We start from the raw sequence: 118440 nt of genomic DNA, 5'->3' as shown, positions 1-118440 counted from the left end.
CTCTTGGCCACATGCCTCTTTGAGGCATCTTTTTTCCTTACCGTCTTTTTGTTTGAGCATCTCCATCATCTAATCTGAATCCATACCTAGAGATATTTGTTATTAGGGAATGTTCATAATATGTTCCTTGGATATGCGAATTCTCATGGATGATTGTGGTACGCTGGGATGTCTTGAGCAAGTCCGTATGGTTATTAGCTAAAGAGTATAATTCGCTATCTAATTTTGTACATGTATGAATCAGTTTGCTAGTAGGGCTACATTGTACATCAGGAAATAAGTATCCATTTAGGATCGGCGGAATCGTCCCAAACCGGATGGTTCTCGTCATTTCGAACCGTTCTGGCAGTTGACCGGTATTGTTCCGACAACGAAAATAAAATTTGTACCGAAGAAGGAGAAGGAAAGCGAGAAAAAAATAACGAGCAAGAAAGAGAGAGAGGAAAAAATAAAGAAAGAGATCGAGGCCGGCCAACAATATTTAGGGCTACATTGTGCATCAGGAAAAAATAGTTAGGACGGAGGCCTGCAAGCTGCAGGAGGATGCTCGTCCGGGCTGTGCAGCTGGAAAACAGGATGATTTCTTATTTCGTTTGAAACAGTATCGATTCGTGGACATTGGATTTATCCCATTACTCAAACCCTTTTGGCACCTTTGCATTGTTAAAATAAAAGCAAACACTTAGCATTCTTCCACCTTGTGGGCCCCATCCATGAAGTCGACATAGAAATGCTCCTGCTGTCACTCACGTACCTCCCGTCCGACGTGGCACCTACGGCCGTCGCCACTTTGGCTCGTTTAGAGTTATCCGAATAAAATTATAAAAAAACACTATACTTTAGCATTTTTTTAATTTACAAATATCGTTACAAGCTTTACAACCTGTTTGTGTATTTTATTGAGTGTTGCAATATTAGCTTGCCATCAACTGGACGTCCAGTTTTATTCTTAAAATATTTTCTCAAAAATACAGAAAATTTTAAAAATAATATGAAAAATAGCAACAATAAGGTAAAAATAATATGAAATAAATTAAATTAAATCAAAAATAATAATAATAATAATAAATTCTACCATCTTTCTTCTATCCAAAACCCCTTCCCTCCTCCCCGTTCCTCTTTCACCTCTCCGGTACTCTGAGGTATTTTTTTTTCTTATTATTATTATTTTCCATATTATTCTTAGAATTTTTCACATCATTTCAACAAGGTTCTTTTAATAGTAAAATTGAATGGCGGTTGAGAGTAGGCCCGCATTGCAATATTTTATAAAGTACTTATATCCGGTTACAAAAATTAAAATAATTTTTTAAAATTTTAAAAACACTAGAAATTTTTCAGTAATTAAGCTATAGAAATTTTCTTTAAAAATGATTTATTTATGAATAAAATTTTCTCTCTCTTAAAAAAATAGTTACTTCCCTATTTTTTACATGTAAACCTTTCAAAATATATAAAATTATATAAATACATTGTAAAATTGCTATTTGCATGTATATCATCATATAATACTTATTTTGTATATATATTATATATTTACTTTCTTTTATATATATATACTCATATCATTTAATGCCGTAAAAAATAAATAATTTAAAATTAAAATGACTGAAATATTTTTATGTTAGACATGTAAAAAGAAAACTTTATATGGATATATATACAAATAGCAACTTTGCAAATATATTCATGCAATTTCGCATATTTAGGAGGGTATATGCTTAAAAAAATTTAATAAAAATAATCAATCCAGTAAAGATAATTTATTAATAAAAAATAATAAAAAAGATTAAATCATGTTAATACCAATTTTTATAGAATAAATCATGTTGCTTTTATAAAATTCTCACCTAAAAAATAAACAATAACTCAATAATTATAAATCACTAAAAGTTATTTTATAAATCAATTATCTATAATTAATTTAAATTCAGTATGCTTTAAATTTTTAAAATAATAAAGAATACATAGATATCGTAGATTCAATAATAATAATTATATTAAAATTAAATAAAGAATAGCGTTACCAAAATAACCATCTCATATTCTAATTTGACTGAGTCAAAATCTTAAAAAGAAAAATTGACAATATGACTCGATTTTTTTTGACTTATCGATCCAACTGAATCATAAAAAATATGACAAATTTCAACTAAGTTATGAGTTTTTTTAGTACATACCCTTCTAAATATGAGCAATTGCATGAATATCCATAAGAGTATTTCAGTTATTTTAATTTTAAATCATTTATTTTTAACGACGTACAAATAAATATGCAATATATATATACATACAAATGGTAATTATTTTATGGTATTCATGCCATTTACGGTATACCTGCATTTTTTTTTTAACACTTTCGCTCTCCCTCTCTATTTTATCCGTTCCTCTTTGCCTCTATCTCTGGACCAATTTCGAGGCGATCGTGGGTCTCTGTAAGAGGTTTCGATTCGGAATCTTTCTTTCGCTCCTCTAATTTTTCAGCAGCGCTTTGGGGGAATTCAACCCTCCTTTTCGTTTTCCAGGTAATGATCTGTTTTTCTTTACTTTTTTTCTCGAATTTCTTTGCTTTCTTTGGAGAAAAGGGAATCTTTCCGCATGCATTTAGTGGGATTAGTAAAAGAATTCGAATTTTTCGAGTTTTTTAAAAAAAGCGCTGGTTTTGAGATCAAAGAAGGTGATTTTGGGTTGCGCCTGGGGCTCTTCTATTGTCGGATGATCGGACGGACGCTTGCTGTTTCTTGAATTTCTATTTTTGTATCAATTTTTCGCGAGAAATTGTGCGTAAATTTATGATTGTTAGACAATTTTTATTTCAATTACTGCTAATAATTGTGAAGTTTGTGGCTCAAATTCCTTTCTTGCAATGAATCGGGTGGAATTAGTTGGTGGAACGTTAGAGAAGGATTAGAAGTAGTGGAGTTAGGAGAGGAAGTGATGGAATGAAAGGAGCATGCTTTCTTTGTGACTTAAAAAAAAGAAAGTATATAGGGGAGGCTTAGAAGGCATGAGGTTTGGAAAAGCTCCGTGTGTTCGATGACAACGTTTTCCCTTGGGCAACTCAACAGTCTAATGGTTGTATTGATTTGGAGTAGAGGACATTAAGGAACCGTGGAACATATTATTGTCCAACCAGGTTCTACTCTCCAAATTTTATTTTTGATCATCACAAGCGATAATGGGAAAGCCTCCATAATTTTATTCCTTTCTTCATACTCTTTTATCATTTGTTTGTTAATAATTCATTTATACCAGAGACTCGAAACATGTCATTTACAAATTTCATCTTGTTTTACAATAAAAGTTTGTAAGGCTGGTTATATAAAAATAACCTTTTCCATTGTTTGCTACTATGTTCGACAGTTTTGATCTGATTGTCAGCTGTCTGGTTTAGCACAGTGGTTACGAATTTGAAATTTATTACACTACACTAAACATCCATTCAGTACCGACCATGTGACAATCCCCACCACATATTTATTCGCAAACTTTTACAGAATATCTACTGATTACTGCTAGGTTTTATGTCTCCAACTGCATATGCGTATTCTCCAGTCCTTAATCCATGAATTTATGTTCTTAAGAATGTCATCTTGCACATCCATTCACATGTTATGCAACCTTGTGTAGTTGAATGTGAGGAAGGCTGGATATGATTATTGTGGTGCCATTTTAACCCTTCGAACTTGGGTTGTCAGAAATTGAAATTCTTGTTGCTTAACTTGTAGGAGCCTGAAAATAATTGAATCAGTAGGTTCTGTTAACAGAGATAAATTATAAGCTCTAGATGTGGGCAAAAAAAAAAGATGAAAGATAAGTTCAATTCTCTATGGTATTTGTAGGTGGATGCTGAGAAATCTTGCCTCTTGAGTTTGGTGTATCACACAGGAAGTTCAGTAAGAATCCGTGCACTTGGATTTGGAGTAATGTACTAATTGAATGCATGACATCTTTACGAATTAAGCTGCAAAATATGCGAAGTTGTTATTTAGAGGTCCAGTTGGTTTGGTTGCATTTTGATCGAGCACTTAAGGTGAATCCATCACATAGAGGCAATAATCACATCAACGTAACTAGGATTCCATCTATGTAGCTAGATTTTTGCTAACATTAGTTTTTAGCTCACCAATATGACAAATGTTTTTATAACAGAAAAACTGTATCTGGATAAGAAAAGGCATGTAAATAGTACCATATGCTTTGTTTTACACATAGAACAGTTTTATCCATTACTAGACATCCATTCTGGTTGTATTACTGTGCCTTAAAGACAATGCACTTCAGTTTTTGAGTATTCAAAGATTGATTGACTGGATAAGTGTATTGGATGAAAGTCTACCTTAAAAGTAGAAGCCATTTGTTGAGAATGAAACAGAAAGGGGTTATGCAACCTCTGATGAGGGGAGAAAATAATAGAGGTCGAAAATATTAGAATCTGAAAGCTCAAAAGATGCATGGCTCACCATCTGTGTGGCTGCTTCCATTTGTGAAGATATTCCAGAGAGTTTATTTCAGCCGCTAGCCACTAAATACTAGGAAAAAACATTGGTCCTTGATCTTATGTCATTTAGTGTTATGGTGAATGAGACATTTGAGGGTAGTCTGTCACTTCTCCACTGTTTTATTTGTTTAACGGTTCTTTGCTATACTGTTTTTTCATATATAACTGCATATGCAATGGTTGTCTCACGGAAAACCTTAATATGTGTTCATATCGTGTGTTTGTCCCTTAAAATATGTATCCTATTGTCTCTATATTATATGCGAGTCACTGAAAACATACCTGTTATACCCAAGTTTATTACGGTTCCAAATTGATAACTATCTCTCAAGTATTTTAATAAATTTCATTAATTCTTGTTCCATTTAAATTTGTTTTTGTAAGCAGAGACTGATCTCCAGTGATGAAGACCAATACTGATCATTAAATTTTGGAGGCACAAAAGTTATATTGCACATATGGGACAGAGAAACACAATGTGCACACATCAAATGGTGGATCTGGAATCAGAACCAGGCTATAGTGATCTTCATCCTGATTGCTGCATTCTTCAAGGCAACATTCTTGACTACCCAAGCCAGAATATACGTCCTTCTCTCTCTGCTTCAGGAAATGTGGCAGGTCTTGACTGCCATCAATTTATAGACCATCCTAACAGAAGCATCTATTATGTAAACCAGTATAATAATACTCAAAGTCGTCATCCAGGTCCAAATCTTGATGTAGGTGTTGCTGCTCATACAAGCTTTTATCATCCTTGTATTTTACCTTCATTTTCCACTGTCCCTCGAAACACTGCTTCTGTCAATCACCTGCCACCTTTCATCAATCATCAGGCTAGTGGGATTAGTGTGGATGAGCACAGTAGAAGTAATCATTTTTCTCAGAGTGTGAGAGGATCCTGCAAAAGGAAAAATACAGAAGCAATTCCAGGAAACTTTTACCATGCTAATGGGTCTGCAAGCTCAAGTTTATCTTCAACATATCTCTCCCAAAATTCTGGAGAGACACATTGGAAGGAGCCATATAGATCTGGTATTAATTTGTTGGATTCCACAACTTTCAATCCACCCAATTATCAAGTTAGCAGAACTTTACCAAGCCTAGAAGGATCTTTTAGAAGTGTGAGGAACGGATCTAGTTCCATCAGCCTTCCGTCTGAATATGCATTTGTACATCATCTTAATTATTTACTTCCAGGGAATCATATGGGCCAGTCCTTTCATCCTGCCAGTAATGCATGGGTGGCACATGTTGGCAATAACATTTCTGATGGAGGATGTTCCAGTTGGAACTACAGTTACACGATGCCTGGTTTACATGGTAATCACTTTATTTTCAGGAAACTGCATCATAATCAATGAGTATTGCTCAACTAGTTCTTCATGAAGGCTTCAACATTTAATATATAATTGGCAAGATCTGCTGTTTTGCCTGCATAATTTTGTGTTACATTCAGAACCTTATTCAAATTTATTCAATAATTTTGCTATGGGGGGGCGGCTTGCATTTCATGTACGCTTTTATTCCATAGACTTCTTTAAGAGATTGTGTGGATGGGTGGGGTGGACGTGGGCTTTCTGTTTTTCGCTCATTGAACTGACAAGCTAACTGGTATTGAATAAGTTTTGAATAAGTTTCTTGTATTTCACTTAACTGATGACCCAAAATGATGAGCCAGATAATATAGAAGTGAAAAGAAGAAGAAGATTTCTTAACAAATTTATATAAGTATAATTTAATCTGAAGCCTTCTCGTATATGTAACTCTTTCCTAACCAAGATTTTCCTTGCTTTTGATAGGTAGATCTGTCAGTTCAGGGGCTGTGGAGATGGCAAATATGAGCATGCAGGGATACCAGGAAATCTCATCCAGTTTGCATCCTGCATCTTTACCTTATTTTCAACAACATCCACAACCTGCACAAAACATGCAAGTTCAGAGTCATAGTCATACAAGAATACTGGCTCGTCCTTACCACCATCCACTTAGCCATTTGCAACCCAATAATCCAAATCCTTCTAATAACAGTCTCCATTCAGGTTCCAGATTCCCATTCTTTCCATCAAATGCTGAACCAATCTATAGGCCTTCTGGGCAGCTAGCCCAGGCAACTCCAGTAGTTAGCCATGAAAATGAAAGGATCCTAGCATCAGAGGTGAGTCTTCCCTTTCATTTTCTGGTTCCTCATACTCGGCGTTTGGGTAACATGGCATAAAATGCACAAAGTTGCATTTAGTTATTAGCTCCAATATTTTGAAACACTTTCTTTGTATTACAATAACGAAATCTGGAAATGTGGAAGAGATCCAGCAGTCACTGAACTATCTAGTTTATAGGAAAACAGTATTCCTGCTCATTTTATTATTTTTTCTGCATTCTGGTTCCCAAGTTTGTAATGGTTTGATCATCTCCTGTCTTTTTTTCCCAGTTGTTTGGCATGCCCAGTGGTATAGAAGTATGAAACTTAAGTAATTACTCCTATTTTGCATAAGTTCAAAAAGTTAGCTATTATTGTATCTGGTTCCTGTTGGGATAGGATGTAAAGAAGTGATGCACAATTATTTTGCCCTGTTGAATTCTGCCTGCTGAGATCTCAGGAAGTCAATATGAGGATGTAGAGGCTACTTCTGAACAGCCACTTAGTATTTCATTTGTGGTATCTATCAGAAAGCAAACAGAAGCAAGGTTCACTGTTGGTATGCTGCATAATAAGGGAATGTGGAGGTGCATGCTTGCCGCTACTGAACAAAGGGTGCTTTGACAGGGATTCTACAATGTCTATGTGTTTGTCCAACTCTGAAACAAGTCCTTTAAGAATCAATAGACTGAGTATAGAAAATCATGTCATTTATTTATTTATTTATTTTGGGGGGGTGGGGGGGAGTCTTGAGGTGCAGGGGAATAACTGATATCAGGGACTTATGTGCTAAAGAAAACACACCCACGATGAAATGAGTTGATGCAACAAGCAAGCATATGTATCCCAAAACTTGTTGATTATTGCATAGATGGCCTCGCGAGTTCGTGATCTCTAGAAAACCCAGATTTTTGCAAGCTATGGTTCATATTGACTTAGCTGACATGCGATGAACCTTGGAACCAGGCTCATCACTGGATGACTAACCTCTAGAATTATTGCTATACTTCATGCAACATAATTAAGCTCCACCTTTAATTTTCTACCCTCAAAGAATGGTGAAAACTTATTTGTATGCTTTTCTGGTTCATGTAGGGTCCAGCTTTTGAGGAACTTTCAGGATTTTTTGGAGCAAGGAATATCATTGATGATCATCGAGATATGCAATTGGACATAGATGGCATGTCTTATGAGGTAAATGAATCATGTGGTTTATGGGGCTTCTGGCTTGCTTCTTGCACCCGTAATAAATTTAGTCTGAAATCACACACTTTGAGAGAGTTGTTCTGCTTACATCTGCAATCTTTTACTTTTAGAAGGTTGATAATGCATTTGAGGAGGTACTATACCTTGCTTTCATTCAAACATGAAGCTATAGCCAGTGGCATTGCAGAATGACTGCAAACTTAGATTTATCGCTAGTAGTTTTAGTAATATCTAATTCTCTGTAACCACTACAGGAACTGCTAGCCTTGGAGGAGCAGATTGGAGATGTCAACACCGGCTTAACAGATGAACTCATCTTAAAGAATCTGAAGACAGCCATGCATGTTCCACAGATGTCCTCACTACCAAACCAATCACTCAGATTTGCTCCAGAGAACGATGCTTGTGTCATATGCCAGGTCCTTTTTCTTGGTACACTGTAGTATAGTTACAAGTGGTGGACATAACCAACAAGCACTATCCTATGCATATGAGATCAGCCTTATGAATCAATTAAGGGCCTGCTTGGGAGAAATCCCATGGGATTCAACGGGGTCAGTCAAGGAAGAGGAGCCTGGAGAAGAAAGATACCAGTGAGAGGGTTATCATGGGGGTCGTGGGGCACAATCCCAGTGGGATCAAAAAATACCTCACAAGGTGTAAAAAATACCCTGCGAGGTGTTTTTTTTTTTTCTATCCCGCAGGAATCAGGCACAAGGACCCGTCCGGCTCTCTTGGGCGCCATCTCTTTCTTCTCCAAAATCCCATTTCCCAACCAATCTTGCCAGATCCAGTAGGAAGTTTCCAAAGATGCCCTAAGAGCCTGGTTGGGAAATCCAGGTTGATTCGGCTGGATTGCCTATTGGATTTATTGAGTGGGAATTCTATGTGGATTAGACCAACCCATATAAACACATAACCCATTTTGCCCAAATCCTGTGGGAGGCAAAAAAAAAAAAAGACCTCCATAGATCTTTTTGACCTTTATAGTCTTTTTTTTCTTCCTGTAGTCCAATAGGCCCATAGATGGAATTTGGACTAAGATTAGGATGGACTTTTAGAGAAATATTTGCTGGGAAAGCCTATAGGCCCGATTCACATAAGAAATCCAGCCCCAATCCTGCTGAATTTTCCAAACAGGCCCTAAACTGGGAGAACTTCCTGTAGGAAGTTGATCTATCTACTGCCAAGGAATCTATGGGCAATATAAGACTTGACAAGAAACTTGCAAGGCCAGTTGGCAGGATGAGAGACCTGACTTAACTAGTGGCATGATAGGGAAATGCATCCATCTCTAATATGAAAATTGTTAGAGCTTATTGAACACTACCCCCAAATCCTTGGTATACATAATTGTAGCAGTTTGGGTGCTAATAAACCAGCTTTAGATGTTGAAATATACTACTGCACCAAATTAAACTGCAAGTATCCTTATGACAACTCTTGAGTTCATAACAGCTCAATGATACAGTGCTGTTCTGTATTACTCAAAATTAGCCATTTCTAGGACCTTGAACAGATTTGCACACTTCAGCGTTTTTCCATCTCAGTGAATCGAGTTTCTTCTTGTTCTTCTTTTTCTTGCTTCTTCTTCTTCATTGATAAGTGACAGTTTTCTGGGTTTGCAGGTGGGATACGAGGAAAAAGAGAGTGTAGGAATATTGGATTGTGGTCATAACTACCACGCAGAGTGCATAAAGCAATGGTTGTTGGTAAAGAACTTGTGCCCAATTTGCAAAGCATCAGCTTTGACCGCAGATAAAATAGATGGATGAGGAGTTTTGGAGCAGTATCATCGATCTATATGCTTAAGAAACTCATTTATGTTGATTTTTGTATATAGGGATGGTGGAAAATTCTGCCCTCACACCTTTTGATGGCCCTCTTAGTTGAGAGGGAAAACTTTGATCCTTGTAATTCTATAGAAACAAAATGAAATTATTTTGTCCAATTGCAGAATGTTTATTTCCTGTGTCTGGTGTTTAATGCATGACTACGAAGTTTTACAATTTGCATCCAGACCATTGCCAGTGAGACTGCTTTCAGTTCCTTCATAGCTTAACGGTGGGCTGTGAGAGACAGATGTATGGTCTTCCAACAGCTGATCATCTAGTGAGAGGAAGCATTAGGGCCTGTTTTGGATGTGTTGGCAAAAATTACCAGAGAATTGAGGAACCGTAGAAATAGTTTAATGCTGTCGGAGAATACCAGGAAAAAGTTTTAACCATGGTTCGGTTTGCTATTTGTTGTTTGGCTGACTTGGTTCAGTTTGATTTTTTTTTTTTTGCCAGTAAATTATGAGAATATTGTCATACTCTGTGACTTCCTCTTATGATTTAGATTGTCAAAAGAAATTTGATTTTACAAGCAGGGTTTTAATGGAATAAAATAAAATAAAAATTTTCATCTTTCTTGACAAGGAAAAATCCAAATGCTTAACTCCTTATATGGTTATATCCATTCCATATCAGATCTTGGTCTGCTTCAGCTAGAAACTTGGCAAATAATGGTGGTAACAGTTGCATAGAACCAAGAATTAATATGCGTAGAAAGGTGAGAAATGGTGATAAGAACTAATAACTTGGCAAATTAATATACATAGAACGAAGAATGTTGAGAAATAGTGAGAAGAAGTGGGACGAAGAGAGAGAGTGAGGGAGAGAGAGGAAGAAAGGTGAGGAATAATAGTGGAAGAGGTACAAGGGAGCGGGAAGAAGAGAGTTGGACAAAAGGTGAGAAATAAAGATTGGAAGTAGGAGGGGAGAAGCGATAGCAGAGAGGGGGAGAAACTGAGATTGGAAGAGGAAAAGGATGGGGGAGAGGGCCTGGCCGTCGGGAGAAACTATGATTGAGAGAGAGAGAGAGAGAGAGAGAGAGAGAGAGAGAGAGCCAGGCCCTCGAATTCTTCCCATGGATGTGGAGTGCCAACGTCAACACGTAAGAGGAGGATGCGAGACTTCTGTTTCAGGCATCGACACTCACATCTCATAGCATTTCGCTGCTTCATCTACTCTCCTGTGAAGGGCAGTTTAGTGAGTTACTAGAACATCATATCTCCAACATATGACTCTCTTCTTGAACCTTAACTTCATTGTTACAAGTCTAAATTAACAAACAAGAGTATTTTATACCAAGCAGAGGGCAAAAGCTGAACAGAATTGGGAAGGATAAACTCTGATAATATTTCAAGATTTCACAAAAATTTGGAAAAAGCTGTCTCCTTAGAGAGTCAAGCTTGCCTTCTCCCGCTTCAACATCTTCCACAAACAAACCACACTTCGGCCCTGTTTGGGGGAGCTTTTGGAGGGCCAGAAAGCACTTTCTGGCCCTCCAAAAGTACTTTTAGATGAAAAACTATGTTTGGTAACTTTTTCAAAAAGCTGTTTCAGCTTTTGCGGGAAGCTGAAAACAGCTTTTGGGAGGAAGCTCCAATTTGGAGCTTTCGGGAGGAAGCTGTTTCAGCTTTTTCAGAAAGCTATATTTTTGACAAAAATGCCCATATTAAAATAACATAATTACATAGTTTATCCCTGTATAAACCTAAAAATCTGCTGGAGCCAAGAACCCAAGCCGTCAGACTCCCTTCCGTAAGAAAAGGTATTTTTCTTTTCAATTTTTGTATGCATCTCTTGAACCACATTTTAGAAGAAAAAAAAATTTAATCCTTTTCTATACCTTCCAAAATCAATCTATTGTTTTTTTTTTTATCATCAACCTCGCGGCCCACGCTGAGGTCCTCCTCGAGCGTGGACCATGAAGAAGAGCCCCTGGACCGCGGAAAATTATTTTATGAAAAATTATGAAAAATTATTATGGAAAATTATTTTATACTAATAATTATAATATTTTATATCTTTATTTTTGTATTATACTATAAATATAATATCATATTATATTATATCATAATACATTAATATGTTATGTTAAATAATTTAGTATTATATTATATTATGAAAAATTAATTTATACTAATAATTATAATATTTTATACCTTTATTTTTGTATTATACTATAAATATAATATCATATTATATTATATCATAATACATTAATATGTTATGTTAAATAATTTAATATTATGTTATATTATGGAAAATTAATTTATACTAATAATTATAATATTTTATACCTTTATTATTGTATTATACTATAAATATTGTATTATATTATATTACATTATAATACATTAATATGTTATTTTAAATAATTTAATATTATGTTATATTATGGAAAATTAATTTATAATATTAATTATAATATTTTATACCTTTATTATTGTATTATACTATAAATATTGTATTATATTACATTACATTATAATACATTAATATGTTATTTTAAATAATTTAATATTATGTTATATTATGAGAAATTAATTTATACTAATAATTATAATATTTTATACTTTTATTATTGTATTATATTATAAATATAATATATATTACATTATATCATAATACATTAATATGTTATGTTAAATAATTTAATATTATGTTATATTATCAAATATTAATTTACTCTAATAATTATATTACTATTATGCTATATTAACATAATATTATTTTATATTACAATAATATTATACTATATCGTATATTTATGTATTAATTTATGTTATGTTTTATTATGTTGTGTTGTATAATACTATCCAATGTCCTTTATGGTAATTTTGTCATATAAAAGTACTTTCTCAGTTTGTTTACCAAACACAAAACAAAGTACCACAGCACTTTACGAATGTAGTTACCAAACAGCAAACAGCTTTTTATAACAGCTCTATTTCAGACAGCTCTACTTCCAACAGCTCTACTGCCACCAGCTCCCCCAAACAGGGCCTTCTTTTGACATTTTCCAGCTGCAGAGTTTGATCGATTAATAATTTTCAGGCACCCTTCAAAATAATCTTATTAATCATTTCCAACTGAATCTTAACCATAAACTGCCCACCGCATTCAATCAATGAATCTATTGTCCCCTAAGTAAACCAGGGTTTACCCGATCACTCAGAAAAGCAGCAGAAATATAAAATATATAACAAAAAATTCCAAAATCCGTATAACATAATCAGCTTTATCTGGAAAATTTAATGCTGGAGGCGAATCAAACTTTAAGTTTCCCAGGCTTATACAACTTCACAATTCAAAGAGAAAAAATAGCAAGACGCAAGCCAAACTCAATTCATCTGAAATGTGTAATTGTTTAATGGGGGATAAAAAGCCTGAGTGTCCGACCAATCATTTAGCCATAGAAGAAATTTGTAATGGGTACAGGGTATTCCAAGAATCCAACGATTGAATGCAACAGTAGCTTGTATTAATCAAAAGCAATAGCAATACATCAAATGAGAAACAAAAGTCTGAATGCAACAAAATGACAAACTACAAAAATTAAATCCTAATCTCTAGCCATCTCAGGCAAAGTTTAAACACATTCAAACCATGTAATCACCAGCAAAATTTCTGTGTGAGGAGAAGCATTTTTTAAGTGAAATTCTCCAGAGTTTCCCTAGATCACAAGATCAATTAACTTGTTACCCAGACCTAAACTGAGCAGCAACCAACTTTTTTCACAGCAGATACATCGTCCTTGGTTCCCACATTAATGGTCTGGCCCTTAGGCAATGCTGCTGGATCATCTCCAACATCAAGTGCCTTCCTGCTGACCACGCGATAGATCTGAGTGAGCACTTCAGTGAAGGAATTCTCCACATTCATTGCTTCCAGAGCAGATGTCTCCATGAAGAAGGTGTTCTCCCTCTCAGCAAAAGCCTTTGCTTCTTCAGTTGAAACAGCTCTAAGGTGGCGCAAATCAGCTTTGTTCCCGACAAGCATTATTACAATATTGGAATCTGTGTGATCCCTAAGTTCCTTTAACCATCTTTCCACATTCTCAAATGTGACATGACGAGTAACATCATAGACAAGGAGTGCACCAACAGCTCCTCGATAATATGCACTTGTGATAGCTCGGTATCTATTGCAACAAGAATAAATGAAAAGAATTTGTTAATAAGCTGCATACAGGCAGACAATGTGAATATTTATTAATAATACTATAAGGCAATATATTACACAAGTGTGAGGATTGGCTGATAATGAAGGTAAATGGCAGAAGATTTCAATAACAACAGTAATTTGCCTACATAAAGAGCAACATGGCTCCGCACTTCACAGTCCAATCACTCTCTTAAGTAGCATTAATTTGTGTAGGACATATTTGACACAATCCAAAGAAAATTTCAATTTCATCAGATCATCTGGAGATCAATTGCTGTTCCTACATGAGGCTAACCATAAGTTTACATGTTATGCATGCATGCCGTTCATTCTGAAACACCTACTTGGTAAGTAATCTAAGCACTTCTTCTTTCTAGCAATCCCCATTTTTTCCTCAAATGACGATGTAAATTGATCCATAGCTTCAAACTATTTCACTGAAAAATTCAACTTCTCTATGTTAGACAATCATGAAAACTGCTAGGGTAATTCTCCTCTTGATTGGGTGGACCTCATAAAGAAGCTTCTTCAAGGGCATTTTCCATGTCTAGGTCTACCATATCAAAAAATAGATGTTCAGGTTTTGCTTTTGAACCAGCTCTTATGGTCTTGGATGGAAATATTAAATTGTTTTTCCAGATAACCTTCCTTGTTATCACTTCCAGGTGACTTCTTTCCATAAACTGGCCCAAACTCTTTTCTTATGAAGAGCATGTTCAATCAATTTTTCTAAACTGCTTAAGGATCTATCCAGTACAATATGTTTTGGAAAATAACAGAACTAGAAGCTAAAATATAAGATGATATAAGAAAAATTTAGGTCTTATCCATATAAAACCTCACTGTAGAATTTCACGAATACAAATCAACTCAGATGTGAAAAGTGACAAAACAGATTGGCCAAAACATGTGCCTAATGTCTAACGCATAACATGACTAATTTCCGTATTTTTCAATATTGTCCTTCCAAACCCTTAAACCTAGTTTGCATTGCAATTACACCTCCAATTTGCATTCAGAAACAATTGTCTGTAATTAATAAAAACTAATCATTATGCACCAAATCAAACTAATAATTCTATGGCATCAACAAGTAAATAACATTACCACACCAAATGAAACGGTTTTAAGGAATATCTCCTAGATCCTCTATCATTTTCTTTGCTGAATCTAATGGTTGAACTTAAAGATACATTTTAATCATCTGATTATGTTAACTTAAATTTTCAAGTCACAGATGTTATATATCTTCTCTTTAGAATCTGTCATAGGTTAAAAATGTCATCCCTTCTTGGAGTATGTCTAATGTATCATTGTTCATCAGAGTCTCAGACATCAAGGTTTAATGGCTCACCAGTCAATGAAGGAGAGAGGGAGAAACATGTAAGGATTTAATTGATTAGTATAAAAAGTAGAAGCATCTAACGTGATTTTAAGCTTTCAACAATCAGAAACAAAATTGACATAGTAAAATATGATAGTTTAACGTGAATAAAGTTTTCTAGTATATTTTTTCTCATTTTTTTCTCAGGTACACTGAGATTTTTATGTTTATTTTTTTTTTATAGAAGTTATCTTATCTCGACAATTAGATGTTGGATGCATGTATCATTTCTTTCTTTATGCATTACAACTAACGATACATGCATCTTAATATATTTTAGAAACCTAGATGAAGATGGAAAAGAAAACAAGCAATAAATAATCAAATTAAATTACTTCATACGATGCAACATAAGTAAGAGATTTGGCAAGTATGACGATTGGAAAAAAGAATGTTCTCCCACTATCAGAGTCAAAATGAGACCAAGCTTCATCATAAGCATACTGTAAGGTCTACACAATATTAAATCTTGTTAACACTAAGTCAAAGTCAGCCAATTTCAATGCATTTACTTGAAAATTGCATACAAGTTGATGTGAAGTAACAATAGGGATTACAAGCAAACAATTAGAATTTGAATTGATTTTTGTATCTAAATCATTTTATTTTTCTTATTTGAGGGAAGACTGCTTTGTTTTAAAATCATGACTAAGAAATCCTTCTAAATGATCACCATGCATCACTTTGAGCACAATGGTAGATTCTTGGTTACTAGATTGAATATCCAGCCTGTTGGACAAGGTCAATTCAAGGTCATTTTCCAAGCAAACTATGTACTAGTTTTAGAATCACTGGAGTAACATTTAGATTCTATAGAACTATGTATGTATCTATTAGATACTGGGTTGAGACTGGCAGATTGCTTATTTTTCTAAGCGTTCCTCAGCTGAGGGTGTTATTGAGTTCAATGACAAAAGAAAGAATTACGACTGGAATAAATTTCTCCAGAAATGATGGAGGAGGCTGGTCATCCCCAAAGTAATTAATACCCTTTCCCTTTTCCACTCTTCCATATCACTTTTTGTCTTTTTTTTTTTTTTGGTGAATCGGCTGCTCACACTACCCTAGCATGAGCACAGCCACTTTTTGTCTTTTAGTTGATCTAAGTTTGATACAATCATATCACTAATTCACTATCAAGTGCTCCGAAGATTAGTTATAGAACGTAAACACATCGTAATTCTCAAAGCAAGAGAACATATCAGACATATCAGATCTGATTGCAATTTTTTCCTAGCTCTCAAAGGAAAGAAATTGAGCAGAAAGAATTCCAAAACCAATTCCCTATTCCGTTATACTGCAAGAAGCAACGGATTCAAGAGAATGCCAACAGATACAAACCGGACACGGAGCACTATCCAAATCAAGAAAAACAGAAAAATTCAAACAAGAATTGATCCACAGCACCTTAAAATTCCGACAAAAAATTAAGAAATTAATGGATCTGGCAAACAAAGCCATATCCGCGCCCGATCTGATGCCATAAAATTTAATAACCCAATCAAATGAACACATAATACGAATGAACGAAGAAGCTAACATCGGATCCGACGAGACCCAACCTAGATTGAGCGGAAGAAAGCAAGGAGGATATCGAGAGAGGTAAAAATAGGACCTTTCTTGGCCGGCGGTGTCCCAAATCTGGGCCTTGACGACCTTGTCTTCGACGTGGATGCTCCGGGTAGCGAACTCGACGCCGATGGTGGACTTGGACTCGAGGCTGAACTCATTCCTCGTAAACCTCGACAGCAGGTTCGATTTCCCCACCCCCGAGTCCCCGATCAGCACCACCTTGAAGAGGTAATCATAGTCGTCGTCCGCCCTGTACGCCATTCCTCCACCACCAACGCCGCCGCCGCCTTCCAATCCTTCCCCGGCGAGCAGATCCGAGCTCCCTCCGCCACCCTTCGCTTCTCTCAAAAGAAGAAGGACCGGATCATCACCGTCGTGACGATTCCTGGCATAGAGAGAGAGAGAGAGGAAGAGAGAAAAGATTCGAAGATTTGAGGGAAAGAAAGGAGATGGAAAAGAATAGCGACGTTAGCTTGCCATCGATGGGCGCTATGAATGTCGAAACGGATACCGTTACAATGGCCCGCGGTGAACCCTGCATCCAATGGTTGTTCTTCGCTCGCAGCGCACTGGCGTCTGATTAATGAGCGATCGGGTCCGTCGGATTCATCGGTACACGTTAACACGTACTCCTTGCGTAGTGCCCCTTGTAGAACTTAGAATTAGAAAGGTAATCGTTTTCTTAACAATCCATCAGTAGGTTTACCTGTGTATTTAGAAAGGCTAATTGAGATTAGGTATGAGATTAGACTCGATCTACAGGGACGATGATTGGATTGGGTCAGAATACAAGGGGCTATGGATCCTAATTTTATATTCTGGATGAGATTGATGTATGTCTACATTGGTTTAGATATCTATATCTGAAGTGGTTTAGTTAATCTTTGGATTGGATTAGGCCTTTCATGAAGAAGTGATCATCTCTTTGTAAGTATATACTAATCTTCAAGAGAATTTTCTCAGAAAACATTTTAACTATATTCATTAACAAGAAAATTAACTTGGGCATTGCTTCTAATAAGCTCTTTTAATTGGTACCCTATAGGATGACAATTGTGCGATATTTTATGCTATCGAACTATTTCTCAAAAAATAAAAAAAATAAAATAGTGTTGATACTCTTATTCAGGAGAAATCAAGAAAAAATTTAATAGAGCCAAATAGATATGCAAGGGCTAATCAGAAAAATCGAATATTTTACCACCAAAATATATTTTTTTGTTTTTAATTTTTTTATTGTAATTAGAAAAAGTGGTAGGGAAAACACACATGCAACCAAGCACGAAAATGGAATTAACGAACAGAGCAATATTTTCCAGCATGGAATAAAGGAGCGAAGGATGTGTAGTAGAACACAGTTACAAGAGGAAATGGAAGTGAAAAGTAGAAAATCACAGATATTTTCCAAGCACTCTGGCACCATGATAAAATTTGGAGCGGAAATTTTCTATTTTCTATATCTTTGATGTGTGCATCTTTCGGTGCAAATTTATATACAAGTACAGAAGTATAATGCCATTAATAATGGATATAATATTGCTACATTATAACATGTAGAATGTGTTCCATGTCCAGAGAATTTGTTGAATTGAATTCAAGTTTCCTTTCAAATTTGTTGCCCATCATAGGTGACTTGATATAGCTGAATTTATATTTGTATTTCAACTCTTTTCTATCCAGTATGATATAATATATCAATTAACCATCATAATCAGTTAAATAGAATAAGATTAATCATTGACATAACCAGATTCAACAACTGTAATTTTTAATCCATGCCATAAGCTGACCCATGTCACAAAAAATGGGCATGACTGCTTCTTCTGGTAAGTTATGACATGGGCCAGCTGACTCCTTCTTATGCAGACATGGGCTTAGTTTTTCCTAAACTTAAGGGGCTAAAAAGCCTACTTGGGCCCAACATATATTTCTTGGGCCTTGGCCCCACTGCTTGTAAAGCAGGGGTGGCCTAACTCAAAAGCAGTGGGCTAACATAATGGGGGAAATGATTGGATGCAACTAGCCAGCCCATGCACCATTTTGTGATAACAATGAAGGCAGCAGCACCACAGCCTGGTGAGCAGGCTTATCACTGTAACAAATTTCTTGAACACAATATTATTTGGTTATGAAAGGATATATAAAAATAGAAGGAATTATAAAACAAATAATTTGTGAATAAAAGATAGCATGATGGTCATAAGTTCAACTTTTGGAGCAACTAGGAGTTAATACTTGAAATTTATATATATATATATAAAAAAATCAGGTAAAACTTGCAGTCATTTCCTATATACAGAAATCTCAGATGGGTTGCGTTGGAAGGATTGTTTGAGTTGAGAGGTTGTTCATTTTTCTAGCATTGCTCATTGATATAATAATGAGTGCAAAAACAAGGATGCAAGAGTCAAGGATTCTACAATTCTTGTTAATGTAGTTAGTTATGAATTTTAGTTGGCTATAGTGAAATCTCAAGCATGACATATTGCAAGCTATGTTGCTCCACTTTTTTTTTTCTTCTTTTTTTTTTTCCTGTGGTGGTGGGGTTGTTGAGAAGCTTTCGATGATTTTAATAAAGGTGAACCTAGAACAAGGATATGCGAGTAGAAAATCATATTTGTAATACGCTATTATGATGAAGTTTTAAAAAATATTAGAAAAAGAACACACTTGATCTTTTTTCTCCCTCATATATATGTTGCATTTACTCTCTTGAAAGCTAATGTAGTCAGATATAAAACCTTGAAGGATATTTATCAACACATTGGCCTACTTAAATTGTTGAATTGTGCATGTAAGCCCCCCTTACTAATCGACGTTAGATAAATCTAGCAATTTAATGCATGAGGGTAGATAATATGTTTGCATCAGATAAAACCTACCATGCTGAAATTATAACATAACATGTTTTATGTCGTGTTCTATGAAGTGCTACTATGTTAAGATGACCACTTAATAAAAATATGTATGAAACACAAAAAAAAAGGTTTATAAATAAATACCATAAAGCAACAAGGATGGCATATACGTATGCATGAATGCAAGTACATGTATGCACACACACATATACATTTATTTAAATATATACATAGTTGGACCGCATACTTTATATTCTTTAAAATGAAATCAATAATTTTAAAATCAATGATAGGCCGTTTAAATTGAAGATTCACCATTAAATATAATCTACACTAAAAAAAAAATCTAAAAACCAAAATCTATTTATTTTGATAGACTCTAACTTATATATTAAAATGGTACAAAAATGAACGGTGTCAACTGCACTAGTATATTAAAATACATGATAAAACACAAGAAGTGAGAACCTACTTTATGAATTATGAATTAAGATTGCATAATTCACTAAATTTTGATGATTAAATTTAATAAAATATAATATTATACCATTAAAACCATCTGTTTTAATAGATTACCACCATAGCATTTAAATTTTTAGTTTCTTCGCTTTTTTTATAATGTAGATTATGTCCAATGATTTGGACCTTGAATTTAGATAGTACATTATCAATTTTGAGCATTAACTCATTGTTCAAAGAGTTAATATAAAATATATAACCCAGCTCATGTACATACTTGTATTAATTTGTTTTCCCCTTGCAAAAGGTTCATAACATTGGCCATAATAAATAAGATACCAAGAATTTGGAGCCTGCCAAGGCACAAGCGCAATACGCACCTTTGAGTTACAAATTTATGGGACAAGATATTGAATGCGGATAAAATTTTTTTTAAAAAAAAAGTGAGTTGCAAGGACACATGCAAAATCGTACGTCCCATGAGGAACAATGGAGCCATTGACCAGCTTTGGCAGGAAGTAGGGACCAGAGAGCTAGGTCAGCGTTTAAGGCGCCAGGGGGAAGTGGGTCTAGGACTTTGTTCAGGCCTAAGACGTGATATTATAGTCCTTTATTATACCCTACATCTTTTGGCGACAAACCTACGGACCTTTTGGCGGGGGTTTGTCAGTCAACCTTCGTTTGGTCTGCTAAGGGCTGAGTTCCTTCTGTCATGGAACTGTAGTTGACACGTACTACTGTATGTTTTGTTCGTGTTCTTCTCTTTCTTCTGTGTACGAAGAGTATATAGTACATAGACTATGGAGGTCTAGTAATGTACGTACCACTGAATTGAATTCAAAACACACACACACACACACGCACATATATATGACAAGTTGATAGCATAGCAACAGTTTAGGCCCTTTCCCACCGGCTCTTCTGAAACATGAGAGAATATCTCTCAAATAAATATTTAACAAAACGAGCAATGCTGTGGAGAGCCACAAGTATACCCATTGAATTAATCACCGGTCTGATGTGGCAGGAGAGGATTGGTGAAATTCATGGAGGTTGGCTATTCATGGGGAGCCACATCAGTACAATGCATGTTGGCCGGATGGCTAGCTGAGCAGGTAACGTAGCTGCAATTCGTCGCATTTTCCTAAGCAAGTGTTGAAGAAGTTTCAGGGTAATCTAAAAGGAGAATAATTATATACGGTTAGTAGGTATATATTTCGTACAAGAGCTGGCGACTCTGTTGCATACAGGCCTTATAAAGGTTTTTGTGGGTTATGTAAAAGGTTCCAGGAAAGCTAAAATACCGAGGCGTCCTAAGCAATTTGTTTATATTTTATTTTGACTTGAGAGCTACAAAGTGAAAACCCAGGGATCAGCAAAAATTTCTCATGTAAACTGGAATATCTCGAAAGAGAGCTCCCTTAAGATTCCGGCAACGTGAAACCTAGATAAATATCAGGTGCATGCCAAATGCAGAACAACGTAAGATATGAAGACGGTGCAATATATAGATACGGTTAGCGAACTTAGTTTTTAAGAGTTCATGTAATGGGCTTTGTTCTTGAAATAATTGGGATAGCGTCGGTCACTTATTTGAAATGATTCTGTGATCAGCCTCCACATAGATGAGGTTTGAGATTCCTCGTTGGCTCTCGATCACCCATGACAATCTTGTTGAGGGACCAATATAGAGATCATTGAGATGACAGTTTATTGGCTGAGATGAAAACCTTAAAAAAGATTTTCAGACGCACTAATATATTGCAGTATCTCAGCCTCTCAGGTGATATACAATGAAACATCCAAATATCATCTAGCTAGTTTAGTAAAAAAAAATAGATTAATTAACTGTCCTTTTATGTATTGATTTTTGGATTTAATGATTAAAAGATATGCACTTAATAAAACCATTAAAATATCTACTGTATCAAATAAAATTCCAGGATACAGTTCAATCAACATCAGCCAGAATTTAGAGACTGCATGCATTTCATAGGGAAACATAGCACTCCCTCCTTTATTTGGCTGTCATCTTACGTTTAAGTCCAATGCAAGTTTAGAATTTTACTTTTGAGTCCTTGTACATAATGAGACCTGTTACCCGTGCCCAGTTATATATGCTTTTGTACACATGGATGTGCCAGCTAATTGAACATAAAATGGCCATCAAAATATAGGGTTGGGCATAAAATTCTCACCATGAACTTGGACTATAAGTGAAATGGCGTGTCAATTCAACAATTTACCTTATGGCCACCAATATACATGGATATCTGAACCGAGATGATAAGCTAGGCAAACACAAACAAAATTTTCTGTCCAAGGTTAATGCTCCAATAACACTAACGCTTCTCAAACAGTAGCCAAAATCATGCTAATTTGTGTGTGTGTGTGTGTGTGTCCTATTGGTGTCCACCAAGCACATCACATTACCCGCATATATATAGATATAACGTTAGTGAAGAAGGCCATTATGGCCATTTTGTCCATGGAAAACTATAGAACTACAACATATTAGGAGAGAATACTGCAGCGAAATTAATATTAAAAAAAGAGAGAGAGAACTTTAGACTAATAAGCGCAATCACCAACTTGGCAAATCTCTTCCCAGCTCCTTGTGATTCTTCTAAACCTGCACAATAATACCGATCATGACGATGACGACGACGACGATAATAACAATAGCCCCATGAACACACACACACACACACACACACATATATATATATATAGAGAGAGAGAGAGAGACCACGTAATAGGAAGCGCCATGCTGAAGGGGCTGGAGGGTGACGCCCTGCTCGTCGGTGAGGACTAGGTGGCCGGAGGAGTGGAGGAGGAGGGCCGCCTCCCCAAACGCTTCCCTCACGTTGAATGGGCCCGCCGCCACCTCGAACGCCACCTCGTTTATGAAGACCGTCACCCTCGTCGCACCACCAACTCCGGCCCCTCCCAACCCTGTGGTCAAACCAATTAAGCACTCCATTAGAAACAGTAGTTGAAACTTGGTTCACCAACTATGTCACTTGTTACAGTAAGTACTAAGAATTACGTGCTTCAAAGAAATTTTTGCCCCTTGTTTAAAGCCGTGCCCACGTCCAATCTAGGTAACAGCGCCTTAACGTGCAGAGAAGGGTGGAGTAGAGAAACAAGACTACCCTCCTCTCCATCTTGTCAACAGCGTACGCATGACGTGACCACACATCACAGTGCCTGTTCCCCTGGATCAATCCCCTCAATTCTATTCCCCCAAGCATTTTCCTTTCTTTCCGTAGTCTCACTCTGTTTATGTCCCGAGTAATCCATTTTGTTAAATATTTCTTGACCTCTCCGGTTCTCAAGTGATCTTTAACCTCAATTAGGTTTTCTTCCCAAGCATTTTATGGGGTCTGACCACGGTTCGACATCTGCTGGGTGGTGGAACGAGCGGGGCCCATTGAGAATAGGACGTGTCAGGCCGTGAGGGCCGTGGTACCCGATCGACTCCCAGTTTTGGGAGTATGTATATTATGAGAACATATATATATATATATATATATATATATATATATATATATATATATATATATATATACCCACCCCCTGCTTTCTATTTTCATGTGTATAGACATTAAACAAAAGTTTGGAACTTGGAAGCCAACCACACCAGGATCATAAAGACATGACCCTGAATAGATAGAAGGCAAGAAAGATAGATGGATGATGGATACAGATAGACAAGAGAGAGGAGAACACATAATATGTATTCGATGAAACAAAAGATAAACGCATCAGGAGCTCTTATTGTCGCATACCTTGTACCTCACTGAAAGGACTAGCAGGACTAGCAGAATCAGCGGCACCAACTATGGTTGCAGCACCAGTAACAGCCACTGGAGCACCAACGCAAGTAACAGTAGCACCGGTAGCAGCTCCAACACTAAAGCTATGGTGCAATTGCGCCTTAGTCTTAGCCTCATCTTCATCACGCTTGCATCCCACCTGCCCCATAAGCTCACTCCACAGAGCCGAGCACAGGCCAGCTCCTTGCTCAGGTGCACCCAAAATCCCTGCTAGCTCTTGCGGCGCGAAGCAGTAGGTTTGTGGAACCTGAACAAAAAAAGGGTCGCCACCAAGCTCCACCGGAACATGAAAACATGGCTGGTTCACCACCACCGGCGTGCTCACCGGCATGTCAGTCACGCCTGAGGATCCACCTATCGAGGTTACTGATGGGACGATCTTGTCAGACCCTGAAGACCGGTCGGAGGATGAGGAGGTGGCAGTGGGGGCCGGTGCTGCGGTGGTGGGTGGAGAGGGAGCGGCGGTTGCGGTGGTGGCCGACCGGGGATGAAGGCGGGAAGACTGGAGGTGGCGCTGCTTGTGCTTGCTTCTGGACTTGCGGTTCTGGAACCAGTAGAAGACGTTGGCATCGCCGACCTGACCGTACTCTTGAAGCTGTACTCGGATCTTTCGAATCTCGTCGCGTGGCGGGTTCACCATGCCTGAGTTGAAGATGGCCTCCAAGATGCGAATCTGCTCCGGCTTCGGGTTCCACCTTGGCTTTGGCTCCGGGCTACGCTCTTCACAACCTGGGATTGCTATTCCTTTTTTTTTTGTTAGTGGGTGTAAATCCCTAACCCTAGTTGTGCACTTCAAACTGCATGCCGAACTAAAAAATATAGAATAATGACTATATGGAAAGGAAAATTATTTCAGATAAAGAAGTCATGATAATTGCGTTGTGATTAGACATCTCTGTGTGTGCGCGTGGGTGACTGCTTCTGTGTACTGTCGGCAGTAACTTGCACTGAGAAATCTTTTTGGATGATAAGAGCATGACTTCTTAATACAAAACAAACATGTGAAATATAAAGTTTTAAAATTACTCATCCAATACGCAGCTAATAGGGAAGAATCCAAGACGACAGAATATAAGAAGCTGGAAAGAGTAGAATTAAGAGGATAACAAATTAATATTAAAGCTCCAGATGTATGTGATACGAAAGAAAGGTGAGTATCCTCAACGACAACCATCATTTATTGATATCAAATGCTTTCATGTTTTCAAAGTATAAGAGATGTCACGATGCCTTCCAGCTTTCCCAGACAAAAGATAAAAGACTGACATTATTAGCAAACCATAACAACCGTTGAAGGATAGAAAAAGAAATGAAATTTCATACCTGATGTGCAAGGAGTCTTCTGGCAGCCACCTGATAAGAGGGATGATGGGTTGATGTCGTGCTGCCATTGGTGGTGCGTGTTGCAAGGCTTGGACTTGAACAAGCTAGGCCAGTGTCTGTTGGAAGAGGCCATGATGATATCGTAAATTGGATTACGATGATGTTGTTGATGGGAGGAACGGTGGGAGGGAAGTGCACTGAGGCTGATCCGAACCAGGCAGTCAGTAGAAATAGTAGATAGGAGACAGAGAGAACTCTTGGTGGGGGACCTATATATCCATCAATATATCTATCGAACTCTTTTGCTCTCCGGTTCTGTAACCTCCCTTGGAGGTAGACAGAAAGCCCCCTCTTCTTATAAAAGCCTCCACCTACCCCTGTATAAAATTTATCACAATTAATAACGAATATTTTTTTTATGCACAGATATAAAAAAAGAAGGAACAGTTGCCTCCCTCCTCCCAAAGGAAACAAAAAAAAAAAAAACCCATTAAACTGCAGCAAGAAACTCCTAGAAGCAAAGCCCAAGAACATAAATAACACCAGGAAATGAAAGGTATGAGAGGTGAAGGGAGAGGAGGAGAAGCAAGAGGGTGGTACGCTCCCATACCTCCCTTTTCACTGCATTAAAGCCCAAATGCTGATGCCCACTACTCAAAAGTACACTGCAATTCCCTCGTATGCCAAGCAAAGGGACAAGGAAAAGCTCATCTGCTGGGGCTTTCTTAGTACTACCATCAGAGGAAGGAAAGAAAGCGAGCTTTTCAGTATGCTGCAGAGGGATGGAGGTGGTAGTTGAGAGAGAGAGTGAGAGAGAGAGAGGGCGAGAGAGAGCATTTTAAAGGAGTGAGTAAAGCAAACCTAGGGATTGGCATTCATAATAAAAGTGAAGAAGAAAATGAATACACTTACAATATTACAAGCAACAAGAGAATAAGTAAAAACGTGCTACCCTTCTTTCAGCTTAGAAAAATAACCAAAAAGTTCATGCAAAAATGGCGAACAAATGACAACCCTAATATGGGATAGTAGACTTACCTATCAAGTTATACAATTAAAGGAAATAACACCCATCTCTTAACAAAAGACTTCCATGAAACCTTGCAACCTTCTGGATCATAACTTAAGATCTTCGGTGGCTTTGGATAAGGAGAAAAATGTTAGCCAGAGATGGGAGAGAGGTCTGGCCAAGAAGTCATGGAATGAGAGTCTTTGGTTGAGTATCTCCGCTACCTTCCTCCTGTTTGGCTTTTTCTACCTAAGGGTTCTCTTTTGCTGGGGGTTCGCTTGGCTCGGTAGCTTGCAATAGCGTATTAAATGTCAATGAGGTTGGGAGAAGCTTTTAAGTGTGGGATTATTCTAATGGAAAAGGCTGTTGCAGAAATAAATGGGGGAGAAGTGGGGGGTGGAGGGTTTTGAAAGTCAAGGAGGCAACGAATGGGGCTTTGATTGGAAAATTGTGTGGGGGTGTAGTAATTGCAGGTTTTGGTCATTTCGGGCATGGTGAGGTGCGCTTGGGTTGACTCGAGGGGTCGATTTTTCTTCTTTCACTCACATTTCCTCTTTTCTCAGAGAAGTCTATATTTTTTTTACAAATTATAAATAACAACAGCAGCAACAACGAAAACAATAGCTATAAAAACAAGTTATTATTATTCATATTATATTATTATTATCATTAAAAAATTGTATAGGTCAAATTGGCCTACTCTGAATCTCTGATGGTAACATGGATGCTGTTGCATGGCCATCATAAAGCGGATCTAATTAATTTGTACCAATTATCTTACCACAAGTCATGTGAATTGGTTTATGGCAGTCCACATTTCTGAGTCCATACTCAAAGCAGAACGGTATACACCTCCATCCAAGTCTAGTGACATCACTTAGCTTATTCACTCGGCATAGTAGTTAGGACTGAACACAAACTATTTGAGCATGTCCTACTTAATTTGGATAGAAATTTTTGTACCCAATCATATGTATATTATACAATGTTTTCTAGATTCATATCCATATATAGTTTAAAAAGTTTTCAGATTTGGATCTCCATATAGTAGGTCAATACACTTGATGTATTTTTTATGGAGTTATGCTTTTTTTTAATTGAATGATAATGGTTCTGTATCGATAATCCAATTTGTTGAATATGATCTAATACATATAAAATATGTACATAGAAAAAATTATATAATTTCGAGACCCCTAGCCTATGTTTCAAGTAACAAATACTTTCCTCCATATATATTATATTTTTCAAACACCAGTAGCATAATAGTGGTAACTCTATCTGGAATTATAACCACCAATAGGACTTGGTCCAACTGGTTGCACCCCTCTCCTCAAAAAAGAAACTTCCAAGTTTAATCTTGGAAAATGATGCATATTCGAGGATTCCTTTCTAAAAGCTTGATATCTTCCCCATTTTCATTTGTGGTTGATACCAATATGTATGGAGATCTTAATATATCTTCCCAAAGCAATGAGTTGGAAAAATGTAGAAATCATTGGGATACATACATTCTTCGATTTCCGAATTTTCTCATACCTTAGATGATATTATCCACATAGGACATCAATATGTTAGCAAATGTTGTAAAATTTATGTTAATAATATTTTAATAAATTTGTTTTAGTATTTGATGATTGAATTATTTGTTTAGAATTATCAAAGAAAGTTTCAAAAATCCTAATCAATATATTGATATTGTTAAGGTATCATCTTGGGATATATTATCATCCATTTATATCATATTAGTCTGTGCTTAATACCAATAGAAACTGAGATCTCACATTTGCCACTATATTCATAAAAAACATAAAATAATAAGCATCCGTCAATTATGTCTTAGTTGAAAAATTCACACATGTAATTTACCTTAGCAAAGGCTCTGGATGGAGGCCAGGGATCATCATTCATATATGTTCGTACTACAGTCAATGCTTTTTGCTCTTTTTTTTTTTTTTTTTTTGGTGAGAAGCAAACTAAAAGGCTACCGCACCCACTTACACCAAATTGCCCAGTGTCTTAGACAAGTAGGAAGCTGATGTAGTCACTATTCTAACTTGTAGATTTACTGGCCACTGTGCTTATCAATAAGATGAGGAGGGTATATAATTATGATTCTCCTTGTACAGTGTATCACATAGGTTTGTATGGCTCCATGTGGTAGACTCTGACACGAAAACTTGGGATGCCATCATCCAAGACGTTTCCTTCCTGATATTTTTGGTAGCAAATCATAAAAGAAGGGTGGATTAGCAGAAGAGACAGCATAGATGGGTGGGAAGGGAGAGAGAAGAAGGGAAAGAAATGAATGAATGAATGAATAAAAGAAAGGGTTTATGGAGGTGACGTACGGTGAGCAGAAAGTGCGGGACGCAATCCCATCGCGGCCAGAGGCGAAGGTGACGGGTTGGCGTACGGCCTTCTTTGTGTATGGGGATCCCATCGAGACGGTCTCTCCAACCAATAAAAAAGAAAAAGAAAAAAAAGGAGGAGAGAGATGGAGAACAACGAAGGCTGGCTTCTCGCCTTCTCTTCTTCTTCTTCTTCTTCTTCTTCGCTTTTCGCGTTGGGTCTCGGGTGGTAATAATAATAACAAAGGCCGCAGGGGCGGGAACGCTGGGGTTGTGAACGTTTGCAGTTGCTCTCTGCCCGACCTCATCCCTATTTAAAGCAACTGAGACGGGAATCTTTTCTTGCCGTGTAAATGGCAACATTATTTATTGGGGGATCGGTTTCCGTCGCCCACAACGTTGGAAAGGAGATAATGCATGGGTGATGGGATGTGTCTCCTTGAATCCATTGAAAAGTTTCATGTTGGAATAGGAGAAGCTCGGATAAGATCATCCATCATTCATGTATTGCAAGATGGTAAATTGGTCATTGAACACGTCAAAGAGATGGATGTGCTTGTCTCTTTGTTCGGTTATGATCATCCATCATTCATGTATTACAGAACAGTTGATAACTGGATCTCTATATAAAGTTTCATGATCTGAACTCTACATGAAATGGTACACCTCGGTGAGGGGGTTGACGAGCTAAGAATTGAACTAGGGATACACAGTATATTGGTTGTAGAGCTGCAAAAGTATGAACTTAATATTTTGACTTTTATTTAACTACCATTTAACATTTTGTTCTCTACATAGTCTTTATATACACATTTAGACCTATACATGAGTAAGAGATTGAACATAAAATGACCATCAAATTCAAGGATATAAAATTTTTGGTCCACAAACATTAAACACTAGATACAAACCAATATAAGAGGTGGACCTCGATTTCCCCTATGAAGTATTTGTAACATATAATGTGATGATGACTTGGATGGATGCCATGTGTCTACTGAAATATGAGGAGCAATAGGGGCCCTTGCTTATACATAAACAAAGTTCATTATTAAAGGGTCCACAACAGAAAACACAATGGGCCCATCAAGGGGAAGATTGCTGAGATAATCTCAGACATTTTAAGACTTCATGGTGTATTTTTAATGGTAGTCTAAAGTGCCAATTCAGTGGGAACATTTGAGGAACAAGATGACTATAGACTTCTAACAAGCATGCATATGAGACATGTGGTAGGAAAAAGTACTTAGGGTTTATTCAACAATCTCCAGAAATAATTAAAACCCTCAGATTCATTTTTATACCAGTAGATAGGGGAAATTCAGTGTATGGCTCCAAGTTTTATCATTATGATGCAAGACCACTATTTGGTGTCTTATTGATTGATTCTTGATCACTTTAAATTAAATTACCATTTGCGTTACATGTGACGCGATGAGAACACCATGACTCATGAAAACATGTTCCAGATTCAATCATAACTGTTTGTGAAATACAATCACACACCACATGTCGAGTCCATTTCAAAATGAGTAGAGCACCAAAGTTTTATGTGTCAAACTTACCTCAACTTAGCATTTGGACTTCGACTAGAGAAGATACAAAGTTTGGATCTAGACTAAGGAAGGTAATAGCATGAATGCAAGGTAATAGCATGATTGCAAGGACGAAAAATCTATTAAATAAACCTACCTCTACTAAAATCAGCTCATTTAGACTATATCGGACCTATCTCAATTTTGATTTGATAGACCTGATCTAAGCAAATTCAGGCTGGCTTTTCTTATCCAACGAATTTGAGCCAGATTAGGCCGACCTCACCCAATACTTAAAACACGAGGAAAAGAACAACCCGAGCATGAAATAAACATATGTAAATACCTTGAAGCGTGCATGACCAGCATATATAGTTCAGGAACATAGGATGCAAATGCAATCAAGCTCACAGGAACAACATTTAGCCACTTGCTCCCGTGCATGGCCTAAATGCACCAACATGCTTAAAAAGACACATGGGAACCCAATTGGTCTTCAATTAATAGAAACACAGGTAGTTAATTGGAAAGCTCGGCTATCAAGTTGATATATTGTTTGATTGAACTAGGGAGACGTGGGCTTGTTTGGTGCACTAAGATATGTCACAAACCAGTTTAGGAAAAATAAAAAATAAGTGGCCTCATAACTTGATATAATGAAAAGAACCAAATATGACATTGTTTAATAATAAATGTGACGCCATGAAAGCTAACATCCAGCCTAGATGTTCTTGTCAAGTTTTTATGGCCAGTTTTGTCCCTCTTGGAGAATTTTTGTTGTGCCTTCGTTCCTCACTTAGTATCCTCTGTTTCAATCAGAGGAGATCCCTGATGAGTGCATTGATGCTCTTTAAAGTGCTTTCCGAGTGAGCAAGACACCCTGAATAGGTGCAAAAATGAAAATTGTGCTTTGGGCACTGAATTTTGGGAAAGCTTATCAAACTTGGGGTAATATTTTCAATCAAGTACCTAAATATTTATTGAACTTTTTACATGTATAACTCTTTAAATATGCCTCATTGCATATTTACCCTTTAAAAGCTATTTACTCCCATCTAGCTGCATTTTACATATTGAGCACTATTGTCATAGATTCATTTTAGTGTCATCACACCAAACAGCCCACACCGTTGCTAAATTGTTGTTATTTATAAATAATGATGAAAATTGTTGTCCTTCTTCTCTCCCTGAATGCTATCTTTTTCTTGGTCAAGATGAAAGGTTCCGCATCAACCATAAGTGACCGACATGATTATTTGATCAAGCTCCAACTAATGTACGTTTCTAAGTGAGTGTTGGGGTGTAATCAAATCAATTTATGTAATCCAAGTGCGGGAGATATATCTTCCAAAATGCTAATCAAACTTCTGGCTATGATATGCTAGTCTTTTTTACTGAATGGACCTTGTTGGGAATCAGGCGCCAACTAAAAGAGTTGAAAACAAGTTTGGAGCTGGCCTGACTATGATTTTAAACTTCAATAGATCGTATCTTGATAAGTTAAATCTATAGAAATCAAATAAATTACTTCACTAAGGTGATCATGGTCTTGCTGTTATATAGAATGAAGAGGATACCGATATATTTATAATTTTTTAGTAATAATGGATGCAGAATATAACTGACAAAAGGTGGGACATTCTCCATTGCTTGAGAGTAGAAGTTTTAAATGACCTGCTACCATATACAGTGCAATTTCTAGGACATGTACCATGTACGGTGCATGAATACGAACACAACGTCGCTCCAACCTAGTGCCCTGCTCCACCCACTTCTTCTTTTTTTCTTTTTTTTTTCTTTTTTTAAATGAAAACGGCAATTCATATAACTTTAACGTGCGTACATCCTGTCAAATCAAAAAAAAAAAAATAAAGAGTACAAAAAAGAGAGTATGTCATTTGTGGAAGGAGGCGACCCAATCTGCTGTCCTGTTCGCCTTTCAAAATATATGTGCTGCCTGAAATGCACCCATCTTCTGAATCAGTCTGCGGGTCTCATGAATAAGAAGGTGGCCATGGGTATATCCACATCCGAGAAATACCCAATCCCCAAAATGAAAGACATACATTTAGCATCAAATTCCACTGTCATTTTATCTTCTCTACATCCTCAACCCTAACACGTTGTCCCTGAGGAAGCTGTTGATAGATCTTCTCATTTCTTGCTTATGTGAAGAGAGCGTGTGAAAACCATAGAAGTCAATTAGAATATATACAGCTATTGGGGGAGTGTCCTTGGTGAAGAATGCTTGATCTGGATGCTCCATGGGCCAATCCCATCCATGGGCAAAACTGGAACTACAATACAAAGGCATGGAGATGTAGTGCTGTTTTTTTATCTTTGCCTTCAGATATGCCATCCTCTCTTTTCGCGTGTATGCATTCAAGAGGGGCAATCCACGATTATACTTAGATTTTTGACGCGTAAGGTATAATAATTTTATATAATCCCTTCCTTGGAACTTGCCCCTCTTATCTCTTGATCAGGACGGAATAGAATATTAGGCAGGGGACGACTGCAAACGTAGTTGGGAAATTATTCTAGAGGATTGTGATTACCCACCTGAAAAGGCTATCATTACGAAATCACTCCCGTCATGCAAAATCTTCTCTCATAGTCATAGGTCGTGCCGCAACTAGATCCCTTTGGGAGTTAGGATCCACATGGACAAGGCATAACCGAGTTCTTAGTCGAGTCTGGCCCGCCAACAGCCACAGGGGTAAGACAGACCAGGTCAAGCCTTGTCAGCTCCCAAGACCGGGATAAAGCCCGAACTTAATCTACATTACCGGCTCAGGTCTCGTATTTGGTCACAAAACAATGCATCACTTGGTTTCAGTTATAGCACTTCCAGTCTTACTAAAAAGAGGGGGGGAGTGCGACCCCCTGTAACAAGTTTGTAGAAAATGTAGACCTTGAAACAACAGGGAAGACTTCATATAGCCAGTGGAGAGCCTAGCAAATTATTTCTTCCAGAAAACAAAATAGTATTATAGAACAATTTACTCAATACTTCAAGAATGCTGGCAGCAGTAGCAAAGGCAATTTTTTTATACTGCGTTCTCTTTCATGTTTCAATAAATAGCAACATGAAATCTTGATTCAATCTATTTTGCCGCACAATACATGGTCAGCTCATATTTTGATATTATTTTCAAAATTTCTTTCTAACGAATGTCGTAATGAATAAATAACATGTAGCTATGAGAAAACCTTACATAAAAAATTTACGAAATTATCTTGGTGGCCGTGGCTTTAATCTTTTGGCTGGCTATGAGAAAACCTTACATAAAAAGTATACCAAATTATCTTGGTGGCCACGTCTTCAGTCTTTTGGCTTATTTCTCATCATCTTCCGTTTATTGGCATCAAGATATCTTTTCCTCAACCTCACAGCCTTCGGTGTTACCTGCACGGGGCACATGCATTTATCAGTGGTCAATACAAATGACAGATCACAATAAGTTTGGAAATGAAACTGGAGACTTGCCTCAATAAGCTCATCGGAAGCAACATATCCAATTGCCTCTTCTAGAGATATCTGCAAATTTATTGTTGTCCATAGTGAGGGACTCATCTTGTGCATTTACCAAAAAATATTAAAAGACTGACTTGACTAAAACAATGTGAAAATGGGGCATCGATGATTCACACCTACATGATGCCTCAGTTACACATCATATACAAAGACTAGAGACTAATATAACAACTCCCTTTTCAATTCTCAAACTTGTAGGGCATATATGCGAATTAGTCCAATCTATTAACTTAGTGGAATGATAGCTAATTTGCATAGCCAAGTTCTTTCAATAACTAATAAACCATAAAAAAAGAGTTTTAAGAGCAAGTAGCACATCAAGATTCTCCTAAAAATATAATAGCCGCATGTTGAGAAAACAGTGGAGCACAGACCCCATTAAGTTCTTACTGTGAAGTGGTGCCGTGTCGTGCTTAGTATATAAGCCACTTTGGGGGTCAATAAACCATATACCATTCAAAAGTTCTGATATGCCTTCTTATTTTCAGAGAACCACAGGTTCTCGCAGCCGTCAAGATATGCCAAGTCTGGATCTCCTACTGTTCATGACACCTGACGACCTATCATGCAAAACTAATGGAAAGTAACTGAAATTCTTCTCTACAATCTGTATTACCTACACAGAATAATCATCATGCTTAGGTCCATGTTTGCCTCTGAGGCCCAACCTAAGGAACCTAAGATCAAGTTTCTCGATGTTTGATGCCCCAAACACATGGGCCTTACTCAAGTACACCTCGAATCAACTCCATTCATCAGGTGCAGCCAAAACATCATGACTCAAGTCAACTAGCCTGACCTATAAGTTGGCTCAGGTGCAATCTCATAACTAACAACATAGGCGCCCCAAATACCTATGTCGGCACAACCACAACCAAACAAATGGGCTTCTCCCTAGCAAGTCCTGGTTAAAACATGACACGAGATGTCAGTGGACTAGAATAAAGCACCATTGTTAGTACCATAGTTTGTCAAATAATGATCTTGGATAGCACTATATGGTTTAAACAGACTATCCAAATATGTGATTGAATCAACAGAAAAACATAAGAAACACAGCATATAAGCTCTCTACAGTTGACCATGTAAAGCAGTTCCATTGGTTCGGTTCAAGGAAAAATATCTAAATACCAAGATGGCAGCACCAAGTGTTGCTTGTTCTGCAGGAGTTGTCACAAATTGGGTGCAGGGGACTGCTCTAGGCTTTATTATAAAGAGCACTCAATTTTGATGTGTTATTTTTCAAGAATAAATCTTTGCTGTAGCTCAAAATGGATGCTAGGTCTTCAAATGAAGGCTACTCATGGAGAAGTTTGTAAGGAAGGCACCTAGGGATGCTGCAAATAAGGAGACAGCAGAATCTCCTCCAAAATTTGAACCTATATCACTGGATTACCAAACTAAAAGATCTCGACTTTTAGACCTGTAAAATGTAACCATATGGATATCCAATATGTCTCCGATGGAGCATATAAATGGGGAAGCATATAAGGGTGATGGAAACATGAAGAACGAAACCATTTATTCAGTCCAAGAAGTTGGAATTTCTCCTTTTTATAAGAAACTGAAGAAGGGAACCCTAGGATGGGGTGGGACAAGGGTCAATGGTGGGAAATGGCACTGGCTGCAAGTGAGGGAAAGAGGATAGAAAGATGGTGGGAAAGTAGGACATGGAACGGAGGAAGAGGAAGAGGAGGAGGAGGAGAAGAGATTGGAGAAGGCAGAAGACAAAGGACAGGAGTCAGGTTTCCAGAGGATAGGGTAACTTTTCCCCTTTTTATAAGAAAATAAAGATATAAAATATAAAAATAATATCATAATGTGACTGCATTCTGACCTGCGAGATCATAATGTTTGACTCCAAGCCAACACGACCCACCAGTGGGTGAAGGTTGCTGGAACCATACCTGACCCATGAATCCAATGGGTTTTGAGTTGGCAGGTCAAGTCCGAGTCAGGTGAACAGGATCTGGTTATGGTTGCTGCCCATATTAAATTACTCTATGACAAAGTTGTTTGGATCTTTAACAAGTAATAGGAGCCAAGTAGAAGTCTAACCAATGAAGATGCGTATTCTTTGACAATTGAAAACGAAGAAGACTCTTGCATGTTAACCCTATTGGCATCACTTAAATACAGTTCTATACACTACACAATATTAGTGTTTTTACTTATAACTTTTCTCGTCTGTGACTCCAGTTGGAATGATTATTGCTCAATGCGCTTTCCAATGGTGCTGGCTCATCCTTGAACGAACAAGTTTTTCCAACTTCTCTTTCAACAGCCAGATCTTACTCATGAATTAAGAATTTGGGTCAATTGGATCTCAACTGCAGAAATAAAGCTTGTCTTTCGAGCAAATAAATGAGTTATATTACAACTACCCTTATAAATATGTTTTTAAAATTTGATTATGAATTTTAAATATTTGATATCTTTTAATATATGCGTATATAGGTACATAATAAAAGCAATGATGGGTGGTGAGGACCCATATTGACTATCATGAGAACTTTTCTTGTAGCCAGTACAATCATATTTTTTCTTTCTTGAGTCATTATTTCACCTATTCCTCAAAATGTGATCCATCAAAATGAAAAATATAATAAAATTACATTGAAAGAAATTCAAACTATTAAATTAACAAGTTTTGGCTCCCAAAAATATCCAACTAACCCAATAATTTCAGGACAGAATAAGTCCTGCTACAGTGAATGGCTCCTAGACCTAAGAAGTAGCTTCAACTTCTCTATGCATGCATGTTCTGTAGCCAATTTATATTTTGTGTGAATTAATTAAAAGCAAAGTTTGGTTGGAGATGCTAAACCTTTTTTGACATCCTGATCCAAAAAAATCATATGCAGTACATTCCTAGAAAAAAATGTATAATTTGATAGGAAAATTACCATACGAGGTGGAGTCAGCTTGACATTTTCATCTTTTCCTGGAGCACGAATATTCGTCAATTCTTTTGTTCTTACAGGATTTATCTGTCAACATGGTTAATTGTTGCAAAACTCAGTGCTGATAGAAAAAGCAAAGTTGGAAACGGAACATCCAAATTCCAAGAGTACAAACTTCTTACATCAAGATCAGTATCACGGGAGTGTTCGCCTACTATCATGCCTTCATATGTCTTCGCGCGCACAAAAAGAAACAACAAATAAGAAGCACATCCAAAAGTGTATCTGATAATCTTGAACAAATTAAGTATAGCTAGATTATGTACCTCCATGCCAGGAGAGACAAAGAGAGTTCCACGGGCTTCTAAACTCATAAGTGCATGAGCAGTAATGATTCCATTACCCACTGATACCTGTTCATGAAGCAAATTAAGATGAATAGTGAGTCAAGATGTAATGGGGCCATCAATTGCAAGTCTAATTTTATAAAGACTGGATATCACCATCCGTGAAGAAGTAAAGCCATAAGTTGTTGAATTGCAACCAAAGCAGCATTTCTTTCTAGTTAGTTTTAACATGTAACCAATCAAATAGACAAGATAAAAAATAAATAAATAAATAAGCAAATGCAATTGGGAGCACGGTTTGATGGCTTGTTTAGCTAGCATGTTCTTGAATCCACCTATCAGTTTTATTCATCTGTCCTCACATAAGTTTATCATCATAGATTGAAGAATACTGGAGGTGGGTGCACTATAGAACAAAGAACCACTTGAGACTGGCATATTTGTGTCTTGTAAGCTCCAATACAAAAGAATGGTAGGACCAAGGTATGTTGTGCCGGTATTGAAATTCGTACCGATTGCTCGGCAGTATGGAACAGTACCGTGTCTTTCCATTTCGAGACCGTACCGACACAACCAAAGTTGGTGGGGGGGAGGGAGAGAACAGAAGAAGAGAGAGGGAGGGAGAGGGAGAGGGGGAGGGAGGGGGCGGGAGAGGGAGAGAGAGGAGAGCGGCCGAGAGAGGGAGAGAGAGAGGGGGAGGGTCGGGGCGGGAGAGGGAGGGAGGAGGGTTTCCCCCTCTCGACCAGCTGCATAGAAATAGGGGCGAAGCCTTTGTTTCATTGAAAAGAGAGGGAGGGAGGGAGGCAGGGAGAGGGAGGGAGGGAGGCAGGGAGAGAGAGAGAGAAGGGAGAGAGAGGGAGGGATACGAAGGGAGAGAGAGGAGGGGGAGGGGGGAGAGAGAAAGAGGCCGAGAGAAAGAGGGGGTTTTCGAGCCCCCTCTCCTCGGCAGCAAGAAAACAAGGGGTTGAACCCTTATTTTGTTTCGAAACAGGGGCTCTGCCCCCCATTTTTGTGCAGTCAAAGGAGAGGATGCTCGAAAACCCTCTCTCCCTCTCTCGGCCTCCCCCCCTCCCCCTTCCTCCTCTCTCTCCTCCCTCTTCCTCATTTCGCCGGATTTCTCGAACCGAATTGTGCCAGTCCACCCTTGGTACGGCTTGGTACACCTTGAAGCAGGTGGTTCGGGGCAGTACAACATTTCATATGTAGGACAAATCAGTTCATGAAGCATTTTCTGAGTTTTTTAGGTCCATAAGGTGTAGAAACATGATTTTTTCACTGGATAAGAATTCGAAGAATATTATCATAAGCATAATTATATGTATTCTGCAAAGCAACATGCTTTGTCCTTTGTTCTAGTAATAGAAATAGAGCACACTACTCCTCGGAAACCAGTGACTTGTGGAATGACATCAAAATTCATGTATTCTTGCATGCCAAACCTCATTTTATAAATTTAATACAATTTGTTATACTACATAATTGTATTGAAGCTAAAAGGTCGAACATAGCAAGTTCCATATAAATGTGTGTCAGTGTGTCTATTATTCTGTGGTTGGTTATGTGCAAAAGTAACAAAATTTTAAGTAGTGGATTACTTTACCAAAGCGAAAAGATCATATTTTATTGAAAACTTAGGTGAATTTCAATCATCAGAGATCAAACAATCAAAGAAGAAAGAAATGGTATAGAAAACTTGGAGATATCACATGGAATAGGCGAATTCTATAATATTCAGAATGATTTGTCAAAGTTATGCCTAAAATGTGATAAATTACAAGAGTACCAAATATTTATAAAAAGACTTCCTTCAAAAAAATAACTAGCAGAATTTTCTCTCTAGGTTACAAGTATTTTGACCAGTAACCAGGTTAAAAAATCTTTTTGGATTTTTGAATATATAGAATGTTGATAAAAATTATATTTTAGGAGAACATTCAGATATCCAAATAATATAAACAGTCCAAATCAATTAAGCTTCATAAAAGAACACTTGAAAGGTTCTGAGAACTATGTCATAAACTAATGATCAGGGCCGTTCAAAGCATGAACTTGATACCTGCTTAAGACCTTAATCAATTTATATAACTCGCATACATATGAAAGATTTCCAAAACCAGTTGGTTGCTACATGAGTGCATATGTTTCAGGTTGATGGCACACTTTCAGTTGGAGTGACAAGTGTCCTCAGGCAGTCTGGCAGAAACTGCTGTTATTCAGAGGGGCATGTTTGGCTTCAGAGTCCTTATGTAGGCCTGCAATAAACAGGCCATCCCTAGGTTTGAAATTCCTTCAAGCAGGCTCTTGCAAGTACATAACTGAAATTGCTCAATAATAGATTAATTTGAACAAAACCACGTCGGACCGTAAATCGTGGCTGGTACATTTAATGGTGCTCTAACAAATCAATATAGAATTCCATAAGACTAGTAGAGAATGAAAGAGGAAATCAAACCTAGAGAGGTATTGTCAAACCTAGGGAGGTATTGTCATGGTATTCAAAGCCAACTTATGAAGCACAACTAGAAAACCAATTCCAATCATTATTCACAGACTCAAATAAGGCATGGTCAAAATTTCAAGAATGGAAATTATGGAATATATAAGAATAGATTAGGGCTTCCCCAGGAAAATCGAGACAACAGCCCCATAATCCAGTGAAGATATGGTAAATTTCCCCCATCTCGAAGACTACAGGTACTTATTTTCACCGATGTCCTGGCTACCAGGCCCATCAAATATACAGATACAGAATATGGTTAACAGTGACTCAATATAATAATATTATCTACAAGGTATAAGCAGGGTTCGCACAAGAAGTTGACAAGAATGGTCCAACATGACAATTCCATATTTTGTTATCATGAAACTCAACATGTTGGACTAAAATTTCACTAGATCATAAAGCAGATATGTGAGGATAAACAAATACTAAACTCTATTAGTAGGATAACATATTAAAGATGGTACACTTAGATAGTCTACACGGAAATTAAATATAATCCAAGTAAAGACTCGTCATAATAACGGACCAATATCCAACAATACCAAGATGTACATGCCATAATGCATATTCTATCACAAGCTACAAGTTAACTCCCTGTGACAAAGGGAATTTTGTTGATACGCATTTGCATGCTAACAATTTCAGATTAAACACAAATTTCTTCTTTCCAAATTGTGTGGACATTTCCAAAAAAAAGAACTTTTTTGCTTGTTCCACATGATTATATTCCTTCAAAATAGTGAATAATAACTTTGATGCATAAAATCATATAGTCTAATTTATTTTAACACCAGTCAGATTTATCTGAAACAGATCTTCGAAGGGAAATGGAAAAGAGACTTACCAATACCCCTTTTCTAACATTCCCGAGTAGACCCCGATATTTAGAATATGCTGCAAAAGATATAGAATGTTTATTTTAACCAAAATTACTCAAAAGATATAAAGGTTATGCTCATTAATGAATGGTTTATCCACATGTCAGTAAAACAAATTAGATACTCCTGTCCTGTCAGCTGGGCATACTAGCACAATCACTATATAAGCAAACAGAAATTTGATTGATGCACAATATCAGATGTTCTCCTTAAAAGTATGTGATAAAACTAATGATCTTAGGACTCTATCCATAAAGATTAAAATCTGTATGACCATAGACATCATTATACTTGATCAGGCTGAGTATTTTGAGCAAAGTTATATATGTTTAATTATTTGTATTTGAAGGTTGGCAAAGAGTAGGGTAGGGATGGCAAAATCCGACAGCACCAGCCAACCTGCACGAACCTACCCAAAAAAAATGGGTTCAGGTGGAACCTTTTCTTACTTGGGTTAGTTCCGGGTCAACCCGAAATCAATGCGACTATAAATGGGTGGGTTTGGGTTTAGACCCCAACCTGGTGTGTTACCCGTGTTGATTCAGTCGGGAACCACCCAAATCCCAAACCTAATATAATTGATAGTTCTCTGAATTTTGTCATATGATTTGTTTTCTCATAAAAAATTATAAGTGATACGCAGGATGGGCCACAATATTTTAGGATTTAAGACTGCATTTGAACTAGTTTTATCATTAACTAATTTAATTTATGACTGTCATATATATATATATATATATATATATATATATATATATATATATATATATATATATATATATATATATATATATATATATATATATATAATGCATTTTCACGTACATATGTATGTATATTTAAATATTTCAGTTATTGCAAGTAGGATGATATATTTAAAGTTAAATTTGACATTGTTGTCTGCAATCTTTAAATATCATGTTTTACTATAAGATTGGCGAGTCAAAATTTAAATGGGTTGGTGGGTGGATATGGGTTTATATAAAATAAATTGGTTCAGTATGAGTTTTACATTTTCCAACCTAATTATAAATGGGTCGGATATGGGTTGAGAGTTTTTTGACCAGAACCCAACCCAACCAAACCCAATGCCACCCCTAGAGTAGCGTGCTATGTCTCTACTGTATCAATGCTATTTGGATTTGCAACTCTCACTCTAAATTCCATTGACTTCATGGGTATCTCTGTAGATATATTCGAAGCTGGTGGAGTAATTACAGTAACATGTTTTTGCTCTACTGCTGAGAGCTTCTGAGCCTAACCATGTTAAGGTTGTGGGAATAATGTAAGCTCCTTCTAATACAACAAGTCTTCATTTTACATATATCATTTTCTCTCTCGCATAAATGATGACCTATAATGGACATTCATATTGTATATAGGATGACAAGATTCATGTAAGCAATCAGGACACTTAAAATGTTACAAGTGATAAGACAAATGCGTAGGTTTAGTCAAAAATATCATATCTGCTTAAAAACGCATACATACATGAAAAAGCACGGTGCATGAATCCAGTGCCACGGGTGTCACTGCTAAACACAGTTTTGTAGCCGACTAGGCCCCTGATCACATAAGAAAATAAAAATAAATAAAATGTTTCACTGTTGATGTCATCATCCATAAAAAAGACTTGAAAAAAGGCTTCACCATGTTAATTTCTTCAGTTTTAATATTAGCAAGTGCTTCAAAGCTACAAGAATAGTAAAAGTTTATATAGAATAACCAATTACAGTGATATTACAATCATGTTAAACAATGCATGAAAGCAAGGTTCGTAATGTCAATACCAGATCCTGCACCGGTACCATCATGGTATGGTGTCAATATGCCCGATATGGGGGTCAATTCAACAGTAATGACTAATGATACTCAGTACAACGCCCCCCACCCCCCCACCCCCAAAACTGCCCCCAAAAATACTGCATATTAGTATCGTATGGTACGGCTACTATGCAACAGTACGGACCGGTACCACATACCATGCATGAGACGTTACATGTTTGTGGTGATTTACTCTATGATCCTTGAAGGAAATAGAGTATGTTATAGCATATACACATATTTCTCAAAATTACCTATACTTTAGATAACTACAATTCTTTTCTAGTTGAAGCGCCCACCTATACATAAATAAGAAATGACATGTTGACTGATTTTGAATCCAAAGTCAATCTTAAATTATGGTAGAGAATGCAGCTAAGTTTCATAGCTATAGAGTTCATATTTTTATGTCATCGAGTTACAACTTAAGATACACACAACATGTGCCAGCTTGAGCTCAACTTTCAATTTTGCTTTCTTTCTTTGTGACAGTATCATTTGATAATGTTTCAAATTAGAAACAAGTTAGCGACGTATCAGGTGCTAGTGTCCTGCCAGCTTGGCATGGCACAATAAGTACCATGCTTGGCATGCACTGGCACAGCAACATGCCAGCACTGGTCTTTAGCTGGTACTGTGCCAGTGCTAGCACAGCATACACCTTTCCTTATCAACATGCTTATTGGCACTTTAATCCATAGTTTTAACTCTATATACTGTACATTAAAAGTGATATCCTAATGCAACCAATATCGCAGAAACAGCTAAATCGACGAATATACACAGCAATAGAGATATGTAAAGGAAGAAGCCACAATTAGGAACAAAACCCAAAACAAGCCACAAATCGAGCATGTGCGAAGATTGAACATGCACGAACAAGACGCTGTCTTCAGGCATCTGTGACTGCCATAATGGTCATTGATTGGTCCTTTCTTTCTCCTCTTGAATCAGCAACAAGATTTTCTTAAATAAAAATCATTTCACTGCATTTCTTAAAATTCAAATATGTAGAATCGTAGATCTTGTTTGCTGGAAAAAATCATTACACTGGTTGCATATGATGTGAAAGGGTAGATGTGCTCAAGTCTGGAAGCATAACAGGGCAGATGCGCAGAACAAACAAAGTAGACAAGCCTTATCCCATCAAGTTTGGGTTTTCCTATATGAATCAAGTTAAGATCCACCAAAGTTTGAGAGCATGTAACAACTAACTCTCAACTTATACATCAATTTCTTAAACAGCACCAATTCCTGAAGTGTACAGCTTTAGGCAAGAGCAGAACATGCAATGAAATCTAGGAGGGCCAATAGGCACATAAAGAGAACTATTTTGTTGACTAATAAATCCTAAAAGTACAATTGATTAATTCCTATGTCTCGAAATAGGCATACAAGAAATTATATTGCATATTGGTATACACAAGGAAACATGCAACCTTAGATAACATGTTCCCCAGAGATTAATAGGCAACAGAGCAAATGAAAAGAATCATAAAACAACAGAAAATTCTCATCAGAATCAAGGGAGAGAAAATGCACCAGAAAGTCAAATTATGATTAAACAAGACTTGATCCAAAACCGCAGAACAATATTTGCTTTCCCCCTTCTAGATTGTCAAAAATGCTTTTAGATTGAAAAAGTTAGTGAGATGTTGAAGTCACAAACCTAGATGGACAAGTCAAAGATAGTCTAGTCCTTCCATTGCTCCCTGGAACAGGACCCATGTCAATCACCTCACCCCGCCTATGTGAAAGGGCTTCCATGACAAGGCCCACATGCTCGTCATTCACCTGCGATTTTCAACCCATCGATGAGCTACCAATCCATTGAGGAAAAAAGGGATTACAGAATTAATTCAAACTTTTCTGTACCTCAACTGTTACTTCTTCTATAGGCTCTAGCTTTTCACCATTCTCAGTTTTATACCTGACTCCATGAAAGGAAGATATCATTACTTTGTCCAAGAAAATCAGTAAAATAATAATCAATAGCCAAGAAAATTACAAAGTGTCCTAAGTAAAGCAGCTTGAACTTGCATAGAACATCAACATGTTGGACAATACCAATTTTTCATGCAACAAAAAGATATTGGCATGTAGAGGGATAACAATGGTGACTGATGTGTGTGCAGGCCATCATGCATAGATGCATGCACAATGTTTTCAACATTTAAACAGATGTTACATCTCTCAGACATCACAATTATTCCAGATACTATATACTCCAAGTCAGGGCAACAATATCATATCATTTCAGATTAGAGACAACATGGGGTCTTAATATTTGATGCTAAAATAATTAGCAATGTTGACAATTTATATTATTTAATATATTTAAGTGACGAGAATTCAGATGGTTCCTTTGAAATTACATATATACATCTTAAGTTATTCCAAATGTTAGAAATAGAACATCCAGATTTGTATATCCATTATATGGAACATATAAAACAACCATACGTCCATACCAGTGCATTATATCATGATTTTATGAATATTTATATGGATTATAATTATAAAAGTATGCACATAAGTTGTGCAAAAGCAACCTTTCGGGGGCTCATATACGGTTTTCAATGGCAGATAGATGGATAGACCTAGTACAAAGTGTATACTTTCTCAATGCATGCTAGCCCAGAAGCACAACCTAAGAAAATTTGCAAAGACAAATCTGTAGACCTAAGAACATCTGCTCATCCAATGCAGAGGGGATTTCGACCTTCGTTTTTCGGGAGGACTTTCCGGCTTCAGTACTGGATTTGAGTCATCATGACCTCGTAACTGTCATACCCTTGCCAGACTCACACAAGAGATCTCTTCTGAATTCAGGTGACTATTCAGCAGCTGGTCAGCAAAAATTCATTGGATGGAAATAATAGCATTTAGGTTCCGGTTTGCTTAAATGGTGTGCAATGAATTATCTAGAATGTTTCGTTGAAATAGCTTAATAACATCCTCTCTATTGCAACATGAAGAGTGCATGGAGTCATATCCCATCACGTCCCTAGCCAGCCTTGAGACCCTGGTTCCTTCCAAAGGTCATCAAACCACCTTTTCTTCTCCTCAAGGATTCCAATATTGAGGATTATATTATATTGATGGTCAACCAGATAGTATGATCCTCAATATGGGAATGTATGCCTCAATACACCTCATTGAAAAAGGGCAAAAATAAAATAAACAAATAAAAGAAGTGTACTGATGGTAGGGGTTCGATACACCTCAATACAGCAAAATTCTGGCCCAGTTTGCTAATAGTGGGTGCACAGCCGCACCTATGTACCGGCTCATGGCCGGTATAGAATGTACCAACAAGTACAGGGCTGGTATACACAACATCTCAATCCATGCTTTTACTGGGGACTAAAACACCTTTTTCTTCCTAGGTTGAGTTATCACACAATATTCTATCTCAACCAATCTGATTTGACTCTCTTCTACCAGTATAACCCGTTTCCCCATTTCCAAATTATTAACATCTACAAGCTTGCACTTTCATTAAATATGAAGCAGATAAGTTGCATTCTTATGGTGTTTTGTGCTTCCAAATATGGATTTTCGGCGCTTTGAGTTTCTAAAGTTTCTTGGTTTAGCTCTTTGGCCATTGCCTACCTCCTTTCGTCCTAGGATGTGCAACTTCAAACTTTGCTCTTTTTAACAGATCTGAAAGCTTCCAAGATCCTAATTCGGCTTTTTTTCTGCCAGGGGGAAGCTTTTTTCTCTTTATTCATTTTTGTTTAGCCTCTATTTTATAAAGTACCTCTTAAGATCTAGGGATGGCAAAATCTTCTTCATAGTGACAAGACTCGGCCATACAAGCACCCTCTCGGCCAGTCTATCCTTTGGCTTCTTTAATTAGACACAGTAAATGTATTGTCCTTGCAATTTTGTATGTCGATCGCATCTAGAACACAGATTTATCTTGTTTCCCAATTCAATCACTTTCTTCAATTGAATGGCTTGGCCAGCTAGTCCTCCAATCACGTCTCAAGCCTTTAGTATCAGTCTTTGATTCACACCATCTTGACCATGCTATATTATCTATTCACATGTTAGATATCATTATATTTTTTACATATTCCCATCCAGGAATACTCTTCAAACATTAAAGGCATTATCTCACTATAATCTTCAATTACGCTTTTAGGTTGCATGGTTTGAGTTGTCCTTAAATCAACAATATTAGCTTTTCTCAAGGATCATGTCTTCATACTTGATAACAAGGTTCGCAGTCTCGGTACCGAACTCCGTACCCAAAGTCCGTCTAATCAGTACCAAAATCTGTACCGGTCGGCGCCCAATACGATTTGGTACTAATTCGGTACTAGACCGAACTGATAGGGCAGTGGTAGGTGGCCCATACCCAACCCGGTTCGAAACCGGCTTGACTCGGTGCGAACCGGACGGTTCTGGCTGATTTCGGGCAGTAAAGAATCGGTTCCGGCCGGAATCGGTCATCCAATATCAGTTCTGGCCGGTGGAGGCCGAAACCGAATATGAATGACGAACCGACCTGATTTCGCACCGGGTTTGTTCAGTACTGCTTGAATCAGGCGGTTTGGCCCGGTTCAGCAAAACTTGTCCGTACTGGTGCCACACTAGCACTATATCGGTACGATACGATACGGAATCTTTTTTATGTACCGAGTATCGGTACGCCACCTGTACTGGGTACTAATACCGAATTGGTACGGTACATCCCGTACTGCCCTGATTCAGGCCGATACGACGAACTATGCTTGGTGATCTTATTTAAGTTGGGCTTTCTTCCTATTCTCTACAGATACATGGTATCCAAGTGTCGCCTTTTTAAGTTTCATCATGGTTTGCATTAAAGACTCAACCTATTATGTGATGTGAGTGGCCTTTCATTTTACTGCATACTGTCCTGTGTAACTCCAGATTGGTTGCTTTTGTAGGACATCTTGCACCTCATTACCAGTCAGCCTCACACATGCTTATGGGCAGTATATATGGCTGGTCTTGGTTTCAGCTTTTGCATCACTTCCAGAGTTTGCATTGCTATCATTACTCAACATTTTATTCCTTCCATGTTGTCATTTTTAGCTATTTTAAAATTTAGACCCAACTTTATTGGCCCTAACTCATTTGGTTGGTGGATGCGATGACACACAACACAACCATAACTTTTGTTCGCTAGTAGGCATCGATTGTGTGTTCAACCATTTATTACTGCATCCATCCCTCTACTGCCTCATTATTCATGTGGCTTCATAACTACATCAAATTAGCTTTTCACCCCATGCTTGTCTCCATACTTGCCCCTCCCATTGAAACCTCTGCCCTCAAACTCAATCACGTTATGTCACACATTGGGCATCACTTCACCCTCAAAGGTAATGACTCCTGTCAAAGCAATGAATCCTAGAGGTGTGACAATTAAATTCATCCTTCTGCAATCTTATTTATCGGTTATCTCTAGGGATGTCAACATGGGCTGACTAGTTGACCTAATCTTATATTCTTCCAGACTAGGACATCAGGTATGGCTAATTACTCTCTCTCTCTCTAAACCTAACCAGCATCGAGTATATTTTTCCTACACCAAACTGCATACATTTGGCTTTACATGCTAATAAGAATCACTCTGACATTAGCTCCAAAAGTTCTATTAACAAAACAAAAAGAACCAACAATAAAGAAATGTATACGGCACTAAAACTAAGGGATGAAATAAAAGGAAGAGGAACAATGAAGAGAAGATACTGTTGCATTGCAATACCAAAAACTTACATGACTCTTGGGGGTGAAATGGAGAGTTCAAAACCTTCACGCCTCATGTTTTCAATCAAAATACCTAAAGTTTCACAAAGACATCGCACAAGGACCATGTTGCCATAAGGATAGATTAAACTAAATCTAAATTAAAGCAAAATTTTTTATAAGAAATTGATAAGAAAAACTATATGTAAGAAATGATTAGCAAAAAGGAAATTAAAAAAAGTTAAATGTCAGATTTAAACATTTTATAAGAAAAAGGATTGAAACAAAAATATCGAAGATACAGACCCAACTGAAGCTCGCCCCTCCCTTGAACTTCATATGAATCTGATAATGCTCCAGGACGAACATTGATAGCAAGATTTGTTTCTGCCTCTGCCGTCAGACGATCACCAATTTTTCCTCCAGTCAACTGTAAATTGTAACATTCATGAGGATGAGACATAAGGACAAGAGATAAAGATTGAAGAATGAATATTAAGGATAATCAAGACCTACATAAGCAATATAAGAAGAAAACTAACCATATTAGAAGTGGACACAGTAATACACTTTATATTCCATTGACTAAAAATAAATTTTATACAAATATAAGCAGAAAAGTTGAAGATGGTGTCTAAGGCAAAGGTTATGAAGGGTATCTGAAGTCTGAACACATCAAAACAGAATCAGTTAAGACACAGAATGAGTAATCAATAAAGTCAAATATCTCAAACATGGAAATCAACAAATGCTATTATCAAATGAACCACTATGTAACCAGAATCTTCATATTTAAAGTTTTTATAACACCAAAGATTATTTTATATTAATGATACATTATAATAATATAACCATACATACTAATGATACTATAACCCTATCCACCTCTCCCCATTTTTATCTAAAAACCCTCCATGCCAAAACCTATCCCATCACCTCCACTCCCGTTTCTCGGATCTCTCTCTCTTTCTCTCTCACACACACATACACATGCGTGCGCACGCATGCACGCACACACACGAACACACAAGTATGCAAGCATACCCTAGTCATGCAAAGGACAACTCTCAATCAATATGGACCCATCTTCCTCTTCCTCTTCCCCTCTTCCTTACCACCAGCAGCACCCAGCACCCAATAAGTCCATCCTCTACATGACTCCTTCCCCGCTTCCCTCTCCCTCTTTTGTCGCAACCAGACAACATTGGTTTGACTCATGCACTAGGTATGGCCAGGCTAAGCTGGCCTGGTCTGCCACTTGGAATTTTCCGGTCTGGCCAGGCTCAGGCCAGCATGTTGGCCCTCAACACTAGGTTCAGGCCTGGCCCAATAAGTGTCCAGTTCTGGTGTGCAAAGATGATTCAATAATTCATGATACAACTAGTCCAACCTCAAAACCTCAATCAGTTGTCCTCCTGGTCCAATATCTAATAAATACAGTGATAAAGAAAAGCATTTTATATGTAAAAGTTCATGATAGGAACTGTCTAAATACCTCAGATTCCAAGACTGCAAACTGCAAACAAAATGACAGGAATACCCAGATTCAATAAATCAATTCCTACCCCAAGTTAGATCGAATTATGTACCTTGGAGTTGTGATGATGCAAAATTCATTACAATTAACAGATGATGATTTTTTTTAGTTGACTTCATTCAGTGACCATTTAGTAATTAAGTCAGTACTCAAAACAGGCATCAATATACAATATTCATTTATTACACATTATCCTTTGAGAACTGCATCTTAAATTCAAAAGAAAGCCACGCAGCACAATAAACAAATGATGACAACTTCTATTTGTAAGTCCCTATATGGTGCATCATAAAGAGTCGCAACAATCAAGCATGTGTTATAACAAGGACCGTGCTGATTCCAATTTAGCAGTGTAACAAATGTAAGCTCATGCAGAGAACTATGCTTTCATACATATGATGTTGTCTGGGACTAAGACCGACACAGCACACAAGAAGTTAAAACAATTGTATCAGGAGATTGAATTGCCCATAATACATAAATCAAGAAAAACTAATTAAAGATTAATTGATTGATATTGCCACTTACATGGATCCCATCACGGCCAGCCAGTGGAGAATCATTGACACCAAAAGTCATAGAAATTGTTGGAGGATCTAACTCGACAGTCGGCAATGCAGTCATGACCTGTGTTTGCAGTCATCAGTCAGCACAAAGTAGCCATGTACCCTATATTTCTTAAATTGAATCATGTTGTAGGTAAAGGAAATAATCAACAAAGTAATATTGAAAATACATACTAATAAGATATGCTGACCCATTTCAATGCATCCACAGCAACCCAACCACCCACAACTATGTGCCCATGTGCATGTAATATTCTTATAATTTATACTGCTGAGCTCAGATATTTGGAGAAAGGCTTTACAGATATGGCTATGGCAATAAATAGAGAATATCATGTCTGTGAAGTGGATTTCTGAGGCTACTGAATCTGTCTCTTAATCATAGGCAACTGTCATGTATCAAGAAGGTTTCAAGAGCATAGCTGCCTAGGCTACCGAATATGCTTTCAAGATCAATGACATGCCACACAGTCCATTAGTGCTATCCATAGAATCCCACCAAAAAGAAAATTAGCAAACAGAAACCCTTGCCGGCAATAGCAATTTCGCAAGACTACTAAATTCTAGCATGTCTAGGGAAAATCCTCTCCCCACATTATAGCTTTTACGTATTTCAGGTAAATAAAGTAATAGTTACAACAAAGGAACAACTTCGACCACAGAACAAATGGAACAAGTCAACATTATCTTTTGGCAAGACTTTCTAATGAAATAAACAGTTAAAAAATGCATAAATTAAATCTGTAGGAAGGGTAAGTGACATATGTCTACCTCTACATTTGCTACAGTGTGACCAATTGATGGATTCATTAATCCAGCCATTGAAATTATATCTCCAGCCCCTGCACTGTCGATCATGACCACGCTAGTGCCCTTCTTTTTCATAAGCTTTGTGACCTACATTATTGGTTAACTCACAAGCATAAGTGGCTTTGACTTGTTAAAACATTAAAAAGCATTTCAGACATGAATGCAAAGCCCTCTAAAATGCCCTAAATATACAGAATGACATCAAACCTTTCCTTCCTCAATTTTCTCGAGTCCATTATCTGTATGACGAAGACCATGAATTTTGTCTCCAATATGAAGAGCTCCTGATGATATTCGTCCTGTCAATATTCTTCCAAGATAAAAATCACGCTCCATCATGGAAACCTGCAAGAGACTATAATCATGTCTTTCAAGGTTTGAATTAAAAAGGAAATGAAAACAAAGGTGAGCCTTCAGAATAAAAAGGGCTAGGATCTTCAAAACTGCACACTACTTAAGATACATAAATGATTTTTCCATAGCTGCAATATCTTACTATTGAGGTCAAAGTACTGTTTGGTCATAAAGATAGAAAATATAAGGGAGACGCCTGCACTGCAAAATCAATCATGTCCATGGTACAAAATTGTTTCTGGAACTTTTCATTACTACCACACAAAAAAAAAAAGTTTAAACCAAATCTAAGAGAACATCACATTAGTAGATAAGCTGAAATACAGCTGATGATAATCAAAGAAACTTCCCATGATTGACAACCTTGACTAACTGCCAATCATCTCAATTACAACTTTAATATCCATTGCAAGTCAATAAATCAAAAATAAATGGTTGCAGCTCAATATCGTCTTTCAAATCCCTCCAACAAAAAAATTAGACAAATAAGTTATGGACAGGCACAGCAGAAGAGTGAAAGAAACAGCAAAAGTACATGTTATGATAGGCGAAACAATCTCGTCCTATGAAAACCAATTTGATATGAATAAATAAAGAAATGAAAATGAAGAGTATGGCAGATGTAAACTATGATCGCAACATCACACTCAGACTAACCAGCATTTGGAAAGGAGCCTCAAGGCTTGCTGATGGCGGAGGGACATGTCTTATAATGGTATCAAGCAACGGTGACATGTTCCTTGCATCATCGGCAGGATTTTTAGTAAAAGTTAAGGAAGCCCATCCTTCTTTGGCAGATGCATAAAGAACTGGAAAATCAAGCTGTTCCTCTGTGAAGCCAAAATTAAATGGATGTCATCAGGATTTGAACTTATATGTAAGTTAATGATATATTCAGGTCATGTGAGAAAAGTTAATATCTTTGAAAATTTAAGTGCACCTGTGGCACCAAGGTTTGCAAACAGATCAAATACCAAACTCTCAACTTCATCGCATGTCTCCTCAGATACTGCAAAATGGTTAAGCACAATAAAGTGATGAACAATTGTCAAAACAAAAATAAATAAATAAATAAAAGGAATTATATCCTCGCATCAACTTTTAAAGAACAAAGAAATTTATTCTTATACCACCATTTAACTAAAGGTCTTAACTAAAGGCTAAACACCAGAGTATGCATTTGTGTACACATACGAGGGGAGACACGTGCAAAAAGAGAGAGAGAGGGGGGAAGGAAAGGGAGAGAGAATTCATGTGAAGGTCTCATAGGAAGCATCCAGCTAACAAATATAAAAGATAATCGTTAATTATCTAGCCTTTAGAGACAATTGAGAAGATCTTAAATGTTTCTGATTTTATTGGGTGCATCCGTACTCGTCAGGTATGATCTACCCGCATTAGCCGAAAAAAAAAAAAGAAGATCTTAAATGTTTACATGGAGATATGCACTTTTTGTTTTTTTATTTGTTTGTGTTGGGAGCAAGGGTTTGGGGTTGTGATCCAGTGGCAAGATTGGCAAACATAATGGGCAGCTCTTTTAGATGGAAAGTTGAAAGAAAGAGATGTTGGCATGCTTGCCGGTTCATGAGTGTTTGAACTTTTAAGTACCAGCAGATTTCCTACCATCAAGCCTTCAATATACTAAAATTTAATTGAAATTAGTTCAACCTTTTATAAAGGTTCCCAGATAACTTACCAAGTTTGATGTGCATCTCAATCATGTACAAACTTTTTAATCTCACAAGCAAAAATCCTGGAAAAAAAGTTCCCAGGTAACACCCCACCAAGTTTCAAATGCATATCAAAACTAGGGCTATAATCAAGATAGGACTTACCCGAGCCTGAACCCAAAAACTTTTATGGGGGCTTGGGGCCAAGCTTAGACCTGAAATTTCTTTCCAAATCATGGCCCGAGCGTGGCTTAGCTAGAAGCCTAAGCCCATTTGGGTCGAAAGGTCGGGTCCAGCCCAAATGGCCCAATTGACCTAAAATTCTTGGCCCGATTGGCCAAAAAATGCTTGAGCCCAACCTAAAAGACTACTAGCAAAAGATTCTAATAATGAATTCGGGCCAAGATCGGATCAAGTTTCAGGCTTGGACTTGAAGCCAAAAGTTGGGTTCGAGCTTTAGGCTAGGCTCGGGTTGGGCCAAGGATCAACCCAAGCCTGACCTGAAATTTATTCAGGCCTTTTTAGGCCCGAGCCCAATCAAAACAAGCTCAGGCTTACCCAATGCACGATAGGAAGCCAGCCCAGCTCGATAGGTCTTGAACTAGCCCAAGCCCATTCTTAACCCTAATCAAGACTCCACAAAGATTTGTAAATTCCTCTTTCACGCAATAGCAAAGTTCCCGAGCTTCAAATCCAAGTATTCAACATCACAAGAGATCAAATTTTGTGCGAGCTAGGCTTCATAAAGTTTGTACATCTGATTTTTCCACCTCCAAGTTTGGGATTTATGGATTCTTTCTTCCAAAAAGGTTAAAGAGACGAGTTTATAAAATATACAAAACTTAGGGAGAGACAAGTATTAGATCTCCTATTATACATGTGGGCTCTTGATTGTCCCGAGTTGTTTCTCATTAGGGACAAAAATCTTACAAAAAGGTCGCTTGTACAACCCCATAATAATCCTTTGTAACTTTAGCCTATGTGTGCATGCGGACTTGCAAGATAGAGAAAGGTGGGATAGCTATCCCTGTTGCTCAGTACCCGTCCAAAATGTTATTGTTCTTGGGTTATAAAAAACCTAGTTGATTGCACATATGCATGCAGAAGCACGTGCATGTGTGCATAGAAGAAAAAAAAAAGTTGTTCTGGTTACAAGGGTTTAACCCATATTGACCAAAATAATGCTATTCAAAAAAATTTTAACATGTTTCGCAGCATAGCTCCAAATTTTATCATATAACAAAGTTGATTCTTCAAGCAAATGCAGCCTTAGTGGATTCTACACCAATTTAACAAGCATCTAACCCATTTTTGGATCCACATCCTAAACCCACATCCTCTCACCTCCAATTAATAGGTGACATAAGAGTGGCAAATAAAATCTGACTCTGATTACAGAGAAATGGATGTGCATTGGTCCTCCATACATGCATAGGGGGCAGACAGACTAAATACCTAAATACCAAGGAAAATTCCCCAACATATGTGGATAGCTGGATAGTTAAGATTAATATACAATTTTTCATTTACAGTCAACTCAAGAACAAAGCTTAATTACTTCATTACATGTAAAATTTACAAACTTGACACATACTCCCTCTCTCTCTCTCTCTCTCTCTCAACCGCTTACACCCGTACAGAAGCACCTTTGACCCACACAAATATGCACCTTTGACCCACACAAATATGCACCTTTGACCCACACAAATATGAACCGGTTCAAACAAAATGACATTGAAACCGATGCCTTGGGCTTCTCTATTACTGAAAGAGGGCTCCCGAAATGGTTCAAACTGGTGCGAACCGGACAATTTGCACCGAAAGCACCGGTTTCGCTCCGAATCAGATTCATGCCTTTTTCAAAAATACCAACTAAACCATGCCAATTTCGCGCAGGTTTGGTTTGGTACAGGATGAACCGGGCAGTTCGGCCCAATTCGGCATACCATGATCTAAGGTCTGCCATATTGTCTGGTACGGAACATACCGTACCGGACCGGAAGAAAACCGGTACGAAACACACCTTCAAGTCAATAAAAGCCCCGTACCGCCTATACCGAGGTATGTCGAGATGAAAATTGAGAAAAATAATTAGAAAGCTATTTCAACTCAAAAATGTACCGTATCGTACCAGTATCGTACCAATAAGATACCGATACGATACCTAGCACCGAGATTGCGGACCTTGCCATGGTCCCTATCAAATTAATGCTTCATTTAGGAGCATTAAATATTGTCCATGGCGTATGATTGACTACAATCTGGGTTCACTCCAGGGCCCATCCATGTGATGAGAACATGATAGCCACTGAAATGATGCATCAAGATTGCTTAGGCATGGTAGGCGGAATCAACCACCTAATGTGCTTCATTGCAACGTCACAATATTCTAAGTTGGGATTCCTCATGTCAAACTATATTTGGTTGGTACTCGTACTATATATGCCAATCACAGCTAGTTGAATAATGCTCTCTTAAAAAGAGATTCATGCAAACTGAAAATATTGAATTCCATGTCACAGAATTTTGCATATGATGTAAGTCCAACCATGCATGAAGGCTCACATCACATAATGGAACATGTAAACAACGCAAACGAATCAAAAGGAAGTGTAAGATGTTAATATATTTATGCCTCCAAGGTCAGACTGACGAACATCAAATTGCAGTTCATATTAAGACGAAATAGTAACATGCATTTGCGTGTGTTGTTGTTTAACAGTCCGAAAAAGCGCCCTGTTTAACAGTCCCAAAAAGTATCTCTTACCATCAAAAACTCGTCCCAATGATGAAATAGTTATAAAAGTGGGTAGAGAAGCTTTAATTTAGCGTCTTTTGGACTCTATGCATGGCCAAATGTTGGTGATGCTTATTATTTTGTATATACATTAATCGGTTATTGTGGGCTTAAAAGTAAGACCCAATCTAATCAGGGAATTTTAGGGACAGTAGCAGCTGGCCTGTTGGTAGATTTCCATTACCATGCAATGTGATATAATGAGATGAGAAAAGGAAAATGTAGTTTAAATTAAAAAAATAAAAGATAATTAAAATGTTGGCTTTAAAAGTATAGGTAGGGTCATAGGCAGCAGATTGTTTCCTTCAATTATATAGGAAAAGGAGCCTTTCTGAAGAAATAAATAACAACAGCTTGCTACTTTCTTCCTTCTCTCTGTGCGAAGTACTCTGCCACATCCAAACAAACTTTCATTCCCCTCTTTTCCTTAGCTTTCATAACTGTCCAAATTTTGTGTAAAATGGATCCCAAGCAGGAGCTTTATCTTCTTGAAGACAATTTACCTAAAACCTATAGCAATCTCATGTCTCGAATGTGAAACCTTCAACATTGGCAATTACATACCCCTTCATCCATTATCTTAAAATTGCATAAATATGATGCCTACAAAACTTCACAGACATACCCTTTAAGTCCACTGCTTAGACTCTTCTAGCATACACCTTCATAAGGCCACAGTGACTTCTAGTGAAGCCACAGCCCACAGTCCAATAACTGGTGGCTGAGGCATTACTTTTCACCCAATTACTTTTTCATATATCATAATGATATCATATCCAATATGAAATCCAAGTGAACCATACCTGCAGGTCTGTCAACTTTATTCAGAAGGAGAATTGGACGCAGCCCATACTTCAAAGCTTTTGCAAGAACGAACTTTGTTTGCGCGAGGGGACCTTCCCCAGCATCAACAACTAAGACAGCTCCCTCAACCATTCCCACAACTCGCTCGACCTATGCATCAATATCATATATCAACAGCAACAACTTGCTAAAATCAAGAAACACATCATGTTCATATTGATAAGCAATTCAGCGGGATTCATCAAGATCACTTACTTCACCCCCAAAATCAGCATGGCCAGGGGTATCAACCATGTTAAGCTCATTATCCTTCCAAGAAATCGATGTAACCTAAAAGACAAACATAAAGATAAAGAATTATATTCAAAAGTGGATTACATAAATCCAATGATCGACACACAGAAACAAGCTGTTTGATGAATTGACTGCAGAACTAAATTTATTTAAAATTATCAAATTCGAAGGGCATCATCCATTGAACTCAAAAACAAGATTCTTGGCCAAGAAATCCAGCTTCCTCGAGTTCTAGGAAATCCAAAGGAAAAAAGAAAAAATCGCTGTTTCTCAAGAACTAGTGCTTGGGGTCTTGCCTTGGAAGCGATGGTGATGCCCCGCTCGCGCTCGAGGCTGATGGAGTCTAGGGCCCGCTCGTGGGGGATGTCGGCGCCGCACTGGCGGAGGAGCCGGTCCATTAGGGTGGTCTTCCCATGGTCGACGTGTGCTATCACGGCCACGTTCCGGAGCCTGCTTGGGTCGAGCGAGCTCCCGGTGGCGTCGGCGGCCGAGGCGCGGGCAGCGGCGGTGGAGAAGAGGCGGAGGGGCGGCGGTGGAGGACGGGAGGAAGGGAAGGGGAGGGGCGAGAGAAGGGTGGAGGGGAAGGGAAGGTTCTTGCGGCTCGCCGACCGGAGACCGCGGAGGAGGAGGCCCGCCATTATTTCCGTCTTGCGGCGGCGGAGAAATCTCGCCGAGTGGTCCGCCTTACCCTTATGGTAGAGGGCGCGAGGGTTTTGGACTCTAGGGCAGCTAGGGCTGTCGGTGGGCTGGGGCGGGCCAGCTGCCCGACGCCCAACCCAGTCCAACCCGGGCTCGAGAAGGCAATGGAAGCTTGTGGACTGGGACTGGGCCACAAAAAATGGGCTAGTCCTAGACCGGCTGCAGCTGTCGATGGAAGTGTTAGCTGGGCGGGACATGGGGATCACTCCGTGTTGCGCCTGGTGCTCAGAAGTGGAGGAGTCTATTAGTCATGTGTTTCTTGGATGCGAGCGAGCAGTTCAGATTTGGAGCTATGCGGGTTTATTTCAGCGACAAGCCACCCTATCTGTAGATGGATTGTTATACCAGTTGAGGGAGGCAGTACGGAGGCCGAAGATGGTAGCATGGGAGATTCGAGTGGCCTATGTGGTATAGCATATATGGTTGGACAGGAACATGTGGATCTTCGATGGCAAGCGGGAGTCCCTGTGGAGCATTGTGGAGAGGGCATGTATTTAGGCGGTTGAGATCATCAGGGCTACTACAGCGAGTTCATTTGCGATAGTTAGGGATATCTGGGACCCCCACTCGACAGCTTCGGCGGCAGCTTTAGCAACTAGTTTCCTCCTTATTTCTTGGGAGTTCCCACCTTCCGGTTATCTAAAGGTGAACTTCGATGGCGGTGGTTTAGGAGCTGGCGGCAAGGGCGGGGTGAGCTTTGTGATCGAAGGTCATGACTCACAGCTAATTGTTGCAGGCGGGAGGTGGATCGATAGGCTTTCAACTACAAGGGCAGAACTCAGGGCAGCTTGGGAGGGTATCTCCTACGCGAGACAAAGGCTAGGAGCTAGGCACATAATCCTAAAGGGAGATTCGGCCACAGTAATTGATTGGATACGGAAGGAGGGATGGAGGGGGATGGGAGTCCTCTGCTTTCTGACATCCGGTTGATGTTGAGAGACTGTAGCGCGTTCCAGGTTGGGCACGTGTATTAGGAGGCGAACATGGCTACAGACTGAGTTGCCTCCTACGCGGCGCAGCACTCTGGAGGGGTCTTGTGGCCATATCAGGGGGCCCCGTCGCCCCTGAGCCAGATTATAGGCCTTAACTCTATTGGTTGCTCCTGCACTATAGTAGGGTGAGTAGCCATTATACCGAAAAAAAAAAGAAAAAAAAAAGGACGGTGGGAGTTTTGCTATTCTAGAGAACCCAATTTTTCATGCAATGTGAGACTAGTATAGACGGCTGTGATTCTTCGATCTGAATGTATTGTTCCTTTATTTCATAAATACATGTCCAATTTACAAGAAACAATTGGATGGAGGTTAGCATAGATCTTAAGGCAGGTGCAAAATGAATAGTGTGGGATATACATGACATACAACGTAGGGCTTCATGGAGAGATTCCGGAATCTGTGTTTCGTACTAGAATTAAAACAAAAGAATGTTTAAAAAGAAGCAAGTTATTCATGCGAGGAGAGAATAATGTGACAAGTGAGTCTGGGCATGGCATGGCTCCTCGCATCAAGAACTTAATGTCACGATGAACAGAAATCGACCTCCTCAGCATGGCAAGGATCGGATTTTATTTGGAAGGCAAGTGGACAACGATGACAAATGTGAGATGTGGCATAGATGCCACCAAACAGTGGGAGTTCATTGGTCCTAAAAAATGAAAAAAAGAAAAAAAATTATGGAATACCATATAGATTAGTCATGGATACTCATAATTTTTTAATTACTGAAATATAGTATACCAAACATGATAATCTTAAATCATTGAGATAAAATTATTTCGAAATTTATTAGTGATCCTATTTGGATCACCAAACGCCACCTAAATTTATAAGCTGCTTATAGTTTAGCCGTAGGCACAATTTGGATTTGAACGGTCTTAAGTCTGCATATAAAACTTAGCCTTGCATTATTGGTAGTGTAAATAATGAAAGAAGAAATAATAGAAAAAAAGTCCAAAATTATAAACAGCAGTTGAAACCTTTGGTCTCACAACATAAACCCTTGCTACTGTGTATAGTGCGAGGCATCAACATTATCACTATTAAGTAATGATTTGTCTGGGCATTGTACTATTACGAAAATTTTCACATATTAGGAGTAAGTGCGATGATTTATCATTTTTTTATTCATCAAATAAAATTATATGTTTGAAGTCCTTCTCTTCATCTTAGATTGAATAGTACATCGCCATCCGAACAAGAGAAGGAACAAACGCTGTCATATTTTCCATTATTTGCTATCATTTCCCTCTAACACAGGTCAAAGTAGCCATCTTAAAAATCAATAGTTTAGTCTAATTTGATCTCTATTTGAGCCAGGTGTCATTTATGTCAGGTTCATAGATTTTACATCAATCTTGCGTGGAAATGTCCTCTTCAATGCCATCACCCAAAATGCTCATGTCACCTATCATGACCAGAAGACTCATGAAAATAAAGAGGATTAGCTCGATGACCAAAGAGAGGGTACATAAGGCTCGTTTGATTTGTGAAAAAAGAAAAAAAGAAAAGTATGATCAACAGAAAAGTAATGAGATATCTCTTATTTGATTAAAGTTTTTGAAGAAGAAAAACCGAAAAGTTGTATTTTCATGGGAATATAATTATTACGTTTTATGGAAAAGTCTTTTTCATGAAAAATATGAGAAAATTATTTTTCCGTGAGCCGAAAATCACTCTATTTTTATTTTTTTCTCCAAAAAAAAAGCTCTTTCAACATTAAAGAAGCATTAAAGACCTAATTTTTATTAAGAGTATAATATGAATCACACATAACTTTTCTAAAAAAGTGGATGGTCAACCAAACATAAGAATTATGAAAATCTGTCACTTTTCCATTGTCAACCAAACATGCCAAAAGTACGTTCTCAGGAATTCTTTTCTCTAGAAATCTGTTTTCTAGGAATCATATTTCTAATAGGAAATATGCTTCTCGCGAACCAAACGAGCCCATAGCTCAAAAGATCTACCAAAGAATCAAAAGGGAAAAAAAAATGCCTCAAATATTTCCCCGTATGTGATACTCCTTAATGAATTTCTCACTTATTTACAAAACGTCAAAAGTTCTAGCAGCTGCATGGCCTCCACCACCCACTTACGAGGTTGCAATACGTGGCAACCTAAACTTACACTTACGTCAGAGACATTGCAGCCCTATTCTTCTTATTTGCCAACCAAAAAAAAAAGGTTTTTATTTATTTATTAGAGTTAGATGTTTCCACTTTCCACATCGAAATGGTGATTGGTGAGTCGATTTCTCCCATTCCTTTGCCTCACACACGTGAGTTTGACTTCCTCCTCGAATCTTTTCACACGGCCACATCTACCTGTGATGATGGCACCCCTATCAAGTTTGAGACCAGGTTGTATCTTTCGTGCGAAGGAAGGATTCATTTTTCTTTCTGCGAATCCACCGTTGGCTCGCGCAATGGTTGCTTCAAGATCTTCACAATGAAAAGATTCGGATGCTTTGCGATATGTGCGGAGCGCCATCCGACGGGAGACGTCGCGAAAGAAGAGCAATCGTTCTTCGGCTCGTGCACGTTGATGGCGTCTTCTGGAGAGAGCAACAGGTGGAATCCGTGGCCCGGCAAATTGGACGAGTCAAAAGAGGCCGCGGGCCCAATCCGCGACCCCGGGCCCCACGCCTTCTGGAACCGTCGAACGCTCCCGCCAATCAACGGCGCGGTTCCGAGAATTCGGATCTCATCGCTGACCTCAGCTCTCCCGGCCTCACCGGCCAGGGAAAAAGCGGACAAATTCTTGCCATCGGTGTGTCTATTAAATCTCCAGAATACCCGTGCACCAAATTTTGGCTTGTCTCTAGAAGTTTTTGGACAGTCGGATAGAAAAGTATTTCCATTTACTATTAGCCGCGCTAGGAAATGGATGGATGGAGAAGTGTTATTATAACACTAAGATTTTGCATAAAAATTTATGCAAGTGGCATACCTTTGTGATTGCTGTCTTCATCACTACTTTCTATCATATGAAGCAATCAAAATAGATGTTTAATTATTTTGTGATTGCTCTCTTCACTGTTACTCTACTGTATCATGTACAGATCACTAAGTTGATGATGCAACCGAAAAGTCGGTGAATTAGATGTTTAACTTTTTGATCTAAGACTTTTGCCGGTGTTCCATTTTTCTAGAATATAGTCTAGACATGGTGGAAATTTCAAATGTTGATCTAGGAGATTGAAGGGCAAACTACATCTTATAAATTGAATATTGGTAATAAATAAATTTATAAGTGTATCGACTCTTGTCTCAATTATCCAGAGTTAATAATATGTATATGGTGTGTAATGAAATGTATTACTTCATTAGTGCAAGTTTAAAAAAGAAACAAAAGAAAAGTAGATATATTGCTGGAGTGGCGGGCAAAGAAAGATTCCAAGCGGATAAACTACACATGCGATGCCATGCCAAAATAAAAAATTATTATTTTCATAATAATAGTAATAATTTCAATAACAACTTTATCAATTGAGTCTCAACCCGATGGTTTGGCACTGTTAGATTCATTAAATACACTTAGACAAGTAGTAAAAATAGCATGAGATTCAAATTTTCATAAGGACCGTGCTTAAGGGCTTGAATCACAACCATTTTCACTCTTGCCTCTCTTCAACTTCTCCACTCAAGTGCTTAAGTTACAGAAATTTAATGTAAAATATTTATATTTATACGTACGAACTTAACAAATATATTTCAACATTCAAGTAAAGAGTTTCCATGGAAGAGAGAAAAAACTTAACAAAGAAAAACGAACTCATAGAAAAAGTAGGAGTCACTCGACGATCAGAGTTTCTATCATCATGACATGTAATGAATCAAAGCCTTTTGTATTGTCAAATTAGGCACAGAACATTCTTGCCATCAAGGAATATTTGCAAGGATGTGAAACCAAAATTAAGACCAAACCAAACAAGCTCATGAAGTCAATGCAGCATTAAATCGTCGAGGAAGAAATAGCAAACACATATAATGACCTACGGAGGCATGACAAGGACATTCAACATGGATCAATAATTAACTAACCAGTGTTACCACTCTCCGATCTTATCCTGGATTAGATAGTCAATTCCAACACGTTTCTCTTCTTCCTCTAGGCTTAGAAGACAAGTAGGAGGGCCTTTTCACAGTATTGCAAAGCAATCACTTTGAGCTGATGTCTTCAGTAGTCAAATAAAGCCACCTCCCCCAGTTCCTCCCTCTTTCCTTCTCCCCGGCTAAAATTAATCAAATGGGCCCAAGATGCCTTTTTTCCGTCCGCTTTCAACCTCACGAGCAATTCAAATACCTCTCGCCTCTCCCTCCCATGGTCTAGCCAAAGCCTCGTGCTATCGGAATTCTAAATATCGGTCCGCAGCATCCTCTTATTAGAAGAGGAAGGCACCATGGTCCCTTGTATAGAACAAGCCTTCGACGCACCACTGTCCCCCTCCTCTTCGTCCTCTTGTTCTTCTATGGTGAGCAAGGATGAAGCCTCCCAAGGCCACCTTCCGCTGAATGAGAATGACTCCCAAGACATGGTCATCTTCGAGGTTCTTCGAGAGGCGTCGGCGATGGGCACCGCCGTCGCCGCGCCGAAGTCCCCTGCAGCGGCGGCAGGCGATGCGGGATCCATCCGGAAGTGCGTCGAGCCAACCGGGCGCGTAGGGAAGAAGCACTACCGGGGAGTGAGGCGGCGGCCGTGGGGGAAATTTGCGGCGGAGATTCGCGACTCTGCGCGGCACGGCGCACGCCTGTGGCTCGGGACATTCGAGACGGCGGAAGAGGCGGCCATGGCGTATGACCGCGCCGCTTTCCGGATGCGGGGAGCCAGAGCGATGCTGAATTTCCCGCCCGCGGTCGCGATGAGCGGCGGCGGTGGCGGCGGTGTGGCGGCGCCGGGCAGGGGTGGTGCGGTCGAGCTTCAGGATTTGGGGCCGGACTACTTGGAGAGATTGCTTCGGGCTTCTGAAGTGGGCGAGGATGCAAGGAGCGCTCCCGGTCGGCAATTCAATACCGTTTGATGTCCCGATGAGGCCTAGTGATTGGGGGGGAATTTGTGATATCAGGATAAAGATTGGAGTCTGGAGAGAACTTTGCCAGGCTAGGATGGAGAGAAGTTCTTATCAAGCTATGTAATAGAAAATGTTAGGCTTTCATAATGGAAAATGCTAAAGATCACCTATAGATCATCGTTCGTCGGTCCAAAATAGTAACTGGTGATTGAGTGAGTGTTTGGCATGTCCCAACCTGTACCATGGTCTCGCTATGTACTGCACCACTTCCAATTGCCACGTCAGTCTAGTAAATTGAACGGTGATTGATAGTAGTTTTTTTTTTTTAATTGATACATATGGTATTTTTAGTAATTTGAGAGTCTTTAGATACATCATTTTATGTACTCAGTGCAAGTTGTACTTAGCTTATAATAAAGAGGTTGATTAACAATGTGAACTAACCACTAGCATAAGATGGAATATAGATCAAACGGATAGAAACTAGAAAAAAAAGAGAGGACAAACTACCACACAACAAAGAGGACTAGAACCCGTCTCACACCTGTTGAAGGGACTTTAATAGTTTGGAACATTTGGGTTTCCTTTCTGCTTCGGCAGTATTCCGCACAGTGTTTTTACCTGAAAGCTCCTACGAATTTTCTCAAGGTTAATTTTGACGGGTCTGTCTTGGATGGAGATACATGTGGTGGTGCAGGTTTTGTTATTCGGAACCCGTCTACCAGGATTGTGGCAGCAAGGGGCAGTCAACTCTTTGACGTATCAGTTTCGGGTGCGAAGCTACGAGCCACTTGGGCGGGCCTTTGTCACGCTCAGTGTGTCTTGCGGGTTAGTTTCATTGTCCTGAAGGAGGATTTGACCACTGTCATCAGTTGGATTCGGAGGGCTTAGGGGCAACGGTTGCGTCCACCCTTTGCTGTGAAACATCTGAGCTATGGTGAGGGATGGCGGGGCCTTTCAGGCAAAGCATGTGTTCCGTGAAACTAATGGAATTGTGGTTTGGATTGCTGCTTATATAGCCAGCCACTCCGATAGCACTTAGTGGGCCGGTGATGAGGAGTTGCCTTTGGCACTTCGAGGTATTTTGTTTTTCGACTTTATTGGATGCATCAGTACTCGTCCGATATGACCCATCCGCTTAAAAAAAAAAAAAAAAAAAAAAGGAAGAAGAGGACCGGAACCTACTATTAACCATATAATATATGGCCTGCCCGTATCATCTGTTGATGCTCGGGATTGCATTCTAATGCAAAGATCACAATGACATCGCAAGTATAGAAGAACCAAATCTTATCATACGGGCAATGCTAAATCTATCACAAGCAGTCATGCCCAAACAATGTTAAACCACTTGAAACATTGCCTGCAAGTGGTTTAACCACCGAGGCAAGTTAACTTTACCCCAGTCATAACTAGTTTTGTGCTAACTGCTAATTTTTTTTTTCTAAGAATTTCTTGCAACAATTTGCATCCATTTGCTTAACAATCAAGAGGTTTTGGGTTCAAGTGCTAGATGGAGGATCCCTTGGTATTTGGGTTTGGTCGGTTATATTGTAAGTAGGTCTTCCTCTCTTTCTCTTAAAGAAAATTGGTCGTATGTAATAGTTTTTCGTTACATCACTACTCTTCTCGAACTCTTATGGCGATACATGTTTAATCTTGGTGAAGTAAAGGTCCTATGAAAGGGTTAAGCAGTATCTTTTAAAGGAAAAATTTAGAATATTATGGCTTTTTGGAAAACAAACTTTTAGCAAACAATAACAATTTCGTTAGAAGGAATTGGCCTTGCTCTCTTCCACATTTGATGGATAACCCAACTATAGGAATGGGCTTCTTATCTCAAGAGTTATTTGGCAGAGGATTATTCATATTTTATGTCTAAAATTAAATTTTGCGAATAACTAGATCTTATCTTTCTATTTTGGAGCACTAAGGGCTCGTTTGGGTCGCGGAAAAAGAAGGGGGAAAGTGTGGTCAATGTAAAAGTAATGAGATGCCTCTTATTTGGTTGGAGTTTTCAAAGGAGAGAGAAGGGAAAGTTGTATTCCCATGGGAATATGATTCCCACATTTTCCATGGAAAAGTCTTTCCCATGAGGTGGGAATCACTCCATTTTTATTTTTTTCAAAAAGTCCCTTCAGTATTAAAAAAGCATTAAAGAGGCATTAAAAACCTAATTTTTATTAAGGGCATAATAGGAATTATACATAACTTTCCTAGAAAAGTGGATCACCAACCAAACATAAGCACTTTGTAAATTTGTCACTTTCCCATAATCAACCAAATATGCCAAAAGTACTTTCTTAAGCATCCTCTTTCTAGAAATTTGTTTCCCAGGAATCATATTCCTATGAGGAAAAATACTTCCCGCGAACCAAACGAGCTCTAAGAGAATCCCAAGGTAGGTGGGTTTGTTCTGCTAATGGGAAGGAATAAAAGTAAGAGCTTCTTCAAAATGGATTTATACTTTGGATGAGGATATCATTAAAAAAATTAATTTCTAATCGAGACACATTTTGCCTGAAGAGTCTCTAGATTGTATCAACTTGACTTGAACTAGTGGCTATACCTCCTCCATGCCTACCAACCATAAATTTTGCAGTCGAATTTTGGATGGCGCATCCTCAGTTATTAGAATCTAAATAATTTTACTATAGATTTTTTTTCTTTTATTTTTAAAAAAATATAGAAGGATGCAATGCTTTATTTCATATTTTAATAAGAGGAGTCCATTGATGCAACATGGACCACTTGAAAGCGGGGCCTCCCCTTACTGCCTCCAATAGAAACCTCGTTGCAAGTGAAGCGTTGCACATCTAGTGCGACGAACAACAGCTGGAACAAAAAGACCAGCCGTCAACGGTTCGGTCCGGCGGTCCGCAAAATGGGAACGAGAAGCCTCCTCTCCCTCGTTCCCGCCTGCCTCCTCCTCGTCTCCTCCCTCGTCGCCTCCTCTCCTCTTCTCGGCGTCTCCCCTCAAGGTAAACCCGTCTCCCTGTTTCGAACTATCCGACCGTCCGTTTCTGATCCGACGCACTTTTTTTTTCCCCCCATTTTTCAATTCGTTTGACCGATTTCTATATAAACAATTGGGAAATTGTAGACGAGTTGTATTTCGCGGTCGCGGGGGCGGTGATCGCGTGCAAGGATGGGTCGAGAACCTTCTCGAAGGATCGTCTCAACGACGGCTACTGCGATTGTCCCGACGGAACCGACGAACCCGGTGAGAGCTAAAACCCCCCCAAAACCCCTAATCCTAAGTTTTCATTTCATGTGGTGTCGAGAAGCCTTGAACCGATCTTTTTTTCTTTTCTTTTTTTTCCTGTTCGAGGTAATTAGGAATTGGAGATAACAAGTTATTTTTTGTGATTCATGAGTGAAATGCTTAATGCATGCAAGAATTATATGGGCCAATTTAGGTTGAAATAAAAGGCGCAATTATTGATGCCCATCTTTGGTGTTTTCATTTAGAAATTCTTGTATTTCCATATTTATCATAGCTTTTTGGTGTTTCAAACTTGAAAGTACTACTTGTCAGTTCCATCTCACTATTGTGCATGCGCCTGGTATGGACCTTGAGATTCTGTCATCCTTGAATGTTCCATTTGCTCGTGTCTTCATTATATCACTACCTTACGTCGCGAAGAAGCTTGGTTTGTTGATATCAAGTAGGTAGGGTTACTTGCAAACTCAATTAGCTTTGGTGAGTGCTCATGTAAAAGATTCTTGATTCTACTAGAAGTCTTCCCTAATTGATCTAGTGAAAAAAGTTGGTTGCTTGTTACTTGGCTTTCTAAAGATATATGGGGTTAAGGGAGATTTTACGTTGACCTTGCTGATATGGTTGACCATTTGGCATGTAGTTATAACACCGGATGGTGTCGGTTGTTTAGTGCAATTAAGAGAATTTATTTGATTAAAGAAGGTCGCTTATGTTTGCTTTCATCAGAGAGACAACTCTTTTGGATTGATATGCAACTTGGAATGGAGAACCCTCCTGCCAAGTTGATTCATCAATAGTGAATGGGTTGTCTACTTACAACCCTTTCTAGGGGATATGAAGTGGGCCGCAATTGTTGCAAGCTTGGTGATGTTAAGTTTTTGAATTATTTATTTATTGTCGATTTTTATTGCAACAGTGTTTTGGCCTTTATGTTAAGTTATGGCCACATACTTTTTTGGATATTACCTCATGCACGGCACTTATTTGTAATTTCATATCCCCTCGCATATTTAAGCCATTAGAAAGTTATCAAAAAGTTATGATGTCAAGGCTCACTAAAAGGTAGCCCAGATCTTATAGTCCAATGAGCCATTGAACAGTCATCTAGAATAGTCGAAAGGTAATGCTGCTACTAGGACTAATGTTACATAGCTTTGTCACGAATCCAAATCCTGATTCACCCAGCAAAGTTCCTCTCGAGGAAGGGGGCATATACATGCGGCAATTTACCTCTTATGAAGATCACTTGGGTGCTAAATTGCTTAAGTGGTTTCTTGAGGGGGATACGTCTCCTTTGTCATGGTCATTTCAGTAAGTCATCTATTCAAAGGCAAACAACACTGAATTTTGTGTTTCATTATGAACTCTACTGATACAATCAGTGACTTCTTTTGCATGAGTGCAACCTTGTGAAAAAGGAAAACACATGCAATCTAGGACAAATGGGTACCACCTTTCTTGGGAAAATCTAATTTTATTGTTACCAAACAAAGGGCTTTTTTTGATTAGTAGTGCTGGTGCTACCAAAGTACATAGTTTGTGGAAGTAAACCTGCTTGTGTTTTATATCTTTCGGATCAGGTATTAATAATGCCAAATCCATGAAGAAAGAGAAATTCTGTATTGAACATTTTTTAATAAAAAATGCTGATAAAAATAAAGGATCTAAATGAGTTAAAAAATCTGTCTATTAGTTGCATCACCTTCGAAACTAAAGTCTTTTTTTTTTTTGTTATTGCTAGAAAGTGGCCATAACCTCTCTTGACTTTCTGTTGCATCCACTGACTGAATGCATTTGCTCTATCTTGTTATGTGCTGCAGGAACTCCTGCTTGCCCTCAAAGCAAATTCTATTGTAGGAACGTAGGAGATTCATCTCATTTCTTGTTTTCATCACGGGTTAATGATCACATCTGTGGTAAGTAATGTGTGTGAAGGTCTTTTGTGTAAACATTATTCCTATAGGAGAGCTATGATGCTGCCTTCTTATATTCATTGCTTGTTAACATAATATGTGACTGCTTTCCATTTTGTTGGCATTTTGCTTTTGATTTTCCATTTTCTGATCAATATCAGATAATTCGTTTATTTCTAGATTGCTGTGATGGAAGTGATGAATATGACACTGGTCTGAACTGTCCAAACACATGCCTCAAAGATCAGAATGTTTCTGAAAATAGAATTGTCAACCATGATGCAGAAGCAATGAAAATCAACAATGGTAGCAGACAAGAAAGAAAATATAGAGTTGATTTGGAGGACTTGGTCCAAAAGAAAGGTAAAACTGTAAGCATTAATGATGGAATTTAATGTGGTAAAAAATGGCTATAATATTTAATTGGTCGTGGTTATTTATTCACAGGATTGAAAATACTTATAATGATACAAATGGTTTCTGCAATGTGTATAATGGCCTTTTGCCTGTTCTATTGGCGCACTAGATCTCGAAGGAGACGCTATTTGAGGAGGAATTAGTAGGCCTACAAATTCAATTGTCTCTGCTGTGTTTTAAGCTATTTATGGTGTTCTTCTTTTTTTATATCTCACATATACAGAAAAATATTTGTAAATTCTATTAAGGTGTCTGTAAAATATTGGACTCTCTTATGAATCACATATCACTTCTGAAACTGTTCTTGGACATGGTGGCAACACATTGTTAGCTCTTAATGTAATGTGGAGTTTGGCCCTTTTAGTAGTACCCAGTTGTGAAATGGTGTTACAAAGTAGTAGATGAAATAGAATATGATGTCAAGTTGAAAGGCATCTCCAATTTTGGGATATAAAAGCATCAGATTGTAATAGGAAGTATCATATCATAATTTATATAAGACAGGTTGTAAGAACAAAGATTTCAGGAGCGTTGAAGACAACAAACATGCATTTCATCTTTTAACTGTTCTTCAGATGGTTATGATGCATGAAAAAGCAAAACACAATATCGGAAACATTCTTGAACATTCGACTGCATCATCTTAATACAGAAATATCCTGCTGAGCATAGGCACTTGTATGAGCATAGGCACTTGTATTTCTTATTCGTCATCCGTAATTGATTATCATCCAATTGTTACAAAGCAGCTAATTAGGGATATCAATTTTTCACTTAGGCAAGTTCAAACTGGGTTTTACCTAAGATCTCTATTATCTCTCAAGCCTATGTTGAGACAATTTCCTCGGATCCAAAAATGGCTTGTTAAAACAGGTTTGATCCCTTCAAATTTAGGATGATCGAGCCCATGGATGCCAAAATGTGAAACTTATCCTGTTTCCACATATCTATAGATCACTCTCATATGCCCTAAGACTTAAAGCTTGCCAGAATTCAGTAGAAGTTACACTTTCGTGCACATCATATATTATTAATGCTGGATGATGCCTTGGTGGGCATGGGGTGGAAAGACCATAGAGCCATATATGCTTTTTTATAGAATAACAGACATTTAAGACAGACTCTTCTCATGATTGTTCTATGTTTAAGTAAAAGTCCTTTTTTTTTTCTTCTTTTTCTTTATCAGTGAGAACCTTCCCATATCCCCATGCCCTCCCAATAACACAGACCTACACCAACCCCACCCCAAGGAAAAGAAACCAGGAGTTTATTTGTCCAACTTGATTTGCAGAAATTTGAGTAGGTGTGCCTTGAAACAATCCACATTAGTCATTCATTTCAGATCAGTGACTTTTACTGTAATTAGATTTTCATCTCCTTATTCTAAAATGAATTTTTGTATCAACATTGAAGAGCTGTAATCCTTGACTCATTTTCTTGACTGAATTGAACTTAGTTGAGTGAGTGGCTCTGTTGTCTGAGCCGGGGCAACTTGATTTTGACCTGGAGCTTCATACATTTATTTGTAAATCAAATTGTCCTAACTTTGCATTCTGAAACCATGTAGTATTTGTCCTAAAATAGAATAGTTGAAAACTTTGAATCAATAAGAATAGGCTTGTGTAATTTGTGGGCATTTTGCACTTCCAGGAATACTGTTCTTCTTCTCCTTGTCGTTGTTATGTGTGGATTGGAGGATAAAGAACACATTTTGATTGTATTATTGGACTGTTAAACCAGTGTGCTAGCCAAAAGTGTTTTCCTTATTCTCTGTGGATTACGTTACAAGCATCTCCCACCAGTTAAAATTTACAAGAAGAAAAGTAAAAGATATCACAAGCATAAAAAGCTCATTTTGGTTGCATCATTGGACTGTTAACCAGTGTACTAGCCAAAAGTGGTTTCTTTTAATTGGTTGAGAGCCTTATGTGATCCGGCGATCTGGTGCAACTTGTCATGAGCAGATATGATGCTACCGATTGAACATTTGCAAATCAAAAGCATTCAAAGTTCAGGATATCATTATTATTTATGATATAATTTTAACTTGAAAAGAAGAAAAAAAGGAAGAGACGAGGATATGTAAGAGAAAGTATAATTTTAACCAGTTTTTTATGTTAATACCTCTGAACATTCTTTATTTAAACATTGAAGAAGTATTAAAAAGGTATTGTTTGTTGAGATCTTTCAATATATATGTTTCTCATCTAAACATTTGATAACTCAAGAATCTAAGAAAAGTAATATTTTGCAAACTTGTTTGAATAGTTAGATCCTTGACCAATCTCTAACAAGAATAAATACTCACTTCTAACATTAAAGAGGGATCAAACTCATGTTGGAAGCATGGTTTTAAAAATTGTAGGAATGGATTAGTACCTTAATATTCTAGTGTGAAACGAGCACCAGTACGGGTGATGAGATGCCGAAACAACTATGTTGGTATGTAATGGTTGTACTGGTATGTGCCAGTCTATTCCAGTGCATGCTGGCGGTTTCGTACCGACATATTTGGCACCGGTGTTTAAAACCTTTGTTGGAAGAGTTCAATCTTCTTCCATCTTTACAAGTGGCTGCCAGAAAAGTTATAGGCTTTCAAGAGGCATATCCAACTCGGATACATATCCGATATTGATTTTTGGAGCTGGACATGAGTATCCAGGCAATGTAGAAGGTAACTTGTTTTATTTCTGGCAAATTTGTTTCAACTTTTTGATTATGGATATGGTTTATTAATGAAGCATGATGAAATTGAGGGCAAGCTGGCAGCGTCATTCGAAGTTTATGTGAACATCGACTTTGATATGGACATAATGTGAACAGAATATGCTAGGTCTTGAAGAAACCTAAGTCATCTCAGCTATTGTGTCAGGCTTGCATCAATTTTCTAGGGGGAAAAGTCTGTGTTATTTATTCACATCTGCAGAGGTATTTCTAATTATTTATCAGAAAGCAAGACTGTGGTATTGCAATTGCATCTCTTTACTTTTTGGTTTTAAATTTCTTGAAGAATCTTTCTTAAATTGTGCACTATAGGAAAAATGATATTAGCACAATGTTGATCCGGCATGAGCATTATAAATTCCTGCCTATTGTTTGCATAGAAGGGAGTTCTATTTGCTATCGATTTTCTTTATGAGGAAGTCCTTTTCTGCAACAAATGGTCTTTCTATTCCTCATACGTAACAAAGGTCGATCCTGTTTAATTTCTTTGGATTAGTCTGTTGAAACTCCTTGACTTTAAAATTGCTTGCCAAATAATTAGTAATAAGCACAAATTGAAGGTGGTGAAATGGCAATGCAAAGGATTGTTTGATGTATACACCAATTATAGTCCCTTATATAATCATGTGTATAGTTTGCTATTGTTTAAATGCTTCTAGTTTCTTTCCTGTTATCTGTTTATCAGCAGCTTGCATATATGAAATATATCGAGTGTTATTAGTAATCAAGCATCGTAATTAAACTGATCCGGCATCCTGAAGCATTATGTGGAAACCCTGTTATCAAATCTTTGCATTGTTAAACATAAACCCTGTTATCTGATCCTCTCTCTCCCACTCTCTCTTCCAATTTGCTCTCTTCCTTCCTGTTCATTACATATAGCAGTGATACTAAATTTGTGTTTTAAGGTGAAAGACCTAAAAAGGACCAGAGTAACTGACCAGACATGATTGATCACATTCCTGCTATCACACACCCATGTACAACTATCATTATAGCATAAGCCTGTTTTTTTTTTTTTTTAACTATAGAGTGGCAGGTTATCAAAGATACTGGTTCTCTATGTTTGGTGGAGTTCTGAGAACTACAATTCTCTATGCATATCATAAGGATATTAACTGCTATATGCTTAAGCACAAAAAGAGCAATAACACATGCTCGTTCCCTTCAAATCCTGCAGATTTTTATATACATCCTTTAAAGTAAAATATCTTGAAAACCTATGCTCACTTTTGGACAGTCCAGACAAAGGTTGAGCCTTGCTTCACAAGTTCATGTACATGACACAGCTGTTTATGAATTCTCATTCATTATCCTACCTACAATATTTGTGACTCTTGCTATGTATCACAAAGAAGACAATAAAGTTTCTAAATATTCGTTGCCAAGGTCTTGTAACTCCACAACATCCACCTGATTGCTGACCATCCCTTTGTTGCTGCTATTTCTCTTCCATGCTGGTGGTTCAGCTGGAACCTCGTCATAAATGCCCCATTCCCTTGTTCTCTTTCTTGGGCTATAATTTGTCTCAGTGCAGCCGTACACTGGGCAAGCAGGGCCACTCATGATGCATGCCAAGTCCTGTTCAAGGTGAGCATCTTCTGAAGCCTTGGCAACTGCCTCCATGGGGAAATTGAGGTGAGCTTGCGGTCCTCTCATTCGCAGAGCAGCTCTGTCATATGCAAGGGCAGCTTCTTCTGCAGTATTGAAAGTTCCGAGCCAAACCCTCATCCCTTTCCGTGAGGTGTCCCTTATCTCTGCTGCAAACTTTCCCCATGGTCGCCTTCTCACCCCTCTAAAATGCCTGGGAGTAACACTTTCTGCAGCTAATGTCTTTGATGTTGAAGATGAGCAGGCTTGGTATCCTGAATCAAGAGTAGCAGTTTCACAGCTATCTGAAGCTATAATTCCATTGAGCAGTTCATCCCAGATTTCAGCTCCCATAGATATCCATCTGCCAAGGCTGGGAAGCCTCTGTAGGACTGCCAGATTTCCTTCCCCTCCTTCCAGACGAGGCATTTCGTTCCATTCTCGGGAGTCTTCAGGCTTCTTGTTGGGTTCATCATTAGAACTGCAGCTCTCTGGGGCATTACCAGCGAAGAAACTAGCCCACACATTTTCCAGGAGCTTATCATTTGCTTCACACCTCTTCAATTCAATACTCATGGTGTTGGTGGAGATCTAGAAGAGCATGTTTTGGAATAAAACACAGCCAATTGGAGAAGGGAGGTTGGGAGTTTGGATTGCTGTGATGTTATATAGAGTTGCCAGCAGTTGAACAGCCCAAAGCTTTGGTTCAGCCAATGAACAAGAGAACCTGTAAGAAACTTGGGTTCCAAACTAAGGAACCCTTTTAATCTGTGTACGCGGGGACTCCACATCAGGTAATCATTATGCCAATAGGCGATGTTTATAAAATTATATGGTTGACTTCTATTGTTGTAGCATCCTCTCTTTTTTTTTCTGTTGTTACATGTTAGTCCTCCATGCTAGAAATCAGTATGAAGTATCTGGTATCTTTCTTGACGTGGGAAGGCTGTTAGGTTTTCTTTCAGTGTGTGATGGACTCACATCGAAACTAATCCTGATGGCTAAAGTTTGAAAGCTACAAAGGTACCTTCTCATCTTTTTGATATATGATTCTCTTCTTCCTGCATCAACAAGCTGCCTTTTGGAAATAGATAAAATGAGAGTCCGGGGGTTCATGAACAGTTCCATTTGGGTTACCTTCTCCTATGGGTGTATGCTGAATCCTTGTTTTTGAAGCATCTCAATGCTGCTATTCTCTCAGGATCTCTCTTCTACGTTCTTGGCTTTCGTTGTGACGAGTGTCCTATCCTACTATGCTTGGTTTTGAAGTGTATCATATTTGATAATATTATCTCTGGAGTAGGCAAAACCAAGGAATTGGAGAAACCTAGAATTTGTGGTCTTGCCTAATCCGATCATCTTTATTAATTCCAGACGAAGGAACACACAAGCGCTTCTTCACATTATTCAGCCATGACCATTGAGAAGGAATACTTGGCGCTTTGGCAATGGATATAATAATGCTGGTAGCAATAGATACGCATTCCGATTCAATGTATGAGGATGCCTTTAACAATGTACAACCCTTGAAATTTTTGTCCTCAGATCTTTCAAGAGCCAGAGGGAATGTTTGGTGGTTCGGCGTTTAGATTTGGATATTAACTTGTTAATTTTCAAAACTTTGCTTGTTTTCTTGGCAAGAGGAAGTCCAAGGTCGAGGAAGTACAAGGTTGTGAGATGAGGAAGGAAGCCTTGTACTAAGTTAGCACCATCGGTTTTGCATAATTATTGTTAAACTAAATTGCATTTTGCTCTCCCCTTATATCGGCCATTTTAGTGTATTAAAGTCACTGGTTCAATTGTTGTTGATTAAAGTTTCCATTTTGTAGGTTGAAAGTTAAAACTAAAAATTGAATCGTATCCTGGTTAGCAACATAAATGGTAGCAATCTGTGTTACATTCTAATTTAGATATCTTCACTTATCATCCTCCGTCCGTTTGCCTTATCTTCTTACTAGTTTTTTTTTTTAAAAAAAACATTTTCATTTTCATGAAGTATTTTTTTTTTCTTTTTCGTCCAAAAATATTTTTTTTAAACATAAAATGAGAAGGTTTTAATTCTTTTATCTTTTATTAGATCTAAACCTAGACTCAATCTATAATGGACCTAAATAGGTCTAGTTCATGCTTGACCTGGTTTGCACCAGCTTGAACCAATCTGGTTAGCCAATAGGTCAAGTCTGGATCTAAAATCATGATTTGAAAGAAAATTTGGTTGGGGTCCAGATCTTCTGGCTAGCCTAAGCCTAGTGTGGTTGGAGCCCTACTATAAGTAGCCTTAGTTGGCAAGTCACAATGCCCAAGCAACCTCTCAACGTCTATGCCCTCGGTCACGAAGCGTGAAGCTAACAAAAACAATAGAGGTAAAACCACGTACAACAAATCATAGTGGACCCCATCGTTTCCATCCCCACGGAGAAGGCCTCAAAAAACCGAACCAAAGGCCTTGTCCTAGGGTCCAAATATACAGAGCCTGGTCCGTGGTCAACAAGCCCATCTTATGACTCTTTTGGTTTCCAGAAAAAAAAAAAAAGAGAAATGCTTCATATTTTATCAATTTTTTTTGGTACTGCGGTAGCTCACGTTAGCCTGACACCCTCATCATCGATTTTTTTTTAAAAAATAAAAAGATAGCTTTCATATTAAAATAAGAACCTCACGTATTTTATGAAAAAAACTATGTAGGATATGAGAAAGTTCAATTTCACCAGCTAAGTGCTAATTTTTTTTCTTTCAAAAATACCTATAAGCTTTGAGATAGAATGGGGTAAATTTTTTTGGGTATAACAGATATTTTACATAACTTTTTCAAAAAAATAGATGCGCATGCGAACATAATCAACTTTAGAATGTACTACTTTTTTTATAATTAACCAAATATGAGAATTTTTTTTTTTAAGATATCATATATTGGAGTATCAACTTTTAAGAAAAAATATTTTAGTAAAGAATAATTCTTGAAGTCTTTTGGTCTCTAAACTCGCGTAGTACAAAAGGAGGGGTTGGGACGTCCAACGGAGCAACCACGTCCGTTTTGCCCCCAAACTTGAGAGGGAACCACGTCTCAAAGTTGTGTAATTTCTCCGATGCCGTGTTTCAGCCTCACATGGACTCGTCCACTAAAAAATTCAAATACGACACCAATCTCCATATATTTGTATTCGATGCATTGCATTCTAGAATTATCAATCAGGAGTCAGGACCTCACAAATCTGAAGAAACTCCAAATTAGGACGACCTCAAATTAGGGGTCCGATATGGTCAAATCTTCTTCTAGATTGGAAGCCAAACCTGATCGTTCTCCCAACATAACAAATTAGAATTAAACTTAACAAGACTCGAAATCAGGAGCAAAGCAGAGAAAACTAGCCTTACCTTACAAAGATGCAAAACAGCTACAAAGGAGACAATTGGATGGCTCCAACCCAAAGATGCCAAAGATCCAAAGAAACACCAGCGCCAGTGCAGCATAACGTATGATCGGAACTTTATCCATCCGAACCAACAAATTAACTCCGTCTTTGAGGCCAAAAGAAGCAAATAAATGGTCTCAAAACCGTAGAATTTAAAGGAAGGAGTCTGATTGCATGAGGACGTAAACTAAATGTGAGATACAAGATGGTCTTATGTGTAGGTGACAACAATCCTATGGGGAATAAGTTGGCTGGCCAAGGATAACAGCTTGCGAGCTAATATTAAACCAATTCAGCCGAGTAGGGCTTTGTATTGAGTATGCAAAGGCTAGTTCTCGGGTACCAATACAACCTAACCTAATGTATCGCAACTCATAAGCATAGCGACGGCAATAAATCATAAGCCAACAACAATTTATATAGCCATCTAAGTATGGATATGTAACAATTCAAGATCTTATGCTAGCCGACAAGTATTATTTTGGCTCTTTGATCCTATATAAGTACCTAAGATCTACTCGACGAATAACCGATATAGGACTAAACATACGCCGCACGGGTTATCACATATGCCCCCTGTTTAAGTCTGATATTCTCGTCGGGCTAAAGATCCAAATCTATTTAAATTCAATGACAAACATCACAATAAGGCCATGTCCCCTAGTTCACATAGGTCATAAGTCGGATCCGCTCCAAGACCATTTGTAACAACTCAGAATCTCACCCAAAATGACTAGCTAGAAGGTATTATTTGGGTTTCTTGATCTTGTAGAAGTTTCTAAAATCTATCCGGCGAGTAACCGATATGGAACTAAGTACACGCCCGTACGAATCCTCACAGGATATACTTCTAATAATCTAAGTAGATGCCCATCATTATATTCTACACTATAATACATGCATAACAAAATCTATTTGGTTGTAGATCCCTTTCAAGTTCCAAAAAGAAAAGTTATGTTTGAATTTGTAAATTATTCATTTAGTGGTGGGTAGGTAATCGACCTCGATAACATATTAAAATTCATTTGTGAGCAGCTGAGATGGACATTCTAAAACACGATAACTGCAAGGATCGTCAATTTGGATGCCTCATCACATAGTTAAATCATAACCCGCAACCAAGTTAGTTATGGCATGGAAATATTAGAAACTTTTTCTTGAAGGTTGGACGTTTTAAAACACTATCACATAGTTAAATCATAACGCCTGTAACCAAGTCAATGATGCCATGGAAACCTTTTCTTTTCCCAACATGAAAACAACAATACAACATCACAGGTGAAACCAAAATGAGGCTACCCAAATAATAAATCTTCAAGGAGGAAATGAGAAAATGCTAAAAGGGAGAGTTGAAAATACATATTTTACCATTTCTTTTCATTTTATTCTCAATGATTCTTAGCATTTTTGTGAAAATCAGAATCAATTCAACCATACTCAAAATTTTGTAGTTAGATAGACATATTGTAGCCACAACTCTGTTTAAACCTAGCTCGTTACTAAATTACAACCAACGGTCAGATGCTTCGGTAGCCATAGGCTACTAGCAAGAACAGATCAAGTCAACAATGATGCTCAATTGCGGCATGCTTGATTGCAGCGTATGCACTCTAAATGCAAATAAACATAATTAGACGGCATATTACTGTCACAAATGAACCTAGCTAAGTTTTGAGCCGCAAGAGCTCGGTTTGGCCAAAAACAGTACTTGATATTTGAGTGGAGTGAGTTCTAAATAACCTTCATTAACAAGATTCAATCTTGACAAACTTTCTTAGATCTTTGTCGTGCAAGCCTAAGAAGTTTGGACGTGGCTCATCTATAGAGTTGATTCGCTCCCTTCTCAACCAAGCAAGCCAAATAAAAAAAAGAAGTCTTTTGACGAGCCGAACTAGGGTTACCGTGAACAGCTCGATTCATTAATCAATTCAATTTCGGCAATACAATGAGACCACAATGCGTCGGGCGGAGAGAGATAAAATGCTAATTGTCATCAACGATGGAGCCAAGAATATCAAATTGGGTAGCATCCATCCATCCATCCGATGCAATATTATTATTATTATTATCAATCACCTTCGGATTCGAATCACGCGGCCTTTCCGGCGGCCTTCTTGGGCCATGCACGAATCTCCTCGATCAAATCAGCGAGACCGTTGCACGACGACCCCCCTTCCTTCACCGCCGCACGCGCCATCTCCCCGTACTCCCTCGCCCTCCGGCGCGTCCCTTCCGCCTCCACCCCTCCCCCCATTATCCTCCCCACCGCCGCCCCTATCTCCGCCGCCCCCACCACCCCGTTCTCCTCCGCCGCCGTGCCCCGCCGCGCCCCCTCCGCCGCCCTCACACCCGTCCTCAACACCTCCACCACCAGCTTCTCGTTCATGAACTGCTCCGTCGATAGCGGCCATGTCGCCATGGGCAGCCCCGCGCTCACCCCCTCCAGCACCGAGTTCCACCCGCAGTGCGTCATGAACCCCCCCACCGCCCCGTGCCCCAGAACCGCCACCTGAGGGGCCCACCCCCTAATCACCAGACCCCTCCCCTCCACCCGCCTCTCGAACCCCTCCGGCATCCACGCCTCGCCGGCGGCCTCCCTCACCACCCAAACAAACGGGTGCCCGGCCAACTCCAACCCCGATGCCATCTCCTTCAGTTGCTCGCCGGAGAAGTGGCTCCAGCTCCCGAAGCAAACGTACACCACCGAGTTTGGTTTCATGGTGCCGAGCCAGGAGAGGCAGCGCTCGCGGTTGGCGGCGACGGCTGGGTCGTTCCCCCCGCGGGCGGCGAGGTCGCCGGAGTCGGCTGAGGCTAGCGCGACGGGCCCGACGAACCAGGACCGCATGCGGTCGATTTTGAAGTAGAGCTCGGCGTAGGCCGACTCGATCTCGGCGAAACTGTTGACGACGACGCCGAGGCTTCCGGACTCGCCCTCACTGAGGTCGTCCATGGCGGCGGTGATGGGGCTGTCGCCGCGGAGGAAGTCGGGGAGCTCGCGCCGGACCATATGGATGGGGTGGGGAAGGTCCGGGACAAGAAAGGGGTCGTCATCGCTGGAGACAGCGAGGTGGGGGAGGTGGCGGAAGAGGGCGCCCATGACGCAGACGGGGAAGAGGCCGAGGGCTTGGAAGGAGAGGCGGGGGACGCCGAGGTCGCGCGCGATGGCGGTGGTCCAGGGGAAGTGGGTGTCGGCGACGATGGCATCGGGGCGGTGGAGGCGGAGGAGGCGGTCGTGGTCGGGGCGGGTGAGAAGAGAAGCGGCGTCGATTTTATGGCATTCGGAGGGGGGGAGGGCGCTGATGTTCTCGACGCCGGGGGGGAGGCCGGCGGCAGCGGATGGGAAGGTGTAGAGGAGGGTGCGGAGGGGGAGGCCTGCGGCGGCGGCGCGGTCGACGGTGGGCTGGACGAGGGCGGCGTTGGCCGGGGTGAGGAGGACGGTGGAGTCGACGCCTCGGGCGGCGAAAAGTCGGGCGATGTCGACCAAGGGGATCATGTGTCCCGTCGCGAAGAAGGGGATAAAGAAGACGCGGAGTGGGCGCGCGGACTCCGCTTCGCCGGCGACGGAATCCATGGATCGAGGGTGACGGATCCGGACTAGAGTGGAAAGCTAGTGGAGATTGCGAGCCTGGTCCAACCCTTGTAGTTGGAATCTTTTTCCGGTTGGTAGAGCTCGTGCTGCAAATGGTTAACGACGAAATTGACTGTATGGAATTTCGTGCTGTGAGATCGTGGGTCACGTGGGGTTGTCTCTTTCAAATCTAATATTTTAATTTTATTTTTTATTTAATTTCTAAAATAATAATAAAAATTAATTATATTTTAATAATATTAAAATAGATAAATCTTTGAATTAAACAGAGATTTTGAAATGAGAAGAGATGGATAACCAATGCTTCAAAGTATGTTTTCAGATTTTTTAGAAAAATAATAATTAGTTTATTAAATTTAATTTACATATATTATTGATGTTGGGTTTAGTATTAATTTATAAAAATAATAATAATAAATTTAAAAAATATTTAAATTATTTAAAATTTAATTTATTTTTGGCCAGTATTTTTTTATTTACTTATTATTTATTTGGCATATTTAGATCAGGCTTTGTTATGTTATATTGCTTATTGGACCCGCATAGCATTTTTTCTATTGATTTAGATTCTAAATTAAGATTGCTCAAAACTTGAAGGAGTGCCCCAAATCGACTGAAGATATTTGCAATTATTGGAATTCTAGTTTAGGCGGGCTAGACTAGTTTAGTTAAATATTTTATTTAATTCGAATAGTAATAATTAGCTAATATGTTTTGACTTACGTCGTTACGGAATAATTAATTATTAGAATAATTTGTTTTAGATCATAATTAAATCATTTTTTTAAAAATTAAAAAAAATATTATAATTTTAAGATTATATGATTTACTTTATGTATAGAGCATGACACTAGCAACTATATAACTAGATATATAGCTCTACGTAGTGCAAGACATGCAACCGTTTTGGTCCACCCCGAAGGATCAAATGTATTTCTCCGTGGTTAATTATTTGGTATCGTAAGTAGAAAAAATTCGGTATCTAAGCACAGAGAAATCAGAACCGATTTCTTTATTCCACCAAAACAGAGAACCCTAATGTTACAGCGCAAGTCCTGCGAACGCTGGGTTGGGATCACGGATCCGAATCCAACTACATAATAGATGCCGTCTTCTAGCGGCAGAGCGACACCAGCACTATCAGCACCGCCCGTCGGCGGTTGCCGGAGTACTCACTCCTCCTTCCGCCCCTCCTTCCGCTTCCCCTCGAGTTCCTGGATCAGAGCGGTGACGTCCTCGTAGGTCGCACCCCCGTCCTCCACCGCCTTCCCTGCCGCCTCACCGTACTCCCTCGCCTTCCTCGCCACCGCCTCCACGTCCTCCCCGCCGCCGCCAACCACCCTCCCGACCACCGCCGCCACCTCCTCCGCCCTCACCAGTACCTTCTCCTCCTCCAGCCGGTTCCGCCGGAAGCCCTCCCACATCCTCACCCCGACCCCCATCACGTCCACCACCAGCGCCTCATTTATAAACTGCTCGTGGAACAGCGGCCAAGTAATCATCGGCACCCCCGCGCACGCCGATTCCTGGAGCGAGTTCCAGCCGCAATGTGTCACGAACCACCCCACCGCCGCGTGGCCCAGCACCTCCACCTGAGGTGCCCACCCCCTCACCACCAGTCCCCTCCCCTCCACCCGCTTCTCGAACCCCTCCGGCATCCACTCCGTCTCCGCCGCCGCGTCCCCCGCCGCCTCTTGCCGGACCACCCAGACGAATGCCTTCCCTGACGCCTCCAGCCCCAGCGCGATCTCCTTCAGCTGGGGCCCGCTGAAATGGCACAGGCTCCCGAAGCACACGTACACCACCGATCCGGCCGTTTTGGAGTCGAGCCATCTTAGCACACGGTTCCGGTCTGCCGGGGGCTCCCCGCGTTCCGCCTTCTCCTCGGCGGCACGGCAGCAGAGAGAGACCGGGCCCACGCACCAGGCCTTGATGCCGTGATGGTTCTTGTTCTTGTTCTTGTAGTAGTCGACGTAGCTCGGTTCCATATCGTAAAAGGTGTTGACGACGACGCCGTAGCTCTTGGCCTCGGCCTCGCCGAGGAGCTTGAGCATGAAGAAGTTGTCGACGAGCTCCGGGAGGCCATTTCTATAGAGGCGGATAGGATGAGGTAGGCCGTTCATGATGAAGGAGTCGGTGGAGGGGTCGAGGGGGAGGTAGTTGACGAGGTTGGTGAGGACGAAGAGGGGGAAGGCGCCGGCGCCGTGGAAAATGAGGCGGGGGATGCCGAGCTCGAGGGCGAGGTCGGCTGTCCAGGTGAAGAGGGAGTCGGATACAAGGGCATCGGGGCGGAGGTCGCGGAGGACGGCGGCGAGGGGGGCCTGGAAGTGGAAGAGTGCCATGACGAAGGTGTTGAAGTGGGCGGTGGGGACGGCGGAGAGGTTCTCCTGCCCGGGGGCGAGGCCGGTGGCCGCGGGGTCCGGGAAGGGAATGACGTGGAGGGAGAGGGGGAGGCCGCGGGCGGCGGAGGAGTCGACGGTGCGGCGGAGGTTGGCGGCGTTGACCGGGGTGGTGACGATGGTGGAGCGGACGCCGCGGGTGGCGAAGAGGCGGGCCATGTCGACCATGGGGATCATGTGGCCGGGGCTCATCAGGGGGAAGAAGAGCATGTGGAGGGGGCCGGCGGGGGTGGCGGAGGAGCCCATGGGCGGCGGCGATTGCGATGCTCTTAGCTTCGAATTCGTGAGTCGGAAGAAGCGGGGAAAGGGAAACACAGTGGGATTTGAGATCCGTTTGAGACTTAAGAGTGAAGAGGGGTTACATATAGACGGGGGCAGACCGCATTATCATTGATGGGATTCCGCCACAGTGATCCCGAGGATACAAGGGACCAGTGGCGTTGATCGAAGAATGTGACTGCTCCAAAAGTGCAACACATTGGATAATCTTCTACATTGCTCATCTGAATATGGATGGGAGGGTAAAAGGAAGGGATGTTGCGGTAATAATCTTTCTGCTTCTAAAAATTAGTGAGACAACGATAGTGTGTGCATATATATATATATATATATATATATATATATATATATTTGAATCAAAAGTATGCTATCATAACCCAACTTTGTCTAATAGAAAAAATAAATTAGAGTTTCCGCACAAAAGGATATATCTTAATTATTTAATATTATTTCTTTTATATTAACATTAAGTAATTCCATATCATCTTACTTGAAGGATTCCTATAAGTTAAAATAAAATTTAACATAAATTTAGAAGATACTTTCTTTTATCCCGCGGAAATTCAATTTATTAAGAAAAAGTTTTGGGTGAAATTTCCGAGTTTCTTTGGCATTTTCTCGAGTTGGAATCGGTGGCAGTAATCGAGCAGGTACGAAGAGTGATTCGCGAGCCACATAACGCGTGCGGTAAGGACGGGGATTCGGCGTGGTGGTGGTTCAGGGAGGAAATGCCTCGGCGAACTCGTGCATAGAGAGGGGCCGTTTGATATAAAATATCCGCCCTCCGAGAAGTTGGTCGAGAAGTAGGGCGGCGTGGTTGTTGGCGATTGCAAAAGGACAATTTATTAAAGGACACGCGAGACCAAGAGGTGCCGCCGGGGCCCACAAGAGTGGACCTCGGTTGTGGGATCCTGTACCAGATTTGGGAACTCGGAAAAAAAACCCCTCGTATGGAGTAATCTTTTTTTCGATGAAGCTCCCTCGATTAACAAAATCCATCCATATGACAGTATTTTATATATATATATATATATATATATATATATATATATATATATATATATATATATATATATATATATATATTGGTCTATACATCTTCTTGTAATTATAGAATATATTTACCAATACATTGCAAGATATTACACACTAAGCACATTAGTCATCCAATAATCTATACACATCTTAAGCAAATGATACGTAATTTCAAAAATATTATGTTCATTGGTACGCTATGTCCAAATAATATATATTTGACGAATTTTTGATATATATTTTAAGCTTGTTTAATATATTTTTTCAATTTTTAATATGCTCAATCTAGTTGTTTCAAAATATAATAATTAATAAAAATATGTTGAAAGTCATGTCTAGCCCTTTTTTTTGTTTACATTAATTTTTGTGAATTGTTATACATTTTATTTATTTATACCAGTAAAGTTTGCGTCTCGAAATTTGGATCAAATTCTCTTTTTAGTTAAAAGAGAAATTTAGTAAAAAAAAAGGAAGAAAATTCTTTTACTTTCTTCATAACAGTATCTATAAATATGTGGTATGAAACCTTTATATAAATTCCTTTATATAAATTAGTGGATAGACTCCTCTTCTACTTAGAAGTGGTAGAAATTTCTAAAATGATAAGAATTCGTTATCAAAATAAAATTTATTTTTATAATTAAATTTTGACATTTACATCAATTTCTACTGTGTTATTTAATTTCTCTCGAACTAGAGAGTTATTACTTTTCAAAATTTTGCTTAGTGAACTGTTGCTGGAAATTGGACCCGGAGGCCGCCGCGAAGCCGGGGAAGGAGGAGCTCCGCTGCTGCAGGGGGCGGACGGCGGCGCGCCGGCCGGTGACGTCCTCCTGGAGGGGTGTAAGTCCTGCAAAGAAAACCGGTGGCCGGGCTCCCCGGCGCCGGCCCTCCGATGCCTAAGTCAGTGGGGACAAGTATGTGGAGAGAGCAGGAAAGAGAGTATATGGAGAAGACCGCAAGAACATTTGGATAAGATAAAGAAGACGAAGAGGATGATGTCCTCAATTGCGTCTGTGCTTCCCGGAGGGTTCAGTCCCGGGGATCTGTTTTTGTTTCCGTTTTTCTCTCCTTTCCCCCCCCAGGTTTCCTTTTATAGGAGGATTTTTGTTACCTGGGAGGTGACAGGAGGTTTGTCCTGTTTTGTAATAATTGGGCACGATTTGGCCCATTAATGGCGTAATGGAGAACGGGACCGGATCAGACCGGAATCAGGGAGTTGTCACGGTCGATCGGACCTGTTGGAGTGGTTGAACCGCCGGCTGTGGTGGGGCCTGGGGTCCGTGGATGGTAAGTGCATTTATTACCGAATGAACCGGCGGTCAGGGAGAGCCATACATTCTGATGGTTCAGTGATCCGGAGATCGTCTTGGGCCGTGTTCATTAAATGACTGAGTGCATCGGAGACTTGAGAGAGTCTCGTGCATTAATGGCAGGTCGTGCCGAATACCTGCGAAGATCTTATGCCTTGATGGCTTGGAGATAGTGGCAGGTTATAGTGGAGTTGTCAGGTCCCTTAGAGGGTTAGGTGGAAATTGGATATTTGGCTAAGGCATGGGCTCGGCCTGCTGTGCTCGGCCTTCTGGTCTCGGCCTTCTGGTCTCGGCTCTCTGGTCTCGGCCTTCTGGTCTCGGCCTTCTGGTCTCGGCTCTCTGGTCTCGGCCTTCTGGTCTCGGCTCTCTGGTCTCGGCTCTCTGGTCTCGGCCTTCTGGTCTCGGCTCTCTGGTCTCAGCCTTCTGGTCTCGGCTCTCTGGTCTCGGCTCTCTGGTCTATGAGCTCGAGAGCGGAAGAGCCCGATCACTTAGGATGAGCTCGAGAGCGGAAGAGCCCGATCACTTAGGATGAGCTCGAGAGCGGAAGAGCGCGATCACTTAGGATGAGCTCGAGAGCGGAAGAGCCCGATCACTTAGGATGAGCTCGAGCTTGCTGATGGATTTGGGTGCTATAATTACATTTGTGGGGTGGTCCATTTTTCCACCAACACTACCCCCCGACTTCCGAGTCCGAGCTGCTTTTTGGCTCGGGCGAAGGAAGTAGTTCAGTCATCGATCGTCCTGGTGCTGTGAGCGTTCTTACACCAAGGCGACTGAAGACGCTTTTTCTGCTCGGAGTCCGTTCTTTGGGGACGTCGGCAGAGAAGAATCCAAGTAAAGATAAATGAGAATGTAAAGACATTAAATGAATGGGTACCTTGTACCGTGTGCGTCCTTGCGCCGAGGCGACTGAAGACGCTTCTCTGCTCGGACTCCGTTCTTTGGGGACGTCGGCAGAGAAGTCCAAGTAAAGATAAATGAGAATGTAAAGACATTAAATGAATGGGTACCTTGTACCGTGTGCGTCCTTGCGCCGAGGCGACTGAAGACGCTTCTCTGCTCGGACTCCGTTCTTTGGGGACGTCGGCAGAGAAAAGTCCAAGTAAAGATAAATGAGAATGTAAAGACATTAAATGAATGGGTACCTTGTACCGTGCGCGTCCTTGCGCCGAGGCGACTGAAGACGCTTCTCTGCTCGGACTCCGTTCTTTGGGGACGTCGGCAGAGAAATCCAAAAATAGAATAGACAATATAGAGATTAATGTAGAAACATTAAGTAAATGGGTACCTTGTACCGTGTGCGTCCTCGCGCCAAGGCGACTGAAGACGCTTCTCTGCTCGGACTCCGTTCTTTGGGGACGTCGGCAGAGAAATCCAAAAATAGAAGAGCGGGCTGAGCTCGTTGGCTGAAGACGATGGAGCACGAGCCGAGCTCGTCCGGTCAGAGAGGACCGCTAACTCATAGCCGATGGAGCACGAGCCGAGCTCGTCCGGTCAGAGAGGACCGCTAACTCATATTCGGGGAGCACGAGCCGAGCTCGACGGTGGAAGCCGATGGAGCACGAGCCGAGCTCGTCCGGTCAGAGAGGACCGCTAACTCATATTCGGGGAGCACGAGCCGAGCTTGACGGTGGAAGCCGATGGAGCACGAGCCGAGCTCGTCCGGTCAGAGAGGACCGCTAACTCATAGCCGATGGAGCACGAGCCGAGCTCGTCCGGTCAGAGAGGACCGCTAACTCATATCCCGACGTCTCGAGCGTCCCTATAGCCGGGGCATCCCGACGTCTCGGGCCATCCCGACGAGTCGGGGCATCCCGACCGTGGTCAGGGCATCCTGACCGTGGTCAGGGTAGGAGAACGAGCCGAGCTCGTTGGCTAACCTGAAAATAGATAAAATATTGAATTTATTTGAAGCCAAAGTGGCGTCCTGTACCTTTTGGAGATATTTTGATAGCTCTCGAGCTTCGAAGTCCCTCAGGACTTGGCTCGGCACCGGCCTTCTTTGGCTTGATTTTTTAGGTGTTTTGCACTCGGGTTTCTGAGCTCGGTCTGCATGAGCTCGGCGGGGGCTTCAATGATGGCGACGCTCTGAAAGGGGAGCAATGTCGCGGGCGCCGTCCCAAGGACTTACGCCCGTAAGGAGGGAGTACATGCTGGTTTCTTGCTTGCTGCCGGAAGACAGAAGACTTGGAAGGATAATGGGATTTAATGGGGCTGTACTCTTTGTCACAGAGGCTTACAATCCCATTTTAAAGCTCCATAACTTTCCTTCTCCAGACCTCAGCTTTTATTTCTCTTTCCCCCCAACTCGTTGACGTGAGACTTGGACTACTACTTCTCACTGGTTGCCCCCACATACGTCGTTGCAGCGGGAGCCATGCCTGATTCGAGATGGCTCGGGAGTCAGGAGAAAGTTTCTTCCTCTGCTTCACATGATTCCGTGGAGGCGGCACAGGAGGGGCCTCCACTTGTTGCAGGCTTTGGGCTGCAAATAGCTAGCGCTTGGACTTGCTGCACAAGCGCATCGAAGTGCTCGAGTTGGACTTGTGGAACTTGATCTACCGGAGATCTTGATGGTGAATTTTGGACTGAGCGTTTGGGACTTGGAGCATGATACTCGAAGGGGAAACCCGCTTGTAGGGGGCTCCGGTTGAACTGGAGCCGGAGGAGGCGGTGCAGTTGGGATGCCCCTGGGTTGCAGGCTTTGGACAACGGTAGCCAAGGCCTGCACCTGTTGTACCAGGGCATCAAACTGCTCCGGCCGGACTTGAGGGGTTGACTCGGCCGGAGGTGGTGAGTTTCGGACGGAATGCTCAGGACTGGGTGGTGGACGTCGAGAGGCGTTGGAAGCCCCTTTGCTTTTTAGCTTCATGGCAGCGAACTCGGTCCCTTCCTCTAGCGCCAACTGTTGCTGGAAATTGGACCCGGGGGCCGCCGCGAAGCCGGGGAAGGAGGAGCTCCGCTGCTGCAGGGGGCGGACGGCGGTGCGCCGGCCGGCTGCGTCCTCCACCGTGGGGCGTGGGAGCGTCCGAAGAGGGGTGGTGCGTCCAGTCCTGCAAAAAAGCCGGTGGCCGGGCTCCCCGGCGCCGGCCCTCCGATGCCTAAGTCAGAGGGGACAAGTATGTGGAGAGAGCAGGGAAGAGAGTATATGGAGAAGACCGCAAGAACATTTGGATAAGATAAAGAAGACGAAGAGGATGATGTCCTCAATTGCGTCTGTGCTTCCCGGAGGGTTCAGTCCCGGGGATCTGTTTTTGTTTCTGTTTTTCTCCCCTTTTCCCCCCAGGTTTCTTTTTATAGGAGGATTTTTGTTACCTGGGAGGTGACAGGAGGTTTGTCCTGTTTTGTAATAATTGGGCACGATTTGGCCCATTAATGGCGTAATGGAGAACGGGACCGGATCAGACCGGAATCAGGGAGTTGTCACGGCCGATCGGACCTGTTGGAGTGGTTGAACCGCCGGCTGTGGTGGGGCCTGGGGTCCGTGGATGGTAAGTGCATTTATTACCGAATGAACCGGCGGTCAGGGAGAGCCATACGTTCTGATGGTTCAGTGATCCGGAGATCGTCTTGGGCCGTGTTCATTAAATGACTGAGTGCATCGGAGACTTGAGAGAGTCTCGTGCATTAATGGCAGGTCGTGCCGAATACCTGCGAAGATCTTATGCCTTGATGGCTTGGAGATAGTGGCAGGTTATAGTGGAGTTGTCAGGTCCCTTAGAGGGTTAGGTGGAAATTGGATATTTGGCTAAGGCATGGGCTCGGCCTGCTGTGCTCGGCCTTCTGGTCTCAGCCTTCTGGTCTCGGCTCTCTGGTCTCGGCCTTCTGGTCTCGGCTCTCTGGTCTCAGCCTTCTGGTCTCGGCCTTCTGGTCTCGGCTCTCTGGTCTCGGCTCTCTGGTCTATGAGCTCGAGAGCGGAAGAGCTCGATCACTTAGGATGAGCTCGAGAGCGGAAGAGCCCGATCACTTAGGATGAGCTCGAGAGCGGAAGAGCCCGATCACTTAGGATGAGCTCGAGCTTGCTGATGGATTTGGGTGCTATAATTACATTTGTGGGGTGGTCCATTTTTCCACCAACATGATCGAGTTTTGGATGTGATGAATCTTACCCTAAAATCCCATCAGATATACCTGTAATATAGTTAGAATGGTCAACAGCGGGTCCAATGATGTTTCCCAAACAATGATATAATTGGAATGAAAGGAGCTTCAATCAATACAAAAAGAAAGTTAGAAATCTTGACTGATAAAGATGAGCATCGGTAACACTCCCCATTAGACTAACTACCCAGCTGCCTGGTCCTTTGAAATAGTTGGAGATTAGTCATCAAATGTCCCTTAATCAGTCTACTATTTTGGACCAAGGGAAAAGTGCAATAGGAGGCAAAGCATTTTTTTTACTATAAGTACCCAAGATCTTCTCGGCGAATAACCTATGCGGGATTAAACACATGCTCGCACGGGTCCTCACATACCTTCTCCGTTCAAGCTCTAATGTTCTCTTTAGACTAAGAATTCAAATCCATTCAATCCTAATCATGTGCATCAAGATAGGCCCGTGGTCAGCCTCTATTAACTCGTTTTATAGTGTCTATTAGTCCACATGGGCTATAGGCCGAGTTCGCTCTGATATTATTTATAACAACTCCAGACCGCACCTAAAATAGTTAGCTGCAAAATATTATTTGGTTTATTTATTTCTGTTTAAGTATCCAAGATCTTCTCGGCGAATAATCGATGTGGAACTAAATACATGCCCATACTTTTCACCATAGATTTTTTGGTTTAATGGTCTCGGCCATCGCTAAGTTTATGGGTGCTATCTGGAATTTAATCATTGATCGATTGCAAGTGGAGGCCCCAAGTAACACCACTTAGCACTCGTAGACCATCAAGTTTGATTGCAGCATGAGTTCGGTGAACTGGGCGGTGATCAAAGCGGGTGATATGCAACTGTACTAAGTCGAGGATGTTGTGGACAAAAGTAACATGGAAGCTGTCCGGGGAAAATCTATCCCGGATACGCTGCCAAAAAAACAGCAGCCATGAGCTTGTTTGGATTATTCGAAAGCTTTCACATGGTCTCACGCTCTTAACTTGTCAGCTTGTTCTTGCACTTATTCTTTATAGTTAATATGTGTCACGGTGCATATCGACGTTGCTTGTATAGTCATGTTCCATGCTTGGCCCTAGCGACATAAATAATCCTGGGTTTACATCATGTACAAATATCTTAGTTTATCTGCCTATAAATGGTGAAGTGTTTTCCCTACCAACCAAACACGAAGATGGGGACTGCACCCAAAAAACAAACACAAAAGAAGAAGAGACAAGATGGGTCAATGCTATTGCTCTATTTCTTCCATTGCAGAACTACCTATTTTATTTTATTATTAAATTTTTGATAGAGATTTTTTTTAAAAAAAAAAATTATGAAGATGGGTTAGTCAAGAATCCTCTCTAAAAGATTCTTTGATGATATCTGCAACGTGGACTAATTAATCTCGGTATTTCTCGCAAAGCGAATTGCAGGGACACATGAATGAAAAAAGATTGTGCAAATAGGTAAAATTTCTTCAATTATATATAAAATTTAAAGAAGCTAGTGAAGTTACTAGAAAAAAACAAATCTACGACATAATCTTTATGATTTCCAAGCACGACTAGTTCTACTCGAGTCGCTAGTGAGACATAATCTTTGCTTAAAAAAACCCCACCTAACACGTTCTGCTCGAGTTTGAGAAATTATGTGCATGGATATAGATGTGCACTTAGGTGGTGCATGAGTAGCATTTCTTAATTTAACATTGTTAATTGCATCAATGGGTTGATTGACTACAAAAAGTTTAGAGAATCCGGACTCAAACCTTCAGTCCATCTAGAAAGAAAATAATATATATGGTTACCCCATTGCTTCAGAGACACAGGGAAAATTTCACCAAAAGTATAAAATAAAAAGAGAGAGAGAGAGGGAGAGAGAAAGAGACAGAGGAGAAGGGAATGGGATTTGAAGATCTGCATGATTTTTCGATTTCATTCAATAAATCATGTATTAGTTCCAAACTAAAACTTGCTGTTTTTGTGAACTTGATCAAATGATGATGCTTGTTTAGTGATTCCAACACTGAAGGTTAACAACGATTGATTACGACAATCCTTCTGACCATTATAAATGCGTAGTGTTCTTAATCTCAACACTGAACGTAAACTTGCTACTCAAATTATACTTCATCCCAAATCTTTATGGGCCAAAGTTGTTAGTGCTAAATCTAGATTCTCTGGAACTCGGTCTAATTATAAGAAGCCTCCTAGATATTCCAGCACATGGCATAAAAAATGTCTCTGCGGGCCTAAAGTTCAGTATTATTTTCAATGGTCCCTCGGAGATGGTTCAGCTGTTAATTTTTTCTTTGATCCATAGATTTCTACGTTGCTTTTGAGTGCTTGGCCAACTTACCCGAGCATGAATATTCATCATGAAGAAATGAAGATTCAGACCCTTGCTTCTTGGAATATGGATTTCTTGCCTCATTTTTTCCGGTTGAAATGATGCACCTCATTTGCACTATTCCAATACCTAACAGTGCTTGGCCCGATCAGCTTAATCAAGTTTCAATCAAGGATATGCATGGGAGGGTGTGTTCTATGTGAGACGGTGCTGGGAGCAGATCATATCATTCTTGAGGGAGACTTTGCCACGGTGATTGAGGAGATCTAGAGGTCCAGAAGTGCTGGTGGGGAAATGCGACTGCTACTTGATATTTGCCGCTTGTTAAGTGAATACGTTTTCCACAGAGCTACTCATAAGAGGCCAACAGTGCAGCAAATTGGGTGACCTTCTATGCAGCTCATTACTCATGCGAGTTTGCTTGGGTGGACCAAATTTTTCTTCCATCTCTCTTGCAGTCTTTTTTACTTTCTCACTCTTTGGACACCACTCAGATCTCTTGTATGTGAGCCGTTGACGTACCAAAAAAGGATATGCATCCTTAGGTATCTTGTTTTCGTTCCCCTACGGTGAATGTAGACTTCAAATGGGTTTGGAAACCATCTGGTGGCGGCTTTTATGGAACAAGTTGCCAACCAAAAGAAAAAGAAAAATAAAAAAAGGGATTATAAATCTCTCACCTACTTACACAAGGATCCACGAAGAAGCCATGCAGCGTTGTCAAGTGGGGTCATTATTAGAACCATGATATCTTGTTTAATTTTACGTGGTTGCAATGATGCCTTAGGGACAAAGTTGAGACTCGAGAGGGAGAGATTTGGTTTGATATCCAATCCAACTATTTGAATGGGATGCATAGTGACAGGTGGATGTTTATTGCATGTCTATTAGATGAGATGAAAAAAGAGATGTTTCTGAAGCTTCATTCTTCTTCAGACAAACAAGTAGAGCATTGTTAGTGCAGAACTAAAATCTTGAACAATAGAAGAGAGTAACTTTTAGCATGTAACTCTTGTATTACCAAGCTCACCATTACACTCCATAGAAGCTATAGGGAGGAGTTACACATGCTATTTAACTTTTTTGGATGATGTTTTTATGTTAGAATATTATTTCTTTATCAACCGAAAATATCTTAATTTTCATTTTTTTCAAAAGAACAATCATCGTGTTGAATAATATTGTACATATATTTTTGGGTACATATGTTGAATAAAGTAATTGCCGGCACCTATGATCATAATATTCTGATCCAAACACACACACATATATAATGCAATACTGTGATGGCTTGTATAGAGAATATTTATCACAAAAACAACCAAAATGCTTAGAAGGTTTATCCAGATTGTTGCATTCTGGACATGAACATAGACAATGGTAATAGATTGCAGATTTATCTTCAATGGAGATAAAAGCGCAATAAGGTATCTTGAAAATAACCATGTCACACATATAGAAAATGTATTAAAAATTTATAATTATTGTAAAATTATATTGCACACCGATCACGAACGCTGAAAAAGTATATATGGATGGTTGTAATATCGCATGTTACTAAAAATATTCTATTGTTTAAATAATTAATGATATATATTTGAATGCATTCTCTTTCTTAGAAGAAGAATCTAACTAAATTAGATATAATTTTTATTATAAGTTCCAACTTTCCTTCCTCTTGCCCAATGCTGGCAACGACAACAGCGTTGTCGGAATATCGCATATATTGCACGAATCGCAGGACAAGATCACAGGTAACCCGACTTAGAAATACACAAATGCATCCCCAAATTTGCAGCCTACCGCCAGAGTGGGTCCCGATGCATTCTGAAGCCCGATGTTCTCCGAGTCAAAACTCAGAGTCTACATTTATAGTCCGTAAACGTCGTAATCCAACGGCAATATCCCCACGTTCCTTGATTCGACGGACGACAATACCTAGAAATTAACGTGCTTCCCAACTCAGTTCCCCGAACAAGTTCACAACTCGCCACAAAATAGGGTTTGTAGAAGAGCAAATCGGGAACTCGAACCAAAAATAAAAGTTCCGTGCTCCCGTGATTTTTTTTTTTAATTTTTATACAACGACAATTCACACCCACCGCAGTTGGGTGTGGGCAATAGAGTCAGAAAATAAGAGATAGCTCAGAGGCTGAGGCACAGACACCTGACCTCCCAAACAAAGACTCCTGAGTGATGGGCAGCGAATGAAGCAACCGCGTTGTTCGTCTCCCTGTACACATGTCTGGCCCATGACGGATTATCCACGCCCATGAGTCGGCGAACGTTACGGATCAGCAATCTCGACATGATGTCGGGCTCCATATCTCGGATCCACGTAATCACCATGGCCGAGTCCTCTTTGAGCAGGATCCGGTCAGCACCCAGATTGTCTCGTATAGATGATTCCCTCCCATGCTGTCTTGAGCTCCACGTTGACTACAGAAGTGTGGAAGATTCGTTGGTCCCCTGCCGCAATCAGATGGGCGTCGTGGTCTCTGATAACAAAATCCACATCTCCAATGCAGCTATCATCGCCAACACTACCATCGAAGTTCATCTTGAGGAAGCCGGAGATGGAGGTTCCATGAGACTAGATGATCGTAGGCGTTATATGAGCAGTAGGGGAAATCCAGATTTTCCCGATCAACTCCAAGGATACCGATGAAGCACCGCGGATTATCTCCTCCATGTGAAGAAGAGCCTTTTGAGCTGCTAGAATCGGGTGCACACTACTACCCTCAAAGGTTCGGGCATTCTTGGCTGGCCAGCAGTGGTAACGTGGGCGTTAGTATCTCTGTTTCTAACAATTGGGGGACAAGACCTGGGAAGCGTACCGGTACTCAAAACCGCGGCGAGTTTCATACCAAAGGGAGAACAAAAAGTTGGTAATAAGATCTTTGGATCGAACGCCGCGGACGACGGGGAGAAGAAAAAAACCATCCCCAAAAAAACCCTAGAGAGAAGAAGAGAAAATGAGCGAAGACGACGGGAAGAGCCGGGGAATCATCGGCGATCATTACGACGGCGGTCACCACCAGCATCACCAGCAGTACGGGGCGTTTCAGGGCGGCGCCCCGGGCTATCCTCAGCCGGCGATCGGGTTCCCTCAGCCGGCGCCTCCGCCTGGGGTCGTTCCCCCGACATCTTATCCTCCCCCTCCTTATTCTGCAGGCGCTCCCTACTATTCTCATGGTTACCAATCCGTTCCAGGTATGTCTAACCACAGATGACATACGAAATTTTAGATAAATTTCTGTTTCAATTGGTCTGAATCTCTTGTTTTTTTTAAGAAGAATAGCCTTCAAAGCGATAATTGCTATAGTTTGGGGTTACCTTTACGATAGGGAACTAGTGAGATTGTGACGGGGACGAATATTTTACTTCTGAAATGAGGGTCTTTTGATATAATTTGATGGACAATTGAGGATCGGATGATAAGCCAGGTTTCTTGATTCGTCGGGGTTCACAACACAGTTGGGTTGGATTAGTTGGGGTTGAGTTGGTTCAGGAATTTGGATGATTTTCTGCTTCTATATTTGATCAAATTTAAGCTTTGGCATTGAAATGTGATGCCATGCCCTTCTGGGTTATTGGCAACACTTACATTTCGTTTTGGGAATTCAGCACTGAAGAATTTAGCCGGAAGAAGTTTTAGACGTGACTTTGATATGATTAGGCTAGTTCATAATACAGTTAGGGTGCATTTGGTTCACAACCGGAATTGGAATCGAAATGGAAATTGGAATGGCCATATTTCTCAATGTGTTTGGTTTGTGACCGGTATCAGAATCAGAATTGGAATCAAATTTTGGATACTAGAGGAGAGTATGGAATGGATTTTGCGGGATTGGGGCACTCCCATTCTTCCTTGGAATCGGAATGGCAATAGGACTTCCCCCAGCCAAACGGCTGGAATGGAAGCTGTTCGTTCCCATTTCCATTACAGAGTCCAACTCTTTCCAACCAAATATGCCCTTAATGTGCATTAGACTTTTAAAAATTTTCTGTTTTTTTTTTTTTTTTTTGTTTCCTTCTGAGTAATATAGGTAATAAGGCATTTGACAACAAGATGATGAACTGGATGAACTCCTATGGAAAACCAGTGCTTTGTCCACCTAGAATATAGCTAGGTCTTCTGTACATTGCCCGACAGTTCATTATCTCACCGATTTCCAAGCTGCTGTTCGTTTTTGCCTGTCAACCTCCAATCTTGACAGTTGCATCAAATTCAAACTGGTCATGGATCAGATCAATATCCCCTCTCAACCCCACCCCCCAACTTTTTCCAGCTGAAGTATGGCAGCGATGCTTGTGAAGGCTGGTCATCCAAAAGCAAACATGATTTTCCTCTTTTAATCATTATTGTATCAATTCCCATTAAGAATCTGAAACAGTGATATGATCTTTTCAAGTGAATCCAAAAAAATTAACAATGTAATTGCAGCTGTTGCAAAAAATGCGAATCCAAGGACAACTTAGCTAGACCTCAAGTCACTTCACACAGCCACCAAGAAAGCCTTAGTAGAGAGTTCTGACACTTGGATAATTTAAGGTACGGAGACCAACTTCATCTCTTCATCCACATAAATGGTGAGGTTATCCTGTGAAATAAATCAATTCTTTGACATTACTGACACGGGGAGAAAATCAACCTCACGAGGTTTCAACAATCAAGTTAGTTGTACGATTTTCACTATTCTCTAATTCAGCACTGAAGAATTCAATAGGAAGAAGTTAGAGATGCGATTTTGATATGATTAAGTTAGTTCATAATACAGTTAGGGCGTGTTAGGTTCATGACCAGAATCTTAATCGGGATCGGAATAGAAATCAGAATGGCCATATCCCCCAATGTGTTTGGTCCATAACCGGAATCGGAATGAGATTTGAATACCAGAAAAGAGTAGGGATTGGATTTTGCGAGATTGGGGTATTTCCATTTTCCCTTGAAGTTGGAATGGAAATGGGACTTACCCCAGCCAAACGGCTGGAATGGGAGTTGCTCATTTCTATTCCCATTTCAGAGTCCAACCCCCCCCCCCCCCCCAATCAAACATGCTCGGAAGTTGGAATGTGCATTAGATTTCAAAATTTTTCTGTTTTTGTTTCCTTCTGAGTAATATAGCTCATAAGGCATCTGACAACAAGCTGATGAACTAGATGAACTTCTTTGGAAAACCAGTGCTTTGTCCACCTAGAATATAGCTAGGTTTTCTATACATTGCCAGACAGTTCATTATGTCGCTGATTTACTAGCTGCTGTTGGTTTTTGACTGTGAAAGCCTCCAAGTCTTGAGAGTAGCATCAAATACAAACTGTTCGTGGATCAGATCAATATCTTTTTTCCCCCTTTTTCCAGCCGGAGATGGCAGCGATGCTTGTGAAGGTTGGGCATCCAAAAGCAAGCATGAATTTCCTCTTTTAATCATTATTGTATCAATTCCTACTAAGAATTTGAAACAGTGATATGATCTTTTCAAGTGAATCCACAAAATTTAACAATGTAAATGCAGCCGTTGCAAAAAATGCGAATCCAAGGACATCTTAGCTAGACTTCAAGTCACTTCACTCAGCCACCAAGAAAGCCTTAGTAGAGAGTTCTAACACTAAGGCATGGGGACTAACTTCATCTCTTCATCCACATAAATGGTGAAGTATTATCCTGTGAAATAAATCACTTCTTTGACATTGCTGACATAGGGAGAAAATCAACTTCACGAGGTTTCTACAAACAAGGACGTATCGGTTCCATATTTATTGACAAGTTAGTTATACTATTTTCACTTATTCTGTAATTCAGAGTTTGCTATGCATAATTTGTTAATTTCCAAGCATTGTCCTTCACTAATCTTTAATGTTCTAAGTTGTATATGCATGCGTATATATATCTTCATGCTTGAGTGCATATCTATATATGGGGAACTTGTCTTGTATTTCTGAATCTGTAAAAAACAGGACACCTTTCCACATATGATTTATGAAAGCGAGCTTCGCCTGGTTGCTGCTTGGGATGAACATATCTAACTATTCCATGGTCTTAGTTGATAAGACTTTGGGCATATTTCTCGAATAAATAACTATATATCATGTGAAGAAAATTATAGATATTTGACTGCTTGCATTTAACTATTTTCTTTGATTTTTCTGATTGCTATAGGTTATGCTACAGTTGCTGAAGGAAGACCTTTAAGAATGCCACGCCTTCCCTGCTGTGGCATTGGTATTGGCTGGTTTTTGTAAGTAATCGTAGTTTCATTCTTTTTAAACTATAACTGATGCTTTTGAAGACTAAATCTGTAGAATTGTATCATTTGCTGGATGAAATTGCTGGTCAACTGCTTAACCTTCTTTTTCTTGAACTACTTCTGAAAGTGAAAAGCATTGATTCAAGAAGTTTGCTAATATAAGTGGGTGGCTAATTATGATGTTTTTATTTTAACCTTGAAAGGTTTATCATTGGCTTCTTTCTTGCTGCTATTCCCTGGTATGTTGGAGCTTTCATTCTACTTTGTGTCAGAATAGATTACAGAGAGAAACCAGGGTTCATTGCTTGCACTATTGCTGTAAGTAACATATCTAATCTAGCTTCCTATGTAAAGCTTATATCTTATTTCTTCTGATTACTTCCATTATATGTTCATATGCTTTGCTTGATCTGAGTAAAATATGGCAATCACAGCATTTTGCTTTTATATCTATTACCTATACTCACTAACTTAGATTTTAGTTGCTGTTGGCTTCATTTTCATTTTGATGCCTTCATCTTTATAGCCATGGTCCTCCATTGATACTTACAGAACAGCTTGCAAAATGGAATTTGGTTTTTATTTTAAGTTGCATAAGAATTTCTACCATGCTCAAACACATGGATATGCTTTATTACCAATCCATGTGATGCTGATATAAACTACTGTTACTGATATTACATCATAGTTCTGTGTATCTTTTGAAGTCTAATTGAGTTTAGGAAGAAGATAAGAAGTTGATCTAGGAAATTTTTCTTTGATCGTGCTCAGGTGTGAATCCTAACACTTAAGAACTTACATCGACAATTGAGTCATATGGTAAGAGAAAAAAGACAACTGCTATTATTTTCCACAATTTCTTAACAGAATATGACTATATGGCTTGACTAACAAGTTCCTTAGTAGTATAATAACCTGATTTGGACCACAGGAATTCAGGAAAGTAAAAAATCATCAATAGCCATAAGTTATACTTTTGATTTACTTGTCAGTAGGTTTTAACCAGAAAGCTAATCTTCTTAACAATCTTTCAGATAAAATCGATTAAACAAAAACTATGTTGTTGGAGGTCTGAGGGAGAGTATCTACCTGCCTTAAATGGATATTTACGTCTAATTATTTCTTCTTGAAAATTTAATTCAAAATCAAACCTGCTCCTTCTACATGAAAGTACATTAAAAAAACGATATGAAGCAACCCCATAAACTAGGGTATATGTACTAGGGAATTATATGTTTCGTGGTCTTTGATATGAATCACATGGCATTTTCTTAGCTGCAATTTTTGTGGAATGCCTTTTTATATGTGCATGTAAACTGGATTCGAAAATGACCAAGGTAAAGAGTAATTTACAATTATCCATTTTGTTTCTCCAACCATTTTTCAAGTTCTCTTACTCTGAAATTGTTCTGTCATCCTCCAAGTTAGCTTTTAATGGAGCATTTGTTACAACAGTGAGATAAAAAATCGTCACTTTGTAGAATATTTGTTTTAATTCCAATCTCTTAATTTTCGCAACTGTTTCTTTAGATCTTGAAATTGACAAAATCTGCATGCTTCTTCATGAAATGCACCCGGATGTTTTGTATATTGTTCTAGTGATACAAGTGGCCATAGAACACATGACTATTAGGGCTAGATTCGAAATATAACATGTATCTCATGTGCCGTTGTGAGTAAAATCATACAGTTTAACCGGCATTGCTTACTAAATAAGCGATTTTTATGAAAATCAAGTCAGGTTTTTTGCAGTACTTGTATTTGCCTTATAGTGATAGAAGTACTTCCGGGATGAGCTTTGAGGAATTCTGTTTGTGCCTGCGATATTTAGAGAATTGTTTCAATGCCTGTTATGTCTTGGAACTATGTTGTTGTCAGATTCCATCCTCATACAGGCAGCTGTGATCGAAATCAGACTCAATTAGTTGGATTAGGTACTCAATTTTGCCATTTTGGTCTGTTTATGACCTGTATTTAATTACTCAGCAGCAAGATCAATTCAATTTCATAATAATCCAAATTGAATTTGTTATTACATTATATAAACTATTGATCAAGATCTAATAATGAATACATTATTGATCTCCCCCATCTCCACCATGACTGCAAGGGGAGGTAACAACCCTATGTGGTACCTATCCACTGCTCACTCACTGGTCACATGTGTACGTGCATGTTTCTGTCTTCTTAATCCTCTCTTATTCTCTTCCTTACCCTAGTCATAGTTCCGCCACCTCCCACAGGTTACGGGTAACCAGTGATTGACTCGTACCCCTATTTGTGACCCAAATCTCTCAGATTCCATTGAGTTATACTGAATTTATAGATTGGAAAGTTGATTCTTCAGATTGACATTTGGCTTATTTGTTGGATTACTAGATTTGGATGATAGAGCCTAGCTTTTTGATCCATTTACAGGCCTACCTAGAGTTAGAGCTGATCATGGGCTAGGCCTCGGGCGTAAACTCTATTCATTTTTAGTCGGGCTTCAGGCCGGGCCTATGTAAAATTTGATATTTTCTGTGCCCAAGCCTAGCCCATGATCAGCTTTACCTGGAATGCACCGATGAGTTAGGTTTTCTAGAAAATAAAAATTATGGTACTTGTTCTCTTCCTAGCTCAAGCCTGAACATTGTAAGCCCCCTTTAAGAAAAATAAGGAAAAAAGAAAAGCTAACATTGTAGGCAGGCAATGTTTCATGCACACAGTGGTTAGAAGACTATCTTGTCACACAGAAACCTTAAGTTCTTAACCTGTTATGATGTAACATAATTGATTAGAATTGAGGTTTTAGGAATTAAGCTTGTAGGGGGCCTCGATCAGAGGTTAGCTACTTCCAATCCTCAATTTTCTTGGTTGGTTAAAAGATTATTATTTAGGAGTTTCCTTGCGAAATTATTGGTGCTGGAGCTTCACAAGGAGATAATAGTGACAGTTCCTAAAAGTTGGTGTATTGCCGTCCATAGCTGCTTGCATCTGATAGTCATACTAATCAGGTCAAATTTTACTCTCTACAATAATATTGTTCTTGAAGATGACAGACCATATATGCTCATCTTTTGGGGGTGGAGGGGTTGGTTTAATGACTGGCTGCCCAATGTTACAACAATGTGCGCATAGGCTTCTTGTTTTGCTTCTCTGTTTTGATGTTTTAGAGTGAATAAGCTAGAGGCTTCACTGTCTACGAAATTAATCTTTTATATTTTGTTATAAAAGATTAATTAGTAGGACTACTGGAGAAGATGGATGATAGCAAAGGCCTCCATGCGGACCACGACAATGTCTAATTCAACAAGGGTGTTGAAGCTTATGTTTCCCTGACAGGTGGGTCTGGTACGACTGCAATGAGGGTCTGTCTTTTCCCTTCCATTTGGCAAATAAGGTGCAATCTTGTCACACCCTTCACCACCCCTCACACACCCTTTACCACCCCTCCCCTACCCAAATGCCAAGGTGTTGTGATGGAGCACATGATTCCAAGTTTGGAGGGCTTGGCTAGTCCAGGGGCAATTTCTCATATTGAAGTGCTTTGGTGGTATCTCTTCCTTGATTCAATAAAATGACATGCAACTTCTGGAACATCATTCAGCCTGTCATCTGTTCTAATTCAACCCTTGCACTTTCTCAAGTCTGATTCTAGTTTATGATGTGAACCAGGTCTAAACTGGTAGAACTTATGACCTTTTGGTATTTCATTAGTTGCATTATATGTAAACTAGGTAGTTGTCATGAGAAAATTTAGGTTTATGTTGTGGGTTTAGAGCCTTATTATGGGAAGATCAAACAGAGAAGGGTAAGATATAAAAAGTGGGTATAGAACTTGTTTAGGTAGGATCTGTAAAGAGTTTGTGCTGAGCCACTGACATAAAACTTGGCACCCTATAGAGGCATTCTTGAGTTACTGGGCAACAATTGCTGGTGTTTAAGATACTTAATATTAATATATCTCTATTCCAAAATGGTCAATCCTGAAAGATAGCAGCTTCAGGTTTTCCCCGGACTGATTTTCTTTTGTCTTCTCAATGTATTTATGATTCAAAACTCTATTTTCTTATGAGAATGGAATGAATATATATATATATATATATATTATTAAATTAAGCTTTGACTTGTCTTGAACAGGCCATTCTTGCTGCAATTGCTATTCTTCTAGGGGCAACAAAAGGAGCAGATATATGGTGATTCATCTACAAGCTGCTGTTCGACACCTATAGTATGCATGTTCATCAAAATATTAAACTCTGTAAACAATCAGAAGTTATTTATTCAATATGTAAGCCGGTGCGGATTTTGTATTTGTTAGTATGATTGCATGCGACTAAAGAGTGATTAAAATTCCCGTGTTCTGCAATTGTTTCTTTCATATTTTACCCACTCCCCATATTCAGTTTAGATTTAATCTTGGGAAGGTCCTTATAACTTTGCCCTCGCTATTTTTATCATCTCTTGGACATGAAAGAAATGAAATATCAGAAGCTTCTAGAAAACACCTTCAACGGTGTATGGATGCCATAGGAACTGATGGAAAGAAAAATCTTCTGATATTATTGCAGTATCTTGTTATTTATCACTCTTATCTTCCTTTAACCTCATCTTGTGCGATACTAGCAGGGGCTTCATAGGTTTAAAAAAGTTATGCTCCTCAAATCTGTACTGCATGTTCTGGATTCGGTAAGAAGGAGCATTTGGTAAACGGCAATGATCCAATTAACATTTGATACATGTGTTTTGCTTTGACATATTTTTGGCTATGTTCTGCCTTATGAAAATCCAGTTAACGTTTGACATATTTGTTAATTGGATCAAACAGCGCAACAGAGAGCACCAACGACCATGTTTGCAGTTGTGATAGGAGTAGGATTTTCCATTAATTTCATAAGGCACAGATGGATGACTGTATTTGTCTAAAAAGCTCGCTAGATCAAATGCACAACATGTGGTTAGGTCGATGCTTTCTTTTTCCCAATTATATGGCCGATTCTGAAAATAATCTCAATAAAGTACTCTATATTAGGAATGCTGAAGAAGTTAATATATACGATTGTGCAATGATGGATAAGCAATGGTGATCCTGTTATAGCACTGAGTTATTTTTTTGGGTCATTGTATATAAAGAATGTGTGCGTCTATACCATGTGCACTATATTTTAAAACGTTGATAGTTGATGTTCAAGTACTCCAACATTATAGATGAATGTAGGGATATTTTGAGTTACTTTTATCTCTACGATGTCAAGACAAAGAGTGTTGCTGTTTTTTTTTTTTCCTGATAAGACGGATGGATCATATATATCCGCGATGAATATATCCAACAAAATCAGAAAATAAAATATCGTAAAAAGCAACCAGAGTCACCGACAAATCAATTCACAATGTTCCTCCAGAGTGCTCTACCATATAAAAGACATCTCAATCTGTAACCCTGTTCACAGGGATATAAACTCCCTCGAAATCCTCCAAATGTCGTGCAGGAAGGGGAAGTGCGAGTGTTGCTACTATTCATTTCTGAGCTTTTTCACATACTTCAGGGGGCTAACCATACGGCATGGTTGAGCTGTTCTTCCAACCACAATTCAGTATGGAGCTTCGGCTTCCCTATCAAGCTTTGTAGGAAAGCCCAAGACAAATGCACAATTACAAGCCGCCTAATAACTAGCGGAAGACAAGATTGGGTTAAGGTGTCACTCCTTAGACGAGCGCAGGCCAAACAAATTGCACCCAATTTGTGGGGCGTGCAGCACGAAATGGGCCCGTTAAAGGAAAGCCCAACATCTCCTCTGGGCCAATTTCCTACCCCATGAGGGTAGCCGATCTCCAACACTAGCCATCCGACCATCCCCAAAAATGCACTATAAATAAACCGCTTACTCGATCCGGGGTTCAGCCGCCAGCGCTTCACCAGGAAGGGGAGGAGGAAGCGAAGGCGACATTTAGGATGGTGGCGTTTAGGGTGAGTTCCTGCGTTCCCTCTTCCGTCCAATCCCATAGATTTTGGTACTTTGATGCGGTCTTTGATTCCCTTTTCGATTCTTCGCGTTCTCGAGTCTTTGGAACTGATGATTTCTAGCGTTTTGTTGGTTCTTTGCTCGTTGATCGCAGTTCCATCAGTATCAGGTGGTCGGGAGAGCGCTCCCATCTCCGACCAATGAGCATCCGAAGATCTATCGGATGAAGCTGTGGGCGACCAACGAGGTCCGCGCCAAATCCAAGTTCTGGTAGGCGTTCGAGAACCCGATCCACAGAACTCTAAATCTGAGTCTTTTTTAGGTATTTAAAAAACTTTTTCCAATTTTTGGTTTACCATTTTGCACAATAGGTATTTCTTGAGGAAGCTTAAGAAAGTCAAGAAGAGCAACGGGCAAGTACTGGCGATCAACGAGGTTGTCGTTCTTTCCCCTCTTCTGTTTTAGCTTCGATTCTTGAAACTTTGATCTGTGAACTTCCTTTTCTTATTAGACTTTTTTTTTTTGTTAAGATTGATGGTGTTTTAGTTTCAGTTGGAAACTGATGGAGCATTTGACAAACTCACACCATCCATTTCAAATGGGATTTCTCCTAGTATTGTTCCTTTAGTAGTCTGAGAGTATTGAATTCTATCACCAATATGTTCTCTCCTTCTTATGTACCTGAGATTTGCTGGTCTGAGTTATGAATTTTGTTGGCTGATTGAACTCGGCATGAGTTGCTTCCATGAGCGTATTCTTCTTGATTATACTGGCAAGATGAGGGGATTAAGGGAAAAACATTTATTTGTATGAAATCACAAGGATCCTTTTTCCTGATTCTTCTGTTCTCGTCAACTGCTGGATGCTTGGAATGACATGACACAGTTGTTGAAATGGATATTCTAAGCTTCTAAAGTGCAGCGTCTGAAGTGTTTCGTTTCCTTATGCTTCTGAGAGCGAATGATCTAAGGCTGACTTTTATTAAAAAAGAGTATTTTCATGTTGATTGACAGAAAGGTCTTTCGATGATTTTTCATGCATATTTTCATGATGAATAGTGAGGCTTATTTCCATGTTGACAACATGTAATTGCAAATTGTTGGTACTTAATTGTCCCAAGCGTTTGACAACATGCTTTATATATCTGTCATGTTCTAAATTATGAATATAAACAATCATGCTTGATGCATAACGTGCACGTTATTTCATACTCAGTGGATTGCTGCTTGGCTTAGGAAAAAACTGAAAACAATTAAGGGATCAATTGGCTGGAGGCACCATTACTTAGATTTAAGGGGATGATAGTGGAAAATAATTGGGCTCTTGCCTGATTCTTTCTTTTAAAAAGGCAAAGAACTACTGAAACAAATAGTTTGCCAAGTCACTTATGACTGCTAGTGCAATTTTGTGCTTTATAACTAATATTCGGTTTTATTTGTATAGCCTGCTTTCCTCAATACATCAATCACTTGGCTTGCATACTAGTTCTAGTATATTAATGGTTTGATCTGCTTATGAGTTTTGGTGCTTGATTTTTCATGGTGGGTTCATTTTCCTTCTTATAATTTATTCCAACTAATATGGGGTTTTTAGATTTTTGAGCGAAAACCAACCAAGATCAAGAACTATGGAATTTGGCTGCGTTATCAGAGCAGAACAGGCTACCACAACATGTACAAGGAGTTTCGTGATACTACTCTAAATGGTGCTGTTGAACAAATGTACAATGAGATGGCCTCTCGTCATCGGGTAAGGTCTCACTGTATACAAATTATCAAAACAGCCACAATCCCTGCTAAGCTTTGCAAGAGAGAGAATACCAAGCAATTTCATGATTCCAAGATCAAGTTTCCCCTGGTGTTTAAGAAGGTTAGACCACCAAGCAGGAAGCTGAAAACCACATACAAGGCATCAAGGCCAAACTTGTTCATGTAATTTATCTTGCTTGATGTTCTAACATGAAGGCAGAAATTCAAGTGAGTCTAAAGTTTATGCAGTGTTTTCTTTTGTTTGAAAACTTATTTAGTGAAATATTTTTGGATTTATCATATTTGTGGTTGGAAATTTTGGTTTACTTCATTTAATGAGTTATATTTTGGTTTTCTAAAGTTTTGTGATTGGATATCTTGGAAATAACAGCTGAGGTGCAAGGTTTGGCTAGTTTAGCAGTTCTTCTGGACTACCTCATATCTTAGCTACTGCTTGTTATCACAGTGCATTCACATGCTTTCCATCTTGTACTGAATGCTTTTGAACTGGTTTTGCTTACTTGAATGCATTTGATTAATAAGCTATATTTAGCTTTTATGAAAGGATTTTATGGTTTTCAATGTTTCTTTACCTTAGTAAACTAGCCTTGCTTTTGTATGTGTCGCATTATGGCTACATATGTACTTAGGTATATGTCCTGAAAACTAGAAAATGCCTCTTGGTGTGTTAAATGTGTTCGCCTGCAATTATGTGGTTTTTTTGAAGATTTTAGCCAACGTGAGCTACCTATTTAATTATGTTTGCTGCATTCCTCTTATCTGCCACTCAATAATGGCAGAGTGACATGCAGAATATTTATACGACAGCATTCCAAATTCTTTTGATGTGCATACCTTCTCATCATTAGGCAAAGTTTAGGACATTACATAGCAGGGCAACTTTGCCGAGGTTACCAATTTACAATTTGGTTTCCTTTTTTTCCCTGTTGCCTATATCTCTTGGTGATCTGGTGTTTTAGTTCCATTTGCCTTCTAGTTTGGTTGATGACAAACACCACTTGCCAACATTCTATTATTAGCAACCTCACACATTGCTTGTCTTGTTAGATTAGAGGCACATAAGTTGGTACGGCTTGTGAATATGAAATTGCTTGACATTTCAAACATTGGCCTCCATCAGATGCCCCAGTATCTCAACAACTCATATCAGCAATTATCATATGTTTGGATTTGCTTTCAATTGCCTCTATGCAAGGTTCGTCGTTCGGTACTGGACCCTGTAATGGTGCCACACTAGCACAATGTCGGTATGGTATGATACTGAGTTTTTTTGGCGTACCAACACTCGGTACGCCGCCTGTATTGGGTATGGTTCGGGCCGGTACAGCATACAATGCCTCTATGTATATACTCTATCATGTTTATTTGCTAGATTTGCCAATGTGGAGTTTTAGATTTACCCACTTTTTCCCCCTTTGATGCATATAGAGCAACAATGTTGGTGAGGTTGCTAGTTTTCTTTGATGTTTTCCCTTTTTTCTTTTTGCTCGTATCGCCATTGTTTTTGGTGTGCTTGTTTGCTGTTGTTATCTGCATTGTTTGGTTGTTCTAGTTTGTAGTATGTGGATGCATTGTTGTATGATAACTATGTGATACCATAGTGTCTCAACTATTGCAATTTAGATAGGGGTGCAAGTGAGCTGAGGAGCTCGCAAGCTGCTCACGCTCGACTCGAGTTTAAGCTTGACTCGACTATTACCGAGCTCTAGTAGCTCGAACAATTTTTTGAGTTGAGCTTGGCTCGAAAGCCCACAAGCCTATTCGAGTATATATATTTTAAATAATATTATATTTTATTTATATTTAATTTAATATTTTAAAATGTAATATTATGTTATATTTTGTTTTGACTATATTTTTTTAATTATAACCAAAGCTCGAATTCGAGCTTGAACTGGAGCTCGAGTATGATTCGGTTGATATTCGAGTCTAGTCGATCTCGGATATTGCTTTCTTTTTTTTTTTTATAACTAAGTCGAGTTCGAGTTTGGATATTAAGGCTCGATCAATCTTAGGCTGAGTTTCGAGCCTAAGCATTTTGAATTGAGTCGAGCTCGATCCTCTAGTTATTTGACTCGGCGGCTTGATTGCACCCCCTAAATTTAACTTGGCCGTATGTGCCTTCTTTCAGCTGGAGCGCAGACTTAATTTGTTAACATATGGTATAAATTAGCTGCTGATTGTTGGATTTCAATGAAGTTTGATTGCAGAATTTGTTAAGTACAATGTTGCTTCTAGTGTTAAGTACAATGTTTTTGTAGTGACTATATCTACGTTGTAATGTAAACAAATTTGTGATATTCCTGTATGCTGCAGTACATACGAAATGCAAGTAGTATGAAATTAAATGAGCTGGAAGCCAACTCTACAGACCTGTAATCCCACGAAGAGCTGAACAGAATTATATAGGCGATACCTGCCTCCTTTCTGCTCAAACCACACTTCTCTCCACTTCTGCACATATTTGATGTGAGTCCTCAACTCCCATGTTTGAAGGGCTTTTAAGTCTCTATGGATGGCTTTTTGCCGTCTGTGCCTATAGCAGCCCTGGAGGGAGAAAACAAGCTAATGAGGGTTTCACTGAGACTTGGGTATCTGCATTTGTTCCTGCAACCTTATGTCCCGCAGCTGACCTTAGAAAGCTGATTTATTTCTCTTTTTTCAATTGAAATATTACTTATGAATTACCAATGTTTTATTTGCAAATAATAATGATTCAAAGTGGAAACAAGATTTATTTTAGAATCATACTGTCCTTTTGCCTCTGAAGTCTAAATGCTGAGTAGGTGATGAGGTAGTTGTCAATTAATTGCTACAGTAATCATTGTTTTAGAATATATAATGATTTTATTACCGACTCTGCAGCAAGATACATTTAATCACTCTAATGGTATTCTTTCTTCTATCATTATTTAATCATGATATTTTTGTAATGTATCTAAAACTCCACCAGCAATTACGTTGATTCTAGATTGACCATTTGCTTTGGCTTGTGAGACGAGATTAATTTGTTTTACATAGTCGACATCCGCCCAATTGCCAATGATCTCACTCGACAGCTCGTGTTAGGTGACCATCAATATCATACTAATATCGGATTGGGACTGGCTCGAGCTTTTTAGATGCTCCTCAGTCTTCAGTCGACCAGGGCTAATTGAGGAGCTTTACGATCAGTGAAGTTTGCTTATTGGCTGGTCAGGCTGTTTACCAAGTGGTTCGTGCGTCATGATCAGACCCTGTTGCAATTACGATGACATTACTTGCCTTCAAGGGAGATTGTACGCCTGCAAATGTAATCCTGTTGCCAAGTTGTAGAAAAGCATAATAATTCTGTGCGCTCTGTTGTTTATTGTGGGCCTAATAAGATGTATATAAGTCATCTAAAATACCTGTATGCGCTGAAAAATCTAATTACACTGGCTAAAAGTGAGATTTTTTTTTTGAATTTTTTTTAAAAATAATTTTTTTATTAAGAATATAACAGATATTTTATATAATTTGTTTTAAAAAATGAATGTTTAATTAAATTTAAGTCATTTTAAAACGTGTTTTTTTTCTTATGATCAATTAAATATGTAAAAATTGACATCATATATCTAATTATTAGTTGTCAGAAAAAATATTTTAGAAAGAAAAAATTATTCCTACAGAAAGAAACGGTTCCATGCGTTATCCTTAGCCGGTAGTCCTCTTCGCTCCTTTTTTTTTTTTTTTTTTTGACATTTAAAAAGTATGATGGAGTTGCTCCTTGATGACTTTGATCCTGAAGCTTGTCCTCGATGCGACAAGAGCGGTGCTAACCACGGACCCTGGCCAGGTCTCATTGGTTATCGTTGGGTTACTTCAAACGCCTAAAATTCACCCTCCTCGTATCATATTTGTTAAATTATTTTATAAAATTTAGATTTTACAACTACTTAATCCGCATCCTTAATTTTTTAATTTGTTTTTGTTTTTCTTCTCCTCCGTGGAAACATATACTTTGAGGTAGACAACCGGCATTCAGGTAAAACCAGAACATTGTAGCGGGCTAGAATTTTCATGAAAAGATGAAAAAATATTAATTTTAATGATAGTACATGGTTATTTTAATCATAATTCATTATTAACCAAATCTTTGTCTGGGATCCACGCTAAATCCACGGGGATTCTATGCCGGTAAACTTCACAGCACTCGTGGATGGAGAGATTAATGTCATCAGCAATGCAAATAAAGTATTTATATAAAGAAAACATGACTTCTATATGACGTACATACCTCCATAAGTCGAATTCTAGTATGAATACATTTAATGCAGTCAAAAAAACAAGATGCCGCCCGAACCGCTAAAAACTCCTCCACTATCAATGAGACCTTCAAGCCTATGGTACCATTTGCTTTACGGTAGATATATGCGTGGCCACTTAGAAGTTGCCACCTTTGAGCGATGGGCTGGTATTTCTCAGATGTGCAGCATAGCTATTCAGGTGTTTTGTACAGCTTATCAGATATGGCTGGCCAGAAATGTCCGAGTTTTCGGTGATAACAACTCATCACTACAGTTCGTGATGGAGCGAGCTCGAGCTCTGGCAGCAGAGATCATACATGCAGACCTAGCTCATAGATTTTTGATAGCTCGGAACATCTGAGCCCTCCGTACTACTTCGGCTGCTCCACATAGGGTATTCTTTATCTAGGAGCCTCCACTCTCGAACTTTCTCAAGGTCAATTTTGATGGCTCAGTTTTGGATGGAGGTAGAAGAGGAGGGGCTGGATTCGCCATCAAGGGGCCGAGCTCTAGTGTGGTGGCAACGGTGGCTGGCAGATTTTTGACACCTCGGTTCCTGGAGCGGAGCTGCGGGCGGCCTGGATGGGTCTGTATTACGCGCAGCGAGTGCTTCAGGCGAGTTCAGTCCTACTGGAGGGAGATTTAGCCATTGTGATCAGCTGGGTTCGAAATGGCTTGAGCAGCTATGGGGGTGTTCACCCCCTGCTCCGCAATAGATGGCGAAGGAGTGTGTCACATTTCAGACCATACATGTATATTGCGAGGCCAATGGGGCGGCCGACTGGGTGGCGGCATATGTTGCGGGCCACTCAGGAGGTACCGTATGGTCTGGAGAGAGAGAGATGCCCGGAGCACTTTGGGGCCTTTTGTTTTTCGATTTTATTGGGTGTATTCATATCCGGGAAGTATGAAATATCCCCCCCCCCCCCCCCCCCCCCCCCCAAAAAAAAGAAAAAGAAAAAGAAAAAAGAAAAAAGAAAAAAAAGAAGTAGGCAGCCGCGATCCTGGGGAGCCGAATGGTTGTCTGATGGAGATCTACAGGTCGTCTCTCCCAGTATCTTATGTTCAACCTGCCCCAAGATGCTAATAGTCAAACCGGTACCTACCACCAAGACCCACCTGCCTCGCTCCCTTCCATCTAATACCCACCCCACCCTCCTTTCCTCCTTCCATTTCTCCTCTCTCACCAGCAGTAGAAGGCAGGCAACTTTACTAGTTGGGTTTCTGCAGGTTTCTTCCGCATCGCTCCTGATTCCTCTCTAATCTGTTTGGCGCTTCCAGTTCATTTTAGCGCTTCAAATGGCTCAAGAGCCTTTGAACGAGGTACTCGATTCTCTCTAAAAAAAAAGCTCGATATGGGGATTCTCCGAGCATCGAGATATAATAGATTCCCCTTTACTAGAATTAGAACATGTTCGAGTTCCGGCTGCTGAATGGGTTTAGGCTGTTGTCCGACAGGTTGTTCTTGGAGAAGAGAGAAACCATGCGAGGTTGATCACCTTGAACCGGCCTCGCCAATTGAATGTCATCTCGTCGGAAGTGGTAGGCCTATATGCACCGTTTGTATTCCAGCCCCAGAAACGATTACATTTATATTTACTCTGGATTCATAAATGCAAATGACTGCAGGTTTATCTACTGGCTCAGTTTCTAGAAAAATGGGAAAAGGATGATGATGCAAAGTTGGTTATATTCAAGGTTGCTGTCAATAACAGGATTTTCTTTTGATCTTTTGTTTTATTGCATTGATTTTGTTTAGTTTGATCTCGATCCGATGTTGATATGTATATGAATCTTCTTTAGGGTGCCGGGCGAGCTTTTTGTGCTGGTGGGGATCTAAAGATGTTCTATGAAGGGAGATCAGGTTCGCATGCAACAAAATAAAGAACACTCCTCAGAATTTTAGTCGTTTTTTGCTTTCTTTGAGCACAATTTATACTTTATCTGGTTCCATGTTTCATGGTTTTGTTGTTGAGGAGTTACTCATGAGTAGTGTTATTCTTTTGGCAGATGATTCCTGTCTTGAAGTTGTGTATAGAATGTACTGGCTTTGCTATCACATACACACATATAAGAAAACCATGGTAGCTTCTTAACTCTGTCGCTATTTCGAAGTTTGAATTGCTTTTGCTAAACGTTTGCCAAATTTGTATGGTGATTTACTCTGTGGTTTTTCCAGGTAGCCCTTGTTCATGGACTTGTCATGGGTGGAGGTGGAGCTATGGTCGTCCCTTTGAAATTTTCTGTTGTCACAGAGAAAACCGTGCGTACTGACTTACCCAAACTGCATATTGGTTGGTGTAAAAAGTATAGACATTCTTGAATTTGTAACCTGAATTTGTGCTTGCTTATTTCTGGCACTTCCCTTCATCTTTTAAAGCCAAAGTATGTTACAGATAAATTTCAAAGTGTTGTAAACTTCCGTGTTAAAATCTTCTGATATGTAGGTCTTTGCTGTGCCCGAAGCAAGTATTGGACTTCATACTGACTGCAGCTTCTCCTACATTCTTTCACGGCTTCCTGGATATTTGGGTAAGCTTGTAACTAAATGAATATAAGTGGCACAAAATGTTTTTGCTGCTCCCCACCCCCTCTCTCTGTTATTTTTGATGGGAGTGGAGAGTGCAATTATAAGAGCACCTATCACTTTGCAAGAAGTTTCATATTGTGATCTCGACTCTGAAATGGTATTGAACCAAAAGCGCCAGCAGCAAAAGATACATATGTATTTACTGATAATTATTACCGCTTTCCTCTGCGTGCACCAATAATGATGAACACCACCATATACATCTGTTATAATGCATTTGGTTCCGTGCACTTTCTTGGGTAAATTTACAGGGGAATACTTGGCTTTAACTGGTGCAAGGCTAAGTGGAAAGGAAATGGTTGCTGCTGGTCTTGCAACCCATTTTGTCCCATCTGAGGTAAGAACAACTTTTGATGTTCATTTGCTTCTTTTCTGACCTCATTTAGATAAAGCCAAATAGTTCAATAATTCAATTGGTTCATACAAGGTGATAATGTGAATATGCTTGGGTGAATATATATGCCAAATCCATGCCCTTGTTGTACCTGCAATTAGTGCCATTTGTTTCCTCCATTCAGGGTTATTGTGTTCGACATCAGTCACAATTTTTCAGTGATAGACAATAATTCAGGCTCTTTTATAACATGACATTTGCATGTACTTGGCAGAAACTGCAAGAGCTTGAAAAACGTTTACTGAGCTTAGATTCAGGTGATGAGAATAAAGTCAGATTAGTAATTGAAGAATTCTCGGCTGCTGTCCAGCCTGATGAAGAAAGTGTTTTAAACAAGTAACAAGGCTTACTTATTTCTAAAGTAGAATGTATATATTCTTGAAAAAATGAACTAACATATGAATGCTAATGTTCACTTTTGTAGGCTTTCAACAATCAATAAGTGCTTCTGTGGGGACTCTGTGGAGGAGATCATTAAATCATTTGTAAGTTTTTATAGATGCTTGTCCATTATCAGCTTTTTAAACCCAATTTTGCATTACCTATCACGACAATACATCTTGAGCAAGGTTTAGATCGTCCATAGCGTTCTTGTCTCTTGATTCTTCTGTTATAATTGATCTGCAGCAAGGTTCGTTGAGCTGGTACCGAAGGTTGTGTTGGCTGATGACCAGTTTGGCACGATACAGACCCGTATCGTGCCACTATTTTGTTTCGAAATAGGGGTGACCCTTTGTAGATGAGATGAGGGCTTTTGAGCCCTCTCTCTCCTCCATCCCTCCCTCCCTCCTTTGTCTCTCTCTTTTCCTCCTTTGCACCCTCCTATTAAGCAAAAATTCCATATGCATCACAGTCAGGAGACTCTTATACCTTTCATGACCTTGTAAGCAAGACTGCTCATTGAATTCTCTTAGCCCACGCTACTTTCAAGTAAAAGTTAATCTAAGAAAGAAAAATAATGGTGGCTGGAGAATGCCACTTTTTGCGAGACCACATCTCCTTAAGAGAGCTTTCCAGGAAACATTGGGTGTTTTTGTATGCAAAGGCCATAGTTTTTACAGAATTTTTTGGCAAAAATGACAATTTTAGTGTGGAAGACTACTTAGCTATGAAGATAATAAATAAGTTGGAGTTGAAAGGAACTGGGGCTCCAACCATTGTATGGACAAACCTTCATATAATATAGTTTTGTTACAGTTACACGTAGTGGAATCCAGATTCCTATGTTGGACAGCCATGAGTAACAAGGTAGTTGTGGCGTTTAGCCAAAGACAAGTCCTAACTCATATGTCATTATGTGCATAGAAAGGGATGGCAGATCATTTACTTCGACAAATTGAGGAAGTAACTAAATTTTGAAGTGACTTTCACTACATATTTTTGTCAGAAAAATTGTAAATTTGAGAGAGATAGGGGGTTAGATCAAGAGGACATCTCAGAATTTACAGCATGGTTAAACTGCAGATCATAAAGTCAATATTAGCAACATAGTTTCTTGAAAGCAATCTCCCTTGAACTGCATGTATTAGCAACAACTGTTAAATAATACTCATGTTGATTTCATGGTTTCTATCTCAAGTTCTAAGTAAGTTTCTTGCCTAGGTGGTGAAGCACCCTGCCCTTGGCATATCCATCCACTATATAAACAAAGAATTAATATATCTTTTCCACTCTGGCTTCAACATGTATTCGAGGAATTTTTTTTACATCCTCAACAGTTGGAGACCTTTAAAAGTTGCAAACATGGCTTGCTTTATATTCATATTGTTCTGTTCTCTGCCACCTTAAATTGATCTTCTGGCGAGCCTGGCTCTTCCTTCTTTAGTTATCACCTTTTATGGTTATTTACAGATGATATTTTTTATGTGAAGACCAATATAACCTACCGAAATGAAACCTGCTACGGCATAACAACACCAGGTTTTTGGATTGGCTTTATGGATCAACATATGATCCATCAAAACAACCTGTTTTGCATGATAGGCAATTAATCTTATGTGCCAAATTCCTAGCCAGTGCACCTTCATGCAAGAGAGGAACATGTCACAAACAACTACCTTATTTCACAGTTTGAGCTCAGGCAACTTAGGAGTCTAAATGAGCACGTAAGGCAATGCTTGATATAGGATATGTTGTTCTTTAAGGCGCAGGTGTAAAACCAAAATGCCGACAGAAACATATTGTTAAGGAAATTATAGAAGAATGATATCATTACTGATCCATATGTCACGGACTAAATTGCATCAACACATGACATGTGACATCATGACTTATATGTTCCTTATAAATCATATTTTGCTTTTTTTGTAGGGATCTGAAGCAGCCATAGAAGGAAATGAATGGATAGCTGCAGTGCTCAAAGGGCTAAAAAGATCATCTCCCACAGGGTTGAAGATAACATTAAGATCGGTAACAAGTTTCGATACCTTCTTTGTTGCGACATATAAACCCCTAGCTACTGATATTGAAAGGATGTTTTGTATACAGTTTGAATAGGAGAAAGTAAATCTACATATATTAAATCATGTATGCATCCTAGGTAGTTGGTAAATGCATGTATGTGAGCTCATGCATATTTATATAGAGTAAAGATGCAACTAAAGCTTGGAAGTTGTTATATGTATGTAATATGTTAACAGTCAGTCATTTTCATGAGCTTCTTTGTTATAAATGAATATACAAAAAGTTTGTCACAGAAGATCATCTATTTTATTTTGGCATAATTGGGTTTTTCATTCTATAAACATATATCTTGAGGGAGAACAAGGGTGTCTATCATTCCATTTTGTTTTTACTCCTTTTCTTTTATGTGCAGATTCGAGAAGGAAGGAAGCAAACACTGCCTGAGTGTCTGAAGAAAGAGTTCAGACTTACCATGAATTTGCTAAGATCAGTGATCTCTGGTGATATATATGAGGTATCGGGGAGCACTGTAGTTTTCCTGCAACTCCTTTAGCTTATACAGCAGCACTTAGATTCTTTTTCCATCCGCTGAATGTTTTACACATTTTCGCTAAAACTGATGTATTTTTTTCTTGCCAAGGGCATCCGAGCTCTTAGCATTGATAAAGACAATGCTCCCAAGGTACCCCCCCCCCCCCTCTCTCTCTCTGTGTATGTGTGTCTGTCTATCTGTGCACGTGTGCACGCATGTTTGTGGTCTGTCTGCACTTACATGTCTCTGTTTCTCCATGCGTGCGCATATGCATGAATGCACTAATACACATGCCATGCTCAATCTTTTTTTCTTTTGCAATTATGCAGTGGAATCCATCAACCCTTGAAGAAGTGACCAATGAGAAAGTTGACCTCATTTTTGAACCATTTAGTGCTGAATTGGAACTCAACATTCCAGCTGAGGAATCATGCAGGTCATACTCATTGTGACAACCTCTACTTCACACATACTTCTAGTTCCTTCCTTTTTCCTGAGCTGGTACTTCAAGTTCCTTTTACTTAACCTGTTAATTTCTGATCTATCAATTTACAGATGGGATGGCAAGTATGAAAACTCAGTCTATCCAATCCTGAAAGGAAAGAATTGAACCAGAATAACCAGCTTCCTGTTGTTGGCTTGGTTTTCTTTGATTACCACGAGTGATGTACTCAACTAAATAAAAGTGTGTTGCAGCATATGAGCTGGTTCTTGAGTTTTGTTTATCTCGAACTAATGTTGTATTATTACATATAATATTTAATCAAGGTGATATGCCGGCCTCCAGAAAGGCTGGCCGGTGCCATGCTTATGCAGTTACACAGTAACGCCTGGTTATGATGGAGGACAATGTGTTCTTGTTGCATGGTCAGAAGTTTGGCATTGTTAAATTATTCGCCTAGGCTGAGTTTTGAGATCAGGAAAACTGCGAAGGTCCTCAAGTTCGGATTTCATAAAACAAGGACAAAAAATACAGGATGTTGCATTATTTGTATACTTCTGAATTGGTTAACAAGCACCATAATGACAGGGAGTAACATTACAAATCACTGATCTGTGAGTGTTGCTCAAATAAGTTCTGATAATTCTTCAGCAACATGAATGTTTCTTGGTAAGAAGTTCTGAATCTTATAATTTGGAAAAATTCTTGTCTGGTGATAGTTTGGGAAGATCATGACTAATTGTCTATTGATCTGTACTTTTTAAATTCTGCAGGTATGATATGATAAGAGGTTAAAAGTCGATATCTGACAATGAATGCAAACACTCGGTCACAATTAAGGGAAGAGAGAAGCGTACTATAATCATGTTTAAGGTTTGCCAAGGCTACATTTCAGTAAAAAAAAACACTATGCAATCACTGTATTCACCATGAGGGTTACCCACCAACGACTTCCCATCAGGCCATGTGTGATCTTGCAAGTAGGTGGATGGTCTCATATCAGCAACATAGATAGCAGACCAAAAGCTTACATTGAAATTTCTTCCAGGGTATAATCTACCAATTTAGTACAGGATTCCAGTCATGGTAGAACTGATTTGCAATGGAAATCATCCACCAGTTTCACTCCCTCATGCTTCATTTGATTCATCCAGCTCACACACTCAAGTTGGCAAAACCATCCTAAATTCTTTATTTGTGCTCAAGTCCACAGAACACAAGACGATCGTGATCGGCTTGTATCTGCTCCTGATCAGTGATTGTGATACGACACACTTTATGGGTCATACCATCATCTCTGCAAAGATATCTTGCATCAATTCTTGATACATTTCATTATCTCCTGCCAGAGCTAACCTCACTGCCAATCAGCACTTCTGGTGTCCCAACCTGAGACTTCACCTCTTTAGTAAGTCACCAGCTGTTTTTTGGTAGAATAAGACACCTACCTTTGAGCTACGATGACATTAATACAATGACAACAATAAACTGCACTTCCTGCATGGTTAAAATTCTTCAAGGCAAGTAGGAGTACCAGTGCTAACCAAATGAAAGGGAACAAAATTCGAGTAGCAGTCTTCAATTCAAGAAAACAGGTCAAGGAAGTTCCTCTCATGAGACAAATGGTAGATTATGTGTAGCTGGGAGACCAAGTGGTGCAGTAAAAAAGGGACATGGCCAATGTCAGTGACCAACTTTTCTCAACTGCTGGAGCCTGCAGGATGGATATAAATTTTAAAACAAAAAACCTTTCTTATATATCTCCTTCTCCGATGCCAATTGCTCAGGTTACGCATGTTATAAATATAAATTTTCAGCCATTATAAACATGATTTACAGTTGCAATTCCTTCAAAAGCCAGCAGAATACTACCGCCATTGGTGAAAAAACGAAGGGCCAAATATGATCCAAAAACAGAGAAAAGGAGGGATGATACATAAAATAGAGATTGACTACTATTTCATGCACTGCCATGCTTGAAATGATAACCAGCCCTGCTAAGTGTCAATATCGATGCAGCAGCAGCATTTTGTGCTCAAGTTAGTTTCAGCCAACCAAACAGTTCACTGTCCA

General features: G+C 39.5%; 12 protein-coding genes across 17 annotated transcripts; 6 read left to right on the top strand and 6 right to left on the bottom strand.

The window, feature by feature from the left end:
• Positions 1-2310: 2310 nt before the first annotated feature.
• Positions 2311-9798, top strand: LOC103713214 (putative E3 ubiquitin-protein ligase ZFP1). The gene is made up of 6 exons (XM_008800062.5): positions 2311-2525; positions 4889-5824; positions 6304-6659; positions 7737-7835; positions 8102-8266; positions 9476-9798. The coding sequence occupies exons 2-6, from the start codon at positions 4960-4962 to the stop codon at positions 9620-9622; spliced, it is 1632 nt and encodes a 543-aa protein (XP_008798284.3). The 5' UTR covers positions 2311-2525; positions 4889-4959; the 3' UTR covers positions 9623-9798.
• Positions 9799-13138: 3340 nt separating this feature from the next.
• LOC103713216 (ras-related protein RABA1f) lies at positions 13139-17261 on the bottom strand. Its single transcript, XM_008800065.5, has 2 exons — positions 16843-17261; positions 13139-13820 (listed from the first exon to the last, which is right to left on the bottom strand). Exons 1-2 carry the CDS (start codon positions 17058-17060, stop codon positions 13388-13390), a joined length of 651 nt encoding a protein of 216 aa, XP_008798287.2. The 5' UTR covers positions 17061-17261; the 3' UTR covers positions 13139-13387.
• A 4686-nt stretch (positions 17262-21947) lies between these two features.
• LOC103713252 (WUSCHEL-related homeobox 9-like) lies at positions 21948-26634 on the bottom strand. Of its 3 annotated transcripts, none has more exons than XM_088704732.2 (6): positions 26317-26634; positions 25889-26050; positions 25279-25655; positions 23908-24699; positions 22866-23071; positions 21948-22748 (listed from the first exon to the last, which is right to left on the bottom strand). In XM_088704732.2, exons 3-6 carry the CDS (start codon positions 25409-25411, stop codon positions 22743-22745), a joined length of 1137 nt encoding a protein of 378 aa, XP_088560858.1. In that variant the 5' UTR covers positions 25412-25655; positions 25889-26050; positions 26317-26634; the 3' UTR covers positions 21948-22742. The 3 variants fall into 3 exon arrangements, with proteins under 3 accessions (XP_088560858.1, XP_038988102.2, XP_038988101.2); XM_039132174.3 differs by having other exon boundaries at positions 23908-24693; XM_039132173.3 differs by lacking the exons at positions 25889-26050; positions 26317-26634 and having other exon boundaries at positions 25279-25659.
• Positions 26635-33186: 6552 nt separating this feature from the next.
• EMB2785 (elongation factor family protein) lies at positions 33187-57525 on the bottom strand. The gene is made up of 19 exons (XM_008800066.5): positions 57022-57525; positions 56687-56761; positions 56431-56581; positions 52101-52169; positions 51818-51990; positions 51014-51151; positions 50768-50893; positions 49959-50057; positions 48200-48323; positions 47924-47987; positions 44042-44096; positions 43836-43960; positions 41834-41907; positions 40309-40358; positions 36941-37027; positions 36797-36847; positions 36618-36701; positions 33664-33714; positions 33187-33582 (listed from the first exon to the last, which is right to left on the bottom strand). The coding sequence occupies exons 1-19, from the start codon at positions 57361-57363 to the stop codon at positions 33499-33501; spliced, it is 2022 nt and encodes a 673-aa protein (XP_008798288.2). The 5' UTR covers positions 57364-57525; the 3' UTR covers positions 33187-33498.
• Positions 57526-62644: 5119 nt separating this feature from the next.
• On the top strand, positions 62645-63760 carry LOC103713218 (pathogenesis-related genes transcriptional activator PTI5-like). The gene has a single exon (XM_008800067.6). It carries the CDS (start codon positions 62825-62827, stop codon positions 63440-63442), a length of 618 nt encoding a protein of 205 aa, XP_008798289.5. The 5' UTR covers positions 62645-62824; the 3' UTR covers positions 63443-63760.
• Positions 63761-66257: 2497 nt separating this feature from the next.
• On the top strand, positions 66258-74146 carry LOC103713219 (kinase C substrate, heavy chain-like protein). Its single transcript, XM_088704731.1, has 5 exons — positions 66258-66414; positions 66537-66656; positions 68477-68572; positions 68750-68932; positions 69017-74146. The coding sequence occupies exons 1-5, from the start codon at positions 66318-66320 to the stop codon at positions 69127-69129; spliced, it is 609 nt and encodes a 202-aa protein (XP_088560857.1). The 5' UTR covers positions 66258-66317; the 3' UTR covers positions 69130-74146.
• LOC103713220 (ethylene-response factor C3) lies at positions 73058-73876 on the bottom strand. Its single transcript, XM_008800071.5, has one exon. It carries the CDS (start codon positions 73874-73876, stop codon positions 73058-73060), a length of 819 nt encoding a protein of 272 aa, XP_008798293.3.
• Positions 74147-78732: 4586 nt separating the features above from the next.
• On the bottom strand, positions 78733-80385 carry LOC103713253 (putative UDP-glucosyl transferase 73B6). Its single transcript, XM_088704730.2, has one exon. It carries the CDS (start codon positions 80282-80284, stop codon positions 78803-78805), a length of 1482 nt encoding a protein of 493 aa, XP_088560856.1. The 5' UTR covers positions 80285-80385; the 3' UTR covers positions 78733-78802.
• Positions 80386-81297: 912 nt separating this feature from the next.
• On the bottom strand, positions 81298-83219 carry LOC103713254 (scopoletin glucosyltransferase-like). The gene has a single exon (XM_039131601.3). The coding sequence runs from the start codon at positions 82945-82947 to the stop codon at positions 81475-81477; it is 1473 nt and encodes a 490-aa protein (XP_038987529.2). The 5' UTR covers positions 82948-83219; the 3' UTR covers positions 81298-81474.
• An 11125-nt stretch (positions 83220-94344) lies between these two features.
• Positions 94345-102375, top strand: LOC103713221 (large ribosomal subunit protein eL20z-like). 2 transcript variants are annotated; one of them, XM_039131599.2, is made up of 4 exons: positions 94345-94989; positions 97937-98015; positions 98228-98342; positions 102147-102375. In XM_039131599.2, the coding sequence occupies exons 1-4, from the start codon at positions 94752-94754 to the stop codon at positions 102204-102206; spliced, it is 492 nt and encodes a 163-aa protein (XP_038987527.1). In that variant the 5' UTR covers positions 94345-94751; the 3' UTR covers positions 102207-102375. The 2 variants fall into 2 exon arrangements, with proteins under 2 accessions (XP_038987527.1, XP_038987528.1); XM_039131600.3 differs by having other exon boundaries at positions 94519-94989; positions 102127-102375.
• Positions 102376-103822: 1447 nt separating this feature from the next.
• Positions 103823-109124, top strand: LOC103713222 (large ribosomal subunit protein eL20). Of its 3 annotated transcripts, none has more exons than XM_088704728.1 (5): positions 103823-103974; positions 104124-104239; positions 104341-104404; positions 105563-105945; positions 108808-109124. In XM_088704728.1, exons 1-4 carry the CDS (start codon positions 103960-103962, stop codon positions 105902-105904), a joined length of 537 nt encoding a protein of 178 aa, XP_088560854.1. In that variant the 5' UTR covers positions 103823-103959; the 3' UTR covers positions 105905-105945; positions 108808-109124. The 3 variants fall into 3 exon arrangements, with proteins under 3 accessions (XP_088560854.1, XP_088560855.1, XP_008798296.1); XM_088704729.1 differs by having other exon boundaries at positions 108798-109124; XM_008800074.5 differs by lacking the exon at positions 108808-109124 and having other exon boundaries at positions 105563-106048.
• Positions 109125-110994: 1870 nt separating this feature from the next.
• LOC103713223 (ATP-dependent caseinolytic (Clp) protease/crotonase family protein) lies at positions 110995-116752 on the top strand. Its single transcript, XM_008800075.5, has 15 exons — positions 110995-111329; positions 111465-111548; positions 111636-111704; positions 111810-111870; positions 112017-112090; positions 112186-112269; positions 112454-112538; positions 112848-112933; positions 113205-113326; positions 113415-113475; positions 115301-115399; positions 115806-115907; positions 116034-116075; positions 116255-116361; positions 116481-116752. The coding sequence occupies exons 1-15, from the start codon at positions 111306-111308 to the stop codon at positions 116533-116535; spliced, it is 1155 nt and encodes a 384-aa protein (XP_008798297.3). The 5' UTR covers positions 110995-111305; the 3' UTR covers positions 116536-116752.
• Positions 116753-118440: the final 1688 nt, after the last annotated feature.

Source organism: Phoenix dactylifera, chromosome 9, assembly GCF_051530095.1.
Source record: "Phoenix dactylifera cultivar Ajwa chromosome 9, Ajwa_hap1_PhDact_Kaust_v1.1, whole genome shotgun sequence".
NCBI classification, from domain to species: Eukaryota; Viridiplantae; Streptophyta; class Magnoliopsida; order Arecales; family Arecaceae; genus Phoenix; species Phoenix dactylifera.
Note: the sequence above shows the minus strand (reverse complement) of the source record. Positions and strands in the feature narration are given on the sequence as shown.

Excerpts from the sequence above, each read along its gene's own strand:
- LOC103713253 (XM_088704730.2), bottom strand. The coding sequence starts at position 80,284 with ATGGATTCCGTCGCCGGCGAAGCGGAGTCCGCGCGCCCACTCCGCGTC.
- LOC103713221 (XM_039131599.2), top strand. The coding sequence starts at position 94,752 with ATGAGCGAAGACGACGGGAAGAGCCGGGGAATCATCGGCGATCATTAC. Across the intron at positions 94,990-97,936 it reads TGGTTACCAATCCGTTCCAG|GTTATGCTACAGTTGCTGAA; the intron begins GTATGTCTAACC and ends TGATTGCTATAG. Across the intron at positions 98,016-98,227 it reads ATTGGTATTGGCTGGTTTTT|GTTTATCATTGGCTTCTTTC; the intron begins GTAAGTAATCGT and ends TAACCTTGAAAG.
- LOC103713254 (XM_039131601.3), bottom strand. The coding sequence starts at position 82,947 with ATGGGCTCCTCCGCCACCCCCGCCGGCCCCCTCCACATGCTCTTCTTC.
- LOC103713220 (XM_008800071.5), bottom strand. The coding sequence starts at position 73,876 with ATGAGTATTGAATTGAAGAGGTGTGAAGCAAATGATAAGCTCCTGGAA.
- EMB2785 (XM_008800066.5), bottom strand. The coding sequence starts at position 57,363 with ATGGCGGGCCTCCTCCTCCGCGGTCTCCGGTCGGCGAGCCGCAAGAAC. Across the intron at positions 52,170-56,430 it reads TAAAGTTGACAGACCTGCAG|TATCTGAGGAGACATGCGAT; the intron begins GTATGGTTCACT and ends ACCATTTTGCAG. Across the intron at positions 43,961-44,041 it reads TAGAAGAAGTAACAGTTGAG|GTGAATGACGAGCATGTGGG; the intron begins GTACAGAAAAGT and ends TGAAAATCGCAG.
- LOC103713252 (XM_088704732.2), bottom strand. The coding sequence starts at position 25,411 with ATGGCCTCTTCCAACAGACACTGGCCTAGCTTGTTCAAGTCCAAGCCT. Across the intron at positions 24,700-25,278 it reads GAAGACTCCTTGCACATCAG|GAATAGCAATCCCAGGTTGT; the intron begins GTATGAAATTTC and ends CAAAAAAAAAAG. Across the intron at positions 23,072-23,907 it reads TCCTTTCAGTGAGGTACAAG|GGTTGGGAGGGGCCGGAGTT; the intron begins GTATGCGACAAT and ends GTTTGACCACAG.
- LOC103713218 (XM_008800067.6), top strand. The coding sequence starts at position 62,825 with ATGGTCCCTTGTATAGAACAAGCCTTCGACGCACCACTGTCCCCCTCC.
- LOC103713214 (XM_008800062.5), top strand. The coding sequence starts at position 4,960 with ATGGGACAGAGAAACACAATGTGCACACATCAAATGGTGGATCTGGAA. Across the intron at positions 6,660-7,736 it reads AAAGGATCCTAGCATCAGAG|GGTCCAGCTTTTGAGGAACT; the intron begins GTGAGTCTTCCC and ends TGGTTCATGTAG. Across the intron at positions 8,267-9,475 it reads ATGCTTGTGTCATATGCCAG|GTGGGATACGAGGAAAAAGA; the intron begins GTCCTTTTTCTT and ends CTGGGTTTGCAG.
- LOC103713223 (XM_008800075.5), top strand. The coding sequence starts at position 111,306 with ATGGCTCAAGAGCCTTTGAACGAG. Across the intron at positions 111,549-111,635 it reads ATGTCATCTCGTCGGAAGTG|GTTTATCTACTGGCTCAGTT; the intron begins GTAGGCCTATAT and ends AAATGACTGCAG. Across the intron at positions 113,476-115,300 it reads AGGAGATCATTAAATCATTT|GGATCTGAAGCAGCCATAGA; the intron begins GTAAGTTTTTAT and ends CTTTTTTTGTAG.
- LOC103713216 (XM_008800065.5), bottom strand. The coding sequence starts at position 17,060 with ATGGCGTACAGGGCGGACGACGACTATGATTACCTCTTCAAGGTGGTG. Across the intron at positions 13,821-16,842 it reads GACACCGCCGGCCAAGAAAG|ATACCGAGCTATCACAAGTG; the intron begins GTCCTATTTTTA and ends TTGTTGCAATAG.
- LOC103713222 (XM_088704728.1), top strand. Across the intron at positions 104,240-104,340 it reads CGCGCCAAATCCAAGTTCTG|GTATTTCTTGAGGAAGCTTA; the intron begins GTAGGCGTTCGA and ends TTTGCACAATAG. Across the intron at positions 104,405-105,562 it reads AAGTACTGGCGATCAACGAG|ATTTTTGAGCGAAAACCAAC; the intron begins GTTGTCGTTCTT and ends TGGGGTTTTTAG.
- LOC103713219 (XM_088704731.1), top strand. The coding sequence starts at position 66,318 with ATGGGAACGAGAAGCCTCCTCTCCCTCGTTCCCGCCTGCCTCCTCCTC. Across the intron at positions 66,657-68,476 it reads CGACGGAACCGACGAACCCG|GAACTCCTGCTTGCCCTCAA; the intron begins GTGAGAGCTAAA and ends TATGTGCTGCAG. Across the intron at positions 68,573-68,749 it reads GGTTAATGATCACATCTGTG|ATTGCTGTGATGGAAGTGAT; the intron begins GTAAGTAATGTG and ends GTTTATTTCTAG.